The sequence below is a fragment of the Mytilus galloprovincialis genome, chromosome 2, assembly GCF_965363235.1.
Source record: "Mytilus galloprovincialis chromosome 2, xbMytGall1.hap1.1, whole genome shotgun sequence".
Lineage (NCBI taxonomy): Eukaryota > Metazoa > Mollusca > Bivalvia > Mytilida > Mytilidae > Mytilus > Mytilus galloprovincialis.
Genome location: NC_134839.1, coordinates 41820018 through 41964196, shown reverse-complemented (window position 1 = coordinate 41964196; position 144179 = coordinate 41820018). Strand labels below are relative to the sequence as shown.

At 31.4% G+C, this 144179-nt stretch overlaps 2 protein-coding genes and 4 long non-coding RNA genes across 7 annotated transcripts; 4 read left to right on the top strand and 2 right to left on the bottom strand.

Annotated features, from left to right (window-relative positions):
• The first annotated feature begins 20154 nt into the window (after window positions 1-20154).
• Window positions 20155-26706, top strand: LOC143062254 (uncharacterized). The gene is made up of 5 exons (XR_012974641.1): window positions 20155-20316; window positions 21105-21201; window positions 23011-23107; window positions 24915-25011; window positions 26609-26706. It is a non-coding gene; the product is annotated as an uncharacterized LOC143062254 (long non-coding RNA).
• Window positions 26707-27257: 551 nt separating this feature from the next.
• LOC143062253 (uncharacterized) lies at window positions 27258-31821 on the top strand. Of its 2 annotated transcripts, XR_012974639.1 has the most exons (4): window positions 27258-27517; window positions 28306-28402; window positions 30003-30099; window positions 31700-31821. It is a non-coding gene; the product is annotated as an uncharacterized LOC143062253 (long non-coding RNA). The 2 variants fall into 2 exon arrangements; XR_012974640.1 differs by lacking the exons at window positions 27258-27517; window positions 28306-28402 and adding an exon at window positions 28955-29214.
• A 10245-nt stretch (window positions 31822-42066) lies between these two features.
• LOC143062252 (uncharacterized) lies at window positions 42067-46727 on the top strand. Its single transcript, XR_012974638.1, has 3 exons — window positions 42067-42212; window positions 43799-44000; window positions 46395-46727. It is a non-coding gene; the product is annotated as an uncharacterized LOC143062252 (long non-coding RNA).
• A 29228-nt stretch (window positions 46728-75955) lies between these two features.
• On the bottom strand, window positions 75956-96160 carry LOC143062251 (uncharacterized). Its single transcript, XR_012974637.1, has 3 exons — window positions 96015-96160; window positions 76755-76813; window positions 75956-76175 (listed from the first exon to the last, which is right to left on the bottom strand). It is a non-coding gene; the product is annotated as an uncharacterized LOC143062251 (long non-coding RNA).
• Window positions 96161-109195: 13035 nt separating this feature from the next.
• LOC143063619 (perlwapin-like protein) lies at window positions 109196-115573 on the bottom strand. The gene is made up of 4 exons (XM_076235847.1): window positions 115439-115573; window positions 113436-113553; window positions 110782-110850; window positions 109196-109471 (listed from the first exon to the last, which is right to left on the bottom strand). The coding sequence occupies exons 1-4, from the start codon at window positions 115484-115486 to the stop codon at window positions 109329-109331; spliced, it is 378 nt and encodes a 125-aa protein (XP_076091962.1). The 5' UTR covers window positions 115487-115573; the 3' UTR covers window positions 109196-109328.
• An 11861-nt stretch (window positions 115574-127434) lies between these two features.
• Window positions 127435-135016, top strand: LOC143062250 (perlwapin-like protein). Its single transcript, XM_076234005.1, has 4 exons — window positions 127435-127517; window positions 129291-129393; window positions 130662-130730; window positions 134770-135016. The coding sequence occupies exons 1-4, from the start codon at window positions 127452-127454 to the stop codon at window positions 134910-134912; spliced, it is 381 nt and encodes a 126-aa protein (XP_076090120.1). The 5' UTR covers window positions 127435-127451; the 3' UTR covers window positions 134913-135016.
• The last annotated feature ends 9163 nt before the right edge of the window (window positions 135017-144179 follow it).

Here is a 144179-nt window from a genome sequence, read left to right as displayed (position 1 = left end):
ATCCGAAATGCATTGTTGATAAATAAAAAAAAAAAATTAAGTCATATAAAATTTCATTTCAGTTTTCCATGATCCGACATGTCACTGAGTTTTCATAAAATTAATTCAGATGATTCCAGTTTAATGTTCATTTAAAGAAAGCCGTGGTGTAGTGGTCAGTGCATCGGACTACCAACACATGGGTTCCTGGTTCGATCCCCGCTCCGGGGAGAAAATTTCAGGAACTGAATTTTCGGCTCTCCCTTGACACAATTTGCAAGTAAGGTCTTGAGGAAATGATTATAGTCCGTCGGAAAGGGACGACAAATGGCTGACCCGTGTTAATAGATAGCCATATATCTAGCACGTAAAATACACGCTTGTAGATTTCGAAAAAGAGTAGGCTAATGTCGCTACAAGGCAGCACTAGCACCCACAAAAGTTGAAAGGGATTAATATAAGTTGCGATAACTTGTTCCCAATCCACTATAAATAAATATGTTTAAAACTAATGTTCATTCGAAATGTCATTACTCCAATGAGTGCAGGCGGATTATGAAACATGACTGTTTCCATTCAAAATTAAACGTTAAAATATCAAATTAAAGTGACCTAAATATGTGAATAAACAATGTTCAGGATGATTCATTTGTGTCATCAGATATATCGGTTGATACGGCCTGGATATTATATTGTTACCTACATTTTGACACAATGGGATTTCCATCGTGCACTATACGCTTCTCACATATCTATCTAAATGATCAGGGGCCGTGTCAACGAAGCTGTCCTAGGACTAGGACATGTCTTAGGATGGTCTTAGGACACGTCTTAGTCCTAGGTCAGATTAACGAATGTGTCCTAAAATAAGATATGTCCTAAATTTGATCCTAAAGTTAGGATATATAAATAGGTGTCTTAGGATAGTCCTGAAAGTTACGATGTCCTAAAACGAAATAAAAACAACAAATATGGCATAAATTCATTAATAAAAATACTAATACAATAATAAACTAGTATAATGTTATAAAAAATAAAATAATTAAACAATTTTTTTCAATATTGCTTAAAGATTCAATTGTGTTACATTATTTTCAATTTGTAGACAAATTTAATATTTTTAAATACTTTCAGATATATAAAAGAGCGTTATTTAAAATACTTCCAGACATAAAAATAAAAGCGTTCATAGTATTTAGTTTACGTTTTGGGAATAATAAGCATATCACAAGACATTTGTGTGGGTGTGCTAGAACTTACATTGAGATATTGCGGACAAGTCATTTGGTGAAATGCTTTTCTGTACACAACTCTATATGAAATGGACATCAAGAGAGAATCTCCAAAAAGTATGTTTGACGAAGTCATATCGTTACGCTCATACATTTATATGGAATAAATGGGGCTGTCCTTTTTGTTTAAAAAATACTATCATCATGAGTAACATGTTTTGCACCTAACCAAACGGTGCTATGTTAATTTTAATGTGGGGGAAAATGACTTCCTTTTACTTAATCCTTATTCAATACATTTGCAATGAAATCGAGTGGACCCAAAGACAAAACAATTTACATACTAACATAAATTCTAACACGAATCGAATATCTCATTTATAAACAAAGTTGTGTGACTATTTAGTTTTGTTGTCGTATGCAATTCATTTATATTTTTTGTCGTGTATAATAACGTTCTATAAGTATTACGTTAAAACTTTTATTTTGAATAAATTGTTTTCCATAAAAGAGTCTTTCTGCCTTCTTTTACACATATAGTGAAAAAAGAATAAAAATATATGTCATTGAATTCCCTACATATTTTTTTTCAATTGAATACATGTGCTAGGATGATCTTAGGACCATCATAGTTAGGACTGTCCTAAGATAGCTTTGTTTTACATCCTAAGACATGTCTCAGACACGTCCTAAGACCATCCTAAATAATGTCCTAAGACATATCTTAGGACATATCCTAGGATACTTTCATTGACACGACCCCAGACCTATACAGAGATTTATCTAGTAACCAAACTCTACTATTAAAATCGCCACAAACAAGTAGATTTCCCTTTTCTCTATTTCTTAAAAAAACAATAGTTTCTATTATTTCAAAACAGTCACAGTCATTTACATTATAATATGAAGACTTCTCACGGGGTATGTACACAAAACACATGTAAATATCAGATTGAAAAAAATCCTTTTTTAACTTTATCAATAAAATACAAATTTCAATTTCCTTGACTATCTCAATACCTTTCTTAATATATGGTTTACAGGAAAACATATTCCATTCTATTTCCTAACCCCTATATTATTACATATACCAAGCGACCATAATTTTTAAAATTATTGAAGTGTGGCTTACTACTGCCCTTTAATCCTGATTAACAAAATTAAGAAAGTCATTGTCATCAATACAAGAAACAACACCATGAATGTTCCAACTTAAACACTTTATGTTTCGAGAATGTTTTCTGCATGTATTCTATGGACCAACATATACTTTACCTGCTACGAACAGTTTGTCTCTCACAAAGTATGCCTGTATAATTTTTCTTTGAGTTCTCTAAGTTTCGTCAGTAAATATTTTCTTCATTTCAAAATTTCAACTGGCAATTGTTCGGAAATGCCATAATTAGTGTCTTTTTGATTAACTGTGCTCTTACGGACCCCATTTATTACTTTGGACCCTCAAAATAGTTTGAAAACTTCACCAATATCGGGCATATCTGTCCTCCTCTTTTCCAGTTCTGGAAGCACTTCTTAGGTTTATTTTCCTTTCATTTCTACTATAGTAAGCATTTCTTTGAAAAAAAAAATAATGCATGTTATTTAGTGTCTTCACCTTCTACCTCAGGGATATTTATTAATTCAATTCAATTCAAATCAAATCTTTATTGTCATAAAACTACATATTTTATAGTTGTGACACAACATAAAATGAAAATAAAAAATAACAACAAGATCATTAATATACACAATAAAAGTAAATATTTTAAGAGTCCCTGTCCTCAGTTCAATAGACTGTTTTAAAAAGGATCCTAGCTTATTTACATGAATGTGTGAAATTGGGTTGAGTATATATGTTATTTTATCTATGTCATTTAAATTTATAAATTTAAATATTCTCATTTATCAAAAAATCAAAATAAACTTTTCTATTATTATGGTTTCAATTACAATATAAAAAGAAATGAATTCCATCTTCAATTTGTTTACAGTTTTTGCATAATCTTTCTTCTCTTGGTATTTTAAGGTATCTTCCCTTTTCTATTAATAAATTATGGTCACTTAATCAAAATTTGGTTATCAGTTTTCTGAATTCAAGTTTTGAGAAAGTTAAATATTTTTCTTCTGTATTATTTATTTTTACATGTTTATAAATAGTGAGTTTGCTGTTATCCTTTATATCTGATAGTTTATCATTTACTAGTTTTTCATAAAAATGCTTCAAATTTAATTTCATTTGTTCTCTTAAATTTTTAGTTATCTTTTGTGAGGAATATGTTTTCAAAGTGTCCAAATCCATACCAGTTTCTTCTCCTATATGTTTTACATATGTGAACCAAGAATAAATTCCTGTCGAGTCTAAGTTTTGAGACAAAATAAAGGATTCTTTTAAAAGAGGATTAATTTCATCAGAATATAATCTAATAAGATACAATATAGATTGAAATTTAATATTAAGTTCCAGAGGAAGTCTCCCCAGATCAGCTCTTGCACCTAAATTTGATGAAGTTTTCCTTATACCAAGTGTATATTTACAGAACTGAAGGTGTAACTTCTCTATAGGTGTTTTATCAATGAAATAAAAGGGATCCAATTGTTTTCCAGAGTTATTTGCTCTTTTTTTGGCCCTTAACATATAGGAGTCTAAAAATGTAACTTATGAATTACATATAGCTAAAGGTTTAACTAATGAATCAAAGAGATTATTTGCAACTTTAACTGGTATATTATTCAATGACTAGTATATGACTTCATCGCAAAAAGAATTTTTTTTAGCTTTTTTTTTGTTAGATCTATAATACTGTGCGAAAGATTTCCATTATTTTTAATCAACATTCCTAAAGACAGTCAAACTCATAAATCTAAAATAAACTGACAATGCAATGGCTAAAAAGGAAAAAAAGACAGACAGACAAACAGACAAACAATAGTACACATGACACAACATACAAAACTAAAGAATAAACAAATGAAATGCACATTTATACTCCTAGGGGTTGAATGCATATATAAACGATATTATAAAATATAGGATTGTTTTTCATTTCTATCAACTGTATATCAAAAATAAGATCTTCTTTCATTTTCACGCATTCGTCCTTCACCTTTTTTCGAGTCTGGTCAATTTAGTTCATTCAGATATTTGTTTGTTGAAACGTTTTACATTTCTGATTATGAATTGATTTATCATTAACTTCTTTGATTTCAGTATCACGTTTTAATATTGTTGTTCTCTCTGATCATCTTCGCTATCACTGAAATGTTGTGTAGCCTGTTCAACATCACCCAATCTCTGGCTTAAAATCTGTGTATCATATTCAACTCGGATATATAATGGGAATAGCGCAAACCAATCGCAATATAAATTTGAGCACTCAGGTTTTTTTTATATCTGTATGCATTTAATTTTCTGTCATATCTTTATATTTTGTTTCCTGCATGGATGCCTTCATGTTCTCAACTCGTTGTTGAAGCTGTCTGTACTCATGGTAGATGTTTTAAAGATAAATCTAAAGTTCATTTTCCATAGAAGTTTATGAATATCCGAACATAGTAGTTAATTTTGTTATGATTATTGTAAAATATTAAAATATTAAGTTTTTTTGTGAGATGTAAAGATTCGAAATCCTAGTAACTTGAAACCTTGCAAGTATTTTTAATGGACGACTGTTTAAAAATTTAGATATTTAGCTAACTTACGTTACATGTAATTTTCATAAATGCAATGACTGATCAAACCTGTGAGATAGATAATGCACGTATTCTCTATAACACAGTCGACAGACACACATATGACACCCGTTTCTGCCATTGAAGCACACCAACAACACCTTCTTTGTACACATGGCAGTAAAAGAAATAATTTAAAAACTCAAACACAAATTCAAATTTGCCGACAGCCCGTCGTACGTGATGGACGCCATATATAATTGTATAATTATACATCTATAATCGTGACATATAAGTCAGTAATCAATTTGAATTTTCATTTACTAATCATTTCATTATGTACACAACACAGCAAAATATTGTATACTGTACGTTTAATAAAATTACCCCTCATTGATAGCCAAGGCCGACCAGGAAAAAAACCGTATTACGGAAACCTGTGCCCGAATCCATGCTCGAGCCTATCTCAGGATAATGACGTCGGACCTCGTCAGTTCAAAAACAGTTTACGAAAATCAAGATTTTTGTTATAATGTACAACAGATACATATCACCATTTAGAATAATGTAGTTTACACAGTCAATACGACGACTAGAATTGAAGCTACCACAGACAACAACATCTTATATATGACCACAACTCAGTCCTCTGATTGGATAGATTTTCTTCGGCATACCGAAAATTGACAATTCCCATATCGAGAATACAACATTGCCCCGCTTTACTGATCGAAACGCGGGAAAATATTAGTATACATCACAATTTTAATTAGATTCTATAATTATTGGGAATAAATTCAGTCTCAACAATTAAACAATGAATATTCTCTTAGTATCTATTAATGAAATTAGATATTTTGTTAACAGAAAAATCCTTTTGTTTGATTATCTTTCTGCTTTTCGACCACTGTGTTCCGGACCTTAGATAAAAAAAAAAACAACCCAAAAAACAGAAATATCGTTTTCTTAATTTTCTTCATGCTTTCCGACATTATCTCATGCTACGGTCAAAATGCTAAATATCAAATGATAAACAATCAGAAATAATCAGAAACAATCAGTTGTATGATTCTGGGTCATTGAATATCAATAAACTATACACAAGTTTATTAAATACTACACACATAACGCGTAGAGGGACCGTCTTAAAGCATAACTTAGAACGAAATTCATAACAGTGTGGTCGACAGTAAAACGTTTATTAGTAATTGTACTGAAAAGTTTACCTTTAACTTGTTTGTCGTGGGCGATGATTTTATGCTCACTCAGTCTATCGGAGGCCTTCAAGTGGGGATTTAAATAATCATTTGTTACACATTTTGATACATAAAATGAAACTTTCTTTTCACATATCATTTAAGGAATTTATTTTAAATAATTGTTATACCATCACTTACAACAGTTTCACTTTTAAGAATATTAATGTCCAGAGCTGATATCAATAAATAATAATAAAAAAAAAAGTTTATTCATGGTAAAAAAAAACAAAAAAACTTTTAAGTTAATAGGGACCCTCGTTATTTCAGAAAATATCTTATCTTATAAGAGAACAAAAACTTCTACGTTGTGATCATTTAAGAGTGGCCTTCTATTTATTCAATGCTAACCATGTGGGCTTTGTTTTTTTTTATATACCATAAATCGATTCGTTCATTCAGATATTTGTCAGTTTGCCTTGGCTCTTCAAGTCCAACACACAACTTCTCACGAAATTGGTATTTTTCTTACAAAAATTACATCCATGTGATGTATTCTTTTCATGGAGAATGAATGTTGCACCTTATTTTATTTGTTATCGTTTTTTTTTTTTTTTTTTGTGTGTATCATTGACGTATAAGACAACCTGAATCTTCTTTATTCAAATTTAAAACATACGAGATGGCAATTATGACACAAAATAACTGAATTAAACTTACAGCAGAAGAAAGATAATGAACATCGCTTTTATAGTCTTCTAAATATCGAAGACGCGTGGTCTTTTTAAAAATGATGTAAATTTATAAAGGAAACAACAAACAAAATAGTTCGAATATTTATATTGGAAAAAGTGACGGTGTGTAAATCAATTATTTTATTTCAATGAAAATCAAACTGTTGAATTTTTTCCGCTGCGAGCAAATTTTTAATTTTGGTCGCATTTTGAAAATCAATAAATCTTGTATTCTTGTTGGAAGCTGCACTGTGTAGTTTATACCCGTTTTTTTCAATGCCACACAAATCCAACACAGACAAAAAAAAATGGTAGGTTCAAGAAATAATTGATGCAAACTATACTTTATTGTAGTTTTAACATGGGTAGGCATTATATTCGTGATTATTTTTGCCCGAGCTATATCGAAAAACTATTATAAAAAGTGTCCTAGTTCAGTGAAAATGTACGTCATACTTATTTCCTAAACAAATAAATAAACAAACATTAATTAACATACAACACTACCAAAGGCCAGAGACTCCTTACTTGTATGATTTTGTAAAAAAATGCATCTTTTTAAAACAGTCGAAAACAAAATTGTCTGTCCAATGGAAAAGTCGAAGCCCAAAAAAGATGAACAGTGCATTATAGAAACATAGAAGCTTGTTGCAAAAGTTGACGACAAGATCTATTTTATAACTTGAGTATGGCCTAATACTATTAACCTGAAATAAATATATTTATAGCAATTCCCTTGATACGAAAGATCTACATGTTGCCTTGGGCTTTTTTTTTCTTTTTTTTTTTTGCTCTTTGGTTGGGTTTTTGTCTCAATGACAATTCAATTTTCATTCTTATCATAGATATAACTGCATGTTAAAATAAGAATATGATAGGCAATCAGACACATTCTTTCCAGGGACCAACAGGCGTTATCAAGCTATAGGTCCCCGTATGGCCTTCGACCATTAGCAAAATACACACTTTATAGAATGAAAAAAACAAACATAAAAGATGAGCGAGAAAAAAAATAGGGATACCGCATGGAAATTGGAAAATGGTCCGCAACATTAATTTAGTCAACTCACTTAGTTGAAATTAAAGACCTGGCGAATTTTAGCCTTTTGCAATGGATGTGATGTATGTTTAAAAAAAAATCATGGTTTGTTTGGACATTTTTATAAATGAAGTCTTGTTTTTAAATTATTTGCAAGTAAGTTTTAAGTCATGAACAAATAATCACTCACAGAAAGACGTCAAATCCATCAACAAAAGAAAAAAATTAATAGACGACCGACAACGCACAGAATATCATGTATGTGTTCCGGACCATATGAGTATTTGGACCATACGCATATATCATGACCATAAGGGTATACTAATATGGTCCAACCATACACGTATGGTCCAAATACTCATAAGGTCCGGAACATATTTTATTTGCGATCACAAATGCACGAAGACGTCCATTTCTATGTAAATTGGGTCGATTTTTTTATATAGATAAGATGAATGCGTTTCTGTTGCCAAGTGTTTTTCACAAGTATAGTAGCAGTATAGCAGAACGGTTTAAGTTTCCTATATACACCAAATGATACATTTTGCCAATACAATAACGTAAATGCATGCAAATTTCACAAGGTTTAATCCAAATAGCTTTCTTACTATCCAATAACTTTCAAGTACGAAAAAGACAGGGCAGAAGTATATTTTGTCTTTATGTTCCGTATTTGCACAACTTTTGAAAGTGGATTATACATTCGTTCTAAAATAAAATTAGACCAGATAAAAGTTAAAAGATTACATAACTCGACAATCGCAATTGTTAAATCCGAAAAAGATAATCAATCAATACATGCATTCAGTAAGTCATTCTTTTTTCTGAAAGAACATGGCTTTGCGATATCTTATTATGAAAATTGATTGTCGAAACATAACAAAAACACAAGTAAAGGACGTTTAATTAATCAATATAAATCAAAACACAAATTCCTGATTAGTATTTCGAATTATTTTATATAGGCGTTGAGAACCTTTGGTGACCCCACGGTTTAAATGTTTATATTAAGGACGTCGTGAGCAATGGGCGTTATAGACGAACGTTCACCTAATCTGTCCCAGTCAATGGGATATTAAAGTGCGCCAATCAATGTCCTTAGCCACACTGTTATGAATTCGATACTATATAATTGCGTGATCATTGTACTTGATTTTTAATAAGCATTAACATTAAAAGCAAATAGGTTCTAACATAAGAATACTTTTTAGAATGAAACCTAGTCTTTATTGTTTTACTTTCAAATCTAGAAATTAACTCTACCGCATTGTTAAATTGTTAAAATATACAATGTCATGTGGTAGCCTATCCATAAAGGCATTAACAACTTCTGTATAAATGATGGAAAACTTTCGAGACGTTCCGAGAATCGTGATTCCGGAGATATTCAGATATCGAGTGGCCAATAGACACTTCCAAAACTCGCCAATATATTAATTAGCGTGCACCCCTTACGGTGACCTAGCTATAGATGTTAATTTAAAAGAGGGACGAAAGATCCCAGAGGGACAGTTAAACTCATAAATCGACAATAAACTGACAACGCCATGGCTAAAAATGAAAAGGACAAACAGACAAACAATAGTACACATAACACAACATAGAAAACTAAAGAATAAACAACACGAACCCCATCAAAAACTAGGGTCGATCTCAGGTGCTCTGGAAGGGTAAGCAGATCCTGCTCCAATTGTTGAGTGTTATTTGGTCTTCTGTGATGAGTTATCTCATTTGCCATCATACCATAAATGCAATAATATAAAGTGGTTTTGGATATACCCGTTGAAATTAAGATGAAACGACAACACATTGTATTAAAATGTAATTTTAATTGATCGAGTCAATAACTTCGCAAAGTTATATTTTATATTATAAAAATGTTTGCTTTTTACGGTTCTATAGATATTAAAATGATCACCTCCGGATCAATGGATACTTTTTACTGTGGAGTAATATTATGTAATGAATTATATGACCCTGAAATACAAATAAAAAGTACGAAGAAAGATAACTCTATTTAAGATTTTCGAAGAATTATTATAGTTGTTTATAAAAAAATAGTGCTTTAAATTTCAAATTTTCTTGTGTTTTATCCCGATATATGGGTTATTTAATTTGTTATCTATTTGAAAAATAATATCTGTTTAAATTTGTTATTTAAAAGGTTTAAATCTAGTTTCTCCTCGTTAAACTTTTAGTTTACATATACCTTTATTTTTTAACAAAACAACTAATGTAAGACAGTTTAACTGGAAGGACAAGGTGCAATAAGGGCCGTATTTGGCCCCCTATTTTGTCAAAAATAATTTTCATCTTATAAATGAACTGAGCATAATAAAATATATTTGTATATCTGTTCTTCGGTACCACATGCCTAATTTGTCTTCTAGTATGGCAGAAACCTGAATTTGGGTTTGCTAAAGTGTGTTGATAACATCAAAAGATAGAAAAATGCTCATTTGTCGACTGCAATCCTTCGTATTTAAAATCCTCCACCAACGTGAGCCACAGTAATAATTAGTGATAAAGATGGCATACAAACGGGGTTTTCCGAATATGAAAAGAAATTATTGGCTCACGTTGGCGGAGGTGCTCAAAAATTAAAAAAAATCTCGTTAAAAACAACAATTTGCTTCAAAATAGTAGTATCGGATCGAAATCGGAGAAAGGGCTGAAAATATCTGCATTCGGCTGTTACGGCAAGACACCCTCAACTAAAGCAAGAACACTTCGATAGGTGCTCAAGGTTTTCAGTTGAAGATTTTGCATCATTCAGTTTAAAATTGTATTTTTTTATCTGTATATCAAGGTGGATTGTGTTTTATCGATTTAAATCAACACCTTACATAGTGAAAACATATGCACTCAGCACACACGGGGTTCTGCAATTGTCCCCTGGTTAATTCACATCATAAAATAAAGCGAAAAAAGTTTTAATAATTTTTAAAATTATTTTTCCTTTTTGGGGTTCTTTTGAATGAAAACGGGACAGGATACCTTGGGTCGAGTCTGTTATTGCATACGACTTTGCAAAAGACCACCGCCGATAAGAACAAGTTAATAATTCTCACATATAAAGGAAACAAATTGAGAGGTAGTCCCGGGGAGGTAGTTAGCCCTAGTCCAAGATTTCCTCTTTCATATCTATCATGACCTTACAGTATGCCTAAACATACATATATTTACCAAGTTTGAGACATTGTGACAACGTAGTGTAGTGGTATCGCGTCGGCTTTTGAGTTCGAATCTCACTAACAATATATTTTTGTCCAATACGTTTTTCTTCTAATAATATTTAAAAATATTTCAACGAGATAGAATGGCTGGAGTATTTGTTTTGATTATAATAGCTATCAATTTAGTCGGTTGTCAATACACATACTTTTTTAATCTTTTTCAATGGGATATTTAGGGGCATTCTTCACGGTTCTAGTCAAATTTTCTATATATGCCGTTGATTTCCGCTGTTTCTGGGTGGTTTAGTTTTAACACAAAAATGCTTTTTGGAAATATAATATAAGTACCTATCCATATACATCATATAGTTTCAAACGCACGCGAATTTTTAAGGGTGTAACTTGTGTCAATGGATACAGACAGATATCCTTACAAAATGATTCTTGTACTTTAAAAGTTGAAATTAATAATTATCATGACATAAAAAGGTAAAAAAAAAACTCATGAATAATCTGATCATTATGATATGTAACGTTTGCTATAATATATATATTACTCGCAAACTCTTTTTCAATTTAAAACTTTACTTCTAACCATTTCCCTGTGTTGCTTATTCTTCAGTTTTATATGTTGTGTCATGTGTACTAGTGTTTGTCTGTTTGCCTTTTTCATTTTTAGCCATGGCGTTGTCAGTTTTTTTTCGATTTATGAGTTCGACTGCAGTGATTTTTCTTGTATTAGGGGAGGAGCCCAGGGCCCATGCAATTGGGAATAAAGTTCGTGAAATGTTGAATTGTTGGGAAATATATTAGTTTATTTATACCAATGGTACACATCATCAACCGTTTGCAACTTGAAGTGGGGTTTGGGGATTAGGTCCTGAAGAAAATTTTGAAATAAAATGTGCATAATTCTGCATTCTGAGAAGGAATAAGTTATAATTGCATAAATTATGATGCTTTTTTTCGACTGATTTTTATCATTCAAACTGATTTAATTTGAAAACGAGTGCATGGACCCCTATTTTTTAAAACGACATTTTGTTTCATTTTCCAGGGAGATTATGTGGACCAAGTTTTATAAAACTGTAAATAGTGCATTTTTTTTTAATTTTGATAAATATACAGCAAAAAATGACGTTTTTTTCTCAATTCATGACCATTTGATAAATATGAGTAATTTCTGAATAAAAAATGTATAAATTTTTAGGATACTTTTAAAATACGGAAATTACAAATTATTTAACAAAAACAATTTGTGTTTATCTTTTAAAACAAAAACGTTATGGCTTTCTTTCGAAAGCAAAAATAGGCCACAAATCCGAATTTTGAGCAAATATACAAAAGTTCGACCTCATTTAACTCCAAAAGAAGCACATGGAGGTATATTTTTTATTACATATTTGATTTAATCAGGCAAAACATAGCCTATATGGAAATTTTCATCAAACTGTAAATACAGGATCAAAACTGTATCGTATGCCCTTAAAAGCTCTATTCCTAGTCTATTGAAATTATAAAATTTAATGTCTTTCAAGAGGGTGCCAAAATGGCTCTTATGTGTACCTAGTCCGAATTTAAAGTTATAAGAATGCAATTTTTTTTCGGTTAGTTTAAAATTTAATGCCAGTTTTCGTAACGTGTTTATTTATCTTGTTGTATTACAAATGATAACTACTACTTCTTTTTTTGGGATAGATGTTGGAATGCGTGGATGTTAGGTGTCATTTATATACAAAATTCAAATCTCTGTAACAAAAAATATTAACATAACTATTTGTGTTTATAGTTTACGTATTAAATTATCAAACAATTAATTATAGTTTAAAATATCTTCTCCTTCTGATTAAGTGTAGGACTCATTTTGAGTATATTCACATTGACGCATTGACGCATGTCTACCACAGCAGAACAGGGTTGGCAAACTGGCCAGTGACTGTGACAGGTAGTTCCAAATTCTGATTACACTCAGAAAGGAGGAATATTGGGATACTAGGGTTCGACAGTGTGGTTGGAAGTATCTGATGTTATCTGATGTCCTCTAATGGAAACAACTGTTGGTATGAGGTATGTCTCTGTTTGGTTTTTAACAGTTTACATATGTCCTCCATCATATCTCGATTTGATGGCAGATTCGTCCTCACCACCTTTTAAACTTGCTTGACTTCTTGGACAAATGTCTTGTACGGTACTTCGTCACATGCATCTTTGTGGTATGTACTTTTCCCCCTCTGTTATATCCCTTGTTATCAATCCTTTCAACGAAACCTATATGTGCATTGTTCTTATTGATATAGTCATAAGCTGTTAAGATACTTGTTTGCTTTAATTGACCGGATAGGTCAACTTGAAGTCTAATTTTCGATTATGATTCTTTAACGGTAGCTTTCTTCGGTACCACAAGTACATCAATTGATATTTTCTGTTTCGTTTCTGTCTCGATCAGTAACGTACCTTTACCTACTTGTTGTATGTCATTTATTGTGTTTCCGAAGCTTTCCTGTAATGAACGTTCGTTGGGCACCTTCATCGAAAAAGATGTTTACGTCAATACATATACTATCGGACCAAACGGATGCAGATGTGTTTTTCAATCGTACGCTGGTGTGATGTGATGAGTCAAGTATTTTTTTAATCGTCGTCTGGATTTCCTACTTTATCATTCACAATGTTTGCATTTACGGATTGTGATAGTTCAGTAGAATGTTCGTGTTCATGTTCTTCGTTTTCGATACAATTGGCGTTTTAATACAAGTAAGTGCGACTTTGAACAAGTGTACTTGACATAAAAAAGATCTTTGTAAATCAGATACAGTCTAAGTATTTGATCCATGGTCCCGTGCTTCCGAGTATTGATTCATTGCATAAGCTAGTATACTGTTTTTTCTTGCAATGACGACATACAGATAAGGTAAGATATTTTTATTCCAATTAAAGGGCCCATGAAGAGCAAAGTAATTTATTACAATGATTTTTGATAATTAACATGTCTAGAGTTACATTCTTTGACTCTGTGCATACCGAGACAATTAAAGCAAATATTGCTGCATTTGACGGTATGCATATGTTCGTTTGTGTCTGTAATCTATGTATAGTTCACCCGTGTGTGAATTTCTTGACAGCATATATAAAGACGTTGGTTATTGTTTACATAATCGACTCTTCTTGGCGTATATGATTTTTTTCCCGTAAGATTGTGTTTTAACGAGAAATGTACATGTAGCCGTGGTAGAATAGCTTTGTCGAATACCGTAATCCTGACCTGTTTCGATTATAGTTTTCTTATTCTGAAGTCCAAGTATTTGATCCATGTTCCCGTGCTAGATGTTGTTCTTGGAATCTAGCGCAAAATTATTGGACCAGCAATATACCGTAAGTGTCTTCCGCATGGACACAAGCTTCCAATCCGCGTACGATGCCTCTATTCGGTCATAAAAAACGTATAAATCATTATTTGGTGGTGTGATGTGTAGCATTGCTTTCATGTGTGCTTGCGTAATCTGACTAGATTGTCCATATCTTTCTTTTAATACGTTAACTGCGGTCTTGAAATTAGCGTTTGTCAATGTGTAACCATCCATAGTATGAGATGCTTCAACTTCAAGTTGTGATTTTAAATAATTAAATTTCTGAATGTCTGGTAGATTTGGATTCATATGTACTGCAGATTCGAATGAGTCCCAGAAAGATTGCTATTCGAGAATATTTCCACTGAAATTGGGCAAAGTTAATTATAGTAGGCGGTGTGTTTTGGAAGAAATGCAGTATAACGTATAGCGACAAAAAGGAAAGGTAAATTTCGAATTTACAACCTGCAAAGGCTATGCCTACTTAGTCATTGTGTTATTGTACTATGGTAAATTTGTGTATAACTGTCTTTAATTTTTGCTAATATGCTTGTTCTATATGCCATTTTGTTCTTCTTTGTTACATTTTTTTTTAGCGATTAAGATTATAACACAATGTTGACTGCTGTATTTTTGACATTTTTACCTATAATGTCTGTTTGTTTTGTACACGCATCGTTGTCAATATAATGAAATTTGATGCGACTTTCATATAAGTGAGAGGTTTAGCTAGCTATAAAACCAGGTTCAATCCACCATTTTCTACACATGAAAATGTCTGTATCAAGTCAGGAATATGACAGTTTGTTATGGTGTTTAAGCTTTTGATTTTGCCATTTGATTAGGGACTTTGCGTTTTGAATTTTCCTCGGAGTTCAGTAATTTAGGGATTTTACAATACTGCTAAAGACTATTGCGATTTTACTCTTTTTTTTTTTTGCTAAACATTGATAGTGATGGTATGATATAACTATGTTGTTAATTTTCAATACATAAATTTGGAAAAAAAGGTGGTGCTTTGTAATTAAATGTTTGATAAGATGAAGAAGGCTGTTGATTTGTATGATTGTTCGAATTGTCTTAACTTGAAAATACGCAATTGTTTAGTTTAGTTTCTAAGTATACTCATCTGTATTCAGAATTCCTTTTTCAATATCCTCCGAATCGATTGCACAATGTTGCTAATAGATTTACCCTGGCCTACTCCACATCGTTTTTCAAATCGTCGATTTTTCGTAAAATGTCTTGTCACAACACTTCTGTTTGCTTTCCTAATCTTGCCTTTCTTCAAGTTGTTAATGTCGGACCGTACGCTGAATGTGTTGTTAAATTCATAAATCAACAACTTTGCGTCGTCTTTGAGGGATGTTATATCTGCGTTCTTCAACATTTGGATTATTCTTTTGATCGGTTTTTGTTTAATGACAGCTATGCTGGAGGCTATGAAAACGATTTCATGGTCGCTTATTACAAGTACCGGCTCACACATATTTATGGGGGATGGTCTGCTGGTGAGGAATAAGTCCATGACGTTTAGATGTCTTGTTGGAAATTAAACCGATTGTGTAAGCACAAGGTCGTTCTTTTGAGAAAAGGAGGTGTCATTGATGTCTTTGTTGTACTGATTACCTGTGATTGTGTTGATGACCAGTTGATATCAGGGAGGTTGAGATCACCTTCGATACAGATTGTTGTTGTATTTAAAAAAAAATGTCTCAGACAATGGAACACAGAGACATTGCATATTCAATGCCACTGTTAGATGGACGATAAGCTGAAATGACTATTAATATTGAGGATTTGTTGGAGACACAGTAAATTTTAAGAGCATTTTGAACTTGGTATTCCAATAGCATTGCTGATAATGTATGATATGATCGCAGCCATGACGCCACCGTAATATGTCTATTTGTACAAATTACTATTGTATCTCTTTACTGTTACTTCTTTTTACTAAACTGAGTTATATAAGTCGAGGAAACAATATCTATGACTAATTTTCGTTCCCTAATTTTCTATAGTGTTTACAGAATTCAAACTAAATAGGAAAGAAAAAATATTTGAAATTTCCGCAACCAGTACCATCGCCATTATTATTATTATTTCAAGATCTTGAACGAGAATATAAATATCTATATTAGAAACTTGAATTTCCGTCATGTTAATCTCGAACATTACTAGAGAAGAGGATTAACAATCTTGAACGTTTTGTTAAAATCTGGAGGATTGATGTTTTCACCACAGCCACCATCATCTGCCTAAATGTGAACAAAATGGCGTATTCATGATTCATGAATATACACCGACTTATATGATGCACACTATTCTATTGTCATGTTTTTCTTAATCGATTAACGCATATTTCAGATCTAAAGAAAATCATCAAGAATTGTTTTATTTATTAGGTAAAGTAAGATCAATAGTCTTGTCAAACAGCTTATTCCGTGTATATTGTACGTAATCTATATATGATCCAATTGACACTCGTGTATGCATGTGTATGAGCAATGGACTTTAATGAATTCAAATGTTTGGAATTTCTGAAAACACTTACGAAGACAATGCAAACATATAAATCAAATTAAACCCGGAAAGGCACGTAATTATAGAAACAAATTAAGTCATTACAGCTGTAAACAATAAAAAATCAACAGAAAAAGGATAATACATTAACCATCGACGATTGAAATATCAGGCATTGTAGTGACAACCCGCTCAAGCCAGACTAGCTTAATGTTTTGTATACAATGATAGTATCTACTTTACTCCATATTTACTGTTTGTCAGTGCAATCACATACAATCGTTTTGTTGGTTTTATTGATATTAATACCTGGAAAGTTAAAGCCAACATCTGTCATAATTCTTTATTTGGACAAAAGATTTTGATAACTAGTATAATAAAATGTTTCAATTATCGCTAACGTTAGCTCAGTTTCTGATAAACACTTGGAAATAATATAATCAGACCGAATGTATACTTTTGGAACACCAGACAGTCCCTTAAAAAGAACACATACATTTGTACATATCTATAACCAATTAAAATGTCAATATTGTCCGTGAACAATTGAGAAGTCTTTCATTTTCTATAGCAAACTAGACATTCAAATAGACATAGAGTGCCGTAGAAAAAGCACACATAAAATCCATAAATTAGGACAAAAAACTACAACATGACTATAACTTTTGACCTTATATAGTCTTGTGAAAGGCATTGGTCCCCAATGTCATTGCAAAATACCACATAGGTCTAGAGCCTTTGGTTTCACAGTTAGAGCTAATAATGTTTTTTTCGAAGACCGTCAATGTGAGTTATGCTTTCTAGAACAGATCATATTACGGCCAAAATTAAAACAAGTTGCTCCTAAATCACACAAATATTTGCCACTTTATAAGGATTTGTAAGTATAATCATTATGTTTTAGAGAGTATCTCCTAACATTATAAAAAGTCAAAATGTCAAAGTTAATTTAAGATTTGACCTTGAGACATGTTAAAGGTCACACGAATTGATAATCGTTGATGATGATATAAGGTGTCTATGACTTACGGTTTCTGAGTTTTATTGACAAACCACAGCGGTTAATTTTCAAAGGGGTATAATTATTCCAAGGTGTCTTTCAATATCTTTCAATATTTTCGATCCAAAATATGTAACAACACCAGGGTAAACTTATAAACATTTCCAGCTTCATGTATATACAAGAAACATGTTCATATTGATTACAAAATAAAGGTCTTTACGTGAAATAGTTCGTTTCTGAAATAAAAATGTTAGATTTTTCGTATGAGGTCTTGCCTGTGATCCTGTCTCACTGCTGAATCGAAGATGAGGTTTTGCAATTATGCAACACTTGTCTTATTGTTTCTCAAAAAGCTACATGTTAATTAGAATCTGCAAAAAAACACCATTTTTCAACATTTTATTCAATGAATGTAATGCCACAAATAGGTTGTAAAGGTCTTATTTTGAAATGAGCAGTTTCGACTTCAATAAATTAACATATGCGTCAAAAATTTATTTAAAAGTTTGATTCTAGTTATTTGGTATTGGATTGCACATGAAATTTTAATTAGGATACATGTTTAGCGCGTCCAACATGGCATTTATTTTTTGAATTCAACGATTGGCCTCAGTAATCTTGTGAACATTGTGAACACGGGTTATGTTCTTCTCATATATGTTATGATGGTATGATACTAAACCCCTAACGGGAAGGATTGTGCCTGATGTTCATATGATGAAATCATAATCTTTCAGTCAGTTTAGTTGAAGTCTGGAGCTGGCATGTCAGTTAACTGCTAGTAGTCTGTTGTTATTTATGTATTATTGTCATTTTGTTTATTTTCTTTGGTTACATCTTCTGACATCAGACTCGGATTTCTCTTGAACTGAATTTTAATGTGCGTATTGTTATGCGTTTACTTTACTACATTGGTTAGAGGTTTAGGGGGAGGGTTGAGATCTCACAAACATGTTTAACCCCGCCGCATTTTTGCGCCTGTCCCAAGTCAGGAGCCTCTGGCCTTTGTTAGTCTTGTATTATTTTAATTTTAGTTTCTTGTGTATAATTTGGAAATTAGTATGGCGTTCATTATCACTGGACTAGTATATATTTGTTTAGGGGCCAGCTGAAGGACGCCTCCGGGTGCGGGAATTTCTCGCTACATTGAAGACCTGTTGGTGACCCTCTGCTGTTGTTTTTTATTTGGGCGGGTTGTTGTCTCTTTGACACATTCCCCATTTCAATTCTCAATTTTATTGCCCATTTAAACTTACAAAGCCATGAAACTGGAATCATGTTCGGGAAATGATAATAAGCGATTAATCATACATACAACGGTTTAAAGTATCTCCAATCTTTACATCATCATATATTTTGTTTTCCAGATCATTAAATTTCATCGATTTTACCGGTTCATGATGCTACATAACATCTAATGGGATTACGTCTTCAAATATCCTATAAACAGATAAACAATGAAAAAAAGACACTAAACGAAAACAGATAAAAAAATCAAATAGATATTTCATCACAAAACATAAAAGGGCGAATTTAGTATATACTTACAACCATTAATTGAATAGAAAACGAATGTGGCTAAGATTGAGCATGGTACTTTCTCCTTAACTTCCCTCAAAATCCTTCTTGACATTACCCTTTCTTTCACGACGCTATCGTTTGCATATAAAAAATACTTTGAAATTGTTGATACATGTCGTTTGTAATACTACCAACGAATATGTTTGTTTTATTCAGAGAGGTATTTTGGTCGACTTTAATTTAGTTGTTAATTTCTGTTTCATTTGGTCTCTTATGGAGAGTTGTCTCATTGGCAATCATATCATGTCTTCTTTTTTTATATTTAAGCTAGAATCCTGTCAAAACCTGTACTAGGAAGTTCGCTCCGTGTTGAAGGTCTCCATGTTACTTTAAGATGAGGAACACCAATTAAGGAGATGTTTCTTTGCCATGGTTTTGTCAAATGCATTTAAAGTGCTTGTGTGTTGCATAGATACATCTTTGCTTTTATTTTATGTGTAAATATTTCATATAGCTAGGTAGTTATAGGGGTAAATTCAGTAAATAAATATATGTCATCAGGGACCACCCATTTAGGGGAGAGCTTTCTGTATAACACTGAAGTTATATGCTCTTCGGATTGGCAGATAATGTTTGTAATGAATATTTTTTGGTAGATGGATCAAAACTAGAGTTGAAAAAAAAAAAAAAAATATATGCTGAATGTACTAATTTTTTCCCCTTCTGGGTTGAAAAGTAATGGGGGTCAGTATAGGAATTCAGTGCGAATCTACATTGTTTGTAAACAAGGCCATGTGAATGCCCAAAAATGCCGCATGACCCTATGTTTTTATTGTTGCAAAAGATAGGGCTACATTTGTACTTTCATGAATGATATATGAAAGATTTTAATTTCTAAAGGTAAATCAGGTATAAATTTATTTCCACACATACATGTAGATTAGCATTAAAGTCAATGGGAGATTTTTTACTGAATTTACCCCTATAGGAAAATATGCGCTTTTTCACTGTACTTGTCCAAGGCCACACAATAATCACAAAACTCATTTCCTGTAAATGTTAATGTAATGGAAGGATTTTGGAACCATTTAAAGCTGTTTTTTACACAAATTTCTATCTTTAACTGCGGCTTTCCAGGATGCACTCAGTGTACTGTGAGAGAAGCATGAAGTATATTGTAAAAATCAGTTTTTGTGTCCAGATTGAAAGAAATAATAGAAATTACACTTGAGAGTTATGCTATCAATGAAAGGCATAAATATTCTCCCCATTTACATCACATTTTGCACATATTTCTCCTCATAATGTATAAAATCATATGAAAAAAATGGATTACCTCCCTTTGACATAGTGCTTTTTTTTAGCTGTGTTCTCCATGATTAGTTGTAGAACAAGTGGTAAATAAGCACTTTTCTAGTATTTTAACACTCAAATAATCTGACCGCATGAAGGTATTCATTTATTTTTACACAACGCTTTGCGTTTCTTTATTGAAAGAATATACTAGACAAGTTTTCATGATTACAGGTCCTTCATCCATGAAGCAAGTGTTGAAATGTTTGTAATTGGATTTTTATGTTAAATAATTTGCTTTCAAATATTCTAAATTGTTACTTCAATCTCCAAAATGCAAAGTTTGGTCATACCTAATCTTATTTTTTTATATTTGGCACTTTTTTCTATTTCAGTTCTAGCTGTCTAGTTTTGGCGAAGAACCCATCCTGATGTTGGGGTAACAGGAATTTCTGCAGAGTGATTGTCAATGACATTTTGTGAAATTTACAAGTAATTAAAACACAGATTTAGTATAATGAAACATAATTGTTGTTTTATTTGGTATGAAACTGCTTAAAAAAGCCTTTGAAAAGTCTTTATGGGTCTTTTCATGGTATTTAACCAAAAACTTCCATATAAGGAAAAAACTAACTAAGAGTACACCAAGACTTTAGTTTCTAGATGTACTTGCAATACTAGTCAAAGCAAACACAGAAAACAATTCATATTTATTAAACATAGTATTTTACACCATTCTTTTAAAAACAGTCAATGCGCAACTTAATATACCAAATATACATTGGCCGCAGTATGGGCTGTAGTTTAAATTTTGCTCTATCTTTACAAATTCAGCATTTATGAAGGTTGTATTGAAACTGGAACTTGAAAATTGGATACATTACATGTTTATTACAAAAAAAGTTGGAAAAGAAGTAAAAAAGTCCCTTATAGGGGTAAATTCAGTAAATAAATATATGTCATCAGGGACCGCCCATTTAGGGGAGAGCTTTCTGTATAACACTGAAGTTATATGCTCTTCTGATTGGCAGATAATGTTTGTAATGAATATTTTTTGGTAGATGGATCAAAACTAGAGTTGAAAAAAAATAAAAAATATATGCTGAATGTACTAATTTTTTCCCCTTCTGGGTTGAAAAGTAATGGGGGTCAGTATAGGAATTCAGTGCGAATCTACATTGTTTGTAAACAAGGCCATGTGAATGCCCAAAAATGCCGCATGACCCTATGTTTTTATTGTTGCAAAAGATAGGGCTACATTTGTACTTTCATGAATGATATATGAAAGATTTTAATTTCTAAAGGTAAATCAGGTACTGTAAATTCAGAAATTATTGCGCACATTTATTATTGCGATTTTGTCATTTTACACTTGAATGCGATTTTAATTTTTACGATTTTGAGAAAAAGTCATGCTTAATTCAGTTAAAGTATTACAAAATGCGAGTTTTAATTATTGCGTTTACAACTCCGTCGCATTATTGGCAATAATAAAAACCTCGCAATAATTTCTGAATTTACAGTATAAATTTATTTCCACACATACATGTAGATTAGCATTAAAGTCAATGGGAGATTTTTTACTGAATTTACCCCTATAGGAAAATATGCGCTTTTTCACTGTACTTGTCCAAGGCCACACAATAATCACAAAACTCATTTCCTGTAAATGTTAATGTAATGGAAGGATTTTGGAACCATTTAAAGCTGTTTTTACACAAATTTCTATCTTTAACTGCGGCTTTCCAGGATGCACTCAGTGTACTGTGAGAGAAGCATGAAGTATATTGTAAAAATCAGTTTTTGTGTCCACATTGAAAGAAATAATAGAAATTACACTTGAGAGTTATGCTATCAATGAAAGGCATAAATATTCTCCCCATTTACATCACATTTTGCACATATTTCTCCTCATAATGTATAAAATCATATGAAAAAATGGATTACCTCCCTTTGACATAGTGGTTTTTTTTTAGCTGTGTTCTCCATGATAAGTTGTAGAACAAGTGGTAAATAAGCACTTTTCTAGTATTTTAACACTCAAATAATCTGACCGCATGAAGGTATTCATTTATTTTTACACAACGCTTTGCGTTTCTTTATTGAAAGAATATACTAGACAAGTTTTCACGATTACAGGTCCTTCATCCATGAAGCAAGTGTTGAAATGTTTGTAATTGGATTTTTATGTTAAATAATTTGCTTTTAAATATTCTAAATTGTTACTTCAATCTCCAAAATGTAAAGTTTGGTCATACCTAATCTTATTTTTTTTATATTTGGCACTTTTTTCTATTTCAGTTCTAGCTGTCTAGTTTTGGCGAAGAACCCATCCTGATGTTGGGGTAACAGGAATTTCTGCAGAGTGATTGTCAATGACATTTTGTGAAATTTACAAGTAATTAAAACACAGATTTAGTATAATGAAACATAATTGTTGTTTTATTTGGTATGAAACTGCTTAAAAAAGCCTTTGAAAAGTCTTTATGGATCTTTTCATGGTATTTAACCAAAAACTTCCATATAAGGAAAAACTAACTAAGAGTACACCAAGACTTTAGTTTCTAGATGTACTTGCAATACTAGTCAAAACAAACACAGAAAACAATTCATATTTATTAAACATAGTATTTTACACCATTCTTTTAAAAACAGTCAATGCGCAACTTAATATACCAAATATACATTGGCCGCAGTATGGGCTGTAGTTTAAATTTTGCTCTATCTTTACAAATTCAGCATTTATGAAGGTTGTATTGAAACTGGAACTTGAAAATTGGATACATTACATGTTTATTACAAAAAAAGTTGGAAAAGAAGTAAAAAAGTCCCTTATAGGGGTAAATTCAGTAAATAAATATATGTCATCAGGGACCGCCCATTTAGGGGAGAGCTTTCTGTATAACACTGAAGTTATATGCTCTTCTGATTGGCAGATAATGTTTGTAATGAATATTTTGTGGTAGATGGATCAAAACTAGAGTTGAAAAAAAATAAAAAATATATGCTGAATGTACTAATTTTTTCCCCTTCTGGGTTGAAAAGTAATGGGGGTCAGTATAGGAATTCAGTGCGAATCTACATTGTTTGTAAACAAGGCCATGTGAATGCCCAAAAATGCCGCATGACCCTATGTTTTTATTGTTGCAAAAGATAGGGCTACATTTGTACTTTCATGAATGATATATGAAAGATTTTAATTTCTAAAGGTAAATCAGGTACTGTAAATTCAGAAATTATTGCGCACATTTATTATTGCGATTTTGTCATTTTACACTTGAATGCGATTTTAATTTTTACGATTTTGAGAAAAAGTCATGCTTAATTCAGTTAAAGTATTACAAAATGCGAGTTTTAATTATTGCGTTTACAACTCCGTCGCATTATTGGCAATAATAAAAACCTCGCAATAATTTCTGAATTTACAGTATAAATTTATTTCCACACATACATGTAGATTAGCATTAAAGTCAATGGGAGATTTTTTACTGAATTTACCCCTATAGGAAAATATGCGCTTTTTCACTGTACTTGTCCAAGGCCACACAATAATCACAAAACTCATTTCCTGTAAATGTTAATGTAATGGAAGGATTTTGGAACCATTTAAAGCTGTTTTTACACAAATTTCTATCTTTAACTGCGGCTTTCCAGGATGCACTCAGTGTACTGTGAGAGAAGCATGAAGTATATTGTAAAAATCAGTTTTTGTGTCCACATTGAAAGAAATAATAGAAATTACACTTGAGAGTTATGCTATCAATGAAAGGCATAAATATTCTCCCCATTTACATCACATTTTGCACATATTTCTCCTCATAATGTATAAAATCATATGAAAAATGGATTACCTCCCTTTGACATAGTGGTTTTTTTTTTAGCTGTGTTCTCCATGATAAGTTGTAGAACAAGTGGTAAATAAGCACTTTTCTAGTATTTTAACACTCAAATAATCTGACCGCATGAAGGTATTCATTTATTTTTACACAACGCTTTGCGTTTCTTTATTGAAAGAATATACTAGACAAGTTTTCATGATTACAGGTCCTTCATCCATGAAGCAAGTGTTGAAATGTTTGTAATTGGATTTTTATGTTAAATAATTTGCTTTTAAATATTCTAAATTGTTACTTCAATCTCCAAAATGTAAAGTTTGGTCATACCTAATCTTATTTTTTTATATTTGGCACTTTTTTCTATTTCAGTTCTAGCTGTCTAGTTTTGGCGAAGAACCCATCCTGATGTTGGGGTAACAGGAATTTCTGCAGAGTGATTGTCAATGACATTTTGTGAAATTTACAAGTAATTAAAACACAGATTTAGTATAATGAAACATAATTGTTGTTTTATTTGGTATGAAACTGCTTAAAAAAGCCTTTGAAAAGTCTTTATGGATCTTTTCATGGTATTTAACCAAAAACTTCCATATAAGGAAAAACTAACTAAGAGTACACCAAGACTTTAGTTTCTAGATATACTTGCAATACTAGTCAAAACAAACACAGAAAACAATTCATATTTATTAAACATAGTATTTTACACCATTCTTTTAAAAACAGTCAATGCGCAACTTAATATACCAAATATACATTGGCCGCAGTATGGGCTGTAGTTTAAATTTTGCTCTATCTTTACAAATTCAGCATTTATGAAGGTTGTATTGAAACTGGAACTTGAAAATTGGATACATTACATGTTTATTACAAAAAAAGTTGGAAAAGAAGTAAAAAAGTCCCTTATAGGGGTAAATTCAGTAAATAAATATATGTCATCAGGGACCGCCCATTTAGGGGAGAGCTTTCTGTATAACACTGAAGTTATATGCTCTTCTGATTGGCAGATAATGTTTGTAATGAATATTTTTTGGTAGATGGATCAAAACTAGAGTTGAAAAAAAATAAAAAATATATGCTGAATGTACTAATTTTTTCCCCTTCTGGGTTGAAAAGTAATGGGGGTCAGTATAGGAATTCAGTGCGAATCTACATTGTTTGTAAACAAGGCCATGTGAATGCCCAAAAATGCCGCATGACCCTATGTTTTTATTGTTGCAAAAGATAGGGCTACATTAGTACTTTCATGAATGATATATGAAAGATTTTAATTTCTAAAGGTAAATCAGGTATAAATTTATTTCCACACATACATGTAGATTAGCATTAAAGTCAATGGGAGATTTTTTACTGAATTTACCCCTATAGGAAAATATGCGCTTTTTCACTGTACTTGTCCAAGGCCACACAATAATCACAAAACTCATTTCCTGTAAATGTTAATGTAATGGAAGGATTTTGGAACCATTTAAAGCTGTTTTTACACAAATTTCTATCTTTAACTGCGGCTTTCCAGGATGCACTCAGTGTACTGTGAGAGAAGCATGAAGTATATTGTAAAAATCAGTTTTTGTGTCCACATTGAAAGAAATAATAGAAATTACACTTGAGAGTTATGCTATCAATGAAAGGCATAAATATTCTCCCCATTTACATCACATTTTGCACATATTTCTCCTCATAATGTATAAAATCATATGAAAAATGGATTACCTCCCTTTGACATAGTGGTTTTTTTTTAGCTGTGTTCTCCATGATAAGTTGTAGAACAAGTGGTAAATAAGCACTTTTCTAGTATTTTAACACTCAAATAATCTGACCGCATGAAGGTATTCATTTATTTTTACACAACGCTTTGCGTTTCTTTATTGAAAGAATATACTAGACAAGTTTTCATGATTACAGGTCCTTCATCCATGAAGCAAGTGTTGAAATGTTTGTAATTGGATTTTTATGTTAAATAATTTGCTTTTAAATATTCTAAATTGTTACTTCAATCTCCAAAATGTAAAGTTTGGTCATACCTAATCTTATTTTTTTATATTTGGCACTTTTTTCTATTTCAGTTCTAGCTGTCTAGTTTTGGCGAAGAACCCATCCTGATGTTGGGGTAACAGGAATTTCGGCAGAGTGATTGTCAATGACATTTTGTGAAATTTACAAGTAATTAAAACACAGATTTAGTATAATGAAACATAATTGTTGTTTTATTTGGTATGAAATTGCTTAAAAAAGCCTTTGAAAAGTCTTTATGGATCTTTTCATGGTATTTAACCAAAAAATTCCATATAAGGAAAAAACTAACTAAGAGTACACCAAGACTTTAGTTTCTAGATGTACTTGCAATACTAGTCAAGGCAAACACAGAAAACAATTCACATTTATTAAACATAGTATTTTACACCGTTCTTTTAAAAACAGCCAATGCGCAACTTAATATACCAAATATACATTGGCCGCAGTATGGGCTGTAGTTTAAATTTTGCTCTATCTTTACAAATTCAGCATTTATGAAGGTTGTATTGAAACTGGAACTTGAAAATATGATACATTACATGTTTATTACAAAAAAAGTTGGAAAAGAAGTAAAAAAGTCCCTTATAGGGGTAAATTCAGTAAATAAATATATGTCATCAGGGACCGCCCATTTAGGGGAGAGCTTTCTGTATAACACTGAAGTTATATGCTCTTCTGATTGGCAGATAATGTTTGTAATGAATATTTTTTGGTAGATGGATCAAAACTAGAGTTGAAAAAAAATAAAAAATATATGCTGAATGTACTAATTTTTTCCCCTTCTGGGTTGAAAAGTAATGGGGGTCAGTATAGGAATTCAGTGCGAATCTACATTGTTTGTAAACAAGGCCATGTGAATGCCCAAAAATGCCGCATGACCCTATGTTTTTATTGTTGCAAAAGATAGGGCTACATTTGTACTTTCATGAATGATATATGAAAGATTTTAATTTCTAAAGGTAAATCAGGTATAAATTTATTTCCACACATACATGTAGATTAGCATTAAAGTCAATGGGAGATTTTTTACTGAATTTACCCCTATAGGAAAATATGCGCTTTTTCACTGTACTTGTCCAAGGCCACACAATAATCACAAAACTCATTTCCTGTAAATGTTAATGTAATGGAAGGATTTTGGAACCATTTAAAGCTGTTTTTTACACAAATTTCTATCTTTAACTGCGGCTTTCCAGGATGCACTCAGTGTACTGTGAGAGAAGCATGAAGTATATTGTAAAAATCAGTTTTTGTGTCCACATTGAAAGAAATAATAGAAATTACACTTGAGAGTTATGCTATCAATGAAAGGCATAAATATTCTCCCCATTTACATCACATTTTTCACATATTTCTCCTCATAATGTATAAAATCATATGAAAAAATGGATTACCTCCCTTTGACATAGTGGTTTTTTTTAGCTGTGTTCTCCATGATAAGTTGTAGAACAAGTGGTAAATAAGCACTTTTCTAGTATTTTAACACTCAAATAATCTGACCGCATGAAGGTATTCATTTATTTTTACACAACGCTTTGCGTTTCTTTATTGAAAGAATATACTAGACAAGTTTTCACGATTACAGGTCCTTCATCCATGAAGCAAGTGTTGAAATGTTTGTAATTGGATTTTTATGTTAAATAATTTGCTTTTAAATATTCTAAATTGTTACTTCAATCTCCAAAATGTAAAGTTTGGTCATACCTAATCTTATTTTTTTTATATTTGGCACTTTTTTCTATTTCAGTTCTAGCTGTCTAGTTTTGGCGAAGAACCCATCCTGATGTTGGGGTAACAGGAATTTCTGCAGAGTGATTGTCAATGACATTTTGTGAAATTTACAAGTAATTAAAACACAGATTTAGTATAATGAAACATAATTGTTGTTTTATTTGGTATGAAACTGCTTAAAAAAGCCTTTGAAAAGTCTTTATGGGTCTTTTCATGGTATTTAACCAAAAACTTCCATATAAGGAAAAAACTAACTAAGAGTACACCAAGACTTTAGTTTCTTGATGTACTTGCAATACTAGTCAAAGCAAACACAGAAAACAATTCATATTTATTAAACATAGTATTTTACACCATTCTTTAAAAAACAGTCAATGCGCAACTTAATATACCAAATATACATTGGCCACAGTATGGGCTGTAGTATAAATTTTGCTCTATCTTTACAAATTCAGCATTTATGAAGGTTGTATTGAAACCGGAACTTGAAAATTGGATACATTACATGTTTATTACAAAAAAAGTTGGAAAAGAAGTAAAAAAGTCCCTTATAGGGGTAAATTCAGTAAATAAATATATGTCATCAGGGACCGCCCATTTAGGGGAGAGCTTTCTGTATAACACTGAAGTTATATGCTCTTCTGATTGGCAGATAATGTTTGTAATGAATATTTTTTGGTAGATGGATCAAAACTAGAGTTGAAAAAAAATAAAAAATATATGCTGAATGTACTAATTTTTTCCCCTTCTGGGTTGAAAAGTAATGGGGGTCAGTATAGGAATTCAGTGCGAATCTACATTGTTTGTAAACAAGGCCATGTGAATGCCCAAAAATGCCGCATGACCCTATGTTTTTATTGTTGCAAAAGATAGGGCTACATTTGTACTTTCATGAATGATATATGAAAGATTTTAATTTCTAAAGGTAAATCAGGTATAAATTTATTTCCACACATACATGTAGATTAGCATTAAAGTCAATGGGAGATTTTTTACTGAATTTACCCCTATAGGAAAATATGCGCTTTTTCACTGTACTTGTCCAAGGCCACACAATAATCACAAAACTCATTTCCTGTAAATGTTAATGTAATGGAAGGATTTTGGAACCATTTAAAGCTGTTTTTTACACAAATTTCTATCTTTAACTGCGGCTTTCCAGGATGCACTCAGTGTACTGTGAGAGAAGCATGAAGTATATTGTAAAAATCAGTTTTTGTGTCCACATTGAAAGAAATAATAGAAATTACACTTGAGAGTTATGCTATCAATGAAAGGCATAAATATTCTCCCCATTTACATCACATTTTTCACATATTTCTCCTCATAATGTATAAAATCATATGAAAAAATGGATTACCTCCCTTTGACATAGTGGTTTTTTTTAGCTGTGTTCTCCATGATAAGTTGTAGAACAAGTGGTAAATAAGCACTTTTCTAGTATTTTAACACTCAAATAATCTGACCGCATGAAGGTATTCATTTATTTTTACACAACGCTTTGCGTTTCTTTATTGAAAGAATATACTAGACAAGTTTTCACGATTACAGGTCCTTCATCCATGAAGCAAGTGTTGAAATGTTTGTAATTGGATTTTTATGTTAAATAATTTGCTTTTAAATATTCTAAATTGTTACTTCAATCTCCAAAATGTAAAGTTTGGTCATACCTAATCTTATTTTTTTTATATTTGGCACTTTTTTCTATTTCAGTTCTAGCTGTCTAGTTTTGGCGAAGAACCCATCCTGATGTTGGGGTAACAGGAATTTCTGCAGAGTGATTGTCAATGACATTTTGTGAAATTTACAAGTAATTAAAACACAGATTTAGTATAATGAAACATAATTGTTGTTTTATTTGGTATGAAACTGCTTAAAAAAGCCTTTGAAAAGTCTTTATGGGTCTTTTCATGGTATTTAACCAAAAACTTCCATATAAGGAAAAAACTAACTAAGAGTACACCAAGACTTTAGTTTCTTGATGTACTTGCAATACTAGTCAAAGCAAACACAGAAAACAATTCATATTTATTAAACATAGTATTTTACACCATTCTTTAAAAAACAGTCAATGCGCAACTTAATATACCAAATATACATTGGCCACAGTATGGGCTGTAGTATAAATTTTGCTCTATCTTTACAAATTCAGCATTTATGAAGGTTGTATTGAAACCGGAACTTGAAAATTGGATACATTACATGTTTATTACAAAAAAAGTTGGAAAAGAAGTAAAAAAGTCCCTTATAGGGGTAAATTCAGTAAATAAATATATGTCATCAGGGACCGCCCATTTAGGGGAGAGCTTTCTGTATAACACTGAAGTTATATGCTCTTCTGATTGGCAGATAATGTTTGTAATGAATATTTTTTGGTAGATGGATCAAAACTAGAGTTGAAAAAAAATAAAAAATATATGCTGAATGTACTAATTTTTTCCCCTTCTGGGTTGAAAAGTAATGGGGGTCAGTATAGGAATTCAGTGCGAATCTACATTGTTTGTAAACAAGGCCATGTGAATGCCCAAAAATGCCGCATGACCCTATGTTTTTATTGTTGCAAAAGATAGGGCTACATTTGTACTTTCATGAATGATATATGAAAGATTTTAATTTCTAAAGGTAAATCAGGTATAAATTTATTTCCACACATACATGTAGATTAGCATTAAAGTCAATGGGAGATTTTTTACTGAATTTACCCCTATAGGAAAATATGCGCTTTTTCACTGTACTTGTCCAAGGCCACACAATAATCACAAAACTCATTTCCTGTAAATGTTAATGTAATGGAAGGATTTTGGAACCATTTAAAGCTGTTTTTTACACAAATTTCTATCTTTAACTGCGGCTTTCCAGGATGCACTCAGTGTACTGTGAGAGAAGCATGAAGTATATTGTAAAAATCAGTTTTTGTGTCCACATTGAAAGAAATAATAGAAATTACACTTGAGAGTTATGCTATCAATGAAAGGCATAAATATTCTCCCCATTTACATCACATTTTTCACATATTTCTCCTCATAATGTATAAAATCATATGAAAAAATGGATTACCTCCCTTTGACATAGTGGTTTTTTTTAGCTGTGTTCTCCATGATAAGTTGTAGAACAAGTGGTAAATAAGCACTTTTCTAGTATTTTAACACTCAAATAATCTGACCGCATGAAGGTATTCATTTATTTTTACACAACGCTTTGCGTTTCTTTATTGAAAGAATATACTAGACAAGTTTTCACGATTACAGGTCCTTCATCCATGAAGCAAGTGTTGAAATGTTTGTAATTGGATTTTTATGTTAAATAATTTGCTTTTAAATATTCTAAATTGTTACTTCAATCTCCAAAATGTAAAGTTTGGTCATACCTAATCTTATTTTTTTTATATTTGGCACTTTTTTCTATTTCAGTTCTAGCTGTCTAGTTTTGGCGAAGAACCCATCCTGATGTTGGGGTAACAGGAATTTCTGCAGAGTGATTGTCAATGACATTTTGTGAAATTTACAAGTAATTAAAACACAGATTTAGTATAATGAAATATAATTGTTGTTTTATTTGGTATGAAACTGCTTAAAAAAGCCTTTGAAAAGTCTTTATGGGTCTTTTCATGGTATTTAACCAAAAACTTCCATATAAGGAAAAAACTAACTAAGAGTACACCAAGACTTTAGTTTCTTGATGTACTTGCAATACTAGTCAAAGCAAACACAGAAAACAATTCATATTTATTAAACATAGTATTTTACACCATTCTTTTAAAAACAGTCAATGCGCAACTTAATATACCAAATATACATTGGCCGCAGTATGGGCTGTAGTATAAATTTTGCTCTATCTTTACAAATTCAGCATTTATGAAGGTTGTATTGAAACTGGAACTTGAAAATTGGATACATTACATGTTTATTACAAAAAAAGTTGGAAAAGAAGTAAAAAAGTCCCTTATAGGGGTAAATTCAGTAAATAAATATATGTCATCAGGGACCGCCCATTTAGGGGAGAGCTTTCTGTATAACACTGAAGTTATATGCTCTTCTGATTGGCAGATAATGTTTGTAATGAATATTTTTTGGTAGATGGATCAAAACTAGAGTTGAAAAAAAATAAAAAATATATGCTGAATGTACTAATTTTTTCCCCTTCTGGGTTGAAAAGTAATGGGGGTCAGTATAGGAATTCAGTGCGAATCTACATTGTTTGTAAACAAGGCCATGTGAATGCCCAAAAATGCCGCATGACCCTATGTTTTTATTGTTGCAAAAGATAGGGCTACATTTGTACTTTCATGAATGATATATGAAAGATTTTAATTTCTAAAGGTAAATCAGGTATAAATTTATTTCCACACATAGGTTAGCATTAAAGTCAATAGGAGATTTTTTACTGAATTTACCCCTATATCTTTAAACGTCTTGCTTCATCTGATGGAGATTTCTTGCAATCCATGTAAGTTCACATCTGTATAATTCTTAGGTGAAATGTCATTTTCAAAGTCGTTTCAAAATCTTTAACTTTAGAAACATATTGTATAGCTACTTTGAAAATTGATAACGCCAACTTGAGGGCAAATGTACATGTACCTTGATATATGTTTTTTTTTATCATGGCAAGACATGATATTACTTAGAAGTAAACAAAAACAAATACACATAAAAGATAAATAAATGGGTGTAAGAGAAAAATGAATATTAACTTTTGCCTTCTTATATATATATATATATATATATATATATATATATATATATATATATATATATATATATATATATATATTCTTGTCATTGTTTATTGTTGTACTTGAAGAGAAGTATTGCAGTAAATAAATAAAAATAAGTAATAATTGAATATTTATTGTCCTTTTACCTTAATTTATGTTATGACTTTTAGTAAAATTTCAAAAATACCAAGGGGCCTCAGTTGCTGAGTGGTCTAATTAGTTCCTACTGTAATCACTAGCCAGTCAACACTGAGGTTGTGAGTTCGAACCCCGATCGTGCGGGTACAATCGACTCCAATCTTAATTGACTAGGACTGTCAGCTTGTTCTATCGAAGGTCGGTCTTGTTTTCCGTCACTCCGGCTTCCTCCACCAAAAAAAAAAAAAAAAAAAAAACACAAACCAAAAATACCTTTACATATTTGAACTCATTTAAAATTTGGATAATTAATTCAACCAGTATTGTGGTAATCCCGTAAATCAAAAAGTTTGATCATGGATTTTTTTAATAATAATAAGTAATCATGGTATAAACTTTTTTGGCAAGGTTACGTTACATTATACATTCAGAAACAATAGGTAAAATATTTGAAATAATTATTAGAGAAGTTTATGTTGTTACTAGTCGATGCCTCCTTTTTGATCCTGTAAGAATCAAAAGGGGGTCTTCAAAACAGTTTAAATAATGTTAAATTATATTGTAACAAATGGCAACTCTCTTTGAATACAAACAAAACTAAATCCATGATTTTTAGTCAGTCAAAACATAATAGTGAAACATCACATATTTACTATGAGAATAAAGCCATAGAGAGTGTAACAGAATATTCATTTTTTGGAATGTTGATAAAATGTAATGGAAATTTATCACAAAGTACTTTAGAGTTGACAAAAAAGGCAAAAAAAGTATTTTTTGCAATAAAATCCTATATTAAATCATTGAATAATCTACCTATAAAAGTAGCAAATAATCTTTTTGATTCTTTAGTAAAACCAATTATGACCTATAATTCAGAAGTAACATATTTGGATACATATATTTCTTTTCATCGAGCCAATAACAGAGCCTTATCTTCAGGAAAATAAATTTATCAACTTGATTTTATAGACAAAACCCCCATTGAAAATATGCATCTTAAATTTTGTAAATCTACTCTAGGAATAAGAAAAAATGCATCCAATTTAGGAGCAAGAGCTGAATTAGGGAGATTGCCTATCGAATGTTTTATTAAAACACAAACCCTTTTATATTTAGCTAGACTATATAATAATAATAATAATCCATTGGTAAAGGAAGCTTTTTCTCTAGCACAGTCTCTAGATTTGACAGGAACTTACTCATGGTATACATATGCAAAAATATTGTTAAAGAGACTAATGTTGACCTGAATATTTTTTCTACTTGTAAGGACATAAAAGATGTAAATAAAATAAAAAACGATATAAAGTTAAAAATGAAAAATAGATACGAAGATTTAATTCAAAATAAATTTCAAAACATTGATGATAAAAGTAATTTTTTTCTTTATAAAAAAATTAAAAAAGATTACAAACTAGAATCTTATCTTAATACATCTAATTTTCAGATAAGGAGATTAATCACTAAATTTAGAATAAGTGATCACTCCCTTTTGATTTAAAATGGGAGATATTTTAAAATCCCAAGAGAGGAACGACTTTGCCATAAATGTAAAATACTAGAGGATGAGAAACATTTTTTACTCTATTGTGAGTATAATAAAACTCTAAGAAATGATTTTTTTCATCACATATGTACTGAAAATAATAACTTTAATAATTTAAATGAAGAAGAAAAAATTCAATATTTACTAAATCCATCATCGCCTTTACAAACAAATAAGTTAGGACCCTTCTTGAAAAAGTCATTAGAACTGAGGGCAGGGGACTCTAAACAACTTGTTTGTTGTTAAAAAATTTTTTTTGATGCTGTTGTTATTGTGTATGTTTAATATGTATGTTTATTGTGTTTATTGTGTTAATATATGTTGGTCACAAAGTTTATATGACAATAAAATATTTGATTTGATTTGATTTGATATAAATTATAAAAAAATGTTTAGTTTTTTTTTCTGATTCAAAAAATGTTTGAATTTTTGTGTACAAGGAATTTGATTTAAATACGTTTTTTAATTTATTTGGTGACTTTAAGACAATGTATGCATTAATCTATTTGTTTTTATCCTTCAATAGTATTAGACGCATGAAGATTCAAATCATGATTAAATGAAACAAATTATGAATCAATTTGGTCGGAATTTAATCTAACTTCTGTTGCACAATAGAAGAAATGAAATAAATTCAAAATGGATGAGAATATACCGATGGAGTAACCAAACACCAGACAACGCGATGACCAAATAGAATGACAAAACTAAAAAGACAGCTTCCCCAAATACAACACAAAAAACAAAAGATTAAGCAGCACGAACTAAATCTATAAAACATGTCTTTAGTGAGCATTTGTTTAGAAAAGAAAATTTCGTTTGTTATTTTAAACAATACTAGAACACACCAGTGAAATCGCGAGAATTAAGAGATTGGTTGAAAGGATGTAAACTGTTGAAGATCGAATTATTGTAAAAGTCTTTATGTCTGGAGAATTTCAGAAAAGGTATTAAAATTCATAGGTACTAGGAGACATGACAATTTTTTTTAAGTCCTCTCCCTTTTTTTTCCAAAGTCCGTTATTTTTTGGTTTTCTGTTTAAGGGGGTTCGCGGGTCTAAATCATTTATATAGGATTTCTTTATATTTTTCTATAAATGAACTTTATCTTATAGTTAATAGAAAAATAAAATAAAAAAATTGGGTCACCGTTCATTTGCGCCCACAATCTGCCTTCGAAAGAAGCATACATCTTTGTAAAAGTGTTTTTTTTTCTGTTGAACTAATAGGAGAAATAAAGTTAATATCGAAATAAAAAAAAGAAATTTATTACAGAAATCGCTCAAATTTTACAATAATTTAGTTTAAGTACAGCATATATCGAAATTATATATAAAAATATAGGTCACCAATGAGTTAAAAGAGATATTTCAATTTTAAAGCCAAAAAATGGCATTTTTCCACCAAAGGGAGATAATTTGGAACTTTTTCAATGATGTTTACATTTTAAAAGTCATCTGGGGCCAACACGAATTAATTGTTTTGAATGTTTTTTGTACAATATGATAAAGTAACAACTACAAAAGGTAATAAATAAAATTTGTAATGAAAAACAAATGTTTATTTTTTTTCTGAAATTTTTATACCCTCGAGCCTCCTTAATTCATTGTTTTCGCGTTTCTGTATACTATGAACATACGTATACTATAGATAAAGCGTATAGGCTATAAACTTTCAATTTCAAGTTTCTTTTCCAAGGCGATCACTGCTATATTTAAAGAGAGTCTCTATCAACGCGGAAATTATTGTCCTGTCCCCGGTACTCTTATGAAAATAATGTGAAAGTTAAAACCAGAAGTCTTGTATGACTTAAAAGTTGGTCTGATGACGGAAACAATATCGGGACGCCTTAATGTTCGTTGTTCTCCCAAAATTACCCAAACTGAATAGTCATAAGAATAGATGACAATAAACTCATCATAGATCTCAATGGGACTATGCATGGTACCTATAGAACACAGAGACATGCCGATTAATTTATTGTAGAAGGAAGAGAAGCGACACACAAAATGAGGTCTTCTCGTTTAATAGTATGAAAGCTTACAGTGTAATTAAAAAGGAATAAACTGCATATATTAAAAGTGCAACGTGTCTTTAAAAAAAAAAATTCAAACCAAAAAATAGTTAAAAAAAAAATAAAATGCATGAACACCTAAACAACATGTTAACACTACATTCTAGTAATAGGTCCCATAGATGTTACCATGTTTACAGAGTCAAAACAAGAGAAACATTATCAATAGTAATCCAGATGAAATAACAGAAACGTTCTTTATGTATAAGCTCATTCCCGCAAACACCAAGAAAACAACAGAAAAATGAGCAACTTGCAGTTACTCTAAAATTGAGAATGGAAATGAGGAATGTGTCAAAGAGACAACAACCCGACCAAATAAAAAACAACAGCAGAGGTCACCAACAGGTCTTCAATGTAGCGAGAAATTCCCGCACCCGGAGGCGTCCTTCAGCTGGCCCCTAAACAAATATATACTAGTCCAGTGATAATGAACGCCATACTAATTTCCAAATTGTACACAAAAAACTAAAATTAAAATAATACAAGACTAACAAAGGCCAGAGGCTCCTGACTTGGGACTAGCATTCTTTGCAGTTTAGTGCACAGATACGATGTTATAAATTAATCTATGATATGAGTCTTAACTCTATAAAGTGCAAAAAAGCCTTATCAACTTTTCTGATTTTTAACGATTATACTCGTTGCATTAATCACAAATATACGGGCTTGGGACAATAGTGAACACGTATGAAAGTAGTATTTTACAGAATAATGCAAGATGCAATTTAAAAGGGTAGCTTTTTTTGTCAGATAAAATTCCCTAATGATAAGATATTAAGATATATTAATACAATAAGAAACTGAAATAAGCAATTAGACAACACGTGAAAAAGTGGAAGCACGTTGGAGATAACTTAATTTTATATTATCATTTTAGTAAATTTCTCAAATTAACCAGCCATGTTGCGAAGGTCAATACGGACTGTTATTATTTATCAAAATAATACATTTTATTGTAGTATGTTTCGAATATCGATAACTCTTTAACGAATCACCTAGATCGTAATTCCCACTTCTTGTAAATCATGTTATACACTGCCTTTATTGTTGTTTTCAAATTAATAATTTCAACAGATTGGACATATTTAAATGATACTGAATTTTATAATAGGGCTTAAAATACTGAACATACACTATACAAAAGGTACGGTTAATCCGTCAATAGACGTCCGCGTGTCAGGAATGATTGGGTATTGTCTCCATGGTCGACATCAGGAAAATTAAAACACGATAAAAGACTAAACTTAATGTTAAAAGGTAGTTGACGGCCGCTCAGAGTTTATTCGATAGTTCATTAGAAATGATTTAAGAAAAAAGGACACGTTTTAGGTATTATGAAAGCATACGGGAATGAGGGCTTGAAACATGCAAGACAGTCTTTAATAAGTGATATTATATTCACTTGAGAATTCCTCTTTTAAATATCATTAACTCAAGGGAGTGTTTATAGAGTTTTTGTATAAATATGTAGTATTAAAATCTTACACGTTACTTTGGTTTTTTTTATACCTAATGATTTGCATCGATATGATGAGTAACGCCCTTTTCAACAGATGTCTATACTTCTTTCTTACCCACTGACCTAGGTTATAAGGAAAGGTATGTGTGCACTCAAACATGTTTAACACTGACACGTTCTGTATCTTTCTTTTGTATCTTTCTGTAGCAAGTCATGAGCATACATTTCAGTGGTTGTCGTTTTTCTCTGTTTATCAAACTTTGTTTTTCCTTTATTGTGTTGTATACTATATAAAATAAGGAGATGTGGTATATGTGCAATGAGACAACTATCAACCATGGTTCAATTGAAGTGGATATAAGAAATTTTAGGCAACCGTATGGCATTCAACAATGAAAAACGAATACAGTCTAGTCGTCTATAAATTAAACAATTCAATTGAGAAAACTAACGGCCTTATTTATAAAAAAAAACATATATGACAGACATGAACCTACGACAACCATTGAAATTCCAATTACAGGCTCCTGACTTTTACAGGCACATACAGAATGTGGAGGTGTAAAATATTGTTTTGAAATCTCCTCCCTACCATTAACCGTAGACAGTGATGTTACAGCATACCATAAGATCAAACTATAAAAAGATCAGTTAACGAAAACTCAAACCAGATGTGAGAGGGTTTTAATACATGATCCATCACAACAACATGATATTGCTCTTTTTGTTAAAAAAAAGTTTTAAAATCATATTCAGGTGACAGTATGGTAAGTAGTATCCTCATATACGACAGACATACTCTGTTACAATAGAATAGAGAACGGAAACGGAGAATATGCCAAAAAGTCAAAACATGAACAAAGAGTACTAACAACCAAAATGCCTACAATCGGTCGTCAATACAGCGACAAAATCCCGCATCCGTCACTTGATGCACAGGTGTTCCTCAAGTTAGAAAAAGCAGTAGTGTGCCGATGTTCTAATTTCATCAATCCACTAAAAAGACAAAGCAATTAAAGTAAACATCCAAAACTGACGGATTCGCATCATTCATTTCGTTCTTTTATGTTGCCTCCTTTTCAATTGTTGAGTCGTTTTTTTGGATTTAATAGTCTTCTACCTTTTAAATTTCTGACATTTGTCTATTATTGTTTGATTAAAATTCATACTATTAACCTACAAAGGTGTTATGTTTTGACCTTAATAAAGTCAATGAAAATTTGAAAGACTAGTTCAATTTGGTTTTCGTTATTAGATACTTCAAATGTTATTCGTATTTTAATCTATCTATGTTAAGATGGAATGTTTTAGAGTCATATCCCTATTTGTGACATTTTTACCTATTGTGTCTGTTTGTTTTGTTCACTTATCGATGACAATATAACGGAATTTGACGCGGCTGTCTTACAAGTGAAATGTTAAGCTACATGTAGCTTTAACCCTAGGTTTAATTCATCATTTTCTACATAAAAAAATGCCTGTACCAAGTCAGGAATATGACAGTTGTTATCCATTCGTTTGATGTTTTTAAGCTTTTGATTTTTCCATTTGATTAGGGACTTTCCGTTTTGAATTTTCCTCGGAGTTCAGTATTTTTTGTGATTTTACATTAATGTTAAAGACTTCTGAGATTTTATAAGAAATCGACATTTTTTATCAATATTTTGTCAAGTTTTGCAGTGAAAGACATCCAGAATCAGCATTATTTAGTTTGTATCTGAAAGAGTTATGCTTGAGTACTAATTTGAATTCAACGTGATCCATAACCATTCTAGTACATATTGGAATTCCAATATTTAGTAGTGAAATATAAATTTTGATTTATATAAATTAAACTCAAGAGCAAACCAGAACTCAAATATCTATTATAGTACTTACTCTCTATTACTAGCATGATTCTCGATTGTACTAGATTGTTACCAACTACACTACCAGTAGAATCTATGATACTATTAAAACGAAAAGAGGGAAGACACTGAATGTATCAAGCGCATAGAAAGCGTATGTCACGTGACCGAAAATTGGCTTGTTTATCGTGATTTTATTAAGAAATAATTAAAGGTCAATTTGTCTTTGAACTGAAACAATAGTATAATTGATTTTTGAATCTATTGGATTTTTTTGTTTTTATATCTATCATTTGTACTGATACACGTGATAAGTAAAACATAAATAAAGCCATTGATACTTAATAAGAAAAGAAAAAAATTGGAAAAATATATAAACTTTCGAGAATTTTGTTTTTCATTTACATTGGCTAATACTTTGTTGATGGTATTTCGATAAACTAAACATTTTAACTTTACAACAAGATTTTGCATTAATTTACAAGGTTGTCTCCTGATTATTAATTTTGAGACATAAATGAAAGTTAAACGTGTTGTTTCTAAATTTGAAACCGAAAGGCATCATTAACATAAATGCATTAATTTTAATCTGATAAACAATATTGAAAATGCTATTTATTGTTAAAAATGTCCTAATACTTATTCAACATTGCACAAAACTGAAATTTTAAACCATACATAGGTATCTATAAATGTACATAAAAGTATAAAAACATGCATGTAAGTACCTCATATGAACTGCTGATACTGTGAATTTCAGAAAAATTTAAGGACTTTTAAAATTAAAAAAGGATCGCCTTTAAAATAAATTCAAAGGAAATTGACTCTACCTCTTTTCCTTTTGTATCAGATACGTTTGATACTATAAAAACATATATTTTATTTCATTTTATAAAGAAACTAAAAAAAAAAATATTTTTATTGTTTCATGTTTGGTACACAATGCAATCCAGGATACTGCCCAACTTTCTGTATCTTAAAAAATCACATGCTTCATGAAATTTACAGCACAAAATGTAAATTTAATAACTATTATTTTCTCAAACAAACTAACAATAACTATTTTTAGGTTAGGTAGGTAGGAAGAATATTCAACATCTTTTGTTTTTTTTTACATGCATATACAATGTCATACTAATTTTTTTATACAGATACTTATAATTCATTAGAACAGTATATAAATATTTTGTTTTAATTTAAAGAAGTAAAATCAGGGTTTTTTCGAAAATTTTATTACTTGAAAATTGATCCATTAATTATTATTAATTGCATATAATCAGAGTACAGTGTGACTAATATGCTTAATTTACTTAAAATTACGTAAAAATTTCACCATGAATTATAAACTATATTAAAGCCTTACCAATAACTTCACTAGATACCTGAAATATAGGTCCCGCCCATTGACAGCTGTATTAGGTACGATTTGATGTCTGTGTTAAAAATATATATTTCATTGGTTGATTCAATATAATACGACAATCATTTCACAGCCACGGGAGGTATCAATTTCATGTCAATAATATTATAATATTAGTATGAACTTTCATCAACTCTAAATAAATAAAATAAAATATGAATGCCTGTGACCCCTGAACTGCATGTAACATCTTAACTGAATTAATCTTCTTAACTGATTCGTTTAAGAAAAATATTGAGATCTTTTTCTTTTACATTCATCTGGAAATGGAAAATCTAACACATCAATATAATGACTTCGTCTTGATAATTGAATAGAGTTTCAAAATTTAGTATACAAAATATATATTATGTCTACAACATTAGCAGAAGTTCTTTCGGAGACGGCAAGCACTTCTTGCAATTCTTCACATGGTTATAAGGACTTGTGTGATTCAACTAGTGGCAAACCTGACTCAGAAAACAAACCATCGGTTCTTAGTAACATAAACAGTCAAAGACCTTTAGCTTGTGGCGCTAGTTCGCATGGCATGTTACAAGTTCCTCAAATTCCACAGCAGCGACCATCATTTCTTATTAATGACATTTTGCGTAAAGATGATAACATATCTAAACGACCAGATGCCAATGAATTACCAAAAGAATTAAATTACGAATCTGATTCGAATTCGAACTCTAGTAGTAATGAGGAAGTAGGAAGTCCATTCGATAGATCGAGAGGTATGTTAATTGCTTTTTGTGCTAGGTCAGGGATTAATTGACTTTGATATGACAATATCTTCACTTTTGAATAGTTCGTTTAAGCAGCTAAAATAAATGTCTTATTTGCAACGTTGACGAGATTATTACATAAAGTCCAATAAGAACTGAAAATTTATTCCGATGCTGATTTTTTTTTTAAATTTAATGATTATTCTAATACACAAATTAAATATTGCTGAATGATGAATAAATCGATAAATTTAGGAGGAATTATGTTTTAATCTTATTAAAATACACTCAAATTTTATAATTATGCTTTTCCCTAACATTGATAATATTGAAATGTTTAATTATCAAGTCATATTTAACAGTATAGTGATAATAATATAGAGATTTCGTTAAAAAAAATGAATTGTACTCGATTTAAACCGAAATTATCTGCTAACAGTATGACCTGTCAATTTAAATCAGGAAACCTATTTTGAATGAAAAACGGCATTTTAAAATTTTGAAAAAATTTGTATGGCCTTTTGTTAGGACTTTTTTTTTTTATCATACTGGAAGTAAATTGTTTTTAAAGTTTCCCTTACGTTTTTTTTAATTTTTACCGCAGAATGTAAAACATTGTGTAAAACATTGTTTTACATGGGTCTGGTTTATTAAATTGAACAGATACATTCTGCCTGTTTTACAAAGAATATTTTATAAAAGGCACAATAATATTAATTTAAACGATAACTTTTCGATGAGGTTTTTCTTAGTTAAATACCACCCATGTATTTATATATATATAAAATTTCCATTATCTTTTAAAATTTCCTTATGAAGGGTGAATATATAGTAAACATTTTTACTAAGAAAACTTGATAAGTTTGATTTCCTACGCAAACGAATATACATACATTTTAAGTAATAGTTGTTATATTTATTTTAACTCAATTCAGCGATACAATTTTTGGAATATTATACAAACAGAACAGAAATACACACATTTCAAATCAATATCTATATACATTTTTTTTTTTAGTTTTACGGTTTTTATAAAAATCATGAAAATTTAACCCAGAACTATATTTAATATTTGTGTGTATATATATATATATATATATATATATATATATATATATATATATATATATATATATATATATATATATATATAATATAATTACTATAAATAAGATAAATGGATCGTAAACAATATATTTTAAAATCAAAATTTAACAACATTGATATCGAAAGTTTTGTATATAAAAATCGTAGCATTTTTTAAACAGGAGGATGCAAGTTTAAAATTAGATTCACGATAAGCATGCCTACTTTTACATGTTCCAACACTGACATATATTGAAAAGTAATCCAAAAATAATAACACAATAAATTGTACGAAATTCAATTTGTACATGCAGCATCTTCGAGGAGATACTTTTTAACAAATCAAAAAAAACAATGAAAAAAACAAAGATAACAACAAACCCAAAAGGCAAAACAAGACAGTCCCATTATAAAGATAAGAATCCACAAAAATTGCAAAAAAATAAAACTTTCCAAATTTTTTTATTAACACTGAATACAATAACATGATCCTTTTCTATTTATAACAGGTAATTCTGAATCTCCAACATTTGTATTAAACAAGCCAAAGAAACCCCGAAAGGCAAGAACTGCGTTTTCAGACAATCAACTGCGTGTTCTTGAAAAGAGTTTTGAGCGACAAAAATATTTGAGTGTTCAGGATAGAATGGAACTTGCACAAAGGTTACATCTAACAGATACTCAAGTCAAAACGTGGTATCAAAATCGAAGGTTTGTATATTATAACAATAAAGATGCTGCGTATTTCACATAATATGAATAATACATAATGTTATTTTTACAATGGTTTGTTAGCGTTTTTTTTTTTTAGAAATTGAACACTATTGTAATTGTTGTAGTCTAAATGTTCGTTTTGGTAAGAAAATTTTAACGGCTTTAACTTATATTTATTTGTTCGTCATACTCACATGCACGATGACATTTTTGCAAAATTAAAACTTTTGGAAAAATTAGAATTTAATTCAAAAGTGCTGAAATAGTAACAGTCTTCGAACTTCAATGTAAAGGACATCTTATGGCAAAAAATCCTAGCTTATTTTTCAATAAGGCAAACGATTCTATCTAATATGAAAAGAATGGTATGAAAATGTGAAAATTTGTTAGTTTCCGCATTTTTCTAATGTTAGTTGTTAGTATAAAAGCGATTGCGTAAGACAAAGTCGAAAAATATAAGAATTGATATCGATTAAACTTATGCAGTGTCACATATCAAAGATGTTATACGAAACAAATATATAACATTTTTTCGTTTCATGGAGCAGTAAACATTTTTTTTAAAGAACATTGAAGACAAGAAACACAAATTAAAAAATTCTAAATTGATATCATATTTACCATGTTTACTGTACCACAAGACCAAATGACATTTAAATTAATAATGATATAGAATGAAAACCACTAAAATGGTTGCTCATATTATTATTAGCATTTATAAAAAATGATAACGGATAAAACCTATTTATGTGTTGCTTATATAACATGTGGCGTTGCTAAACATGTGTGCGATCTCTCAATCCTCTCCTATCCTGGGACAGTGGTAAAGAAGCAACATAAGAATAATTCCATATGTAATCAAATCAACATGTTTTAAGTTAGAAGTCTCTAATTCAGTGGTTGTCATTGCTTGCTGTCAGCCGTTTTTGACACAGTGTTTTGTTTTTCATTTTGAAGCATTTTGACTTGTTTGCTTCCTCATTTAACAACTCGGACAATAATATTAGACTTCTAAACTGTCATGTATATAGGAAAAAATAAAAACAATGTATATCAAGACGTATAATGTTTCATCGTAATTCAATAATTAGATCTTTAAAACCCTGTACTGATAAAAGGATAATTGTTATCTAAATAATAATGAGATGCTTGTGTCACCACTACACAGCCTTATACTTGTGGTCTTTTGGAAAATACATGCAACAATTTCTTAGAAGAGACATCGAGAATGAAGGATAGGTATCATAAAGTTTATTTTTAGAAAAAAAATTTGTATGAGTAATTATTCTTATGTACAAATAAATACCTACATCAAATAATATTTAGTTTAATAATATTTGCTACCTACAATGTTAGTGAAACAAACTGAGATCAAACATGAACATTATTTATCAACGTTTACTAATAATATAATTAGAAGTTCATGTTTGATATATACTGGCAGAGAAGAAATAAACTTGGCAATTAACAATCTTAGGTCGAAGATAAACACCATGACTTGACGATAATTGTTCTGCATCCACTTATGTTTTGTCGTACTATTTTGAAGCATTAATAATGACTGCAAAAGCTAGACGCACACCGCTTTGTTAATTTTGTCAATCAACTAGTAATTTATTTCAAAAACTGAATGCAGATACATATAATCAGTCCATTCATTGTTATGGAATGTTCGTTGTGTCATTCATACCAAGAGATTCTCACACAGTAGACGGCATACAGTCATATTTTTTAATGTATTCGAATGCCTTTGGTTTTACTTTTAAAATGAATGTATTAGATTTGAACATCGATAAACTCTATTTTCATGATTCTAGCGGTACATGTCTGTTTTGTGTTGTTGTTTTCTTTCCGCTAGTAACCGAATTTAGTAATGAAAGTCTGAAACTAAAACCGTTACGTTTTATAAAGAGTTTAAGTTGATCTTCAGATATTTTTGTAATGTTTCAGTACTGTCCAGACACTTTAATTTCAATCTGGAATCGTGGAATACCATTTCAGACAATTCAGTATGTTGTTTTGCACATCTACTAAGCAGTTTTCACAAAGATTAACCCTATTTTAATTGACGGCAAGCTTTGTCTATGAATAGTACTGAATTTACCATCGAATATACATTTGTTAATTAACTGAAAGACTTAACATGACCCAAACATGTATTGTTCAGCCTTAGAAATTGTCAGATTCAGTATAGTATTGGTTTCCTAGTGGATCCTTGTTTGACTTCCTTATACAAATCTAAAAACCCTTTAATTAAAATTGAACATAATTTCATGTATGTATTTTTTTGTCGTTTTATACAATTCATTGAAGCAAACAATTTTGAATTACTTACTATATATCAAAATCATAGATGCTTATATTCATATATGTCGGGTTTTTTTTTTTCAGAACCAAATGGAAAAGACAAACCGCTGTTGGACTTGAATTATTAACGGAAGCAACAAATTTTGCCACTGTACAAAGGATGATTCACAGTAACAATTATTGGACAACTTTCCATCCGAATATAACATCACTGGTGAACAATATAGAACAGTCTGTAGTGAGACCGAGGTGTCCGATACCAACCAGCAGTCAGTATTTATCTTCATTATTTATGTCAGGTGCTTTACCTTCTCTTATGTCACAGACACGCCCACAAGAAGACAGGTAGTGGAATTCAAGGAAAATAATAGCATATTGTTTACTGTTATTTCTTATCGAAAATAAAAATGTGCTCAGATCGACTATAGCTTGTATGATATGGGTATGGATGCTTTACCGTCTTAATTCAACTGAATTCATCAAAAGTTTTGTATTCAAATAATGTTTTGTTTTAACTAATAAAAGAAATTCTGATATACTAATTTGCACTATAATGGGTCGGTATATATTGTTATAAACACAAACAAACAAAATATTGTATTATCTTCACATGCATACTATTATTTAACTTTGACTATGCTCTTTACTTTGAACCTTCACTTGCATCTATTTCTATTGAGTGTTAAGTATTTTCTCTTATTATTTAATTTTTCCAAACGGAGTATTAAGGTAGATCATAAGTAAATGTTTTTTGAGACAGAATTTTTTTATAATTTGCCAAAATGAAGACTTTACTATGCTATTTTCAAAAATATGATAAAAAGTATGGGTCACCGTGCGATTTTTCAAGCTATGAGTCGTTGAAAATTGGCTAAATTTGGTTAGTTTGTTCATGAAAAAACACATAAGAGTGCATAAAAAAATTTCTATGAGATAGAATTTTGAAATAAATTGTGAGAAGATAGGTTTCAGAAAATGTTTTAAGAAAATAAAAAGAAAACATGGTGTCACCGAACTTGTTTTCTTGCCACAAGTAAAAATAAAAAATTTCCCTATTAGCCCAGTATAAATTTTGTACTAAAAGAGTTATCTTTCCTTAAATGGCTCCTTTGAAAAAAATGATTTCAAACACCAAAAAAAATGATATTTGTTAAAATATTTTAAATAATACAATAAATTAACAAGTTTTCTTTATACAAATAAACAGTTTAACCATTAAATTGCAAATCTGTTTCCTAATTTGCTGATTAAGGCAAAAAACTAGACCGATTTTGTACTGTGATTGTACAATCCAAGATGGCGGTATACCATGAATCTACCTTAATCTTAAGTAAATCGGTGATGTTAGATAATATGGTAGTTCGACAATTAAGAAACCTTTTACTACAGTAGAATTCCTGATACTAAATGACATTATTAAAACAACTAAATGACAGAATATCTTCTAATTTTCCACGTTCAGACTATAATATTGATCATGTTATAACTATATAAGACTGTATTTAAAGAATAAAATCCAAATGAAAAACAAAATCCCCAAAAGTACTCAACAGATATCTGCTGCAGTAAATTCTAAGTGTGTATCGTAATGTTTTATTTTTAATGCAGCTGGTAGAAATGCAATCCATACCTTTACTCTTGGCCAGAAAATTTGTCGCGAACATGTTTATTTTCAATCGTTTATGAAACACATTCAGTTAACATGTTCATTTCTATAATTGCATTCTATTGTACATACAAGCATTGTGTCTATACAAGCTTTCTGACGATGAAACACATTCAAGTACACACACAATTCGAATAAACGTGTTGCATGATATGTTTTGCATGCTGAAAAAACACTTCTCACAGGAATTCAACCAACTGATACGACCTCAAAATCAATAATAAGCAAGCTTCGTGCAACTGAAACATAAACGCAGGAAGGTTAATTAATATGACAATTTTCGTAGAATTGTAGGGTTGGGAGGTAATATTTGGTTTCTCTCTTCGTATTATTTGATTATTTTGCTTTGATTTTTTTGTTTACCATTTTCAGTCAAAAAACTATTCAACTGTTTTGGTTCTAATGCATCATCGACGCTAAAATGTTTGGTTTTGAGCGTTCCTGGTGAAGGGAGATAAAGAAGGGCGCTTTGGACGTATCGCATTTTTAATATAGTGTTGTTTTGATTTTTTACGGAAATATTCTTAATATATATTTTGTAAATAGATCATTAACAAAGACATGATTTAAAGTATTCTTTCGAAAATAGCATAGAGGCGTTGAAATTGTGCCATTTTAGGATTACTTTTTCCTGACATGAATGTATAATGTTACATGTATACATATAATCCGTTTTTTTTACTTTATCATAGTTTCAGTCTTCCTAAAACAATTAAACAGTACTCATTCAAGAACACATGGAAATTATACTTTATATTACATTTTTGTGTATGCTCACCGGGCACGCTCACATCCACAAATTTGAAAACTTCTTTTAGATTGCAAATATCCGAATAATTGTTTCACATTCAAAAAGTGCCTGAAGTTTTATAACAGATACAAGCAATATTTTAAACATATTTATTTCATGCTTACCATATTGTGGACAATCTATTGTTTCAAAAGCAATATTTCTGTTAACCGACTGGTCTATGATCATGTTATAAACCTTTCTTTTATATTTCAAAAACTACTTGCAATGTGTTTTACCGATATATCATGGTATCTTTTTAACAAGCTTTTTTTATATGTTTGCTTTGTTCACAATATATTAAAGTAATATTTATGTTAACTGATCGGTGTCTGCCGTATTCTTGTGTTGTTTTTGGAACAAAAACTTGAAAACAAAGTAAGCTGAGTGCTTCATTTCATGGTAATTTAAATTGTATTTTAAAAGATAAAATGACAGGCTTTCGCCCTGATGATTTTCTGAAAAGTTTGATTTAGCAAAATAATAAATTAAAGTAATACAAAATTGTTCTACATTTACTATAAATGTTTTGTTGCAAAAGCGTGAATCATTTTCAGTTCCAAAATGCATTTATATTGAAATTTAAAGCAGAACACATGCTATATTCTCAAAAAATCAGATTATATCGACGCCAAAGTCCATATACATACCGCTGGAGAAGTATTAGGTTATATATATAAAAAAAACTTTTTTTTCCATATTTTAAAAAAATTAAGAAGTTAGTGGGAAAATCCGCACCAAAGTTACTTGACTATCCTTTTTAACGCTAGTTATATTTCACTTTAATGATAAACCTACGAAGGATACAGGGTTTCAACTAGATTCTAAAACTCATTCGTTCAATTAAAAGAAATGTAGTGCATTTGGATATTTAAATATGTTCTTTAAAATAATAAGAATAATAATGATAATATGAAAAAAATTAAGATCAAAAGAAACATATGTTTGAGATTTACGAATGAGCTGTTATTTTTACTTTTTCAATATTCATGCATGTGCACTGACATATGATTATACATGTTATATTTTTATTTAGCTTTAAAAACTTAAAAGCCACTGTTTACATGGTTAATTGCAAAGTTTATTTGATAAACACGATGTAATGTCTCATGTTAGAAGGCAAAATCCTATTAAATATATTTTACAAGGAACAAACATGTTTCTTTTTATATGCCACTGCATCACAGATGTTGAAGTTTATGCACATTATGTTGGTACATGGAACTATGCACGTGTACGTCAGGTTAATCGTATTAAAGTATAGAAATTTCATGTGAAGCGAATTAAGAATCAAAGTCAAAAGAAATAATTAAACTAAAAACAAAGTCTTGCAATTCATTTATAATACGTCATTAATCGAAGGACGTTAGTACTCACCGTCTCGCGTTTACTTTTATCTTAAATTATCCAAAATAATAGTATTAACGCGCTACGTTGAGAAATTGTCTATTAATCGGAAGTCTACAGTAAATAAGTATTTATACATCAGACTATGGTACAATTCACTTATAGTATTACACATGGAGCCTCTTTAATAACAAATACCAAAGTCTTTCTGGTAGAACTTAAACCAGGTCATTGTCATATGTTACTGAAGAGACGGTTGAGATGAAACTTTGATAAACACAACTATAACAATAATTTTGAAGGTTATTGATTTACACACCGTTTCAACAATATTAAATTATTGTACATTGAAACCATTTTGCAACAAGTTTGAGGATATTGGAAGAACCGTTTTAAATTAATAATTCACTAAATGTGTACGTACGTAGAAAGATGAAATCAAGTTCGAAATTCTATCGTATTGAAAACAATTTATTCTTGAATTGTTTTTAAAAGGAAAAACAAAAATCAATTTAGAACAAGTTCAAACATGGAAATAAAATATGTCTACCTTTACCTGATAATTGCCTTTATAGTACGGTGACCAAGTCAGAAAAAGTCGCTTATTTAAGGAGTTTAATTTTCATTCGGACTATATGGCTAAAAATCACAGTATTGATAGTTCAAAGGTTAAACTCAACATTTTGACTTGTCGTCAAAAAATCGTACGGTGCAATTTTCGTAAAATGAACTTTGAAGTACGTTAGTTTACTTGAACGAAAAATCGACTTAGAAAAGTTTTGAGGTCTACATTGTAAAATAACATCCGTGATATAATTTCAGTTATTATATACATTGTTGTTACACCTTATTTTAACGATTTCAAATTAACGTTTAGCAAAATTAACCCGTTTTAAAGAGTCTATGGAAAAGATAAACACTACGAATATTTTGCATTTAATAGAGTACGTTTCAAAAATTATCATTTTTTTTTTAACGCAAAATGTAATATAATTAACATTTATATGACATTTCATCCCCTTTTTAATCAATAATATCAAATTCATTTATCTCAGAAGCATTATATTAGCAATTCAAGCAAAACACAAGTCCTAACACTCATATGACGGATCTATTCGAAGTTCATATATACAGCCTCTTATAGAGACATATAAGTAATGGGGATGTGCTGTATCACTTCCTTCAGATCGTCATCTCAAATGTTACCTTATTTTTTTGTTACCAACCGTACCATTTACTGAAGGTGGATGCCAGTTTACATACTCGATATGCTTCAACTTTCTGAGAATATTCGATCACCTTTCATAGATGGCTACTTTGCCTTTAGACATAAATCTGGACACTTTAACGGTACATGGACCGACATGTCGACAGAAAAGACGTTATAAAAGCCTCAAGGGGATCAGGTGGCACTGAAGGCATAACAAATCAAAAGTCTGCGCTTGTTAGATTGATCCTTACTAGACATTTCATAGAATCCCTTAGTTGTGTAACGCTGAAAGGGGCTAGAAATGATGCAAATTCACAAGAAGAAACAAAATTAACAGCAATGAAAAGAGATGAAGAATATGTAATTGCCATTGTGGACCATCTGAAAGAACCATGACTGATCTGATCCCTTTGTTGTTGAATCCCATCCTCCATGTCATATCAATATCTCTTCTAGAATGCATGCTACAAGAGTTATTCGAGATTTTTTGCTCACCGCTGTCGAGGAAGGCTTGAACATGTCTAAACATTTCATCACGTGTGCTCTTTCTTTAGTACAGTACGGAGTTTTATAGTTCAATATCAAAGGCAAAACTAAAAACGTTTGCTAACATGACAACAAAACAAACCTTAAATTTAAATTTGGGGAAAATAATTTTAGGTCTCATAAATCCATAACTTGTATTTAGACGTGCACTGATTTTGACAAAAGGTAGAGATGATGTTACCATAGAACATGTGCTATCGCACCCTGTATGTTCCATTCCAATTTTTATTTTTCAAGATGACGGCACCATGAGAAAGTCATGCAAGTCTGATTTTGTGAAGCAATTAAAATCTGAAGTCACTTGTGGACTTTCCCTGCCTTCCTTTGCACCATCACTCACAACTTACATAAGAGATCATGTATTGATGCTAAGAAAGGTAAAACATTCGCTGACCTTGTAGCTATTGAAAAAATATGTCCCAATTAATTTCTACAACACACACAAAAGCAGATGTGCAGATGTTTTTGACCGTTACGACATGAACAACTGTATGAAGTCTGTCGAAAGGAAACGCCGTAAAAAGTCTACAGCTTCCATCAGATTATTTAGGAGAGAAGTATTCCCAACTGGAACACTTTGACAAATCCCCTATGATTCCACCTCATGTGAGTTTTACATTGCCAGAACGTTGTGTAAATCCCGAAATTGTTAAAGTTATTTATACCAAAACTGTTACAGCAATGGCTTTCTTAACTTGTCTAGCTCTAATGATCAAGAGGAGGCCGAAACTTAATGCCTTTAACTTAGACCCGGAGTTAAGAGAAATGGGATATAGCAGAAGAACAATCATACGGACCTCTAATACAAATGTGATTGTTTTGTGTGTTCACTACTATAAATATATGAGACACACAAGCGAGTTGTGGGTAAAGATGGGGAACATAAGCAGTGTAAAGGATGAGCGAAGATTTTCCACCATTCATTAACTTTATGTATATTTGTCTGTCTTTCCCCAACAATTTGTAAACTATTGCCTGCTGTACATGCACTTACCGGATGCGACACAATTTCGTCTCTGTTTGGAGTAGGTAAGCAAACTGTCTACAAGACTTTGAAGGACACGCACGACTATTTCATAGGTTTTTAGAGTTTCTGTAATATTGACAAAGATGAAGCCCTTGTTTGGGCATGAAAGTTAATTCCAAAGCTTTATGATTTAAAAAATATCTTTGAAACCATCCAATCATAATAATTATCAAATGCACATCAAGCTTGCCACCAGAAAAGATGTAAGTTTAGTCAGATTACCTCCCCATGAGGCGACACTGAAGCAGCATGTTTTACTTACTTCGATTCAAACTAAAAATTTGGACCGCATTACACATTGCTAAACCCCCTATTCCGTCAATTTTAGAATACGGTTGGTGAGAGTTAAATGATTCATTACACCCCATGTATTTCAAAGGGCATATGTCAGCAGAATTCTTGCAGGATCTTGTGATTTCATTGAAGGGAAAATCTCCATGTAAAAAGTCATTTGTTTGTTCGCAACAAAATTTTACATGTCTTGAGCTTTGCTCCTGTAAACGGTCGTAATTATGTAGATATTTCAAATCATGTTCCTTGACAGATGAATCAAAAGATACTCCTGGCATAATTCTGTTGTGTGGATTTGTTTGATTTGAGTTTTCAATTGTAACTGTTTTCGAGGTATTGAGTGCTTTTTAGATTTAAAGAATTACATGAATGAGCTTATGCAAAACACGCCTTCAATCATGGTAGTAGGCTTCGGGTAAAATAATAATATTTATCCTTTATTGCTGAGGTTGAATGGCAGCCGGCAAGGTAACTACTGTAACTTTAACATAATATGTGTATAATAGATCAAGCGTTTGAAAAACGCCAATTTCCAGAATAAATCATTTCCTAATTAATTGTTTTTTACACTTTCAAGATAATTCATTGTTAATTGATTTGAAGAAATGTCTGTTTCTAAAATTTAACCTAAATTGTTGTATATATCTTCAAATTTTGAAAGTGTGGAAGAAAACAAATAAAAACAGAATTTGATCTTTGACCTTATTTTATGCAAAACTGTTACCACATTTTTTTGAACGACATCGATATTTCAAAAGTACTCATTTTTCCGAATCCAATAATATATAATATAGCCATATAGTATCTTTGACGGTTAAATCTTAAAAAAAATGAGTCTGGTCACCGTACATGAGTACATATATGTCTAACGCGTGAGGTGGAGACAGTGTGGAATCTAAAAAAAACATCCCGGAATTGCATTTTTAATTGCACTTTCTGGATATGAGATTCTGCAATATAATATAAAATGTAAAACATGCTTTTTCATATAAAGTTTGTATAGGCAGGGATGCAAAACTCTAAAATTATATTCAAAGTTTATTTGTTCTACTAATACAAAAAAGTATACTATGAATTCAAAAATGTTTTATCGAATCACTAGAGAATTATTAATTTACAGCGACTATGGGTAAAATAACTGTTAATCAATTGCAGGCAGAAATTATAAGTAGAATAATCTTAAATCAATTACTCGCCATAATAAATAGTTGTCTGTTATAGTAGAAACAAGTTTTTAAAAGTACAATGTGTCTCTTTCTAAAATAATATTTACAATGAACGATCTATGATGACTTTGTATAGTAACATATATGACAGGTGACGCATACGGGATGCTGAGTATTTCTTGTCATTACGGTAAACAGATTTTTTTCTCCTGCATTATATTTCTTTAACTTTGATGTTTCGAGTTTTATCATTGCACATTAACTGATATAAGGTTGTCTGTTTTGTATCCGTTTTGGTGATTTTGTGTTTTCAACGTTGTTATTTGCTCCGGTCATGTCTTGTCGTGTTTCCTGTTTGTTCTAGCTTAATGATTTTTGTCGATCTGATTGAAGTACAGTTTCTGAGTTATCAATTCGCTTTCAATAATCTTATATTGCTGTTCTGGTGATTAATACGTAAACCAATGAAAATACTGTCTTTAAGTTGTTGAAGGTGGAGGTGACTTTGCACAATAAATCTCAAAAATCTCAAAAATATTTCTGAATAGAAAGAAAAACGGAACATTGTAACATTATTTGAACATGTTTTTTGTGTTTAATCAATTTGTATTTTTTTACCGTATTAAACGAGTCCTTAAAAATATATTGTTAGGAATTATGCAGCATGTCAATGTGTGGTGTCTTTTAAAAACTAGCGGGATTATATTTATATCACCTATGATTTTAATGAGAAATCAATTAAATCACAATGTTTTTCATAATTGAATATTTTCAATAGGCCGTTTTTAAAGTCAAACCGATAGTTAGTACGTTTAAGTCAGCCAATTTCAGATAATTTTTTTTTTAAATACTGAATTTTATGGCGAATTCAGAAAGGGGATGTTCATAAAACCGACAAATCAAAAACTTACTATCAGTCAACAGAACAAGTGCAAAACAACTTCAATATTCCTGACTTGGCACAATAATTTTATACAGAAAATGGTGGGTTAAACATAGTTTAATTGCTATAGCTAATTACAGATATACATCATGTTTTCTAGATTAAGTAAAGATACATAAATTATTTATTTGGATAATTGTGGTCTATTATATATTACCAGTATTAACATCCGTAATCTTTATATATAAAAAAAATTAAAGATATGCCTTAATAATTTAATGTTGGGTGTAACGCGTCTTCTGATTGGCTGACGTTGATTTGTTTATCAGCTCATATACATAATTTAGTCATGTGACCGTGATTTCACCAACGTAATTTCGTGGTTTTCTCCGGTTTAAAATGGAATTTAGAATTAAATTATACGAAATAACTGTAATATTTTTTCAGTTCATGAAGAAATAACATAAAAAATATGGTGAACACTTAATAACGTGCATATATTATAAACAACACAAAATATTACAGTCATTACTTAATTATATTCTTACAATTTGTTATTATTATTATGACAGATTGCGAACAGATGTATACAAACCAAGGAAGAGAAAAGTAGCAATCACTACATTTTTTTTAAATTGATGTTACTATGATTTAAAAACATTGGTGCCCTGAAATTAGCAACAAATGCTTTTTGGTACAGTAATAATTATGAAGTAAGTTTTATAAGTTGTAGTTTTAAGCCGCTCATTTGTAGGTTTATACCTTGCATACGAAATGAGACGATGTTTATCAAGTTACCTAACAATATAAATCTTTTCCAATTTTCTCTTAAGGTGGCATTGGAGTCTTAATTAAGAATGATAGAATTTGTTCAGACTTTGCCAAAACGTAGTATATATTGATATATGTCATCAATGTAATTAAAATGATAGGTCATTCCTGTATTAAATTTTGCTAACTAGATTGAAAATCTGGACTTTAGATTCTCTGATTTTACAATCCAAGATGGCGAAAGACACCCATACCACCGTAACTTTGCAATGCATGAAATTACCACCACTGGATGTGAAGCAAGTTACAATCTGTCAATCCAGTCTTTCTCATTTATCTATTTAAAAACACCAATTATATGGATATCATATTCAATGCATACCAATATCGAATGCATGGCGAAAATGAAGATAAAAGAACTTAAAAAGTAGAAGAAAATTGCAGGTCCGTGTTTTCGCTTTTAAAAATTTTGTGGACAATGTTTATCTCTAGATTTTTCATAAATTCAACATTAACAACTTTATTTTTCAAAAACTTTGATTGAATAACAAAGATTTTATAAAATTTACAAAAAAGGTTTTTTAAACTATGATAAATAAGATTTTGAAAAGAAAAGTAGGGGTTAGCTCCCATTATTTTATTGGCACTACATAGATAAAACAAGAGGATTCCAAATAATTGATAAAAAAATTAAAAAAAAAAAAAAGTAGCGAAACTCCTTCATAATGCTTTATGAAAATATAGTTTAAATTTTATAAGTGGCAGTAAATCATGATACATATTTGTAAACCCATTTCCAACTTTACATACAAAATACAAGACTGAATGCGAAAATACAAACAATCTTCAATATATTGAAAAACGATATAATGAGGAATAACTGATAACATCTCATCCATTATTACTAGGTACTTTCTTAGAGAAAATATGTGGAAGTAACTCATACATTGGAATAATGAGTCTTATCCTTCTACAACATAATTTAACACACATTTTGCAAATTTCAATGTCAAAGTGAAATTCTTTATAATGATTAACATTATAACACAATGGTGACTGATGTACCTCTATTTTTGACATGTTTACCTAATATGGTTGAATGCACCATTTTCTATATTTGAAAATGCCTGTACCAAGTCAGGAATATGACATTTCTTGTCCATTCGTTTTTGATGCGTTTTGTTATTTGATTTTGCCATGTGATTATGGACTTTCCGAATTGATTTTCCTCTAAGTTCAGTATTTTTGTGATTTTACTTTTTGCTTGTTTTGTTTTGTTCACACATTATTGTCAACGTAATTGGAGTTTATGATACGACTGTCATACAAGTGAGAGGTTTAGCTAGATATAAAACCAGGTTAAATACATCATTTTCTAAATAAGGAAATGCCTTTACCAAGCCAGGAAAATGACAGTTGTTTTCCATTCCTTTAATGTGTTTGAGCTTTTGATTTTTCTATTTTATAAAAGACATATTGATTCAAGTTTTTCTTGTATTACGATATTTTTATTGTTTTTTTATATCCCTACAACATCAATTTATTAACATAGAGTCAGAGTGAAAGTCACACCAAAAGATAAAAAAAATAAAAACTAAAAACTAAAAAAAAATGCATGCGCCCGAAGATCTTTTCTGGATCTACCCTTAGCAGGTACGCTCAACACAAAGGATGTATAAAAACTGTTGAGAAGCTTTAACCATAAAGGACATAAAAATCATATCAAAAATTTTATAAATTGATTTTGTCATAATTTTTAAAGAAATAGATCACTGTCATTAAATTTGAGATTAAGCAAAATTACAACAAAGGAGTTGCTAGCGTTATCCTTAATATCGAGAGCAGTCCACTTTCCTATCTCAAAATTGTAGAAAACAAGAATACAAACGCCCAAATGAAAAACAGTTTTGACTCATTAGCATATATTAGAACCAACAACAACTTTATAGAAATGTCAAGGTAGGTCACAAATGGTATAAATCATCAATATTCGTTTAAGAAGTTTATCAATGGACTTTCTCAATTATGATATGACATCATTTTAGAGATCTGCATCGATATTAAAGTAATTTGTCCATCTTGAATTTCATTTTTTTTATATAATATAAAAAAAACAATATTCACATCAAACACTACTAAACAACATCAAAAACTGCATCGCCTATGGTCATTGAGGCATCACAAATTTCTTAAAAAGACATCGAGTTGAGAACTTAAGTGATGTAACGAAATATGTGATTTGAATTAAATTCAATCTAAAAGAAATAATTGCTCATTGCATAGATTTACACAAACTGATAGTTTGCTGACATAAGATCGACATATTTTATTGAATTCTAAAAACTTTCAATGCATACTATTACAGGTATAATGAATTCGTTAATGTTGCTAGCGTAAGTGAACTGTTCCCACCATTTACAAATTAATCACATCAAATTAAAACTTTTTAAATTTGTAAGCAATCATAAAGTTATACACATTTGTGTTTTAAACGATGATTAAAAAGGTCTTAGTCTTTAGAATTTTATGAATACTAATTTGATCGAGATCCCACCTGTAAATGAAAGATCCGAACTAGATGCCCGCATCTTTCTTCCACCTCATTTCACCATCTTACTAGATTTCTCTATTAAAATTTTCTTTTCTTGAAGATAAATATTGCCTGATAGTTCATGTACAAGACGCTAACAAAACTTTCTTTAGAAAATTTTAAAATGAAAAGCAAGTATAAAGCGGAAAGCTTATCCTCTGAAGTTAATAATACAGAGGTATGAACTGACGTAAAGAAAAGAGAGCACTGGTTGACTCGAAGAACCATTTAACGTTCACTTGACAATTTAACGGCAAAACGTTTAGATTTATGCTAAATTTAATAAGATTAAGTCCAATATTCTCGAGATTAATCATAAGAAATAGACAAATATATGAAAACTTTTCACCGGTAAAAATTAATAAACATCTTAATCTATTGAATTAATTTACGAATATTGTGCAAGAAGATACTTCATTACACTGATCTTTGACAATGAATTATGATTATAGTCCCGCCCCATACAATCAAAAAGGCATATGTTTAAAATTTCACTTTTTCAGGAGAGTAAAAGGTATTCTACTATTAATCCTTCCACACCGGGAGACCTCGTGTACAAATGTTAATGTTGATTTAATAAACACTAATCGCATGTAAATAGTGAATGTAGTCATACAAACCCTATCAAAAATGGGCGTGTCTACCCCAGCCACTAACATGAATAACACTAAGGACACAGGTGTAATTATCCGCGTGGTGAAGTAGGAAAGAGGTGAATTTCAATAAGCATGAAAAGTAACAATATAAATCACATAGTCTCCACCTGGAGGTCTTGGTGTCATTGTATTGAGAGAAAAACACACCAAAAGAATCATTGGTCCCCTTAACTCACTAAAAGTAGATAGAATGGAATAAAATTAAATTAAAAGAAAGTGAAAATTGAGAATTAAATATGATAGGGCTACTGAATATTATTTCAGATATTTTTAATCACACCGCTTGACTTTTATTTTTCGTCTTATAATATACAAAGTCTTGTATAATATTCAATAATTTTCAAAACATAAATTAAGTTTAAACATTTTCCTTAATTTAGTTTACTTCGAGAATCGTAAGTATACATTTTTTTTTTAGGTTTCGTAAGAAATAAATGGTATGATTTAATATAAATTTCGTTTCTTTTTCAATTAACTTTGTTTGTATGATACCTCAAATATTTCGTTTCTGTTTGAAATAATATTTGATAAACTTGTATGTAAAAATAAGTGTCCATCAATTTGTATAACAAAATAAAAATATACTTGAAAGAAATTAAGACAGGCTTGCTGTTCGGTGTGAGCCAAGGTTCCATGTTGAAGGCCATACTTTGACCAACAGTTGTTAACTTTTTACTCATGGGTGGAAGGGTGTCTCATTGGCACTCACATCAATTCTTCTTAAATTATTTCAAATATCATATTTTCTGTAAGTAAAATTTCCAAATATCGGGAATAGATACATTTGTAATTAAATTTAAAAGTTTATCAGTAAATTGTTCGTATACCTCGTAACAGCAGTAACAGTTATGCCTTTAAAAAAAATGCCAATTTGATTTATATGAATATTCAATATGGATTGCCAATATATATACTAATTGAACATTGATATAACTGTATAACTGTATAACAATTATTTAATATTCTATGACATGCATGTATACCTAGGTATATGTAGTAACAGTATGATGAACGAAGTAGGACCGATAACTCCTGTATTTGTTTCAGTCACACGATCAGAATCTAAAAGTTCCTAAAAATCTAATATCAAAGAGTTTTAAACCAGATTTTGAATAGTACACAACGATTTTGATTTTAATTATATTTTCATAAACTCAAAAAATATTTGGTTAGACTAAGTCCTAAATTTTGTTGTTGAAGGTAATTTGGTACGCAATTAATGCAAATTTTACATGTTTTTGTCATGAACATGTTGTATCGAAGGACACGGGGTTCGAAGGACGTCTCTAATCAAACTCAATATATGTGTATCCAACATACAAAACATAGCTTCACTACCAACATAATTTTTGTTTTGTTAACGATAAAATTGAGAATGGAAATGGGGAATGTGAAAGAGAGACAGCAACCCGATCAAAGAGTAAATGTCTTTTTTGACATTTTTTTGATAAATACTCACTATTTGTCAAAATCTGCAAAACATGCGTTAATGGGCTAACTTTATGCTTTGATAATTTGGTATTCTATGATCTATAATTTCGCAATAACTTTGCTACGACCTTAGAGTACCCATGGAGATTTATGTTTCAGTCACATGATCAGAATCTAAAAGTTTCCATACCTTCCTAGAAAACGAATATTAAAGAGTTTTAAACGTACGCAGACATTTTCAGCAATTTTGATTTTTTTAAATTATATTTTCATAAACTCAAAAATATTTGGTTAGACTAAGTCCTAAATTTTGTTGTTGAAGTTACTTTGGTACACAATTAATGTAAATTTTTTTGTCATGAACATGTTGTATCGAAGGACACAAGGTTCGAAGGACGTCGCTTATCAAAATCAATATATGTGTATCCAACATACACAACATAGCTTCACTCTATACCATCAATTTACGTGATAATTGAAAAACGTTTCGAAGATGGCCAAGCTATTTTTTTTACGTGATAATTGAAAAACGTTTTGAAGGTGGCCAGGCTAATTTTTTCCCATAATATTGCTCTGGTTTATAATTATCCATTTAAAGTTTGGAGCATGTGGTATAGGTCACCATACGACACTCAGCAGCAATACCCATACCATATAGATATTTATACAAGGCCTGGACATGACAAAACGTAAAACTATTCAAAAGAGAAAATCAACGACCTGATTTATGTACTAAAGAACAAATATATAAACCTTCTACGTGATAGACAGCGTTTTACGTCAACCGTTGAATTACAAGCTCCTAACAAAGAACAAAGACATACAGAATGTGTCTGGATTAAAAAAATTTAAAAGCTCAAACTTTAAACATAAATTATGTGAGCCAATGATCCGTATTGAGGACCACACTTTGACCTTTTATCATGGTTTACTTTTTACAAATTGTAACTTGGATGGAGAATTTTCTCCTTGGCACTCATTAAACACACATCCATATGCACACATTTAAAAACAGTGATACTATGGGTAAAAGTAAGAATTTGAAGATTTTTTTTTTTAAATGACCTTGGTGTGAAATGAAGTTAGGTGAGTTCGGCCTTATATGGCCATTGTTTTTTAATGCGACAAATAATGTTTACAATAATTTATAAAATATTTGAAGGTGGTGTCATTCCATTTTGTTCTAGTCCATACCTGAGGGTCAGGTTAAATTCTTTAAATTTTGGAAGCCATTTCTCTCTATTCTTTATACATTTTTTGCAATTATTTTCTATTCTTAATGTTTTAGCACGACATCATTCTATTCTATTTTATATTATTTACTTTTTAGCCATTTATTCTGCAATTTTGAGCATTTTTCTGTATTCTTTACTTTTTTAGCCATTTATTCGGATTTTTTTTCCATCATTTTCATTTTTTAAGTAATTTATTCTGCATTTTGTGCCTATTATTCTCTATTCTGTTAACCCATAGTTTTTGCACCATCTTATGGTTTTATATTTCACAACTAGTTCGCTATTCCCGTGTCTGTTCAGTCGGAAACCAGGTTGAAATAGAACAAAAGAATCAAAGCTCTCTATTAGAGAAGGCGATAAATGTTTACTGTATTGTTTACTATAGTGACAAATTTTTAAAAAGTTAATAGAAACAAACAAAACTGCAATTTTCTTCTCAATTACGAGGTGTTTTATTTCAAAAACACCATTTGCATAAGTTTTCAATTTATCTAGTACATAGTTAAGCAGAACAATTAGATATCAAGTCGACGACATGGGTATCTTTCAAGTTGGATGACAAAAATGCATAACCTCCGATTTTTTTGAAAAAATTACCACGGACGGAAAAGATATCAATCTATTAGTTCAGTAATTTTCGTGTCTGCCCTTCCATTATGTGACTGAAGAAAAAATTCCAAAAAATAGGTAACAATTGTATCGAAAAGAGAAAATCGAGTGCACCTTTTTATGATAGGGCGTGTTTGAGTTGAGTATTTTGTCTTGATATCGTTCAAAGTAAGAATATTTCATACATCGTCTCGCTTCAGATTCTATCATTTTTATAAATTAAAGCTACAGGTTGACTTTATAACACAAAAAAATAACAGTACTAAAAGATGAAATATATGGGTCAAGTGAAATACCTATCTAATGAGACACACAAACAGGGAAGGTGTGTTCGAATAGCTATTTTTTTACTGAAAGTACTTGACGACAGTCTTACAAGTTGGATGATGAAAATGCATATCTTCGAAAAATTCTAATTTTTTGTGTGTGATAACTAGGGTTTATAGTCTTCAACCACTAAAAAAATATAGTCTGCCCTTCCACGAAATATTTAATTAGATTTTTTTTTAAATGTTTATGATTTTTCGAAAATTCCACCTAACAACCGACCAGACAATAGTTTTAAGTTGAATCAATGCAGACAAGATCATTAACTGATGCTCATTAGCTAGTTGATACATTTGTCTTTTAAAATATAACTGACATATAAGGATCGTATTGGTGCAATGTGGATAAATTTATCGGTTTCCAAGAGCAAAATTGGTAGCGCGTCATCGCTACAATGGCTTCCATTTTTACGATTGTGAAAATGAACTGGCGTAATGGGGAGATAATTTTGACGAAGTAGGATCCTGACTGTGTTGTTACGTTTTTGACTTTAACGAACGTTAATTATGTAACTACTGGTAAATTATTAAGCTAGGGATTTCGTTACCACAAATTACTTAAAACTTTTACTAAATTCTTCCATAGATATAAAGATTTGGTTTTGAAGTTTGGTTGTACCTTTAAAAAACTTATTTCAAACGGGAAAGCACATCCTCATTTTTACAGAAATTTGTTTACCGTGCCCGAAATTTAGAAACGATCCTGATAAACTTATCGATTCTTTAGATAAACTTGATATTCTAAAAGGTTACCATTTCGACACTGTAATTAATTCATTGGATATTGTATTTATTGATGTTAATATTTACTTTGTGATCAGTAAATTAAAAGCAAACTAAATATTTTTGTAATATACATTTACATATTCATGGATCTACAATTTGTCGATACCTGTATCTTGGCATTGCACAAGGTCATGTTTTTCTGACTGTTATGGCGTCCTTACATTAAATCCATTGGATGTTGGATGTGTACTGATTGAAAATAAAGTTTAAGATGCATGATACTGTTACACCACTGTCTCAGGTAAGGAGGAGGGTTTGGATCCCGCTAACATGTTCGACCCCGCCACATTCTGTATGCATGTGCCTATCCCAAGTCATGAGCCTGTAATTCAGTGGTAGTCTTTTTTTTATGTTGTTTTAAAACAAACTTATTTGTTTTTCGTTCATTTTTTTGTACATAAATCAGACTGTTAGTTTTCTCGTTTGAAATGTTTTACATTTATCATTTCGGGGCCTTTTCTAGCTCACTATGCGGTATTGAATTTGCTCATTGTTAAAGGCCGTATGGCGATTTATTATAGTTGTTAATCTGTGTTATTTGGTCTCTTGTGGAGAGTTGTCTCATTGTCTGATGAATATTTTTTCGTCACATCTTTCTTAGGAACTACATCATAAGGATTTCTGAAATTTCTGAAAAGTCAGCTATACCGTGTGATGCGTTTTCAGAGTCATCACTCAACAACTTCCTGTTTACCGAACACTAAGTCTTGTTTCATTTTACATTTGAAAGCCAAGTTGAAAATTTTCGTCTCATTTTTCTCAGGAACTATAATACAAGGGATAATGAAATTTAGTTTCAGGGATTATACTAGTCAGCTAAACGTTAACCTTGTGATGCGTTATCAAATTCATCACCCAACAACTTCCTGTTTAGCGAATACTTGTATCATTTTACACATGATAGCCAAGTTGAAAATTGTCGTTATTTTTTGTAGGAACTACAATACATGGGTTTCTGAAATTTGGTATCAGGGATGATATATGTCAGCTTCACCGTGTGATGCGTTTTCAGATTCTCAACAACGTCCTGTGTACCGATTTATTTGGGCGGGGATAATATTATCATTGAGCAGTAGCTCACAATTTCACTTGTTATTCATATCCTCTGTATGTGAATATATATGTTACGTCAAATGAATCCTACCACAGAAACATTATAGATGATGGTAAATAAGATCCTTTTACCTTGCGTTTTTTATACTTAATTCAACATTATGGCTACCAATGAACCGGATTAATTCATGCAGTCAATTGGAAACCAATTTTCGTGGATGGAGGAAAATTGTGTTTCTGTGGTTGTATCAAAGACTCTCTACAGACATAGAGAGAATTTATACTTAGTTGAAAATTTCATTTCGTGAATTACCTTTACCAATGAAGTCCACGAAAATTTGTATCCTAAGAACAAACATAAATCAGTGCACCGACTTCAAATAATAATAAACAATGTAACAACGTTATAATTTAAAGTGGTTTATTTTACTCAATATATGAATATATTTAACTTGATTTTCCATGCCCGTATCCTTTATTAGATGAACTTCCAGACCCTTTATGTTTCCTGTGACGTCTATGATGACGATGGTGATGCCCGCCGTAGTGGGAGGCGCCATTGTTATGATGATGGTGATGAACAACAACTGATGGCCGAACCCAAACGCTAGGAACGCCAATAACGTGGTGTCTTCCAATAACTCCGTGGTGACCTCCATGGTGTACACCATGAAAAATACGGGTCAACTGTAAAATGTTTATTAAGTTCATTAAAGGAAAGCAAACTTACGGAAAAGGATTAAACGGTCATTCTGGATCTGTTATTTTTGCAGAAAACGTGCTTAAGAAGTGGGCAAACCCACATACTGTTATTTCCATGTGTTTTCTGAAATACCCTTCGTTATGTTATGCATAAAGCGATAAAACGATAAAACGTTGTAAAGCACAAAAACCCAAGGGACATAAACATAAAAAAAGTTAATTTTCGAACAACTAAAAAATTAAATATTTAAATGATTTGAATCTAAACAGCTCAATATGCATTCATATAGCAAGTTTTAACTTGAAACATAACCATGCTATGTTGTTGTTATGTCATCTTCTTTTGTAAGAAAGACTGAATTAAAATGTTTGAAAAAGATTAAAGACATATAAAAGTAAAGGAATATTTTCTACTTGACTTCATTTAAATAAACGGAAGCACTCATTATGAAAACTTACGACATGACCTTTACCACCATAACTGCCACCATCATAGCCCTTATACGCACCATATGCTTCTGAAATAAAAGAAAGAACGACCAATCTGTAAATGCTCCCATTTCGCAAACGCAAAAAAAATTCATATAGTTTCATATGCGAATTAACATTTATTAACGTACACTTGGTTCGAACAAAACTGTTACACCTTGAACTTCAAGTTCAACGCAGCTTATATTTTGCGATGTTTTATGAGAAAAAAAATGAGAATGGAAATGGGGAATGTGTCAAAGAGACAACAAACCGACCATAGAGCAGATAACAAACGAAGGCCACCCATGGGTCTTCAATGCAGCGAGAAAAGATCTTTTCGCTCTATATATTTGTTTATGTGTTTTAATGAATAGCCATGCTACCAAATTCGCAAATCAATTTTTAAATTAAACAAAATACTGAAAGAATGAAACCCCAGAGTCGTATTAAAGCGAAACACACGGATGTGTCTGGTAACGTGATTTCTGCTGTGTGTACCTCCTAAAGTCTAAAACTTACAAAAGATATTATTTCACTACATATTTTAGCATCAAGAAGTTCGGCAGCAGTTATATCTATTAATACTATAGTATCTATATTTGAAGTGACTTATAGGTCCATTGGGCCGGGTGTAATTTAATTGAAATATTTCAATATTGTACATAATTTGTTATACACAATGTCACTATAATAAACATATTTGTATTGTATATTGTATATCTTTCTCTTAATTTAAGGCGTATATATGCAGAAATTGGTGTAGATTTCACCTGAAGGTCTTAGGTTTTCTGTTTTGGATTCATTAGTAATTTATTTCTCGAGAAGATGATCCAGAACTTGATTCACTGAACGTGTGTAGGACCGAAATATGTCAGGAAAAGCAGAAAGACGATATTTTTTTTAATATTGCGAAAAAAGTAGAACATTTGTAGGAGTGTACTGTATGAATGTTAATATATTTTCAAAAATAAAAAATCGCTTAAATTTTTTTATGTTTTTGAAAAGTAAAGTTACTTTATTTGAATGCCTGTGTGCATTGCTATTTTATCTAAGAATTTAACGTGCGCACAAAAAATTGAAACGCTTCGGAATCCGTAATTTATTCAAAATGTGCTTAGGTCAACCTTATTACATGTATATCTCAATAGGATTATAAAAAGAAGAATTCAATTAATATAATTACATTTTAAGCTTTTCTTTAATTTTTGATGCATTGTTTAAACATTGTCAATGATCATAGCACGTGCAGTCAAACGTGTAGATGTAGTTGCCTTGGAAATAACATTTGATATCGAGTGCCTCATGAGTGTTGTCGTTGCCTAATTAAATGCATAGTATAATCTGAATACTATTTACGATAATATAATTTCAATTAAATCAGAACTTTGTAAAAAGTGTATTCAGTTTTGATCAAAAGCGAAATCATATATAAAAATATGATAAAAGTTGTTTATGCATTAAGCAAATTTCAGTATCCATAAACTGGAATATAAAACTACAATTACATTCAAATTAATGATAAAAACAAAACTTACCGATGGAAGCAAAAACAGCAACAAAAATACTAAGAGCTACAGTGACTTTCATGATGAAGTATCAAGAAAGGAACACGATATAGCTCCAAATAATTCCAGTTACATATATATACACAGCAACAAAATGTAGACAGCTGTAGAATATGTACATAAGTAGACCATAACAATATTTTTCAAGAATGAGAACAAGATGAAAGACATGAATCTTTAGAATTGTTTACAGATAACATTAAGATTATCATTGTAATCTTCATAAACCTGATTATTGTTTTTATAAACATTATTTTTTACGAAGGAAGAATGTCAAACAAGGGTAGCCAGGTTATGTCTTAATATGTCACGAAAAACAGAAACCACAATGAACTTTGAAAAGAAGGATCGGCGTTTGCCTAACCGCAGTCATATAAAATCAAAAAAATGAATGCAAATAAAAACAAAAAGATGATTGCCATGATTGAGACAATTCTCAACCAGGCACCAAATTACACAGAATTTAACAACAATAGATCAATATAAAAAACTTAAATTAAGAATGGAAATGGGGAACATGTCATAGAGATAAAAACCGGACCAAAAGGCAGAAATTAGCGAGAAAATCCCGCACCCGGGTGCAGGCGTCAGGTTGTTCCTAACAAATGTGTGCTAGTTCAAATAAAATGGACGTAACACTTAACTCCAAAACATATATTAAATGAAAAAAATACATGACTAACAAAGGCCAAAGCTGGCTTGGGACAGGCACTAAAAATGCGGCGGGGTTAAACATGTTTTGTGAATCTCAACCCTCCCCTTTACCTATAGCCAATGTAGAATAAACACCCAGCAAGACACACAGCAAAAGAAGTCCGAGTCTGATGTCAGAAAAGGTAACAAAAGAAACTAAGCAAAATGACAATGATAATACAGACCTCAGTTTGACTAATTGAAAGATTATGCCTATATCATATGAAAATCAAGCACAATTCTTCCCTTTATGGGTTTAGTTTCATACCATCAGAAAATATATGAGAAGAACATAACCCATATCATGCCAACAACTGGTGTAAGATGTATACATGTTCATTTATATATGAAATTGATGTCCTTATACCGATGATATAATTCATTCATAAATGGGAATTCAAGGTTCAGGAATATGACAGTAGTTGTCCATTTGTTTGATGTGTTTGAGATTTTGATTTGCCATTTGATCAGGGACTTTCCTTTTTGAATATACCTCGGAGTTCAGTATTTATGTGGTTTTACTTTATAGTAAAATGTTTTGACTAGTTTATGATATCCAAAACCCTGGTGCCATAACTTTTCAATACAAAGATGTCTTTCGTTAAAATCAAATAAGTTGGTACATATACGAGCGAATCGAATGAGAAATATAAACATCATAAGATGGCGACAAGAGAATAAACTCATCATAGATACCAGGAATGAAATTTTATATTTACGCCAGACGCGCATTTCGTCTACAAAAGACCCATCAGTGACGCTCGAATCAAATAACTTTTTAAAAAGGCCAAATAAAGTACGAAGTTGAAAAGCATTGAGGACCAAAAATTCCTAAAAGTTTTGCCTAATACAACTAAGGTAATCTATCCCTGATGTAGAAAAGAATATCAACCTCTTAAATTGGATATTTAACAATAAGAAATGAAAAATCATCTCTTTAATCACAAAATTTGGTATTAAGCTTCCCGTTAAAGATAGAGATAGCAAGATCCAGTAAAGGGCAGTGTTCATTGTTAGTATTAGCTTTATCTAAAGTCAGTTTTGCCGGAGAAATCTCTTTCGTGTACATACTGAAGTCTCATTATTGAGAGCTAATATATCATCGAAATATTTAAAAGTGTTATTAAATTTTTGTAACAGATGTTGTTTCGATGTGTCTTCAGATAGATATAGGAAGATGTGGTGTGAGTGCCAATGAGACAAATCTCCATCCAAATAATAATTTATCAAAGTAAACCATGATAGGTCAATGCACGGCCTTCAACACGGAGCCTTTAAGTTGGCTCCCACCGAACAAAAAGCTATAAAGGGCCCCAAAATTACTAGACAATAAGTGTAAAACAATTCAAACGGGAAAACCAACGATCTAGTCTATATGAAAAACGAGAAACGAGAAATTGCTTATTTTAGACATAAAGTGTTATTCATAACAAGACAGAAAACAGTTTTTAATAAGTGATGCACGATTAGTCCCCATTGGAATTTAAATAACTTGATGATATATAGAACCGCCATGGCGACCAATAATGGTATCTTGTAACAAATCAAAACAGGTCAAATTGACATGATAGTTCTTTTGTTTGTTGTAACTAAAAGTGACGTAAAAGAGTTTGAACATAAATATTCGCATTCTGATCATTTAATTAGGTGTGTGATTTGTTTATAAATATGATTATAAGGCAATATGGTATATAGAGTAGGAAATAAAAACTTTGCACAAATTCGGAATGACCAATATAACCATGCAATCTATCAAATACTTCCAACGAACTTTTAACAATTCAACAAATTTTTGCTTCCACTATTTTCAAAGGCCTTATTTGAACAATTTATTACCAGGTTCATTTATACATGCAAGCATACATGTACATGTATACATGCATAAACCCGCCACATTATTTATGTATGTGCCTGTCCCTAGTCAAGAGCCTGTTATTCAGTGGATGTCGTATGTTTGTATGTTACACATTTGTTGTTTGTTCATTTTTTTTTAAATAAATAAAGCCGTTAGTTTTCCCCTTTGAATTGTTTTACATTGTCATTTCGGGGCCTTTCATAGCTGACTATGCGATATGGGCTTTGCTCATTGTTGAAGCCGTACGGTGACCTACAGTTGTTAATTTCTGTGTCATTTTGGTGTCTTGTGGAGAGTTACCTCATTGGCAATCATACCACATCTTTTTTTAATACATACAAACATATATACAAATCATAAGGATTGACATTTGTATAGAAAAGTGGTCATTCCTGGGCTTCTCTCGACTAACAGTAAAACCCTTGTTGGGCAAATTTGGCGATACAGGATATATATGTTTTAATTCACAGTCGCGTCTGGTATGATGGGAACGTAAAACATATGTCTCGTGTAGTCAGGGTGCCACGCTCCTTGTACGTTAAAAATCACGCTACATCATTCTCTCTAAATGACCCATAATCAGCCTGCGAAACACCGAATTTGACCCCTATCTCACATGCCCTCATTTTCAAGTGGCGGTCAAAATTTTGAATTTTTCATCGTCCTGAAATGCATGAAATATTTGCCACAAGACGTTAATGCAAAAATCAATCTATAATGATATTTTCATTAAGTACACTATGCAAAAAAAAAAAATAAAAAAAAAACAATTTGACAATTAAACAAAATGAAAATTGAATATTTAAGCATCAGTTTTTGAAGGTGTATGTTAATTATTTACAAAATGCTGACACTAGCAATATGGAAACTCGACAGATATATTTTTCAAGACCTAATAAAAAAGGTTGCAGTTACCATGCAGAAACCGACTGTTTATATCCTAGTATTCCAGGATAGAACTGTCAATTCTAGGGTATAAATGTCCAAAACTGCTCTCGGGAAGAACTTTCTAAATCAGTTCTAGAGTGGCATTGTTTAAAGGCAGGGGTTATTTGACCGGCACCGGCAAAATAGGAAATTTGCTATTTAGCCGGCACTGAATAAAACTGTTCATTGATATGATTAGTAGATAATAATATAAAAGCTTAATAGTAATTTATAATCATTTTATCACAATATCAAGCATTGAATATACAGTACAATCAAAAATAAAATATTGAAGATGTTCATAAATAAATAATTTATAACTTTATAATATTAATTAAAAGCACGAAAACACATTCGTATGTACATTATTAAATATATTTTTTCTAAATTATTTATAAAAAAGATGATTTTTAAATCTTTTTAAAATCTATGGTTTAATATCCTGCCATGTGATAAAAAAAAGTGGTATGTAAAACTACATCATAAATCAGACATGACAGACACTAATAAAAGTCTTTTGATATGAATTTCAAATAGACAAATGATTTAACATTTGCAATTGTTACAAAACAAATTGTTTGCCCCGGCCCTTTGGAAAAACTACACATTACACTGGTTTCCTTTGAATCTGCATCATGTGTGCATATGTTACATATGTAGATAGGTATATATAAAAAAAGAAGATGTGGTATGATTGCCAATGAGACAACTCTCCACAGGAGACCAAAATGACACAGAAATTAACAATTATAGATAAACGTACGGCCTTCAACAATGAACAAAGCCCATACCGCATAGTCAGCTATAAAATGCCCCGAAATGACAATGTAAAACAATACATTTAATATCATTTGTTCGATTGACTTCTCCAGTTCCTCTATCATATCGGTTTTCCTTGAAGGTCTTCTGTAGTAGGAACCTATGTAAATTGGGGAGCTGCCTTGAACAGTAAGTGATGCCCAGACTATCTCACAATCAGTTTTTATATTAATCTCTGTTGTTATGAGTTCACTTTTAGCAGCTATGAACACTCCACTCTCGCTCTGAATAACATCTAATCTATTTGTTTCAGTCACACGATCAGAATCTAAAAGTTACCATACCTTCCAAAAATCTAATATCAAAGAGTTTTAAACCAGATTTTGAATAGTACACAACGATTTTGATTTTAATTATATTTTCATAAACTCAAAAAATATTTGGTTTGACTAAGTCCTAAATTTTGTTGTTGAAGATATTTTGGTACGCAATTAATGCAAATTTTACATGTTTTTGTCATGAACATGTTGTATCGAAGGAGACGGGGTTCGAAGGACGTCTCTAATCAAAATTCAATATATGTGTATCCAACATACAAAACCTAGCTTCACTACCAACATAATTTTTGTTTTGTTAACGATAAAATTGAGAATGGAAATGGGGAGTGTGAAAGCGAGACAGCAACCCGATCAAAGAGTAAATATCTTTTTTGACATTTTTTTGATAAATACTCACAATTTGTCAAAATCTGCAAAACATGCGTTAATGGGCTAACTTTGGGTTTTGATAATTTGGTATTCTATGATCTATATTTTCGCAATAACTTTGCTACGACCTAGAGTACCCATGGAGATTTATGTTTCAGTCACATGATCAGAATCTAAAAGTTTCTATACCTTCCTAGAAAACGAATATTAAAGAGTTTGAAACGTACGCACACATTTTCAGCAATTTTGATTTTTTTTAAATTATATTTTCATAAACTCAAGAATATTTGGTTAGACTAAGTCCTAAATTTTGTTGTTGAAGGTACTTTGGTACACAATTAATGTAAATTTTACATGTTTTTGTCATGAACATGTTGTATCGAAGGACACAAGGTTCGAAGGACGTCGCTAATCAAAATCAATATCTGTGTATCCAACATACACAACATAGCTTCACTCTATACCATCAATTTACGTGATAATTGAAAAACGTTTCGAAGATGGCCAAGCTAATTTTTTTATGTGATAATTGAAAAACGGTTAGAAGGTGGCCAGGCTAATTTTTTCCCATAATATTGCTCTGGTTTATAATTATCCATTTAAAGTTTGGAGCATGTGGTATAGGTCACCATACGACACTCAGCAGCAATACCCATACCATATAGATATTTATACAAGGCCTGGACATGACCAAACGTAAAACTATTCAAAAGAGAAAATCAACGACCTGATTTATGTACTAAAGAACAAATATATAAACCTTCTACGTGATAGACAGCGTTTTACGTCAACCGTTGAATTACAAGCTCCTAACATAGAACAAAGACATACAGAATGTGTCTGGATTAAACATTTTTAAAAGCTCAAACTTTAAACATAAATTATGTGAACCAATGATCCGTATTGAGGACCACACTTTGACCTTTTATCATGGTTTACTTTTGACAAATTGTAACTTGGATGGAGAATTTTCTCCTTGGCACTCATTAAACACATATCCATATGCACACATTTAAAAACAGTGATACTATGGGTAAAAGTAAGAATTTGAAGATTTTTTTTGAAAATGACCTTGGTGTGAAATGAAGTAAGGTGAGTTCGGCCTTATATGGCAATTGTTTTTTAATGCGACAAATAATGTTTACAATAATTTATAAAATATTTGAAGGTGATGTCATTCCATTTTGTTCTAGTCCATACCTGAGGGTCAGGTTAAATTCTTTAAATTTTGGAAGCCATTTCTCTCTATTCTTTATACATTTTTTGCAATTATTTTCTATTCTTAATGTTTTAGCACGCAATCATTTTATTCTATTTTATATTATTTATTTTTTAGCCATTTATTCTGCACTTTTGCGCATTTTTCTGTATTCTTTACTTTTTTAGCCATTTATTCGGATTTTTTTTCCATCATTCTCTATATTTTTTGGCCGTTCATTTTGCACTTTTTAAACATTAATCTTTATTTTTTAAGTAATTTATTCTGCATTTTGTGCCTATTATTCTCTATTCTGTTAACTCATAGTTTTTGCACCATCTTATGGTTTTATATTTTACAACTAGTTCCCTATGCCCGTGTCTGTTGTTACGTTTTTGACTTTAACGAACGTTAATTATGTAACTACTGGTAAATTATTAAGCTAGGGATTTCGTTACCACAAATTACTTAAAACTTTTACTAAATTATTTCCATAGATATAAAGATTTGGTTTTGAAGTTTGGTTGTACCTGTAAAAAACTTATTTCAAACGGGAAAGCACATCATCATTTTTACAGAAATGTTGTTTACCGTGCCCGAAATTTAGAAACAATCCTGATAAACTTATCAATTCTTTAGATAAACTTGATATTCTAAAAGGTTACCATTTCGACACTGTAATTAATTCATTGGATATTGTATTTATTGATGTTAATATTTACTTTGTGATCAGTAAATTAAAAGCAAACTAAATATTTTTGTAATATACATTTACACATTCATGGATCTACAATCTGTCTATACCTGTATCTTGGCATTGCACAAGGTCATGTTTTTCTGACTGTTATGGCGTCCTTACATTAAATCCATTGGATGTTGGATGTGTACTGATTGAAAATAAAGTTTAAGATGCATGATTTTTTTATACGTTATTAGTGGCTTTGAACTAGCTGTCAGTAACTGCGAATACTCTGAAATCAGAACTTAGTTTCTTTTTGTAGGTTGGATATACAAGTACCAGGCAACGTCCACTCTGTGTTTGTTATCCATCTGCAGAGTTAAACCTTTTTCAACTGATTTTTATAGTTCTTTCTTATGTCGAACTGTTACACCACTGTCTCAGGTAAGGAGGAGGGTTTGGATCCCGCTAACATGTTCGACCCCGCCACTTTCTGTATGCATGTGCCTATCCCAAGTCATGAGCCTGTAAATCAGTGGTTGTCTTTTTTTTATGTTGTTTTAAAACAAACTTATTTATTTTTCGTTAATTTTTTTGTACATAAATTAGACTGTTAGTTTTCTCGTTTGAAATGTTTTACATTTATCATTTCGGGGCCTTTTCTAGCTCACTATGCGGTATTGGATTTGCTCATTGTTAAAGGCCGTATGGCGATTTAATTATTATAGTTGTTAATCTGTGTTATTTGGTCTCTTGTGGAGAGTTGTCTCATTGTCTGATGAATATTTTTTCGTCACATCTTTCTTAGGAACTACATCATAAGGATTTCTGAAATTTCTGAAAAGTCAGCTATACCGTGTGATGCGTTTTCAGAGTCATCACTCAACAACTTCCTGTTTACCGAACACTAAGTCTTGTTTCATTTTACATTTGAAAGCCAAGTTGAAAATTTTCGTCTCATTTTTCTCAGGAACTATAATACAAGGGATAATGAAATTTAGTTTCAGGGATTATACTAGTCAGCTAAACGTTAACCTTGTGATGCGTTATCAAATTCATCACCCAACAACTTCCTGTTTAGCGAATACTTGTATCATTTTACACATGATAGCCAAGTTGAAAATTGTCGTTATTTTTTGTAAGAACTACAATACATGGGTTTCTGAAATTTGGTATCAGGGATGATATATGTCAGCTTCACCGTGTGATGCGTTTTCAGATTCTCAACAACGTCCTCTGTACCGATTTATTTGGGCGGGAATAATATTATCATTGAGCAGTAGCTCACAATTTCACTTGTTATTCATATCCTCTGTATGTGAATATATATGTTACGTCATATGAATCCTACCATAGAAACATTATAGATGATGGTAAATAAGATCCTTTTACCTTGCGTTTTTTATATTTAATTCAACATTATGGCTGCCAATGAACCGGATTAATTCATGCAGTCAATTGGAAACCAATTTTCGTGGATTGAGGAAAATTGTGTTTCTGTGGTTGTATCAAAGACTCTCTACAGACATAGAGAAAATTTATACTTAGTTGAATATTTCATTTCGTGAATTACCTTTACCAATGAAGTCCACGAAAATTTGTATCCTAAGAACAAACATAAATCAGTGCACCGACTTCAAATAATAATAAACAATGTAACAACGTTATAATTTAAAGTGGTTTATTTTACTCAATATGTGAATATATTTAACTTGATTTTCCATGCCCGTATCCTTTATTAGATGAACTTCCAGACCCTTTATGTTTCCTGTGACGTCTATGATGACGATGGTGATGCCCGCCGTAATGGGAGGCGCCATTGTGATGATGATGGTGATGAACAACAACTGGAACGCCAATAACGTGGTGTCCTCCAATAACTCCGTGGTGACCTCCATGGTGTACACCATGGAAAATACTGGTCAACTGTAAAATGTTTATTAAGTTCATTAAAGGAAAGCAAACTTACGGAAAAGGATTAAACGGTCATTCTGGATCTGTTATTTTTGCAGAAAGCGTGCTTAAGAAGTGGGCAAACCCACATACTGTTATTTCCATGTGTTTTCTGAAATACTCTTCTTTAGGTTATACATAAAGCGATAAAACGATAAAACGTTGTAAAGCACAAAAACCCAAGGGACATAAACATAAAAAAAAGTTAATTTTCGAACAACTAAAAAAATAAATATTTAAATGATTTGAATCTAAACAGCTCAGTATGCATTCATATAGCAAGTTTTAACTTGAAACATAACCATGCTATGTTGTTGTTATGTCATCTTCTTTTGTAAGAAAGACTGAATTAAAATGTTTGAAAAAGATTAAAGACATATAAAAGTAAAGGAATATTTTCTACTTGACTTCATTTAGATAAACGGAAGCACTCATTGTTGCTCGTGTATGTTGTTCGTACAGAAATATTTGCGACTTTTCAAAACATCATGGGCCACTTGTTTTGTTACTATTTGCGACATATAATTGTATTAAAGCATTATGAAAACTTACGACATGACCTTTACCACCATAACTGTCACCATCATAGCCATTATACGCACCATATGCTTCTGAAATAAAAGAAAGAACGACCAATCTGTAAATGCTCTCATTTCGCAAACGCAAATAAAACATTCCTATAGTTTCATATGCGAATTAACATTTATTAACGTACACTTGGTTCGAACAAAACTGTTACACCTTGAACTTCAAGTTCAAAGCAGCTTATATTTTGCGATGTTTTATGAAAAAAAAATGAGAATGGAAATGGGGAATGTGTCAAAGAGACAACAAACCGACCATAGAGCAGATAACAAACGAAGGCCACCAATGGGTCTTCAATGCAGCGAGAAAAGATCTTTTCGCTCTATATATTTGTTTATGTGTTTTAATAAATAGCCATGCTACCAAATTCGAAAATCAATTTTTAAATTAAACAAAATACTGAAAGAATGAAACCCCAGAGTCGTATTAAAGCGAAACACCCGGATGTGTCTGGTAAAGTGATTTCTGCTGTGTGTACCTCCTAAAGTCTAAAACTTACAAAAGATATTATTTCACTACACATTTTAGCATCAAGAAGTTCGGCAGCAGTTAAATCTTTCTCTTAATTTAAGGCGTATATATGCAGAAATTGGTGTAGATTTCACCTGAAGGTCTTAGGTTTTCTGTTTTGGATTCATTGGTAATTTATTTCTCGAGAAGATGATCCAGAACTTGATTCACTGAACGTGTGTAGGACCGAAATATGTCAGCAAAAGCAGAAAGACGATATTTTTTTTTAATATTGCGAAAAAAGTAGAACATTTGTAGGAGTGTACTGTATGAATGTTAATATATTTTCAAAAATAAAAAATCGCTCAATTTTTTTTTATGTTTTTGAAAAGTAAAGGTACTTTATTTGAATGCCTGTGTGCATTGTTATTTTATCTAGGTATTTAACGTGCGCACAAAACATTGAAACGCTTCGGAATCCGTAATTTATTCAAAATGTGCTTAGGTCAACCTTATTACATGTATATCTCAATAGGATTATAAAAAGAAGAATTCAATTAATATAATTACTTTTTAATTTTTGATGCATTGTTTAAACATTGTCAATGATCATAGCACGTGCAGTCAAACGTGTAGATGTAGTTGCCTTGGAAATAACATTTGATATCGAGTGCCTCATGAGTGTTGTCGTTGCCTAATTAAATGCATAGTATAATCTGAATACTATTTACGATAATATAATTTCAATTAAATCAGAACTTTGTAAAAAGTGTATTCAGTTTTGATCAAAAGCGAAATCATATAAAAAAAATATGATAAAAGTTGTTTATGCATTAAGCAAATTTCAGTATCCATAAACTGGAATATAAAACTACAATTACATTCAAATTGATAATAAAAACAAAACTTACCGATGGAAGCAAAAACAGCGACAAAAATACCAAGAGCTACAGTGACTTTCATGATGAAGTATCAAGACAGGAACACGATATAGCTCCAAATAATTCCAGTTACATATATATACACAGCAACAAAATGTAGACAGCTGTAGAATATGTACATAAGTAGACCATAACAATATTTTTCAAGAATGAGAACAAGATGAAAGACATGAATCTTTAGAATTGTTTACAGATAACATTAAGATTATCATTGTAATCTTCATAAACCTGATTATTTTTTTATAAACATTATTTTTTACGAAGGAAGAATGTCAAACAAGGGTAGCCAGGTTATGTCTTAATATGTCACGAAAAAAAGAAACCACAATGAACTTTGAAAAAAAGGATCGGCGTTTGCCTAACCGCAGTCATATCAAAACAAAAAGATGATTGCCATGAATGAGACAATTCTCAACCAGACACCAAATGACACAGAATTTAACAACAAAAGATCAATATAAAAAACTTAAATTAAAAATGGAAATGGGGAACATGTCAAAGAGATAAAAACCGGACCAAAAAGCAGAAATTAGCGAGAAAATCCCGCACCCGGGGGCAGGCGTCAGGTTGTTCCTAACAAATGTGTACTAGTTCAAATAAAATGGACGTAACACTTAACTCCAAAACATATATTAAATGAAAAAAATACATGACTAACAAAGGCCAAAGCTGGCTTGGGACAGGCACAAAAAATGCGGCGGGGTTAAACATGTTTTGTGAATCTCAACCCTCCCCTTTACCTATAGCCAATGTAAAATAAACACCCAGCAAATCACACAGCAAAAGAAGTCCGAGTCTGATGTCAGAAAAGGTAACAAAAGAAACTAAGCAAAATGACAATGATATTAATACAGACCTCAGTTTGACTAATTGAAAGATTATGCCTATATCATATGAAAATCAAGCACAATTCTTCCCTTTATGGGTTTAGAAAATATATGAGAAGAACATAACCAATATCATGCCAACAACTGGTGTAAGATGTCTACATGTTCATTTATATATGAAATTGATATCCTTATACCGATGATATAATTCATTCATAAATGGGAATTCAAGGTTCAGGAATATGACTGTAGTTGTCCATTCGTTTGATGTGTTTGAGATTTTGATTTGCCATTTGATCAGGGACTTTCCTTTTTGAATTTTCCTCGGAGTTCAGTATTTATGTGTTTTTACTTTATAGTAAAATGTTTTGACTAGTTTATGATATCCAAAACCCTGGTGCCATAATTTTTCAATACAAAGATGTCTTTCGTTAAAATCAAATAAGTTGGTACATATACGACCGAATCGAATGAGAAATATAAACATCATAAGATGGCGACAAGAGAATAAACTCATCATAGTTACCAGGAATGAAATTTTATATTTACGCCAGACGCGCATTTCGTCTACAAAAGACCCATCAGTGACGCTCGAATCAAATAACATTTTAAAAAGGCCAAATAAAGTACGAAGTTGAAAAGCATTGAGGACCAAAAATTCCTTAAAAGCTTTGCCAAAATACAACTAAGGTAATCTATTCCTGATGTAGAAAAGAATATCAACCTCTTAAATTGGATATTTAACAATAAGAAATGAAAAATCATCTCTTTAATCACAAAATTTGGTATTAAGCTTCCCGTTAAAGATAGAGATAGCAAGATCCAGTAAAGGGCAGTGTTCATTGTTAGTATTAGCTTTATCTAAAGTCAGTTTAGCCGGAGAAATCTCTTTCGTGTACATACTGAAGTCGTCATTATTGAGAGCTAATATATCATCGAAATATTTAAAAGTGTTATTAAATTTTTGTAACAGATGTTGTTTCGATGTGTCTTCAGATAGATATAGGAAGATGTGGTGTGAGTGCCAATGAGACAACTCTCCATCCAAATAACAATTTATAAAAGTAAACCATGATAGGTCAATGCACGGCCTTCAACACGGAGCCTTCAAGTTGGCTCCCACCGAACAAAAGCTATAAAGGGCCCCAAAATTACTAGACAATAAGTGTAAAACCATTCAAACGGGAAAACCAACGGTCTATGAAAAACGAGAAACGCGAAATTGCTTATTTTAGACATAAAGTGTTACTCATAACAAGACAGAAAACAGTTTTTAATAAGTGATGCACAATTAGTCCCCATTGAAATTTAAATAACTTGATGATATATAGAATCTCCATAGCGACCAAAAATGGTATCTTGTAACAAATCAAAACAGGTCAAATTGGTGTGGTCACGTTTCTCCAACATTTGGTAATTAAACTAAAACAACATTAGGGATTATGGGGTCCTCTTAAGGACTAAATCTTGATATCTACCTGTAATTCACCTGTTCTTGGCCAAAATATTGTTAAAAAGGTATATTTTTTTAAAGATATATATATTTTTTGATAGTCTCCCAAAATTGTAAAAGTCCATATAGTCTTACACAGTGATGTATTTTTTTATTTTACATAAAAAAAGATGTGCATGGTATGATAGACAATGAGACAACTCTCTACAAGAGACGAAATGAAACAGAAGTTAACAATTATACATAAATAAGAAGATGTGGTATGATTGCCAAATGAGACATCTATTCACAAGAGACCAAATGACACAGACATTAACAAATATAGATCACCGTACGGCCTTCAACAATGAGCAAAGTCATACCGCATAGTCAGCTTTAAAAGGACCCGAGAAAACAAATGTTTTTAAAATAATTCAAACGAGAAAACTAACGGCCTAATTTATGTACAATATAATGAACGAAAAACGAATATATTACACAGCAACGACAACCACCGAATTATAGGCTCCAACACTCCCCCTTATCTTAAGACATTGGTGCAACAGAACAATAAAAGAACTGTACAAAAACATACATAAACAAGCAACAAATAATATACGACTAAAATATCAATCACTACACATCCAGTATCCGTTACCGTACGGCCGAAAGCAATTTTTTGAATAAAAACTAACATTTCATATTTTGAGAGCTATTAAGAATTTATATATCTTGAGTCATTAATCTTATATAAAAGTACAAAACGCAGCTTATTATCACCGATACAGTTTATTCAAAATTCTTAGTCAACTTGCATTAAGTGTCCAAAGCTTAAGTAACAAATCGAAAATACTAGTAGTGCACAATATTCACCAAGCCAGTTCCCACAGTTAAACACTAAATAGATCACGACGCGACGTGATGTACCCAATTTGCATCAGCTCCGTTTTCGTGGAAAAAGTGGACAGATATACGACTGACTATTTCATCTGCTAAGACAGCATACCACGAAAACTGGCTTCGGCTCTAGTGATATACAGACAGAACGACTAGGTAGATATATGGTTCTTCGCACTAGAAGACAATCGCTTTTGGTGACTTTTTACATAAATAAAACTTGGCTGTTTTGCATCGGTTTAGATTTTAACATCTACATGTAACACAAATACAAAAATATATCAAGTAATAGAATAAATTACTAAAATGAGATACAGTCAGTGAACATTTTCGATTTTTCATGTTACTTTTAATAAAAAAAAATCTTTTAAAAAAAAATAATTTCGAGATTATTTCTTCATAATTTTTTATGAAATTTTCAGTTCGATTAGAATTTCCCTTGTTTATATAAGGATTTTTTTGTTGAATAACCTTTTTAATTTTGTAAATCAAATACAGCGGATGAACATAATTACGTAACCGTTTCTGGTTATACTCGACCAAAAATATATGGTTTGTTAATGTTTTGATATATATATATTTATAGCAATATCCCTTTTTACAATATTTTAGTTAAGACCTGATATTGGTGAATTACAGGTAATTATCACGATGCCAGTCCTTATGAGGACCTCCTAATCCCTTATGTTGTTTTAGTCTAATTATCAAATGTTGGAGAAACGTGACTAAACCGTCAAATTGACATGATAGTTCTTTTGTTTGTTGTAACTAAAAGTGACGTAAAAGAGTTTGAACATAAATATTCGCATTCTGATCATTTAATTAGGTGTGTGATTTGTTTATAAATATGATTATAAGGCAATATGGTATATAGAGTAGGAAATAAAAACTTTGCACAAATTCGGAATGACCAATATAACCATGCAATCTATCAAATACTTTCAACGAACTTTTAACAATTCAACAAATTTTTGATTCCACTATTTTCAAAGGCCTTATTTGAACAATTTATTACCAGGTACATTTATACATGCAAACATACATGTACATGTATACATGCATAAACCCGCCACATTATGTATGTATGTGCCTGTCCCTAGTCAAGAGCCTGTTATTCAGTGGATGTCGTTTGTTTGTATGTTACACATTTGTTGTTCGTTTATTTTTTTTAAAATACATAAGGCCGTTAGTTTTCCCCTTTGAATTGTTTTACATTGTCATTTCGGGGCCTTTTATAGCTGACTATGCGGTATGGGCTTTGCTCATTGCTGAAGCCGTACGGTGACCTATAGTTGTTAATTTTTGTGTCATTTGGTGTCTTGTGGAGAGTTACCTCATTGGCAATCATACCACATCTTCTTTTTAATACATACAAACATATATACAAATCATAAGGATTGACATTTGTATAGAAAAGTGGTCATTCCTGGGCTTCTCCCGACTAACAGTAAAACCCTTGTTGCGCAAATTTGGCGATACGGGATATATTTTTTTTTAATTCACAGTCGCGTCCGGTCAGAATGGGAACGTAAAACATATGTCTCGTGTAGTCAGGGTGCCACGCTCCTTGTACGTTAAAAATCACGCTACATCATTCTCTCTAAATGACCCATAATCAGCCTGCGAAATACCGAATTTGACCCCTATCTCACATGCCCTCATTTTCAAGTGGCGGTCAAAATTTTGAAAATTTCATCGTCCTGAAATGCATGAAATATTTGCCATAAGACGTTAATGCAAAAATCAATCTATAATGATATTTTCATTAAGTACACTATGCAAAAAAAACCTAAAAAAAAATAATTTGACAATTAAACAAAATGAAAATTGAATATTTGAGCATCAGTTTTTGAAGGTGTATGTTAATTATTTACAAAATGCTGACACTAGCAATATGGAAACTCGACAGATATATTTTTCAAGACCTAATAAAAAAGGTTGCAGTTACCATGCAGAAACCGACTGTTTATATCCTAGTATTCCAGGATAGAACTGTCAATTCTAGGGTATAAATGTCCAAAACTGCTCTCGGGAAGAACTTTCTAAATCAGTTCTAGAGTAGCATTGTTTAAAGGCAGGGGTTATTTGACCGGCACCGGCAAAATAGGAAATTTGCTTTTTAGCCGGCACTGAATAAAACTGGTCATTGATGTGATTAGTAGATAATAGTATAAAAGCTTAATATTAATTTATAATCATTTTAAAACAATATCAAGCATTGAATATACAGTACAATCGAAAATAAAATATTGAAGATGTTCATAAATAAATAATTTATAACTTTATAATATAAATTAAAAGCACGAAAACACATTCGTATGTACATTATTAAATATATTTTTTCTAAATTATTTATAAAAAAGATGATTTTCAAATCTTTTTAAAATCTATGGTTTAATATCCTGCCATGTGATAAAAAAAAGTGGTATGTAAAACTACATCATAAATCAGACATGACAGACACTATTAAAAGTCTTTTGATATGAATTTCAAATAGACAAATGATTTAACATTTGCAATTGTTACAAAACAAATTGTTTGCCCCGGCCCTTTGGAAAAACTACACATTACACTGGTTTCCTTTGAATCTGCATCATGTGTGCATATGTTACATATGTAGATAGGTATATATAAAAAAGAAGATGTGGTATGATTGCCAATGAGACAACTCTCCACAGGAGACCAAAATGACACAGAAATTAACAATTATAGATAAACGTACGGCCTTCAACAATGATCAAAGCCCATACCGCATAGTCAGCTATAAAATGCCCCGAAATGACAATGTAAAACAATACATTTAATGTCATTTGTTCGATTGACTTCTCCAGTTCCTCTATCATATCGGTTTTCCTTGAAGGTCTTCTGTAGTAGGAACCTATGTAAATTGGGGAGCTGTCTTGAACAGTAAGTGATGCCCAGACTATCTCACAATCAGTTTTTATATTAATCTCTGTTGTTATGAGTTCACTTTTAGCAGCTATGAACACTCCACTCTCGCTCTGAATAACATCTAATCTCTGTTGATATTCGCTACCAGTAGATTCGGATGCAAGATTTGCAATTTGCTGTAACAGTTATTTTGTCTCCCTGTATTTTGTGCTTTGATTTTTATAGTTCGTTCTTATGTTGCACTGCTATACCACTGTCCCAGGTTAGGGGAGGGTTGGGATCCAGCTAACATGTTTAACCCCGCCACATTATTTATGTATGTGCCTGTCCCAAGTCAGGAGCTGTAATTCAGTGGCTGTCGTGTGTTACATATTTGTTTTTCGTTCATTTTTTTTTATATGAATAAGGCCGTTAGTTTTCTCGTTTGAATTGTTTTACATTGTCATATCGGAGCCTTTTAAAGCTGACTATGCGGTATGGGCTATGCTCATTGTTGAAGGCCGTACGGTGACATATAATTGTTAATGTTTGTGTCATTTTGGTCTCTTGTGGAGAGTTGTCTCATTGGCAATCATACCACATCTTCTTTTTTTATATTTGAGACATTTTCCTCACTCTTTTTTGTGTACATATGATAGAACACATAGAATATAGTTAATTTGATAGTTAAAAGTTTAAGTGTTGATATGAGTATCAGTAACAAAAGTTTTTTACATAAAAAATTTTGATATTTAATTATTATTCTTCCATTTTAATTCCAGTAAGATATAATTTAATCAGACCCGGCTAAATAGCAAAGGAGTAGGTTCAGTAAGACCCCTTTTTGGCCCAAAAATTTAGCAGTTTTAGAAAATTGTGAATATGTAATCGTTAAGATATTTATTGAAAAGAATAATGCTTCTGCTACATAACTATGGGCTATATTTGACAATATAAAGAACATATATCGAGTACTAGCATCATTAAGTCATGCTAAATTACTGAAATTTTCACAATTTTTGCATTTTAGTAAAATTTTAGACGGTTTCCGTCTTAAATGAATGTGGCTGCATTCGTGTTCATCAATTATATTGAAATGTAAATTGTATTTGATGATTATACATAATATATATAAAGGTTGAGGATGAACACGGATGCGGGCACTTTCATTTTTGACAAAATCTATCTGAAAAGTGACGATTTTTGGCATATTTGATAGATTTGTCATATTTAAGCTTGAATCGAAGCGTTTTTAATGACTTAATCAGTTAAAATCTTGCACATAAACTAATTGAATCAATTGAAATAGACACTTTAGTGTTTAAAAAATGTCTAAAATCTTTCGTTAGATTCACTTGAAAATTGAGGCCAAAATCAGCCCTTACCGGACTTACTCCTTTGCTTTTTTGCCGGTGCCGGTCAAATAGCCCCTGCCTTGTTTAAAACTGATAGACCAAATTCTGCCATAAACTGTCCTTAAAATTGATATGAGTATTATTTCGAAACTATAGTGAAAGATTTAACAGAAGTAAGAACTGATACCAACTGTACATACATACATAAGTATAGGATCATACCAAAGGGGCGTTCATTGGCTGTTCGGGATTTATAAATACCCATCTACGTCTATTCGAAATGGGGACGTAATCAAAAAGGAATCTGAGCCGACTAAATTATAACATGTATGATTACTACTACATGTATGTATGGGGGAAAACATCTACTATGTGAAATTAAATACTTGCTGAAGCTGCGCACCTCATCCATACAAATTTTAAAAGAGACCCTTCAAACTTAACAGAACGATTAAGCGCATGTGTAAGTTGTGCACCGCATCCTACAATTTGAATGGAGATCCTTGAATCTTCAACAAACGATTGAACGCATGTTGGTGTTATGACCCTTATCCTTCGGTTTTTAATCAAGATCCTTGAAATATCACAGAGATGTTGAGCGCGTATTGAAGATTGTTCAATTCTTTTATCATGGACCCGTGAAACTTCACAGAACGATTAAGAACGATTGAGCGCATGTTGAAATTGTGCACTGCATTCTATAGTTTGTAATTGAAATCGTGTAATCTACAAGAACGAATGAGCGTCTGATCATAAAGTTGTGCACTGCAGTCTATAGTTTGTAATCGGAATCCTGTTTTCTCCAAGGACGATTGAGCGTATGTTGAAGTTGTGCACTGCATTCTATAGTTTGTAAACGGGATCCTGTAATCTCCAAGAACGATTGAGCGTAATTGTGTTCTCTCCTGATCACCTGAACTTCGCAAACAGATCGCACACATGGTCCGAGACCATAATTGTCGTCCTTTGATTCGTCCCTTGATTTTCGTTGTTCTTCGTTGTTCAATATAGTCCCTAGTGTTGACAGTGGGTTACTTGCCATTAATTTGTATACCCCTTCCAAATTTATTTCTCCATGTTTAATGCCTCAAATTGCAAATAGGGGGGTGAAATTACACTGTAAAAAAAATTGGGTCCAGAATTTTAAAGGAAAGTAGTGATTTGGTCCAGCTGAAAAAGGTTGAAAATGAGCACTTCGGAAGCTGTCAAAAGATTTCAAGACGCCCTAAACATAAAATTGTCCATATTTTGAGTTAGAGCCGATGAAGTTTTCTATAATTTTGATATAATTTGTCCCAAAAGTAGTACAACACACTGTAAAAGTTTCTTTTAGAAAGCGCAGATGGGATTTTTTTAATTTTCATTTATGTTCTAAAAGAAATGCACTACGAAACAATTGTGTTCTCGGACCACATGTTGATGTTGTGCACCTGAGCTATGGAATTGTTATATGATTTTTCTCCTCTTACCCGACGTAGGAACTAAATACTAAGTATTTTTTCAGCAGCAATTTAAAAAAAAAGATGGTTCCAGTTTTGTGTTATTACATTGTAACTCATCCTTATGTTTTAATCTAGATCCCTAAAAAGTCAAAGAACAATTACTAATGCATGTTGACGTTGTGCACCTGCAATTTTATTAAAAATGAGGGTGCCCAATTTGTACAATAAACTCCGCTTACACTTTTTAACCCAGATCTCCAAAACTTTATAGAAAAATCGAATTCATGCATTGTGTTGTGCACCTTATATGGTATATTTGAGGATTTTTTTTCCAATTCTCCTGCCAAATTTACAATTTTTAACTGATATTACCAGTTCTATGTAATCACCCCTTCATTAAATTCAATCCACACCATCGAAACTTCACAGAAAGATTGCACACATATCTAAATTATTCACTTGATAAATGTATGACTAAATTGTTTGATGTTTGTATGCCTTTTTCACGACTTCTGAAATGTCTTCGCTAAATTCGTTTTGAATTGTGATGGTATCAACTTTGTGTTAAACCCAGATTTTTGTGAAACCTATTTTTTTTTCAATTTACATATGTGTTTCGATTTTAGTAAAGGCCATTTTGCACAACCCGACCAATTGAGTTTTTATCCATTTTTATACAGAATACATTTCAAAAGTTTTTTAACTAAGGGAGCTACCATTTGATTTTTATGGGGGGGGGGGGGGGGGGGTGTGGGGGGGGTTGGCTAGGATGAAATTTAAAAAAAAAAAAAGGCAAGACAGGATTTTGAGTTAAAAAAAAAGGCAGGATGAGTAACTTGGCAAAAAAAAAAAGCAGGATGACAATTGTTGGAAAAAAGTCAGGATAAGCTAAGAAAAAAAAAGGCAGGACCGAATGGCCTGAAAAATAAAAAGGCAGGACAGAGATTACAACTAAAAAAAAAAATGCAGGACAAAATTTTTCATCCTAGTCCCCCCCCCCCCCCCCCCCCCCCCATAAAAATCAAATGGTAGCTCCCTTAGTTAAAAAAAACTTTTGAAATGTATTCTGTATAAAAATGGATAAAAACTCAATTGGTCGGGTTGTGCAAAATGGCCTTTACTAAAATCAAATGGTAGCTCCCTGAAATGAATATAAAAAAAATCTTTTTATAATGCCTTTCTTTTATTTCTTAAGACTGTGTACATATTGTGATGTACTAGTTGGTGAGTTCCATTTCTTGTTTTAAATGTAAAATAAATGAAAAATTAAGAAAAGATTTTTTAATTGAAAATAAATATAATAACTTACACGATAAAGATAAATCAAAACATAAAAATATCGTCAATCCTTAAGCAAAACAAGACACTAACAAAATTATGCTCCTCTTAAAAAAACCAGTTAGACTGCGGGCAAGGAGTCCTTGATATTATTTGAATCTCTTATATACATGTATAAACTATTGGGCGATAGAACAAATACATTAAAGTTTATCATCGCAATGCCCTTCAAGTTTGGTGAACTGCAACATCCTTTGTATAGGTAAACACGTGTTTCCGATTCAAATTTATGCTAAAAGTAACACATTTTATAATACTTGATTCAATTGTTATTTGTCATAATACTTTGGGAATCAAAGTGACATTTAGTCTGGAAATATGATTACAACTATGAACAATGTTAAGGTGGTATGGGGTGTCTTCCTCATCTTGGATTGTAAAAAACAGAGAATCAAAGGTCCAGATTTTCCATCAAGTTAGCAAAATTTGATGCCGGAATGCAGATGTTTAATGTACATTTTCATTTAAAAGTACCAATTTATAAGAATATAACTTCTAAATATGGATATTTTTGCAAATGTTAATTATTTTGGGTTGGTTTTTTTTGTTTTTTTTAATTGGCATTTTAAGGGGAGGTAACTCTAAAAAAGTGCATTTTCTGAAGGATTCTGTATGGAATTTTCCTATTTTGTATTTTAACTTGAAAAAACGTACGGTGACCCTATCTTTTCTTTTGATATTCTTCAAAGCATTGTCTGAAAGCTATCTTTTCCTGAAGTATTTAACAATTCTATCATTTTGTTTAGTTTCTAATCACAAAATGGTGTTTTTTCCTGTATAATCACACAAAATGTGTCATTTTGTCCCGTCCTGTAGCTTGAGAAAATGCGCGGTGACCTATCATTTTTATTATATTTTTCAACATGTATCAATAGATACAACGTTTGGCAAAGTATGAACAAATTCTATCATTTTTATTTTAGACTCCCATACCACCTTAAAAGTGTTTTCATTTTGTTACTTGTGACGTTTTATTATGGTAAGTTACTTATCTCTAAATGAGCAAAAACCTACTCGATGGTCTTGTGGTATCGTATTCGCTTCTATTCGGGGAGGTTCGTGGGTTCGAACCCAAACCGAGTAAAACCAAAGACTTTAAAAATTATATTTGCTGCTTCTCCGCTAAGCAAGCGGCATGAAGGTTAAATTCCATTTTGTTGTTAAAAAAAATGCTAAAAAAAATTATAAAAAAATCCACAGCCTTTCCCTTCCTCTCATATATTTGACAATTCGGTGCTCAATTGATAAAGGGTTATTGCATGTAGTGATAGCAACGATTTCCATAAGACAAGTTAAAATAACAATGTTGGTTAAAAAAGAATCATATAGACTTCAAGGGTGATCGTGACTCACCAGGTCCGAGACCACAATTATTTCGTAGTGCATTTCTTTTAGAACATAAATAAAAATTATAAAAATCCCACCCGCGCTTTCTCAATGAATTTTTACAGTGTGTTGTACTACTTTTGGGACAATTTATATCAAAATTATAGAAAACTTCATCGGCTCTTAACTCAAAATATGGACAATTTTATGTTTATGGCGTCTGGAAATCTTTTGACAGCTTCTGAAGTGCTAATTTTTAACCTTTTTCAGCTGGATCAAATCACCACACTAGGGACTATAACGAAAATCAAGGGACGACAATTGTGGTCGCGGACCGCCATGAGGCTTATTGAATTGTAAAAAACGTTAGGGATTTTGTGTAGTCTAAGACAATAAACACTAACAGATAATGGACAAACAAGTGAGTTCGTAATTTATGTTTTCAAATTTATAACAAAAAAAATCTTTGTAATAAAAGCTCTAGTTTTTTTTTAAGATGTTGGCTTTATTTGCATCAAATTCCATTTTCTATTAAATGCAATGAAATTTAACAATAAACAGTATTGCTTCAAACATCGTTTCCCTTTGGTATATGTACAAAGTGACAAGTTCATCTTGTTCATTTTGTTCTGCATAATTACTGTTTCGATATTGAAGCACTTTGAAAAAATTCGTTATACACATGACTGATCTGCTCGGAATCACTATAATTTGTCAGGTTTGTGTGATTTGTATTCCTTTGTACCGTGAACAAGCGCGTTAAATATTTGACTCAACGTGTCGGTCACGTATACTAGTAAGCTTAGGGTTTAAATTCATATCGCATTAACAATTTCTCATCCTTAAAATGTATTTAATTTTGCTGGATGAATGATATCCATTCGATATCACCATCATCAAAGAGAGCAACTTCATGACTTTGATTAAATGATTGGGAATCATGATTTGTTTAGGCAAGTACTTGATTGGATATTGAATTTTTGCCTTGTGTGTTCATTTTCTAAATTTTCACCAAATTTATTCGAAACTTTGATATTTTTGATTTCAGGGGTGCTACATGTACCTTTTATCCCGCGGTGCTCCTTCACAAATTTATATCTTTATCTGAATTATGGAATATCCAAAATAAATTATGCAACAGAAAGTCAGGCTAAAAGGCGCTTAATGAATCAGGTTTTTTGTACAAACGAAAACAGAAACATAACTAAGGCGCAATTTGACAGTGAAACACTCGCATGGAACATTGGCATTTCATTTTAAAGAAATCTTGAGAAACGCTATATCACATTACATATTCATAAAAAAAACCAAGAAAGTTATGTAGTATTATGAAAAATTTAGTAAGTTGCAGTCTGATTAAAAACAAATATTGACCTAATGTATGCAGCTACTTTACATTAATAGTTAGCGGAATACTTATATACTACTAGTTCAAAAAGTTTTAACTTGTTGGTTGGCAAGCGTTCCTTTCTAAAAGATTGGGATTAATGTCGTCAAATCAGTGAAAACTGTACAAATATAAGAAAGTAAAGGGTGGCAGGTAGATGAAACTTACATAAATAAAGAGATAAATGAAATGAACAAATTGATGCATGATTTATATAGACCCAAGACCGTCAGTCGGCTCCACGAGCAACGAAGCAGCGCATCTATTTTGAACGGAAAAATGTCCACATTTTGATATGGGACGAGCTCTAACGGGACGAGCTCTAACGTTCCACGGCCAAGCTTGTCTGGCAAAACAGACGTTGGACGTCTGAGTAATATCGGACTACTCGCCGTGGTTTTCCACTCAGTTTTGAATTAAAAAAAATAAAATTTGAAAAAGTAATATTATCAAAATGATGTTTATTCGAGCGAACGAATGTCTTGTGAGAAGACAGTTTTTGTTGGGTTTGTACCATGAACGATGGTTATTTCGTCGAAAATTACCGCCATTTTAATTTAAAATTCGCCATCTTTTATTGAAGTTAACAATAATACATTATGTTTCAAGAGAGGGATTTTGTGCTTTTACCTGTAGCAGGCAAAACAAGACATTTACAGACGAACCAGCTCAGACTACTCAGTTTAGTTTTAGTCATGAAAATCCCAATGTTTTCACAGAGACCAAAAAGGCAGCAACCATTTGATTTTCTGGGGGGGGGGGGGGGGGGGCTATGGTTTTTTTGGAAAAAAAAGTTTGTTTCCAGTTTTTAGAGAAAAAAATAATTTGTTTTTGATTCTGAGAAAAGAATAGCCAATAATACGCCAAAATATAATGAATACAAAATATCTGCTTTTGGTGTAATACCACCATTAATTTTCCCTATTAGTCTTTGTTAAATTTGCACCTTTCAAAAAATTGTGCAGAATTTACCTTTGTTTCAAATAAAGAAATTCTTGACATGAGTAAAGTTTTATCCTGTCAGTACTACTTAATATTTTATTAATTGCATATAAAAAATAATTATTACTTGAGGTTAAATAATCAAATTTGCATCTCTATCTGTGTTCAAGCTTTATTAACCATGTAACATCACGTTTCAAAATATTTTATAGAGACGTCAAATAAAAAAAAAATAGTGGTGCTTAGAAACACCCAAGTTATATGTTTATGTCAATGACAAAGACCATATCAACAAGTCTCTGGAAATACACAAGTTCCCACTGACATAGACCATATCCACAAGTCTCTTGAAATACACAAGTTCCCAGTGACATAGACCATATCCACAAGTCTCTTGAAATACACAAGTTACCAGTGACAAAGACCATATCCACAAGTCTCTGGAAATATACAAGTTCCCAGTTACAAAGACCATATCCACAAGTCTCTTGAAATACACACGTTCCCAGTGACAAAGACTATATCCACACGTCTCTGGAAATACACAAGTTCCGTGTGACAAAGACTATATCCACAAGTCTCTTGAAATACACCAGTTCCCAGTGACAAAGACCATATCCACAAGTCTCTTGAAATACACAAGTTCCCAGTGACAAAGACCATATCCACAAGTCTCTTAAAATACACAAGTTCCCAGTGACAAAGACCATATCCACAAGTCTCTTGAAATACACAATTTACCAGCGACAAAGACCATATCCACAAGTCTCTTGAAATACACAAGTTCCCAGTGACAAAGACCATATCCACAAGTCTCTTGAAATACACAAGTTCCTAGTGACAAAGACCATATCCACAAGTCTCTTGAAATACACAATTTACCAGCGACAAAGACCATATCCACAAGTCTCTTGAAATACACAATTTACCAGCGACAAAGACCATATCCACAAGTCTCTTGAAATACACAAGTTCCCAGTGACAAAGACCATATCCACAAGTCTCTTGAAATACACAAGTTCCCAGTGACAAAGACCATATCCACAAGTCTCTTAAAATATACAAGTTCCCAGTGACAAAGACCATATCCACAAGTCTCTTGAAATACACAAGTTCCCAGTGACAAAGACCATATCCACAAGTCTCTTGAAATACAAAAGTTCCCAGTGACAAAGACCATATCCACAAGTCTCTTGAAATACACAAGTTCCCAGTGACAAAGACCATATCCACAAGTCTCTTGAAATACACAATTTACCAGCGACAAAGACCATACCCACAAGTCTCTTGAAATACACAAGTTCCCAGTGACAAAGACCATATCCACAAGTCTCTTGAAATACACAAGTTCCCAGTGACAAAGACCATATCCACAAGTCTCTTGAAATACACAATTTACCAGCGACAAAGACCATATCCACAAGTCTCTTGAAATACACAAGTTCCCAGTGACAAAGACCATATCCACAAGTCTCTTGAAATAAACAAGTTCCCAGTGACAAAGACCATATCCACAAGTCTCTTGAAATACACAATTTACCAGCGACAAAGACCATATCCACAAGTCTCTTGAAATACACAATTTACCAGCGACAAAGACCATATCCACAAGTCTCTTGAAATACACAAGTTCCCAGTGACAAAGACCATATCCACAAGTCTCTTGAAATACACAAGTTCCCAGTGACAAAGACCATATCCACAAGTCTCTTAAAATATACAAGTTCCCAGTGACAAAGACCATATCCACAAGTCTCTTGAAATACACAAGTTCCCAGTGACAAAGACCATATCCACAAGTCTCTTGAAATACAAAAGTTCCCAGTGACAAAGACCATATCCACAAGTCTCTTGAAATACACAAGTTCCCAGTGACAAAGACCATATCCACAAGTCTCTTGAAATACACAATTTACCAGCGACAAAGACCATACCCACAAGTCTCTTGAAATACACAAGTTCCCAGTGACAAAGACCATATCCACAAGTCTCTTGAAATACACAAGTTCCCAGTGACAAAGACCATATCCACAAGTCTCTTGAAATACACAATTTACCAGCGACAAAGACCATATCCACAAGTCTCTTGAAATACACAAGTTCCCAGTGACAAAGACCATATCCACAAGTCTCTTGAAATAAACAAGTTCCCAGTGACAAAGACCATATCCACACGTCTCTTGAAATACACAAGTTCCCAGTGACTAAGGCCATACCCACAAGTCTCTTGAAATACACAATTTACCAGCGACAAAGACCATATCCACAAGTCTCTTGAAATACACAAGTTCCCAGTGACAAAGACCATATCCACAAGTCTCTTGAAATACACAAGTTCCCAGTGACTAAGGCCATACCACAAGTCTCTTGAAATACACAATTTACCAGCGACAAAGACCATATCCACAAGTCTCTTGAAATACACAAGTTCCCAGTGACAAAGACCATATCCATAGCCGCAGGCTGCTTGAAAAGGTCAGAAACTCTTGACCTTATTTTGCTTCGTATATGCATGACCGAACAACTCTGATGAATTCAAAGTGTCCAGTTATATGGTTTTTCAGGCTCGAGCATCTTCTGGCATAGTCCTCGACTGCATTTTACTGTAACCTGAAGTTAAGGTTCCATATACTTGGTTTTTGATTTCAATATATAGGGCCTAAATGAAAATGAAAATAAACTACCGAAGAAAATTAAATATTCTTCTAAAAAAACATGCTTAACCTACCCCCCCCCCCCCCCACTCCCACCCCCACCCCAACCCCAACCCCATTCCCGCAATTTTGCACCTGTCCCTAGTCAGGAGCCTCTGGCCTTTGTTAGTCTTGTGATTTAAAATTTTGGTTTCTTGTGTATAATTCGGAGTTTAGTATGACGTCCATTATCACTGAACTAGTATACATATTTGATTAGGGGCCCGCTGAAGGACGCCTTCGGGTGAGGGAATTTCTTGCTACATTAAAGACCCATTGGTGACCTTCGGCTGTTGTCTGCTCTATGGTCGGATTGTTGTCTCTTTGACACATTCCACATTTCCATTCTCAATGTTATTCTACCTAAATGTCTAAAACCTTTTCAAAGGATGGGGATTAAAGTTGCACATCAGCGCCAAAAGATGCTTATAGAACACAATCTTGATTTCTAAATATACAATTGTAACAAGCTATGGCCTGCTTCGCTCTACACTAATTTGAGGTTATATTTGTGCATGTGGTTGCTAAATTAGTATTGGAAATGTGGTATTATTAGATGTTGATTGATATAAAATGGATGTACTTTAAGAGTGCGCGTTTTTAACTCCCCTGCTTAAAAAAAAATTCTTGTTGAAAATTAAAATAATTATAAATTTAGACACGACTCTTGCCTTGGGGTGTCCCTTTCTTGAGGTGTGCCTATATATATAGTCTGAAGTTATAAAATACAGATAATGCATTTTTGTAAACATCGTATAGGAACATGGTTTAGCAAAGGAAATCGTTCAAATTGCAGAGTAACAAAGCAATTAAACAATAATATTAATAATTGATATTTCAATATTGAATTTATCTGTGAAATGTATGCATAATAAAACGAACATGAATTAATGACAGTTGATCGGAACTGAAATACACATAGTTAATTTTCCGGCATTTGATGTCTTATCCTGGACGAAAAAAGTCTAATTCTTGATCTCATTTAAGGGAAAACGGTACTATTTATTCTTCCATAGGCGACAATACTAACATTTTCTAATTTTACCACTTTTTATAATAAAAACCTGGATAAAACAGTTATGTGTGGTGTTAGTACTTTATTACTCTATCTTAAAAATTGAAGCCAAATAGTATCATGACCAATTTCCAACGGAGCTTGTTTATGTTATCCATGCCCACCGTCATTTTGCAGCAAATTTATAAAATTTTGAAAGCCTTTTCGAATAATTCTCTAGAAAATATTTCAATAGGTTTTAAAATTTATATTGTAAATATAAACACTGCAGTTATTCATAGATAAATAAAAAAAATATATTGTACCCTTACATCCAATCACGGCGCTCCTAAGTTGACTTCCTTCGCCTGTCTTGGGTACACAAAAGGCCAACCTAATACTAGGAAAATGTGATCCTACCGTTTTCCCTTAAGCCAATAACTGTTGTTGTATCCCAGGCTCATTATAATGCAACGGTGAACCGATCAGAAGCTATACGTGATACGTAAGTTATTCAAGATGGCGTGTATTTCTACTGAAACTAATAGCTCCGCACCGTGTTGCGAAGCAATAAGTGACATAATCATGTAATTATGAATATTATATTAACACAGTTATGAATACATTCTTGCACCAGTGTGACCTTGGTTTCAAGCTATCCTTCAACATTTTAGTAAACAAAGTCATTATCCTCAATCTAAAACTTGTACAACGAATCAACATGTACATATACAATGACTGTTTATACAGTTTGCTTACTTCATGATTAGTTTGTATGCAGTTGTTCTACCATAGAGCAGAATTTTACAATTTTATTTTTAGAATAGTTTTTGCCTGCTCTGTGTAGTGATTTATGTTATTTTCTTGAAATCTGCATTAATGTTTCTACCAAAAGTTCAATGAATATGTAGTTTGTTTTTTGTTAAAATGTTGAGAATATTTTAAAGTTCATTTTTATAACTGGTATATTTTTAAACTAATAGTTCTGTTTAGAAACTAATCACAACTGGTTATTGCTATCTAGCTGACTATTGGTTAGTTACGTCTTTTGCTTTTGAACGTAGAAAACTGATAAAACTAATGGCTAATCTATGTAAAAAGAAAATGAACAAAAACACATTACTCGGGGCAGGCAATTACATATATACAGAATCTGGCGGGGTCAAACGTGTTAAAGGAACCCCAGTATCCTATAACCTGGGACAGCGGTGTAACAATATAGCATTAGAATGAACTAAAAAAAACAGTTGATGGATACAAATAGAAATAAATTTAACAAATTGTATATCCAGATAAGTCCAGATATTAAGAGTACTCGCAGTTACTTACATCTACATGTACATGTACTAACAACTTATGAAATTTAAAGAACAATCTTGCATCTTAGACTAAATTATCAATCAGGATACATCCAATAATTTACGGATTTAGTGTAAAGATGTATAAAAATTGTCGGAGAAAAACATGACCTTGTGCAATTTCAAGAAAAAGGTATCGGCAGATTTGTAAATCCATGAATGTGCATATTGTGTATATAACAATAATATTTAGTTTGCTTTTAATTTACTGATCACAAAATCAATATTTACTATACTATATATAAAAATATTAATTTTCGCGAACCATATAGGTCACAGAAATTCCAAAATATGGCATCAGTAAGGAGAGTTGTACAAACAATGTAAATACACAGAACCCCATCCAAACTTGCTTTAGCTAATAGTATTCATCTTTTTCTATTTTATATGTACTAACAACATTCCATTTTTCTATAATTTCGATTAAAAAATTCCAAAATCTGAGTTAAAATAGGTCGAATGCCCCAAATAAACGTTGTCTGATTGGTTGAAGTACTGTGGCGTCGATGATAAGCATAGAAAGCCTCCATGTAAAGCACACGCTTCACAGGAATAAGGAGAGTTTTACAAATAATGTGAATACACAGATCCTCCATCCTATTTATGTTTTGCTGAAAATGTTGCAGTGTTCATCATTTCTGTTTTGTAATACAAATAATAACAATATTCAAAGAGTTAATTACCAATAGGTAACCTTTTAGAATAAAGGCTAGAAAGATTTACAGAATCGTTTCTAAATTTCCGAGCGCGGTAAACAACATCTCCGTAAAAAAATAGAATGTGTTATCCCGTTTGAAATAAGTTTTCTACTTGTACAACCAAACTTCAAAACTAAATCATATCTTTGGAAGAATTTAGTAAATGTTTAAAGTAATATGTGGTAACGAAATCTCTGGATTTATAATTTACCCTTTTAAAAATCTGACTCAGACAAAAAACTATAACCCCTTCCTTGAAGCTAAGTGGTGGCTTCCTTATACATAGATTTTTTTATAAAACGTTTTTTCTCTCGGTCCTGATATTGTTTCTGATTTTGCTTGGTGTAATGAGTTTTGACACCCATTGTATAACTTTTTTTCCTTGGTTCTCGATGCTAATCAAATTTTATAATTATTATCTTTAATTTCAGGAGAAACAATGGGACTCACGATGAATATATGTGTACAAAATATACCGTTTACAAATTACAACCCGACATAACATGATGTCCTACATTACATGATTGAGTAAGTCAATTGTAAATTGCAATCTTGTGTCTTGAAAAAATATCATATTGATAACGTTTAAAACACATTTATTTAAGAGCCAATGTCACTCATTTGTTTTCGAACCTGGATTAATTACTCAAAGTCCTTCAGTCTTAAACTGCTAATGTTTATGAAAGTTGAAACGTTGTTTCATATACGTCAGACTCAGTTCAGGTTTTAAAATTTCTTCATGGAATTTCCGAATCCTGACGGAAATATTAGAAATGCAATTCTAAGGATGAACCAAACTGCAATTTTGACGGGTTTTGACAAAATTTGAATAATTATAAGCAACATTTGTTAGTAAGAAGTTATTGCACGTATTCATAGTGTTTTTGATACGAATTGATTAATTTGTTTAAACATGTCTTTTGACCTTCGTTGGAAAATATGTAAAATTTGTCATCAACAGCAGTTTGTAAAGCTGAACAACGAAAATATACATGCAAGTGTCGATGTTTATATATTTATACACATTTTTCAAGGCATCCACATTTTGATTGATTGATTGTTGGTGTTTGAACGCCACTTTTCAGCACCACTTTTGGGCTATTTCATGGTCACCAGTTTTTTTTTGGTGGTCGGAACAGGAATGCCCGGATAAAACCACTGACCTTCGATAGGAAAACTTACAATCCTAGTCAATTAAGATTAGAGTCGAATGAACCCGCACAAGCGGGGTTCGAACTCACAACCTACTTGTTGACTGCCTATGGAATATAGTAGTAGTACTACTAAGACCAATTTGCCACCGAGACCCCAGGCATCGAATGAGCATTGTATTATGTTTGCGTTATTTTGGCTGCATTTCTTTCTAAAAACAAATTTGTAAACGTTGTGTGACGTTTGTTGTTGTTTTCTAAACGCTACGAAAGTAGAAACAAATACAACGTTCAATAAGTCTTTACTGACCCTGTTTGAACTTTCAATTATGCATGCACATGTTGTTGGTAAACAGATTTTTTACAAACTTAGAAAAATTATATCGTTTAATCAAGTTCAAGTTAGAAACAAATGTAGTGTTTGTACTAACAAACGACGAACGACAAACTTAAGACTCATCTTTAGCGATTGCATAGTATGTCAAAGTTTATGTAAACTTTGCAAATGTATGTTAGAAACAAATAATCAAAACATGTGCGCGCTTAACCGTTTGCATCGTTTGTGTAAGAAAGAAATGCATCCTTTGTGTGATGATCCATGATGTATAAAAATACTGATAGATTTTTAAGCATATTTGTACAAACAATTTGTACCATTCTCCTCAGTTTTAAAATCATATCTTGTGCTCTTAACGTGATCCGTTTCAGAATATTTGTTATAACCAGTGTATTTTGAACATCAACCATCTATCTGTGAAGTATGTCTGGGGTACAACTTCATCGTACCGGTTGTTTTACGAGGTAAGTTCAGAATAGTAGATAAACTATACCATAAACATACAAGATGATCTGAATTGGGTATAAAGAATAGAGAATAATGTGAAAAAAAAACAATGAGTTTTTATAGAGAATATAGACCAAAAACGAAAACAGAATAGAGAATAATGGGGGGAAAAAAATAAAGAATAACAGTCAGTGTAAGAAATTAAAGAATTAGTTAATAAAATACCTTATACAGAAAAAAGAAATCATGCAATAATAAATAAATATAATAGTAAAAAGATTATAATGCGAATTTAACTGAATAAGCGTAAATTTGTAAGATCAAAATAATGGCCCTCAAAAAAATTGAAGAATACGGAAATGTAGGAAATTTTGACAAGAACTTATTTTTCCTTTTGAGGGAGATGGAAAAAGTGTGAATCACAATGTCGCAAACTTGTACATGTAAAACAAATACGAGGTAAAATCATGGCACTCTTGAAAATTGTTATCAACACTTTCTTAAACTTCGCGAAAATATTTCTCAAAAGATTAATACCAAATCTTATCATTACGACACATTGTTTTACCTGATTTACCATGTACATAATTTATGTTACCGAGACTATCTTAACATGGGGTATCTAGACTAGTGGCCTATTAAAGTGATCAATTAATCAATGCCGTTAGTATTAAGAACCTACTTCCAGCTCAGTAGTCGGCACTTCTGTGCTGACATGAATTATTATTGATATGGTCATATTTATAAATTAACTGTTTACAAAACGTTTCAAATTTTTGTAATACTAAGGCATTTCTACCTCAGGAATATATAACCTTAGCTTTATTTGGCAAAACTTTTAGGAATTTTGGTCCGCAATGCTCCTCAACTTCGTACTTTATTTGGCCTTTTTAACTATGTGGATTCGAGCGTCACTGATGAGACTTTTGAAGACGAAACGCACGTCCGGCGCTAATACAAAATTTAATCCAGGTATCTATGATGAGGTTATTTACAACCACTGGGTCGATGCCACTGCTGGAGGAGTTTTGATTCCCCGAAGGTATCACCAGTCCAGTAGTGCTGACATGAATTATCATTGATATGGTCATATTTATAGATTAACTGATTACAAAACGTTTTAAATTTTTGAAATACTAAGGCCCGCAATGCTCCTCAACTTCGGACTTTATTTGGCCTTTTTATCTTTTTGGATTCAAGCGTGACTGATGAGTCTTGTGTAGACGGAACGCGCGTCTGGCGGAAATACAAAATTTAATCCTGGTATCAATGATGAGTTTATTTCCATTGGTTTATACAAAAACAACTCCCAACGATAACATTTTGCTAGCATTATTTCGTCTAATAAAAACTTTAAGATTTTCCCTCATACCGTATTGTTTTAATACTTTCCAATATTTACCGTGTATTGCAATAAACCCAGCCTACTAATCTAGTATGGAATATAGCTAAATGTCTCTACCAATCCGGTTCCTAGATTGTATTGGGGGTATGATAACAATAGTTATCAGCTATAAAAATAATGACTAAAAATCTCAAATTCAAAAAGCAATGTTTCAAAAACTGTATATAGTTAAATATATAACACCACTAAACTAAAGTGTGCCAAAATTCTCTTTGATACCGAAAACGGTAACTATGGTTATATTAGTGGTATATGCATTTTGGAATTGGAAGGTATACTTTTTTAACAACTTTTTACAATGTAGCGCTAGTATTGCTGGGTACTATGTCAATTTACTCATTTTCTGTTTCAGATGTAGATTTCGGTAAGTATAATTTCATGTATCTTATTGTTATACATGTATGCACGCTGCAAATAATTAAGAATGCCTTTAGTTTTCCTTTGTTTAACTGTTATCATTATGCACTGAAAAAATAGCTTATAAATAAGTTGATCAACGAACTGAATTAAGGAGATAACTATAGATTTCTTAGATAATTTGGTGCTACTAAAGTAGTAAAATGAGTTGCACGGGAGGTAAGTTACTCTAGATAAGTATTTTCTTTGAAAATCATGCAAAAACCTTACACTATAATTTATAAATCATGGTTTACAATTTTCTGTTACAAGCAGTAGATGCACCGCATTTAAATATTAATTTAAGGTATAATGTGTTGACTTTTCTTTGCAGAATACGAAGTCGGTAAGAATGAATGAAATTTAGATGTACAGTCAACTAAATTGTATTTTTTTTTTTTTTTGTCAACGTTCCTAACCTGTCTAAACTAACCTAAAACGACAAAGAAGAATGTCTACATTATATTTTTGATTTTCATAATTTGTGAGATTTTCAAGAAAATGCATAGTCTGTTGATTTTAAGATTGGTGATCTCTCCTAAATTAGAAAAAGAAAAGAAAACTAGATTTCCAAAAACATCATACTGGCAAAAAATAAATGATATGCGCTCAACTATCTGTGACAAATTTTATGGAAATCAATAAATAACTGGACTATGTGAAAATACAAAGGTGACAATATATTATACATGATTAAACATTTGCTTAACATTTATTACAAAGTGATCAGTTAGCTGGACTCTTTCAACAAATCGTCTGCATTCCTATGAGAACGAACTGTGTGCCTTTACTTGTCGAAATCTTCTTATTTTCATATGAGTCTGAGTTCCTTTAGACACTACTTGTCAAAAACAAAAAAAACCAAAGAAGTCAGATCATTTAATTTCAAATTCAGATATATTGATGAAGTTGTTCCCATCAACAATCCAAATTTTTATGATTGGGTTCCATACTATATCATCCAGAACATGAAATTAAAGATTCGACAGGTTTTGCAATCACTTGTCGTCGTCCGTCCGATGTTAACTATTTTAAACATTTTCTCCTGTGAAAGTACTAAACCAATTCCAACTAAACTTAGGCAGAATGATCCTTAGGGTATTTTGAATAAAGATTATGTTTTATCTTTTGTTACGTCAAAAATAAAAACATGGCCGCGATGGCTAAAACAGAAAATAGGGATAAAATGTAGTTTTTGGCTTATATCTTAAAAAAAAAACATTTCGAACAACCAATTACCACGGGGTAAACATGTTTATAGGTGGCACGGTAGTATTTGTATTCCAGAATTTAGGTTGCTCTTTTGTGTACCCTACTTAGGTAAATGTATCTAAACAGTGTGATTGGACAAAAAATACAATATCAACTGAACATACTTTCCCAAACTGATGGATGAATCAGGTGTAGAAAAATATGAAATAATTTTACATACAGATGAAAATGAATTTTTGAGAATTTTTTTAAATTTTGTATTCACTGCACCATAAAAGACCTAAAAGTACTAGTGGCCTTAGGTTTTTAAAAATAGCAAAAAAAGTAAACGGTCATGATACATATTCAAATTCATTTCTGAATAGTTAAATGAAAGTACTTCAGTTAACTGTGAATGTAGAATTTTTTGCAGTGTTAGAAAGTGGTGAAAATTCTAAAAAGGCTATCATTATCGCTTATGGGCCAGGAAATACTACCGTGCCACCTATAAGGTCAAGTTTTATCAGCCCCGAGATTTTCCAATCTATCTTACAGCCGTTTAATCGAGTATTTTAAGGAAATCATGCAGTTTTCTGTTATTATCTCGAATACTATTATTAGATAAAAATAAACTGTAAACAGCAAAATTGATCTGCAAAGAACGATCTACAAATAAGTTGATTTGATCAAAATTGTCAATTAACCACCCAAGGAGCAATTTGCCTTTAAGGACAATTAAACATAATTTGTTTATCATGTTTTCTATCTTAAAAAAATCTTCTCCTCTGACACTACTGAACCAATTCAAACCAAACTTAAGCTGAATGATCCTTATGCTATCTTGAATAACGAATCATTGTGTTTTATTTTGTGTTAGAACAAATGAAACAATAAGTTAAAAGCTAAAGTATTCATGAGGTTAAGGTATTCGTGCACAAAAATTATCAGCTAAATTGGATATCTGATTTTTAGATTATTGGCCGTTAATCGAGGATTTTAAGGAAATTTTGCAGTTTTCGATTATATCTTAAATACTTTTATTAGATAAAGATAAACTGTAGACAGCAAAAATGTTCAGCAAAGTAAGATCTACAAATAAATTTAACAACCAAAATTGTCAATTGACCCCTAAGGAGTTGTCCTTTAAAGACATTTTTTCACAATTTGTTCACCTAGTTTGCACACTTAAAAAAAATAATCTTCTCTTTCAACTGCTTTTGGGTTGAATGAGTTTCAGTGTATCTGATATAAAATTTTTATTTGATTTCATTGTCGGTAAAGAAACATACCCACTACGGCTACAGTGGAAAAAAGGGGTAAATGCATTTTTTTGGCTTTTGAAGAAAATATGACAGATACAAAGAACATTTAAATGGCATTTTTTTAAGCCACACATTAATAGTTATTAAAATCAAAAATAAACATTGATGAAAGATTTAAACAAAATGTTACCGGCGAGTAATCTAGGCACTTGATACTGAGACTTATATCTCGAATTTGTCATGTCAGTACCAGAATCTATGAGAAACGAGACAATATTCCCCACCTAAGAAGCAATATACCAACTGCACCTGCAAAATATATATTCATTTCCAAACACTTTCAGTATTCCAGAGCTTTCAGCTGTTACTCATTCATATGTGTCTGAGAGGAAAGTTGATGAACCAGGGGTATGCCAAAGAACGCCTCTTTAAAAAAAAGGTTCAAAGGAAGAGACTTAGACCTAGATCAATATTCAACATAATCAACATCACAAATTATACACGATTTTAAACTTTAAGGTAACTTCGTATATCACAGTGTTTGTGGACTAAAAATTGAAACATGAAATTCAATATGATCAACATTCCGAAGACGGCCACATCGTTCTAAAGCAGCAATATATTTTTTTGTGTTTGTAAATATTATGCTTTGTGATGGAAAAAAATGTCCGGCAATTATAGTTAAAAAGACAGGAAAACGATTTTCATGTGCATGATAAGCTTTTCTAGAGTTACTTTTACCAAGAACTTTTAAACCAACATTGTGTAAAGTCGAAAATAAATGATTCGACATTGTATTACTGTCTTATAAAGGCACAATTAATATGTTCAAAGACTTCATTTTCAAGTCTTTAATGGGCACTAGCTACGAGATACATAGCAAATTTGAATTATAATTATTTTGGTCAATCTCATCTGAAAATGAATAATATTTTAATTCGCTATTCGCAGCCAGTAAGGTTCAATTTTGTCAAAATAATCTAAGAAACATCGATGATGAATTATTCACATATAAGTGAATAATTCGACCTCAATGTATCCGTATTCATGTGAACTTCAATTCAACTCCTTAGCTAGAGATTGGTTATGCATAGTTGATGCGTGTTAGGCTAGTAAAAGAAAAAAATGTCAACATTAAAAGTGAAAATAAGGTTAATCATTTGGGGAAATTTCGAATTAACTTGTAGTTTTAACGTTAAAATTGAAATCAAACAGAAATAGACAATCCATTTGCAAGAGGTCCATATCTATTCATATTTATGTTTATACCGTGTTATGTGACCGCTGGTTGGTTTAGGGGTCATCTCGATAGTTAATTAGATGGCGTCTATACTAAAATACCCATGAAACGCAGCTACATGTTATCGGTGAACACGAATTTGACAGCTAGTGCCACTTTAACATTCATTTTTAATACGGAATATTGAACGTTTTGTTTTATATGTTTATATTATATATTTCAGTTATTGTGCCAGGTATGTTATCATAATCATATTCAATAAGTAAAAATTAACAAAACGTATACAATAACTATTCTTGCAATAAAGATTTCATTTTTACCGACGTCGAATTATTGATATGTTTTCTCATCGATGTATGACTTTCGAACAGCGGTATACTTCTGTTGCCTTTATATATTTCGATAATCTGAAAGATTTTTAAAATGATGTAAATACAGTTTTGTGAGACTGCATTGAATATGTGCACAGTGCTTCTCGCAACAGAAAACATTCCTTTTATTGTAACCAATGTCAGATGTCAGTTTCGAAAACAAATTGTGTTTAAAAATCACAAAAACGTGGCGTTAAATTTGTAACTAGGAAATTACGTCTGAGTAGCATCTCTTGGTGGTATGGTCAAAGATAGCATTGCATTTTTGTCAATTTGTAATGAAAATATGAAAAGCCGTTTCACAAAATATGCATAACAATTTTAGGGAAACAAACTTCAATCCGTTATCTAGCCTTTTCATACAATGTCAATCATTTTGTATTTTTATAAGTCTCATACTTTCTGTCTGTCATTTATGAAAGTCTAAGTTATGCTTTCTCCCATTTTCTATGCAAGTATTGAAAAAAAAATATGTTTTGGCACACCATTATTTTACTATTTTTTTTATATTTGAGCGCCCTATTATTCTCAATTTTTATATTTTAACAACCAATTATTCTCTTTTATTTGGCTCATTCTCTGTAATTTTCGCCATTATTGGAACCTGTTTGCTCTGTTCTTCTCCTAAATTCACGAATACAAGAGTATTTACATTAAATTTGTTCATCGTATTATTAAAACAGTAGGGTTTTTTTCAGAGCTCGGATGTAATGTGCCTCGTTTTTGTCTAACAGACCCGAAATTAGGACAGACAGAATGTAATGGTTGTGAGAGATCAGAAGCGTATGATGATGGCCTATGTTGTGAAACATGCAAAGAGAAGAAGGAGAAAAAAGATATCCTATCAGGACATGTATGAAGGGGGAAGCATGCAATAAAAGTATATTTCTCTCTTATATTTGTTTTCTGTCTTATATTTTTTATCTTACCTCAAATAATTTTTCTATTTTAGATTTATTCTATTTTTACATGAAACGAAATTTGCTGATGAATTTGCTATAAAAATTCTCAATTAAACAGCAGGAATTTTACGTTAGAAAAAACAATCTATCTTTCTTTTAAATTAGTTTGCAAATAAAAACACAAACGCGTTGACATACGTTCCTTCAAACTCGAAATATATATATCGGTACGTGCAATAATTTCTCTTAACATTTATAGATAAAGATTCTACCACTATATCGAGTGTAATACGACATGTATCCATTAAAGACGGTGAAATTTTCAAATTTAAAACACGAGGCTCGCCGAGTGGATAAATATCGTATTTCACATGATTTCAACAATATGCAAACACATTCAATCCTTCCTTTTAAATGATCTGCAGTCAGATATGCTTCTTCTAGGTGACGTAGTTAGACATTGTCGCCTTGTTCATGTCGCATGAGGTAGTGAGATCAAAAGAACCACACGTTGATTAAATTAAAATAATCAACATGTCAGGAAAACGATAAATCGCGTAAGAAATAGTTATATGAAGTTATGATTAAATCTCTCTGAGAATCAAAGCTCCGTGTTGAAGGCCGTACTTTGGTATAATTATAGTTGTTTACTTTTTACGCAATGTGACTTTGATTGTGAATTCACTAATTGACACTCATACTTACATCTTATTTCTATTAGATATTGGAAGTTATTAAGTATGGTGTAGTTAAATAATTAGCAATGTGATAAGGGCATATAAACCTACACGGATCTCGAATTTGGTTAATGTTTACAAATTGACACAACATACATGTTGTTTTCAATTATCTCGTGCTCGTTGCGGGCTCGTATTGGCTGTTTAAAAGGTCATACATATTGTTTCAATTTTCAATTAGTTTGAAATTGATGACGGATTCATTAGTACTGTTGGTTATGTGTTCTGTGTGTACTACACATTGTATTTGTAATCTGGGCCTCAGTTTTCGATTGGTTTAAGTTGTTCATCAATCATAACAATCACTAGCCTGTCAACATTGATGGTTATAATTAGAACAGGTGCGCATGAGTGTCAGTTATCCTTCCGAAGGTCGGTGGTTCTCTCTGGACACTCCAGCTTCCTCCACCAATACAAACTTGTCGTCCTGATATCGACAAGAGTGCTAATATTTGAGCTAAAAACTGACCATCAATCAATCAAAATATCTTCTTTTAACAAGTGTCCGCTTTGCTTAATATACTTTTTGTTTTGTTTCTATTTACGTAGAGCTTTGTTTGGGTATGAAAATAAAAATTGTAATAATTTGGAAATTTACCAAACTTTTGTCTTAGGAGAAAAAAAATCAGGTAGTTTTAGGATCTATAATATGGGCTATTTAACAACAAAATCATAAATCAAAAACAAACTGACAATGCTGTGGAAAGAAACCGAAAACAACGAAAAGACAAACAATAGCTCCCAAACACAACAAAGAATCTAAAATACCACACAAAAAACCACAGGTGATCTAAGGAGCTTAGGAAGGGTGAGCAGATCCTCCTCCACACGTTGAACCTATCGTGTTGCTCGTACAAGTACCATCTCGATAATAAGTCTAATTTGGTTGGTCACGGTATAGGAAAAACGGATGTGGTTGTGTTTACAACAATTGGAACATATCGATCTTTGGCAATCAAGGAAATTCTGATATGAAATGCTACATATAACTGAAAAGTTTACAATTAAAAAGCTGAAATCATTGTATTTGGCATAATGTATTGTTCTCAACCGACCCTTATTAATAGTGTCTTGTGTAATGATATGAGGCAGACTTAACTGTGTCTGTTTTATTTTAATGTTGTGTCGTTGTTCTCCTCTTATATTTAATGCGTTTCCCTCAGTTTTGGTTTGTTACCCCGATTTTGTTTTTTTTGTCCATAGATTTACGAGTTTTGAACAGTGGTATACTACTGTTGCCTTTATTTATCCTTTATGTCAAGTTTAAAAAATACTGCAAGATTCTTTTGAAGATCCTGTATGAAGTCAGCCTCATAGAAACAAGACGGCAAAATTGGTTGCCGTTGGAATGCAGATTGATTATTGAAAAAGAACATCGCCAAAACATAACAAATATGTTGCCAATTATTAAATCAAGCATCTTAATAATGTCCGTAGAAGTGAATGATTTGTTTAAATAAGAGAATTGTTTTACATAGTAAGAGTTATATTTTAGACAATATACTCTATATACGTCGGCCATTTTTTTATGAAACAAAGCAGAACCGAATCTTTCAATGTGTCCTTTAACTTGAAATTGGGAATACTTGTGCAAAGGTAGAGAAGTCGAATGTGTTTATACAAATGCAAGGGAAATGAGACTAAGATTGAGTGAACACTAAAAGATCTTTGGAAACTAAAGTATCCATACAAATATTATCTGATTCAAACAGCCCCTAGAGAAGGTCATTTAACAACAACTTTAAAGCCTGGCTTTGATTGTTGATAGAATTGATGTTAATAACTTAGAATGAGGTTACCCGGTGCACTTGAAGGACCAATTGATGGATTTAGGCTCATGATATTTCGGAGTTTTCGATAACACATTTTGCAGGGAAGTCAGTTATAACATGACCAGCCGGCTTATATATAAATAAAGAACTACTACAGATGCAATGAAGAGTCGGCAATATTAAAATTCTGCATCACGTGTTTAAAATTTGAAGATATTATCTGTTGTAGTAAAGTTTGGTTACGTAAGTGAATCATTTTTATTTCACAAATGACAACAGTTGTTACCTGGTACAAAATTTTAAATGATACTAAGACGTATAATTTACAATGGTGTTACCTATTAATTGATATTAGTTTCATCAAAAAAGAAAAAAAAAACTATTTTTTTATAGGATAACGAACTGGAGCAATTTTTTTCCTGACTCTTCGGCATCTTTTATTGCAACACTTTTCATGTCTTTTGCAACTTTTGTCCTTTTTACATCTTTTTCCCTTTTTACCAGAACTATTACGGCAAGACCCTGTAAAATAAACGAAGGCAAATTTTAGCCTAAATTTACACCTTTACAAACTGAAAAGTATGAACTTCAAATTCAATCTTTATCATGAAATAAGATATGTCTTCTCTGTATCAATATACTCATCATATAAACCAGGATTAAATTTTGTATTTACGTCAGACGCGCGTTTCGAGTGCAAAAGATTCATTAGTGACGCTCGAATCCAAAAAAGATTAAAAAGGTAAAAAAATGTACGGAGTTGAAGAGCATTGAGAACCATAATTTTTTTTCCAAATACAGCTAAGGTAGACATAGTCTTAGTTTTGCTGCATTCATAAAAGACTACAGTTATGAATATCTCCGTGGTTTTTTCGCTGACTGAAGCTATCAAATACTCTTTACAACACGACGAGTGCCACATGTGGAGCAGAATCTGCTTACTCTTCTGCCCCCAGTGTTGATGGTGATCGTGTTGCTTAGTCTTTAGATTTCAATGATGTGTCTTGTGTACTATTATTTGTATGTTTGTCCTTTTTTCCTTAGCCATTGCGTTGTCAGTTTATTTGCGATGTATGAGGTTGAGTGTCCCTGTGGTATCTTCCGTCCCTCTTTTACAACTTTCTAAATTTCTTTTGACAGATCTATCATCTGATTTATGATTTTCAAAATCGGTAACAACCGATTTACAACCATGACTTATAATTCATTGAATCTGATTACTATAATCTAGTTATAATATGGAGAGGGAGAACTTTTTAGAGTACTGAATTATTGGTGCTGTTTAAGATGAAAAATGTGAATCAACATCATATATCAACATTTTAGTTAAGAGAAACTATATCTTAGACGTAAGTAGAAAAACTTCAATTAACCATTGACTTGCGTGGAAAGATTTTATTTTTCATTTGTGTATTGCCATAAAACAACAATCGATTTGTCATTTTTATACAGATTCAAAATAATTAAACAATCCAAAGAACATTTTCTCACATATGATTAGCATATGTAAGTGTGCAAAGTGTGGTAATGCTGTTGCAGATTATGGGCTTATATACTTAAAAAGGGACAATTTTGCTAAATTTGTGCTAGAATAAAAACTGAAATATACAAAACTGTTAAATAAAACAAAAAATATTGTAATGATAAAACTGTTGTTGTATTATGAATAGAATGACGAAATTCAGCACCATCTAATACATGATAAGAATACTTGGTATTAATGCCAATAAGACAACTATATAACAACTATAGGTAACCATACCGCTTTTTCAATGAGTAATAAAACCTGACCGCATAGTCAGCTATGATAAGTTGGTTTACAAGAAACATACCTAAGTGTTTTTTATTGACTGTGACTGCTGCACATCGTCTATTGCAACCATAGGTACAACATCGATATCCTAAAAATATGTTGAACATTATATGTATATACTTATTCACTTTTTATGTTGTAGTGATTATACAAAATTGATTTTCAGTTTTAAACATTATTTGAAAATATAATCATAAAAATGTATCATAGATACCAGGCTTATAATTATGTTCGGCAGACTAGTGTTACTAAACAGCAGTCTTGTGTCTTTATAATCAAAATGATGACGGTAAACATTTATGTCAGTATATATAAAACTTTGAGCTTGCAAATTACGAAAAAAAATTTCGATACAGTATTTCTTATATATAGAAATGTATTGAAGTAAGACAACATCAAATGCTGATTTTTCTAATGGTGAGATAAGTTGTTATCACGGTTATAGCAATGCGATTATTATTTGAGAAATATTTATTTACCGGACATTTAATACAATGTTATTATCTATTGTAGTGATGATAATGTTTATGTACACGCTTTACCATACATAAACTCAGTTTATATTAAATTGGAATGCATTTAGGTTAATTGAACTTGTATGTATCTACACAAAAGCAATACCGCACAAAGAATATAGCCAATAAACCAAACATCGACACAAGACTTGGTCATACCCTTTTACAATGTGGAACGCACGACAAATTAAGAAAAACGTACTATTGCATCACCGGTACTATAACATTGTTATTATATTAATATATACTTGTTACTTGTTTTAATCTTATTATTATTTGTTAAAAGATAACATGACATTCAACATCCACGAATTCCCATTCTAATATGACGTTCTTCTTTAGCTTTGGGTACAAAGCCATGTTCTAATTCGAATAGAACATGGGCTGCACGTGATTGACGTCACAATTGAAATTGCAACGTCAGATGAATTTTGAACAACGCCAGAGATCCAAATGGACATTTTTGTTGGTGTTGCTCGCTAGGAAATTAAATAAAAACAATCCAAAAGTAAGTTTAAATGTTTCTGTTTTTTTTTTTCTTCTTAATGAACTGTTAATTTTCTATAATGTTTTTGTTCATCAAATCAAAATGGCGACATTTAGCGTCTACTGTAGGTCCGCTTCGAAGTACAAAAGTTCAAAATAGTCCTATTAGAATCAAAATAATTCTATCATGCCATGCTCTATGCTCATTTTAACATGGGTAGGCATTATATTTGTAAACATTTAATACCTCGCTAACGCTCGGTATTAAGATATTAACAAATATAATGCCTACCCATGTTAAAATGAGCATAGAGCATGGCATGAAAGAATTATTTCTTAATCAATTAGTATAATGATTATTTATTTATGCAAGAGTAAAAATACTCTATGGGTTATTCGCCCTTATTTATATAATAAAATTTAGAACTGCTTACATCAATTCTACACTAATTTAATGTTTCGGCGGCTAAGTATTTATAATTGTATTACTATAATGTTTAAAATAAAGTTTGATTCTATAATTTTTTCCCATATATTTATTGGCCTGCCTCTTCAGGGATTTCCAAAAAATGGGTTAATTTCTTATTTTAGTGGAAGTTAGCAGATCTGCTAAATTCTTATGTCTTTTATATGCTAATATTGGCTTGTTCTTAAAAAATCTCTCTGCAATCCGTATCATGATTCAAAAGGTGCCAGTGTTTAAGTATCGCCTTTTTAATCCCCCTTATACAAGGATTATATTTTGTTGTTAAACCCAGTGGAACATCATTTGCATTTCCACGTACTGATTTATTCAATAAATCTTTTCTATCAATTTGTAATGCTTCATTTATAGATTGCCTTATCTTAGCTTCTTGATAACCTCTTGCCATCAAGTTCAATTAAAACTGTGAGAGTGCATGTTGTAAATCGTTATTATTGTTAGAATTTCTAATATAACGAATGACCTCTCCTTTGATGAAACCTGAAAACACGTGTGGATTATGGCAGCTTCCCCTATGGAGATATAGGCATGTATGTGTAGGCTTGAAATAAATTTTCGTATCTAATATTTTATTTCACTGAAATCGTGAACCCTTGTATATTTTAAGGTCAAGAAATATTATTTCTTTTTCTGATATTTCATAAGTGAATTATAATAAATTAAGGTGGCTATTAAAAAATAACATGACATTCAACATCCACGAATTCCCATCAATTAAATGTCATTAATATAATGATTATTTATTTATGCAATATAAAAAAAAAACTCTATGGGCTATTCGCCCTTATTTATATAATAACATTTAGAACTGCTTACATCAATCCTTCACTAATTTAATGTTGCGGCAGCTAAGTATTTATAATTGTATTACTATATTGTTTAAAATAAAGTTTGATTCTATAATTTTTTCCCATATATTTATTGGCCCGCCCACATAACCACGTTTTGTTTGGATGTTACTGATACCATTAGGTCAATTGCTTTTTGGGGTGTCTGTGTTAATTGATCCTTTCTATAATATTTTTCTTTATGATAAAGATTTGTGGAATTTTGAATGAGTAGTTATAAAACTGGTTTAATATTCCTGTATCTGTATCGTTACAATAACCTTGTCATTAATTGCGTTCTGATTGTCTCTTTTGGCAATGTAATATGTTCAGAAATGTATAAATTAAACGAAAAACTTACCTGATGGACATTGTTTTTGGAACAAACAATTGAATTTATAATCGACGACACATGCTGTACTAACGTCCAATTTAGGACAAGTTCCTAGGCTTTTACTTTTACGGCTTTTACAGTTCACCTAATGACAAAAATGAAAATCATAGTCAATATGCTTCTAATGATGATGATTGTTTCTTAACATCCAGTGTCAAATACTCCATGCGTTTTCGTCCAGAGGAGAACAAATTAACACTAATAATAAACGGTAGGTCTTAAAAAGAGGCCGTCAGGAATGAAGGTCGGGGAAAATGTAGACTGCCACAGGAAAATGGGGATATTTTAGAAAGGGACATAAATATAGTATTGTGATTGCTCCCAACAAATCCCTTAAAGAACTGTGGCATAGGTTATGAAATATCATGGCATTTTCTCTACAAGAGACATCATATTTACCGTCCCAATTCTGAACGGCCCTGATTACGAACTGAACATCTCGCATAGTTTAAGGAACATTTCACTTACGGTTTGAATTAAAAACACGAGTGCACATATTTCTATACCCCGGTCACCTTCACGGAGGTTCTTATGATCAGAATGAGGATGAGGATGATACAAATCCAACTATAAACATGTTATTTCAGTTATAAATAGGTGCAGGCTTATTCAATATTAATACGTTCAAAGCACAACATATATCTCATAATAAAAATTGACAGAAATTATAAAAGTCATATTTAATCACATTTGTGACTAAATGGACTGATTATGAAAATAAGATGTGGTACATTTATGATTCATAATGAGAAAAATATAAAAGCTCCGTCACGAAAAATATGAAACAATCCAATTGAGAAAAACTATCGGCGTTATTTAAAACAAAACAATTTACAAACTGAAATAAAAGAAGTCCAACGACAACCACTGAACTACAGGTTCCTGACTTGGGTCAGGAACATTCAGAATGTAACGGGGTTAAACATGTTTGTGAACGCTCAATCCTGCTTTTAACATGGGACAGTGGTGTTACACAACACAAAATAAGAACAAATAATACAAATTAGTTGAAAATGGCTCAGCATGTCAAATCAAAACAAAGAAAAATTGCATCTACAAAAAATACAGATTGGACGTTGCAAGGTACATGTATTTGACATGGCTACAAAAATAAAAGTATACAGTACACAACATAGAAAACTAAATACAATTGAGAATGTGTCAAAGAGGCAGCAACCCGACCGGAGTGTAGTTATAGTCGAAGGCAACCGATGGATCTTCGACGCAGCTTGAAAATCCCGCACCCGGAGGCAAAAGTATAAGTTTAGTAAAAATGGACATCACACTAAACTCCTGAAAACTGAGCAACATGAACTCCACCAAAAACTATGAATGATCTTAGGTTTATCGAAAGCATATATAGATCAATCATAACGCATGTACAAAATTTAAAATGTGTCCCCTTAATCATAAGAGCCGCGATATCTTTTTAAATAGAATGTATGTACTTGTCAATATCGTAGTATAGTGTTTTCCTCATATCATTCAAGTTTGCACCAATTTCAGACAGCTACATTACTATTTTCAGATGTGTTAAAAATTCTGTATCATAATACTCAACCCTGATGCTGAAGTCTGTTAATACATAATAAATTTCCAACAGGAAAAGTAAATCATTAAAAAATATCTATCTTACATGTACTTACGCAGTGGATACTGGTAGTCATTAATAAAAGCAGTTGAACCTATTTCATTTTAAATAAGAACTATATCTTACCGTAGAATATACAACGTTTTTTTAGTGATTTAAATTAATGCTGATTTTGTATTGACAGAAATTGTATTAAAACATTTTAGTCAAATCTTAATTGCATACAATTAATTAGTTTTGAAAAGCAACACTTCTGTAAATCAAAACAAAATTTGACATTTTTGAAAAAAAATGTATTGTTTTATTTCTTTTGCATCCTCATATATGTTTTCATGTTTCCTTAATATCATTAATTTTGAACTATCGTAACTAAAAATACCTCAATAAAAGCAAAAACTCCCAGAAACAATATAAAATATACGTTCATTGTACCACAGTTGCCATTAATTTGCTGATATCTAAAATAAAATAAAACTGCAAAAGCAATTTATACTAGTCTTGAAAAGGAGTTTTTTTTTAATTTGAAAAATAATGATACCGGATGAAAGTGACATTTCTTTGGGCATATAAAAAGAAAAGATGTGCTATGGTTGCAAATTATACATAATTACATTAAAAATTAGAATTTTAAAACAATTAAACAAGCGTTATTGTATACTATGTTGTCACGACATGTACTTGAAGAAATAAATATAAATAAATTATACAAACTAAACACATAATTTGACGTATAATGCAGTTGGTATATTTACTGTAAACAGCATCTGGAAATTATTTCTTAAACTTTTTGTAGAATAACGTAAAACTTCAATAAATAGTCGAAACAATTTAAACTTACCATTTTTTAATTGCCATGTTGACTCACCAGACTAAAGTAAATAAACAGCATATGAATATTAAGAAACTTAAATTTTTACAAATGCTGAAAAATGTAGTACAAACATTCATATCGTACAGGATTGACTGACTGATTGTTGTTTGCTTAATGTCCTACTGCAAATATTTCATGCATATTCAGGACAAGAATAAATACAGTAGGTAGGTCCTGTAATAGCGGTCGTTCACGATGAGAGTAGGAAATTTTTGTTTGCTACTGGAAAATGTGGGTATAATGAATAGGGACCTTTTTTCTTGCAGCAGGTCACCTTTTATAACAGAGTTTTTGAATCTATATCCCATATCAAAACATTTCGTGTAAAGTTGTTTTAGAAAAAAAATGAACATTTATTAATCGCATAATGACTTATGTAAATATTTTCCAGAGCAGTTTTGAATGAGTGTTTTCTACACACAAAATTGCTGAACAGTTAACGAAAGATTAACAACAACAAACAAAATGAGATAGACACTTTAAAAATACACCAAAACAAAAACAACGTGTTAAAGAATCCAACCAACTCATCGTCATCTATGAAACAACTTGAAAAAGTAGCAAGATAAGCCAAACTAGATTCATCTCTCAAAGGCTCTATCATTTTCTGAACCGGTAGTTCTGAACAGATCATATCATTCATTACAAAAATAAATGTTTTTATATTACCGGAAGTTGTGTGTTTGGCGTTTTTGGGACTTCATCCTTTCCTCTCGATATCACTGAAAATGTAATTGAAATGATCAAATTTAAAATTGCACTGACTGTTGATGAATTTAATCAGCTCTACTGATTTACGTTAAGCATGATATATCAGTACTTAATATGAAAGATATTGAAAATAATAAACAGCAAAGCAAATGTAATAGTTCAAAAGCAACTTAGACAACACCAAACACTTGAGTTGAGGAATTGAAATCAAAGAAAACCAGTTTACGATTTCATAATAGTCCTGCAACAATAAAGTCAACGACGACATTATGAAGCATATTAACACACTCCCTTATCGTTAGTATTTGCAACAAACATTTTAAACTGAATTTCGACACGAGAGATATTGTTTTTTTACCCAATTGGTGATGTCGAAGACAACAAAATCTCCATTATTGTACGTTTCGTTATGTATCGTTAGAGGCAGTTATATAGTCATCAGCAATAAACGTATATTAAAGGGATACATAAACAAAACTTTCATTGCTGAAACTTTATTAAAAAAAAACAAGGGAAATATTTCGTTTTGAACACATGACCGGTTCATATTAGTGAGAGAAAAAAACCTGCGAATTCTCGTTCTTAATTGGTAATTCTAAGGCAGGACATATATAGACTTTATGGAGATGTCCTTGAAGTTGATGAATTGTTGTTTCAAATGTAATTATATGTACATGACCATGATGACTTTATAAATAGACTTGTTGTCCATTTATTATTGTAACAAGAACATAAATTTCTGCACTCAAACCACGTGTTGAGTAGCACGTGTCCGTGTCTTTTTTTTTATTCTATTTAATCATAAATTAAAACATGTGAAATTAATTTTCAACGTAATTAATTACTACCTTGTTACTTTCTTGTTACGTCAATTAATGTTTATTATGTCTGTAAACTTAACATGTGTTTCCTGTCTTTGACTTCACATACTTTCCCTCTCCCTTACAATGACGTTGATATTGTATACTGACATCGTTACGTAAAGGAATACTGTTTTATTACCAAAAAAAGTTTAGTTTAGGTTGTTTGTATTGTTTTCCGTGATTGACTATTTGCAGTCTTATTTATGAATGTTAAAAAATGAATTCCTAGTGAATAACAGATGTAACAGGATTTGTTTTTGCAAGCCTACATTTATTTATATATGGATGTATTTAACGGTAAACTTAATTTTGGCATGCTTTTGCAAATTTAAGTATTTCTAAAAATCATGTTCATGTTAGCACGAGAGGCGTTTGTTAATTATCATTAAGTTTGTCTTGTTTTATTTTGTCTTGTATATTTATGTATCTTAATTGAATTATTAAATTATGTCCGATACCGCGATTGTCATTGGCTAGTTTCGGTTCAATGAAATACAATTTAAGTAAATAATTTCCTTGGTCAACAGAGGTATAAAACTTGATTAAAGAGAAATAAAGACTCTTGGATAATAATTTAGAAGGGTCTGCTCTATTCTCTTTGTAGCGATCTTTAGAATTGTTAATTAAATATTGTCCAATGTAAGACAATAAAATGATTTATTTAATATATTAAAAATGTTGATATTTTCCCCCTAAAATTCTAACATGCCTTTGTTATGCATGTGTTCACAATACACCCGGGTTTCCCTTTTTAATCAAATTCAATATATAAAGAAATAGATAATTTTGTTTTTTCTATATATATTTTTATGTTTTGTGCTCCGTTTATTGAAACTTATTTTGTAGCCTAGTTGTTCTATAGTCTTTTTTTGTCTACTTTTGGTTTTGGATCTCTTTTCCTCTTATAGTTGATGTGTTTCGCCTTGCTTTGGTTAGTGGCCCGGGGTTGATTTCGCTTAATCGACGTATGACTATTGAACAGCGGTATACTAATGTTGCCTTTATGTACACTAGCTTGTCAATTTTTACATGTGATTTGGGCTATCTCAGTTTATAAAGTATATAAACGTAAATAAATGTCGAGTCGTCTCTGTTAAAACAAAGTCCTCCAGAGGATCGAACTTGAAAACTGAATGCTAACACAAAACATTTTAGTATTTAGTTATAATGTCGTTTAAACACAGTAGATGCATCTGTCGTCTATCTTATTTGGGTTAAACATGTTACATGATTTAAACATTTACTTAACCACGGGTGTCATTCGGTTTAACGAGAAAAATGATCGTGAAAGAATATTTAACGGCGGTCAAGTATTGAGAGACGATCGTGAAAGTTCTGGTAACGGATTGTGAAAGACATTTAATCGAGAAGACATATGAAAGGTCAATACATATTCTAATTTAATTAATTACACAGACAAATTTACGACAAAATAAAACTGTCTGTCAAAATGGTTCAACATTATGATCAGTATGTGAGAATATCCAGTTTTAAAAGTACACAGTTATTACAAAACAACAAAAGGCAGATTGCTTCTCGACATTTCAATGACATAAAAAATGTAAACAAACATGACATTAAAAAAGAACTTTTAAGTTTTTATTCAGAGGAGATTGCTCAATAGATTTTGAGGAAAAGGTAGTTGTAGCAACAAGTGCTCAGGATGTTCTGTGTTATCCACCACATGATGGTGTTTCAAGTTTAGCTCCATGTTAACATGAAGAGGCTTATACTAGAATCAAGATACATGTGTCTGATGCAGTGATACATAGACTTAACTGAGTCGATACTGATGTTGCTGTCATTGCTGTTTCGTTATTCCGTGACATAGGGGCAGACGAACTTTGTCTTGCATTTGGAAGTATGACCTTTCAAATGCACGTTTACTTGAAAGGGAACTTTGTTGTTGACATGGATGGCGTTTGAAGATGTGACTTTATCATTTAGAGTGATGATTGATCAGCCAACATCACCAGATATGGATTTGATAATGTCATTGATAAAACGATACGTGGTTTTGTAGTAAGATCGAAAAACTTATCAGATGGGGTTTACAAAGCAAGAAAACAAGCTTTTGGAATAGGAAACACTTATTGATGCTATTTGAACGATTCGGTCTAGTGTTTTTCAGCATGTAAAACGTGCAATATACCATGGCGGGTGTGGATGAGTAACAAGCTTAGAATTTTTCCTATGCTAACTAGTCCAGACGCTTATGAGCTCGAGGCTATTTGTACGACTCGGTCTTGGTTTTTTTCAGCATGTAAAATGTGCAATATACCATGGCGGGTGTGGATGAGTAACAAGCTTGGAATTGGTTCCTATGCTTACTAGTCCAGACGCTTATGAATGGCGAAGGGGAAAATATGATCCATTGGAACCCTTTTGGACAACTCTTTGTGAGGCCTCTTCGTCTTATCAGGAACTTGTATATTATTGATGCAATAAACAATACCACGGTCTTTGTAAATGAGGAAAATCAGCTCTCCGATTGTGAATAACAAATGTGGCCATAAATCAGTAATTTTAAAGATGTTTTAGTACTTAAGTGATTTTATTTTATTTTAATTAATCTATCTAAAACTCTACATCGAAGATATGGACTGAGGATTCATCTTTGAAATTTACGCCATATTGGTTTTATTTACCGGAAGTGTTAACTTTGTATTCAAACATTAACTATATAATAGAATAAGTGGTTTAATGGTTTACTTCAAGCCAAAAGTTTAATGACCAGCACAAAAAAAAACATTTTCTTTACATTTTGAAAAAAGTTAAATATCAAAATAAAATGATGATATTTCTATGTCCGCCATTTTGAATATAACCGAAAGTAAGGGTTTTAAAGACATATGTCTTATACATTGTATCCATAAGCAACATCAAACAAAGGTTCCTGTACAATCCAATGATAGTAGCAAAACTTCAAAACACATTTCAATCACCCTCCCTAAAAGGTATAGAACCACTAATTCAGGCCCGGTCGGAAAGAATATACAAAAAAGTAGTACATATTTTTAATAAAATTGTTCTTACGCATAGCTGTATCTTTGCCAATTGCGGGTATATTTGGTTATTTGTGGTATCAAATGAAAGCTTTGGGACTTGGGATCACTGTAGAACCCTTGTTGAGAGATTTATCTAAATTATAAAGAAGTATATGAAATTTTGATAGAAGGGCATATTTGACCTGTTGTTCAGATCAGAAGTTCCTGTTTTTGTACTATCAAACTTCAGGGAATCAGTGCACTCTAATATGGAATTAAATGTATGTTGATATTTGCAGCACAAGTCAGGATAAGGTGCAGTTTTGACCTGAAATAAGTGCCACTTTATTTGAACTTAAGACAAAGAAGCCATTAATGCTTGAAATTGCAGAATTTAACATAGAAAGTAATGGGGCTATGAATTAGTGGTTTTACACCTATTAATGATAATTTCTATCCAGTTTTGTGTTTTTGGAATCAATTATTGCAGTCGGTCAAAATCTAGTCGTTATAATTGTGATCCATGGATTTTGAACGATAACTGAAGTTGATTACGCAAATTTGGTACTTTTTTTGTTGAAATTTTGGTGATATATTACCATGTTTCCAAGTCTGACAAACTTAGTGTGTGCTAGCTTTCTGAGACAAACCAAGGATCTTGTTGAAAACTGTTTCTACAAAACACGTACCGACACATGGTAGCAATCTGAATAAAATATCAATTGCAGTTATCGTCCTTTAATATGGATGTTTGCAATTTTCTGAATAATTTATTAAATAAAACATGTTTCGACAATTATATTTGAAAAGTACACAGAATGATGAAAAACCATCATGCAAATGATAGCAATATATCATAAACATCCTTCTGTAAGATTAAACTGCAAGAAGTCATTCGTAAAAATACCAAAGCATACAACATTTTGGTTGAGATTTAAAGTTTCATGTCAAAAAAAATAATAAACTTTCTCCTCACCTAATGAAGTTTAACTGAAGGTGAAGGTGTCGCCCTTTCCCTGATACTGGTAGACAATGGTGTTCTCCTGGAGATACTGTGATTTTTCACAGCGGAGTAGAACATAAGCATTGCTCCTGCCAGTCATCATAGAAGTGGACTAAGTCCTATTGGGTTGTAAATTGCCTAGAAGGATGTCTAAGGAAAGGTAATATTAAATGGTAAGTAAGAACGAGAGAGTGAGTGAATGAATGAGCTGGAGAGAGTGAGTGAATGAGCTGGAGACAGTGGGTGAATGAGTGAGCGAGAGAGAGTAAATGAGTGAGCGAGAGAGAGTAAGAGAGAGAGAGAGAGAGAGAATGAGCGAGAGAGAGAGATAATTAGAGAGAGTAAATGAGCGAGAGAGAGAATGAGCGAGAGAGAATGAGAGAGAGAGAGTAAATGAGCAAGAGAGAATGACCGAGAGAGAGTAAATGAGGAGAGAGAGGGAGAGAATGAGCGAGAGTAAATGAGCGAGAGTAAATGAGGAGAGAATGAGCGAGAGGGAGAGAGAATGAGCGAGAGTAAATGAGGAGTGAGTAAGTGACAGACAGAGTGAGTGACAAAAAGAATGAGTGGGCTAGAGTGAGCTAAATAGAGAGAGAGGGATACTTAGGGATGTCAGAAATCATGTTACATTATTTATTTTATGTAACAAATATGCTAGTGTCAATTTACAGCCTTCAAATTGTTACACTAAGGTAGTTTACCCTTTTTTGGATATTCAGCATGCACACAGTTAAGATTTTACCTGAAATTTTAATTTTTGCATTTTCTAACACTTAAAGCAATGAAACTTGTATATTATGACTAATTTATAGATGAATATTGCTTTTGGTTCAATTATCTAGTGAGTGTTCATGTTTAATGGGTTTCTTAGTGAATTATTTATTTCAAGGAAAATTGGTGTAGACTTATATAGGAATTCCAAAATCTCACTGGAAATGCATTTCATAACCATTTTAGCAAGTTGTCAAGCTTGGAAATATATATATTACTCTTGTAGAAAAAGGGTGGAAAAAATTATCAATTATATTTTATATTTGGACCACTGTATTTATATTCAAGTAAGAATCTCTGATAAAAATAAGATATACACATGGAAAAAAGTATTGCAACACCAAATTGAAATTAAAAAAACACTCTTTATTTTTTTGTGATATAATTTGGTAAAATAGAACAAGTTAAACATTATTCAAGTATCACCAGAGTTTAATCAATAAATATCGACTCGATAACTTTTTATCTGCACATGCAGCTACTGTACCCGTAAACGGCAAAACAGATGTTTTTATCCTCATTGTTTTCAACACTTTAAATAACAAAGTTTTTAAAGTTATGTGATTGACACCTTGTAATGGGTCTTTGACAACTCTTAACTGCAGCAAGATGGCAGATTATCAGCATAAGAGAAGCAGGGATGTCGCTGTAACTACTGCACGTATTGTTGGTCATCACCATTCCACTTTAAGTCGTTTTGAGAATAAAAATCAGGCAACAGACGCTGTTAAAGACCTTCCGAGATAATGAAGACCCCCTATACCATTTGCTAGAGAAAATCAAGCATAATGAAGGTTGGTCAGAAGGAAACCCATTGCATACAAGACAATCCTAAAAAGAGAGTGGTGGCCATACAGGAGCCTTTTAACAAGAACTGTTCGAGATCAACTCATCGCTACTGGTTATCGTGCGATAAGACCATTTCGGAGACCTTTGCTAACGAACAGACACACAGTTTTCCGTATCCAATGTAGTGCAGAGCTCGCCAAAGTTGGAAATTAGCATCGTGGAGGAAGATCCAATGTTCTAATGGAATTTGGTTCATCTTCCTTGGCCCGATCGTAGCCCGGCTTTGAACCATATCGAGCATATATGGGAAAATATTGGGCGGAAAGTGCGGGAAAGGACACCCCAGTTCAAACACATCATGAAATAAACAATGCCCTTCATCAGAAGTGGTTGCTGCTACCTTAGCAACAAATTAGTCGATTTATGGCAGGTATCAGAAGACGTTAAGATGCGGTTATCCGTTTGAATGGAGGCTGCGCACAAAGGACTAGTTATTTGGCGTTTAGCGATCAACCATGATGTGAACAGTCATCTGAAGATTAATTTTGAAATGTCTGACATTGTAAAGTTCGACTACAGTAAAAGTTGTAAAATGCATTTTTTTGTACAAAAAACACTTCATTTTGTTATTAAAATTGTGGTTATATAAATCATTTTTTTTTAAACATTTTTTGTTCGTATCAATGCCAATGTTATCATAAACTATGTTTCAATAATATTATACACATATTTTATTATATTTCATCCAAAAAAAGAGGCTGATTTTTCAAGTTTTAAAAAATCAAGGTGTTGCAATACTTTTTTCCATGTGTATATTTAGGTCAGAACACTGTTATTTGAGAAGTTCTTAACAAATCAAAAGTAGTAAAATTGAAAAAGTGTCATATCTGTCACTGCTAGAGGTCGGTCATTTACAAACGTATCAACCGTATCGTATACGTTGACGTATCCGCATCTGCAGATATATCAAAAACTATTATGTGATCCCGAGCTTATTAATAAGACCATACTTCATTTAAAAAAAAATAATTGGAATCTCTTCGAAACAATCAAACATACACTTTCAATATTTGTGATAGTGGTGTTTTGTAAAACAAAAATAAGGGGTTCTATCAACTACTTTTACATGCCCTTAAAAAGGAGCCAATGTAGGGCAGGTACACGAATATCGTACACAATCCTTTAATAATCTAGTTTAAAAATATTTCAAAATCTTATATGAATAAACACCAAAAAAAAAAAATCAAATATACTACTTATATAAATGTAAGGAACTTTGAATATTGTTCATTTGCGATTTAATCATAAAAGGTAATAGAAAGTACTGAGTATCACTCTATTTGTCAATTAACAATTTGGTTCTACGTGAGCACAAGTTCATACACAAACAAACGATTTTACTGTATTCACTCCTATCATGCCTGTAAACTGTTCCAACTATCCGGAATATCTTTAAAAGTAGGGTTACATATTCCACAAAAACTCGATATTTCCTTATTGTTTTGTAAATTTCTGCATTAGAAATTAATCAGTCGCCCATTTGCATTATTAAAAGAACATAAAATTAAAGCTCGGGATCATATACTGTTTTTGGTATATCTGCAGATGCGGATACGTCAACGTATATGATACGGTTGATACGTCTTTAAATGACCGACCTCTATTAGTATCCAGATGTAGTTTTCTTTATTTGACGCATACGTTACTACCAGTCCAATTAGAGCATGAATTTAGTGATACAGTGCTTTGACAACAGCTTTATGTGTTTTTCAATGTTAGAAATAGATCATAGAAGGAAATTAAGCCAAGAAGAAGTCAATATAACAAGTTTAGTGCTGTTATAGGTATAGAACCACTAATTCAGGCCAGATCGGAAAGAACATACAAAAAAGTAGTACATATTTTTAACAAAATAGTTCTTACGCATAGCTGTATCTTTGCCAATTGCGGGTATATTTGGTTATTTGTGGTATCAAATGAATGCTTTGGGACTTGGGATCACTGTAGAACCCTTGTTGAGAGATTTATCTAAATTATAAAGAAGTATATGAAATTTTGATAGAAGGGCACATTAGACCTGTTGTTCAGATCAGAAGTTCCTGTTTTTGTACTATCAAACTTCAGGGAACCAGTACACTCTAATATGCAATTAAATGTATGTTGATATTTGCAGCACAAGTCAGGATAAGGTGCAGTTTTGACATGAAATAACTGCCACTTTATTTGAACTTAAGACAAAGAAGCCATTTATGCTTGAAATTGCAGAATTTAACATAGAAAGCAATGGGGCTTTGAATTAGTGGTTTTACACCAAAAGATACGCTTATTTTAGTACAATGTCCACTATGTTGGATTTTACCGGAAGAAGGGTTTTTAAAGACATCTAATCTATATAATACATCCAAAATTAGTACATAACAAAGGTTTGTACCAAATATTATTATAGCAGCATGATAAAGATGATAAACTTTTTTTTTTCATCTATAATATAAAATTATATAGACCTTAAAAAAATCCAACAGCACGAATTGTTAATCTAATTATATCTATATTTATGTTTACATCGCTTATATGGTCATGGGATGACATTAAAGGTCAACTCGATGGTTTATAATTAGATGGCGTCTAGACTAAAATACACACGAAACGAAACTGCGTATGTGCATGCCAGTGCCCTTTTATTTTAGCCTTTAATAGTCTGGATAAATGTTTTACATTGTTATAAATCAAATATGAGAATTTTATTAAAATCGGTGAACATGAATTTGACAGCTAGTGCCCCTTTTAACACTTTCAATATTTTGTACGTGACTTTTGCTTGTGTTCGTACGGAAATTTGAAATAAATCATTAGGTGTTTTTTCCATTCAACATATTTACTATACTAGTAATTATATACAAAATATATATATATTTATCAAGAAAATAGAATCCACAAAGTTAACAAAAAAAATGTTTCAAATAAATAATGAATATAACTTAAAACAGCCCTTATACAACCCTAATATTTACTATCGTATGGATGATGTGATTATCCTGAAATCTTTGAATACATTCGTTTCTCGTTTAAGTTGAATTTTAAATAGTAAAGACTACATTTACTACAATGACTACAAAGGTTCCTGGTTTGATCCATGCTCTGGGTAGAAAATTTCAGTGACTGAATTGTCGGCTCTCCCTTGACACCATTTGCGACTATGGTCTTGAGGAAACGATAATAGTTCGTCAGAAGGGGACGATAAAAGGCTGACCCGTGTAAAAAAAAAACATATCTCTTGCACGGTGAAGTAACCCTTGTAAATGTGGATAAAGAGCAGGCTACTGACGCTACTACAAGACAGCAAAGTGGAAAGGGATTAATATAAGTTGCAATAACTTGTTTCCAAATCCACAATAAATTAACAAGTTTAAACTTAACTTTACTACAATTACAAGCTTGCATTGCTTGGGACTTTGTAATAGCCTAATGATAAAGCAAACATCTGTTTGGTACTTGTCTAATTATTTTCATGTAGTCTTGTTCAACCTATATCGTCTTTCTTCAATTAAAATGCATTCAAAATTCGAAGCTATATAAACTATAAATATGATCATGACTAAAACATGTAAAAAACTATATATATAAAAGCAACTAATCCTACAAAAAGATGAAAACTATGCTCATTTGTACAACAGTTGTCCAAATGTATGCTGATATCTAGAAATAACATAGAAGTGCAAGAGCAATTAATACTTTAATTGATAAGATGGGTTTTTACCTGACATATAATCCCGGATATTATTAACATTTCCCTATGCATAGTTATATATAAACAAATTCTCAGAAAAACTGTCAAACAAAAAGTAAAATCGTTCTATGTTTTGAACAAACAAACCCATCATAGATACCAAGATATGACGGATATGTGAAATATCAATACATTTGTATATTAAACTAACCACAACACATAATCTGATATATGCTTTTTTTAATTGAACATAATACTTTGCGCATCAAAAAATTGTGTCGTAAATCTAGAATTGTTTACAGTGTTAGACTTCAACATGCCGTGTTTATGTAAACAAAGACATTAACAGATGACCTGTCTTCAGATAATATCAGATTCACTTCAAGATCCAGACTAAACCGGTACATTTTTGTACCTCTTCCCAATTCAACTGCCTTATTTGTCAAATATTGTGTTGTGGTTTGTTTGATATATTGATATTTCACATGTCTCTGACAGCATCATACATTATTTACTTGTTTCATCGTTAAAAAAAATCAATTTTAAAACTAAAGTATACATAAGGTAATATTAACATTATCCGGGATTATATTTCAGGTCAAAAAAATTGTTTCCAGAAAAGTATAAATGGTTTTCCATGTTGTTTTATATACAGTATACAAGCAACACGATGACAACTGTGGTACAAATGAACGTTTATTTAATCTTGTTTCTGGGATTTATTGCATTTATACAGGTATGTTTTTAAGTAACGAAATTAAAAAAAAATCTAGAATCGCATGCAATTTAATATGAAAAAGAAGATGTGGTAAGATTGCAAATGAGACAACTCTCCACAAGAGACTAAATGACACATAAATAAATAACTATAGATCACCTAACAGCCTTTAACAATGAACAATGACACATACAGAATGTAGCGGGGTTAAACATGTTAACGGAATCCAAACCCCTCCCCCTTGCCTGGGACAGTGATGTAACAATACACATCAGAACGTACTATAAAAATCAGTTGTAAAAGGCTTAACTCATCAGATGGATACAAATAACATACATCTAACTAAAACACAGTGGGCGTGGCCGAGTACTAGTTTATCCCAACAACGAAAAGACACTGAGTACTGATCTGAGAGTATTCAAAGATGCTGACAGCTAGTTCGAAGCCACTAACAACTAATGAAAAATGTTTGCATCTAAGACTAGATTATCAATCAGTACTGTCCAACATAGAACAAAGAAAATTATTCTATGATTTTCGGAAACCATTTAAAGTTTGTCTTTGCTTAACAATTAATTTAATCCATTTACTAGAAACCGCTTAGATTTCTGAAGACCTAAATAGAAAGTACGTTAGTCCAAAGATACATTCGATGGTCTCATTCGGAATATCACAACATCTGTTCCCATTATCAACTTTTAATTATCTAAACTGATTATTTGCTATTTCAATATGACGTGCTTTTTTCGCCATGCTCTAAATCCAATAAAATTTGTTTTCACATGCGTATGATGACAGAATAATGAATTTTATTACTGGCATGCCACAAAACCAGGTTCAACCCACTATTTTTTTCTTTAAAAATGTCCTGTACCAATGATGTTATATTTGTTATTCTCATCGGATTTTGTCTAATGCTTAGTTTTGTTTCAGTTTGTGTTACATTTTAATGTTGTGTCGTTTTTTCTCCTCTTATTTTTAATGCGTTTTTATGGGTAGGCATAATATTCGTATTATTTTTGCCCTCACTATCGTTCGGGCATAAATAATCAGGAGAATAATGCTTACCCATGTTAAAACTACAATAAAGTATAGCTTGCATCAATTATTTCTTAATTATAAAGATATTTTGAGAAAAGCTCACAGCTACGTATTGCTGTTTGTGGCGATTGAAAACGTTTTTAATGTTTTCTAAAATTTTGCATCGGTGGGAAATTTCACCAAAATGAAATATTTGTCTGAAAGATAATATAAATATTTGTGATTGCAATATGATTTTAGGTTCAATATGTTTTTCTAACACCAATTTTTTTATGACGGCTAACAAAATTCATTTTTTTTTTCAAACAACAATAAGAGCTTTCAGTAGGTAATCTTTAAAATTGCACACTCGAAGCTATTGTTCTATCATGTCTACTGAGAAACTTTTAGAATAATTAAATATCTGTGGAATTAATTTAGTTGTCAGTAGCCCCTATATTTTTTTCTATATTTAATCTAAACAACGTTTCTTGTTCTGTTGTTTTTTGCGGAACATTTTTATTTTTTTTTTCATTTTCTGTTGGCCATTAATAAACCAAATTTCCTTTTTAAAAATTTTTTTGCAAATTCTATTATTTTCTCTGTATTTGTCTAAACATACTTGTAAAATATCATTTTTGTCAAGTATAAGGGCAAATAATACAATTATCAGTATATATTATATTTGATCATCATCACCACCGCAATCATCATAACCAAAATCATAATCATTAGATGCAGAATTATTATGTTTATAATTTTTGTTATTAGGTAAACTCCAAAGGCCTTGGAGCTTGTCCTAAATTTGACTTTGCATCAGCATGTGTTATCGATTTTAAATTCCATTGTTTTGTACAAAAGCAATGTCCATCAGGTAGGTTTTCAGGTATTGATATATTTGTATATATATATATATATATATATATATATATATATATATATATATATATATATATATATATATATATATATATATATATACAACTCGTCTAAACATCAACCCAACAATGTTAGATCTGTAAATTTGCTTTCGCAAAGCAAATTTACAGATCTAACATTGCTGGGTTGATGTTAAGACGAGTTGTATATACATTATGTACACAGCCATGTATCACCATCATTGATGGCGACCCGATGGATACATCTGTTGTAGGGTTGTCACTGACTCAGACGTACTTATATATATATATATATATTATTACTTAAAAAAGATCATTTAAATAAACTCATCATAGATTCCAGGAATGAAATTTTAACCGATTTAAATTACAAGGTATTTGGTATGTAACACATACAGTTTTATGAAACAATGTTAAACTAGTTTTGTGATAACTCATTCCAAATTCTATTTTTACAGATGCATAGAAATAGACTATAAAAATGCACCCTAAAATCCCATTTAAGGATGTTTGATTTTTAAAAGACTACTATAAATTGATAGTATGTAAAGAATAAAACTAAAAAAGCAGAAACAAATTTAGGACCCGTGTCCTTTTTTTCTAGATATAAGTCATTGTAAACAAGCCTGAAAAGTGTTCATTCTAGAATTTTTATACAATGTCGTTTGAAAGTGGTACTTTTTCTTTGTTGAAAACAATGAATTATGGCTTTTCAAACTATATGTAATAAAACAGTAAAAAGAAATTTAGGGGGAGCGGTCGAAATTGTTAATGGCACCACTTTGATAAAACAGAAGTATTCCGAATATCAGACAAAAAATTCAAAAACAAGAGGAGCGCACATTCTTTAATCAATGATATCCGTATTACAGACAGACGAAATTCTGTAACATGACAACAAAATTGCATAAGCACAAATCTGTGAGATTTTCCTGTTACGTAGATATATGTCAGCTTGATTGGTTTAAAAAAATCTTAGTTTTATATAGACTTCATGTATGGAAAAGAACTCTAATAAAATACAAATTTTTATCGTAATTTGCAAGCTCAACATGTCTACTTACATGGAGTGATTGTCGTCTTCTTAAAATATGATAAAATGCTAATCTGTCATTCTAAATAATAAAGCTGGTATCTTTGATATGTTTTACAATTATATTTAAAACTCAAAGTAATGAGAAGATTTGTTAGTTTACATAGATGTGAAAAAATGTAATTTTAATTATTTGTTTTTATTATATAGGATATCGATGCTGTCCCCATGGTTGCAATAAACGATGTGCGGCAGTGACAGTTGATGGTAAACACCCAGGTTAGTTTCTTTAAAACCAACATTCTCAATTTTATTATTCCATTATATGTATGTTTCATGATAATCCGTTATTTTGATATGCTGATTACAATCGAGAGACACTCCAATGTCATATTTTATTTCCGTATAAATTTCAACAGCAAAGACTTAACGTGCTTTGCGTGACAACGTTTGAACTAAGTGTTGAAAATCAAACAAACATCTTGATATAACTCTTTATTTTGAGTTTGTAACATATAAGAAATATAAGAACCGACTATTTCTTTATTTGTTTCTACAGGTTAAAAACTCGTTGATCGTTTACATATCGTTTATATTAAGTGCTACTGCTCTTCATACATAGTGAAGTTCGATTAACGCTTTTACACGCTTATTTATATTATAAAAAGAACATCAAATTCTCACTTATTATCAACATTAAAAAGTGTAATAAATTACAGATTTGACCATTGAAGATAATGTATGTTCATAAATTCAATTAACGAATTAAAATTTATGGACGAGACATATCACATGCATTATGTTGTTTTGAATTATTATTGTGAGTCTTAGATTTCTCCAAAATTTCATTATCTGTTCTTATATCTAATTAATAAAAGTTAATTTATCATTTATTCAATATTTTGTTAATATACAAAGACATGTTATTCCTTTTTTTGGTACAAACAATAGTAGAATGAAAAGTTTTGATTTGTAAACCACTCACAGAGTCACACGATTCTGATATAGAGGTTACTAACGAGTTCATCACATTTAAGCAAAATTTTTATTAATCGATAATCAGATTACGCCTGTCCCAAGTCAGGAGCCTCTGGCCTTTGTTAGTCTTGTATTATTTTAATTTTAGTTTCTTGTGTACAATTTGGAAATTAGTATGGCGTTCATTATCACTGGACTAGTATATATTTGTTTAGGGGCCAGCCGAAGGACGACTTCGGGTGCGGGAATTTCTCGCTACATTGAAGACCTGTTGGTGACCCTCTGCTGTTGTTTTTTATTTGGTCGGGTTGTTGTCTCTTTGACACATTCCCCATTTCCATTCTCAATTTTATACAAATTTTAACGGTATTTATCTCATTACAGCAAATGCAAAGTTCTATATTTTTTTTGTTTTATTCTCGGGAACTCGATATTAAAAATCAAAATTCTCAAACAAAAACCGAAGAGATGATAAAACCAAATATAACAAAACTATAAGTAAGCCCTGACAAGGTATCAAATCTTTGCTTGGTAAGAAGAAATTCCTGATTTATTACTGATTTTGAAATTAAAATTTAAGTAAATCACTATCCGCATTTCAATGATAGTACGAAGGTTCTTGTAACTGGGCATGTGGAGTAGCGAGGATCATTATTGATATCATTTTTTCTATACCAAATGCACATTTCGATAATATGTAGATATTCTTCAGACATGTATTTTGAAAAAAAAGTCATCTATTTATAGATAAATGATTTGTTAATATACTTGTTGGTGATAAATATGGTAGTTATGCATGCATAACAATTTAATCAAATTATGCACTACTTGACAATAGATATAGGAATATGTGATGTGAGTGCCAATGAGAAAACTCTCCATTTAAACAATTTAAAAAAGTAAACCATTATAGGTCAATGTACGGCCTTCAACACGGAGCCTTGGCTCACACCGAACAACAAGCTATAAAGGGCCCCAAAATTACTAGTGTAAAACCATTCAAACGGGAAAACCAACGGTCTAATCTATATAAAATAAAAAAAACGAGAAACGAGAAACACGTTTAAATTACATAAACAAACGACAACTACTGTACATCAGATTCCTGACTTAGGACAGATGAAAAGATTTGCAGCGGTATTAAACGTTTGAAAGGATCCAAACCTTCTCTCTTTTTCTGAAACAATAGCATAACATCACAACATAGAAAAACACACATTAAAATATCAATTGGCAGTCTTAACTCAATTAAAAAAAACGTACATTAATACACTATAAACGAATAAATTCAATCTGCGATATCGAATGCAAATGCACAGTTAATAAAATATTAGGGACAAACATTCAAGGCCAAAAAGCAAACAAACAAGTCCAAACAAAGCCATGGCAAGTCACCACTGCGAAATATTTAACCCATCGAAAATATTCACTTTAGAAATAAAAACGGTTTTAAAAAAATACAGGTAAATCTTGAAGTATATACAAATGTAGTAAGAAGAAGTGAAACTTAGAATATATTCCAAATAATCAAAGCTGGTATATAGACAAGATCCATATAAATATAAAATAACAAAAAAGCATTATAAATAGTATCAACAGGTCGAATTAACAAGAAAATACGATTTGAGAGTACTCGCAGTTTCTGACAGCTAGTTAAAAGCCAAAAACAATTATTAATAAAAAAAAAATCATGCATCAGAGACTAAAATCAACTAAAACACTTACTTCATAATTTCTTAACCTGCAACACAATTCTATTATTTTTCAAACTTACGTATGGGAATGATGTATGTGATTTTTTTCTGATTGATGCAATCATTTTACGCTAATATAACACATTTATTTCGGTAGAACACATTTTAGCCATGTTCCTGGTGCAAAAAACAATGGTATTGAATTTGTCACTCATAAATGACTTGCGTATTTTAAAATTCATCTAAGATATACAAGATATATAGAATATAAAATAAAACCTTTTTTTCGCAATATTGTAGAACGATAAAAATAAAATATTCTTTAACCATTATAATCATGAAATATTACTCTTTAAATTATATCTGTCTAGTATTAGCTCGGTTATGTCAGTCATTCCGTCTTTCGTTCTGTCCGTCTGCAATATGGCTGCCTAGCTTCTGAAATCTGTTTTTCAAATGAAAATCTTTCAAATACCCCACAGTGACAGCTAAGATATTTTAGATGTGTGTCTTCCAATATTCGTTCACTTCTCGAAATTATTTCACATTTTTTCAATTCATAGGACTTCGCTATTGTGACACTTACAGCTATAAAATGTACCTAGCTATTGCAATTTGTAACACTAAAAGTATCCGTCCTTAATATGTGAATAAATATAAAGTAAATCGGATAGAAATTGTTTTACAAATTCAATTGATTTACTCAAATATTCTTCTAAATATGTATATACGTTTTTTCCTTTCGTTTCAAATTTTAAAGAGTCAAGTACTAATTAATTAAGGCATATGTATTTGCGTATCATTATCCCTTTTTATTAAGTCTTTATTTTATATTCACTGGTTTGCTATCCGTGAAACACTTATTCACAGCTATACACATATATACATATACCATAACAATCCAGTCCAAATACCTGCGCAATTCTACTTATAGCGACAATTACTCATCAAGACAGTGAAAGCATAGTTTTAATTAAATAAACGATCAAAAGTGTTTTCCAATGCTATTCTAATAAAAAAAATAATTATATAATCATAAAATCTAATTCTCTTTTAAATAGGATGTCCTAGTTTTTAATATTTCATGCAAGTTCAACGATGAAGTTTCTATCATTTAACATGTTTTAAGATGTGATGTTTATTCATATGATTCATCGTGTACAACGGTAATAAATCAGGACTTACAATTCCCAACAAATTATTACCAGAATCATTGCATTGTATGTAATTTGTATATTCCAGTTGAAATAATAATAATAAGTGTTCAAAATCAGACATCAGTTGATAGGTTGGTGAAAAGAAATATGGGAAGGTGTGAATAGCATTTTGTAGTAACAGACAATAGAGATATTCATAACTTCCGAAATGTGTGGTGGCCATTTTGAAAAAAAAAAAAAAAAATTCTGGCCAGCAGCGGATTTTTATTAAGTATCATTTAGTTAACCTTTATACCAAATGTCATGCTTGTATCACGATTTGCACAATTATGTCCATAATATCTCCCACTAAACTGTGGTCTTTTAAATGAAGCAAAACTCAGACTTCTAATACACATCAGTTCAATCTTATTTCAGGATAACATCGATCATTAAGTGCGTTTGTTTTAATGTTTATTTAGGACTTATATTTTATTTGATATTTTGTAGGGTCCTGCGGTGCTGCCTATGGTAAACGAGGAAAAACATGTAAAGTGGATAGCAGTTGTGAGGGACATGAAAAGTGTTGCTATGGGAAATGCCGAGAAGTCAGAAAACAAATTGTTAAAGTTCTTTATCCTATCAAAAGTTAGTTAATTTTTTAAAAAAGATATATACAAAATGTATTTATCAATTTTAAATACTTTATCAGTAAATCACTGTTTGTAATTTTTGCAATAAAATATATTCAATTCAATTTGTTTAATTTGATATACAGTGGTAATTTTTATGAATAATTAAGTACAATAACGAAGAAAAATTCTGCTATATTTCGAAGACACACACCGTTGTTCATCAGATCAGCTTGACAGCAGAATACGTGTTTATTATTTGTATGGAAACAACTTCATCCACTCATAAACTAATAACGCCTAGGTAAAAAAAAGACCATACAACAGTTTACAAAACACAACATAGTAAACGAAAGACTGAACAATACAAACCGCACCGGCGGTGATCGTAGCTGCTCTAGAAGGTAAGTTGATGTTGCTTCAGATGTGACACCCAGCATTTTGCTTATGCAAGTACAGTACAAACCAAGTCATAATTCTGATTCGATATATCACATTCTTAAATAAAAGTACATGATAGTGGTTTCGATGATTGGAATATAACCGTCGACATCTGTGAAACAGATATTCCATAACCGTCCACAACCTCGTGATGGCTTCCGAAAACATTACGAAGGGATGATTTCAACTTCACCAATTAGAACTATTAATTTAAAAATTTTCTTGTGATCAACAATGCTCTACTCTGGTATTAAATACCTTAATAACTCATATCAGCTATAAACATGATAAAAGAGAGCCAGTCATTTGACCGTAATACTAATTTTAAGATGTATAGGAGAAAAGATCGATACACAATCCAAAAATAACCTACTTAAATAGATGTACTTTGGTACACCCATCAAAGGGCATAGAAGAGATGCAAAAGAAACCAAAGGAACATTCAAACTTATAAATCGAAATTGAACTGACATTGCCATTGCAATAACATAATCAAAGTACTGAAGTACTGAACATCAGAGGACCTCAAGTTATGTTAAATTATTGATAAATGACAGGTGTTTATATTGTACCTGCCGGACAGATATGTTCATCTTACAATATAGTACAAATAATATAATTTGCTATATATATATATATCATATCTGAGATACTGACTTGAACTAGGAAACTTAACTTTGTGAATTATCAATGATTATGTGGTTAAATGAGAACTGTTAGATTGGCAGTATGACCATATAGTTGCACACATACAAAAATAGTTAGCATATAACTTATAATAGAGAATCAATTTAGCAAACAATTCTTCGAGTAGCTATATAGTCACTCACTGAACTATGATAAAGAGGTTCAAGACAATCATATTAAAACAGATAAATTGTAATATTGGAGCTAAAGATACCAGATGAACAGCAAACTCATAAATCGAAAATAAACTTACAATTCCATGACTTAAACTAAAAAAGACATGCAGACAAATAAAAGTACACTAGAAACAACATAGAAAACTTAAGACCAAGCAACACGAACCCCACCAAAACTTGGGGTGATCTCAGGTGCTCTGGATGGGTAAGCAGATCCTGCTCTACAAATGACATTTATTAACAATGTTTGTTCATGTAGTATCCAGGTCTTCTACTTTCTGAAACATTTAGCTTTTGGATCAATCGCTAATCAAGTGGATGTTAACACAGCAATATTACTATCACTTATTCTAGATTTTTTTTGCAGTCAACAAAAACTTTTTAAATGTTCAAAAATAGCTTCACTGAGTTATATTTTATAGTTTTATTTTAACACAGTCAATCATTTATCCATTATATTTTAAAAAAAAAAAAGCAGCTATATACATGTACATTGTAGGTTCTGTTTTTTAATTACTAAATGGTTCATTGTAAATATTACAATGTATTATATGTAGATAGCCTTTCGCTAATGATGGTGTTTTTGTTAATTGAATTTCACAACATCTGGATAGTTTTTCAACTGTTAGTCTTTTTTTACTTCTGGATTTAATACTTTGGATACCACTGGTTTAAGCAATGAAAAATTTTTGCACCATACATATAGAACACAACTACCATATGAATGTGTCAGTCCTTACTTAGTAAGAAGCATGTAAAACAGGGCTTGTAATTTTTTGGTGTATATCTTGATTTTCCGTTTGTACATTGATGTGGCCGTTAGTTTTCTTGTATATATTGTTTAACATTTGTCATTTCATGGCTTTTTCTTACTGATGTATGTATAGTTTTTTTCTGATTGTAAAAGTGTTGTATTGTAAGCATTATTTCTTTTTCATCATTTTGTATAGAGCTGGTGTCTGATTACCAATCATACCTCCCTTTTCGCTTCTTTTTTTATGAATAATGACAACAGTTTGGTGTTAATTTTCATTTATGTACTGTACATGTAACAATATAAAACAGTATATACATGTATAATCTCATTCCATCATTAATATTGATCATTGTTGGTATATATTTATCTTTAAGTTTAACAATGCACTGTGAAAGAGCTATCTTCTAACAGATACTTAGTATTTAGTATGGTTATTGTGAAACCACTGATATAATTTGCTATAAATATATATATCATATCTGAGATACTGACTTGAACTAGGAAACTTAACTTTGTGAATTATCAATGATTATGTGGTTAAATGAGAACTGTTAGATTGGCAGTATGACCATATAGTTGCACACATACAAAAATAGTTAGCATATAACTTATAATAGAGAATCAATTTAGCAAACAATTCTTCGAGTAGCTATATAGTCACTCACTGAACTATGATAAAGAGGTTCAAGACAATCATATTAAAACAGATAAATTGTAATATTGGAGCTAAAGATACCAGATGAACAGCAAACTCATAAATCGAAAATAAACTTACAATTCCATGACTTAAACTAAAAAAGACATGCAGACAAATAAAAGTACACTAGAAACAACATAGAAAACTTAAGACCAAGCAACACGAACCCCACCAAAACTTGGGGTGATCTCAGGTGCTCTGGATGGGTAAGCAGATCCTGCTCTACAAATGACATTTATTAACAATGTTTGTTCATGTAGTATCCAGGTCTTCTACTTTCTGAAACATTTAGCTTTTGGATCAATCGCTAATCAAGTGGATGTTAACACAGCAATATTACTATCACTTATTCTAGATTTTTTTTGCAGTCAACAAAAACTTTTTAAATGTTCAAAAATAGCTTCACTGAGTTATATTTTATAGTTTTATTTTAACACAGTCAATCATTTATCCATTATATTTTAAAAAAAAAAAGCAGCTATATACATGTACATTGTAGGTTCTGTTTTTTAATTACTAAATGGTTCATTGTAAATATTACAATGTATTATATGTAGATAGCCTTTCGCTAATGATGGTGTTTTTGTTAATTGAATTTCACAACATCTGGATAGTTTTTCAACTGTTAGTCTTTTTTTACTTCTGGATTTAATACTTTGGATACCACTGGTTTAAGCAATGAAAAAATTTTGCACCATACATATAGAACACAACTACCATATGAATGTGTCAGTCCTTACTTAGTAAGAAGCATGTAAAACAGGGCTTGTAATTTTTTGGTGTATATCTTGATTTTCCGTTTGTACATTGATGTGGCCGTTAGTTTTCTTGTATATATTGTTTAACATTTGTCATTTCATGGCTTTTTCTTACTGATGTATGTATAGTTTTTTTCTGATTGTAAAAGTGTTGTATTGTAAGCATTATTTCTTTTTCATCATTTTGTATAGAGCTGGTGTCTGATTACCAATCATACCTCCCTTTTCGCTTCTTTTTTTATGAATAATGACAACAGTTTGGTGTTAATTTTCATTTATGTACTGTACATGTAACAATATAAAACAGTATATACATGTATAATCTCATTCCATCATTAATATTGATCATTGTTGGTATATATTTATCTTTAAGTTTAACAATGCACTGTGAAAGAGCTATCTTCTAACAGATACTTAGTATTTAGTATGGTTATTGTGAAACCACTGATTCAAAGGACAAGTTTCACTTATTGCCCAAAATGGCCTTAAATATAAACTTTAACATAAAGCTCCAAAAAGTTCACAATTTGGTTTCGTAAATGGGTCTATTTCAAAAGTCTTAACGCTCAATAAATCAGTTCTTTTCATAAAAGTACATTTTATGTTCCAAATTTTGTCAAAAGAAGATGATTTTGGGCAATTTTCAGAACCGAAATTAAGCCTTTAGGAATAAAGATTTGGCCGTCACCTACCATCCAAAATGTTTTGTGACCAAAAGAATCCAAATCTGATATAATTCATCAATATACAGGGTTCTCACTAAGGTGAGTTAATGAGTCCTGGACTCATGAAAATCTATCTGGACTCACCATTTTCAAAAGTGGTGAGTCCAAAGATTGAAATATTTTGTATAAACTGAACACAAATATCATTATTTTATAGCAAAAGTTTAAAGGTAATCTAAATGTAATGTCAGTTCATTACTCTGTTAGGTCATGGAGACCAAAATAACAAATTATATTAAAATAAAATATCTTTTTCTTACTGTTGGACTCACCATGGCCAAAAATGACGATCCCAGGACTCGCCTTCAAAAATCCTTAGTGAGAACCCTGAATATAAAAACGTTTTGGATCTTGGATGGCAGCCAAGATTAGTTATGCCAAAAACAATTAAAGTTTTACCATAGTTATCTGTGGTATAATTTTCACAATTATTCAATGGTTTTGTTGTGTATGATTTACAAAAAGAAAAATAAAGATGGCAAGACCTGAAGGAGGCTGCCTGATTTTTTTAAGTGACATATGAACAACAGAGTCAGTGTGGGGCCACTAAGCTAAACTGCCCGCTTTGCACCAGCCAATATAAATGAATGCCTAGGGTGGGAATCGAACCCACATACACCAACTCTGTTGTCCCTATATTTTTAAATGAACAAAAAATTGTCAAGAACAAATTTTAAAAAATGTATAAATGTGTTAAAATTTAATTATCAAATTATACATGAAAATATAGGTTGATTTTTGGTGATTCAGATGTGATTGTAGTCCCATAGGCTCCACTGTACAGCTACGCGAATATACAGCGCGAGAGGGTTTAAAGTTGCTGAGGCAGATTTTTTTGGGGAGGAGGGAGCTGAAGGCACGCCCTTTTCAAGGAACTTCATGTATGGTAAATGCGTAGTCCTTTTTTTATATAGTTTTACCCAAAATGATGACTTGCTAGACCCCTCCCCCTTTAAAACTCCTGGATTCTCATCCGATTTGATAGAAATCTAAACTGTTAACAAGGTTGCTTAAGTAATAACAATTATGTTTGGGAATTAAAAATAGATAGGTTCCTTTAAATGTTGCTGAACATTTTGTTTAAATTATCTAGAATATATACATGTACATGTGGTTTTAATCGTGGACATTTTAAATCCCTGTTAACTTATGCGTGACTTGGGCTTCTGATACAAGTTTTAAAAAACATGGAATTATTCATGCAAACTCACAGAAAGATTCTTGAGATTTAAATTTCCACAGAATAATAAATAAACAAAAAACATTAAACATATTAAACATTTAACATTTTGATAAAATAAAATAATACACTAACCCTTTGCAATGTTGCAGTTCAACTTTTAATCTGGGGTTCTGGAAAACCTTTAAAATATCTCTTGCAGTCATATGCACTGCATAGCGCTCATAGGTTTGTCTCAATAAAGATTTGCTAAGTTTGCTCATGCAGAATCCCTATATCGCTCTCATTAGTATAAATAGCCTCATGTGTGCTCAAATAACCATTTAGATTAGTCTCAATATTGATATATCTAACTCAATTGAGTAGATCTAGCTCAAATTTTACTCATACATGTAAGTGATCATATTTGATCTGCATGGGTGCTCGTAGTGAAAGTTAACTGATTGCATTTGCTCAATTCAAGTACTCATGCATGTATGCGTGAACAAATGCCTAATTCAAATTACTAAAATTTTACATGGATATGATTACACAATTTTTAAAAATAATGCTGATTAGCACATGTCATAGAATTATCATATAATTTTGGCAATACATGTCATGTACAGTATGGTCAAAATTATACAATACTATAAGGAAGATTTAAAAAAAAACAGGACAGCTACTCTATATTTATATCTCCAAAACTGTAAGGATTCTCCCAATATATCCATAGGCTTGTAAATGGTACGGACAACGCCACAAATTCTGACATTTCAGTGTAAAATAAGACTCTTGATTTTACGAGCAAGAGTTATTATACACACTTATAAAAAGAGTCCAACTCTATTGGAAGAATATAAGAAGTCGAAGATACTCTGAATATTACATAAAATACAATAATTTCAACCAATAATTATATATTAGAATTACTTACAAATTCATTAACAAAATCCGCGTTTTTTCCAGTCAAGGGACATAATTAATCAAATATACTAATGCAACAAACTGAGTCGGAGAAGGAGCGAAAATCCGAAACAGTATCTTAAAAAAACAGAAAATAGTTCCGTGTGTGTGTCCAAGTGATCAATCTACTTGTTATTTACGAAGAAAAGAAATTTAACTCCAAAAATTGTTGAGATCTTTATAAAAACAAATTGTTCTTATAAAAAATACACAAATAGTAACATTATCTTTAAAGGCCTTGCAGGTTCTTGTTCCCTTACCCAATCTGCTGGTATTTTCAAAATGGCTGCGGGGGACGCGACCTGATAAATTATTTTAATATTATGACAGATTAAATTTTCCTAGTTTTGATACGTTAATATTATAGACAAATATGCTACAAACGGTTTAAAAAGGTTACTCCAAATCAAATAATTGAAATATAATTACCTTTTTGTGTATAAATGTGTGAATTGATTTCCTCTCGATTTTCTACACGCTCGCTCTTGCCCTCTTGCGCACTCGTGGTATTCATCCGCAACAACAATTTTTCGACACGTCATTGATATTGAAGATCGTTTGATTAATATACAAATATTTCAAACGACAAAACATTTTCATATTATAAATTTGCATTAAGAAAAATTAAAAAAACTGAGTATCCATTGAAAACATGAATTTAAAAGAAGCGATACGGAATTTTATTCTGCACTATATAGGTCCGCGGGTTTATAATGTCGGTTATTATTCCAAAACTAATTATGTATGCATCTCTTTGATCTTTGAAAAGTAGGCGATGGCAATACACCCGAGGCCCCTCAGGGGCCTCTGATGTAAAAAAGACTTCATTTTCTTAAATTTGATAACTGAATGTTTTATAGGTAAAGCATGAATACGTTAATTAAAAGAACATGTGTGAAAATAACGGGGTCATTATGTTTGGAAATTGTTAAGGTTCACCTGACAACACATTCTGCCAAGTGTCGTGTTGTAATGCAAAGTTGTATCATGATGCTTTGCGAAAACGTAATTTGAAAATGATAGTGATCCTTACATTTTTTTTTTTTTTTTTTTTTTTGCTTAACTTGAAATAACTCTTGTCGCTGATTTCACTTTTAATATTCAATGTCTAACTAAAGAAATGACGGAACTGTCTGGTTTCTTTCTTTTTGAAGGTGGATTTATAAAATTGACAACTTGATCACAATTTACATTTTACCCCCCCCCCCCCCTTTTTTTTCACTTTTCCTAAAAAAAACACACACACACAAATTAATAATAAAACATCCTTTTACTTAATCTTTATTCTGCCTTTATGATTGCAAGACTATGATGTGCTTTATCTCAATTTTCGTAACTACCTCGTGACAACTGGACAGATACAGTCTTAAACGTATATATCTAGGATTGTAAATATTTGATAATATTTTGACCATGTTTTGGTCTTAAATCCTCACACGTGCCTATGCAAAACATTAGTGTATATATGTGCGAATAAATGGTTCTTACGTTTAAATCAGGGTATTTATATTCGTATTTTCACCTGTTTTACCAACAGTAAAATTAGGATAACTAAAGTACTAGGGCATGGTAAATAGCCAGTACTAATAATTTTAATAGTATATCAGTTCGTTATATTCTAAAATATTAATTAGATACTTCTTATCTTGAAAACTGTGCTGCACTAAATTTTTCTCTTTGATACACAAACGATCCCAATTCCAAATTGTTTCAATTTAAATAACTTCGCTAACTTAGGCACATCAATGATTTTTTTTCTCTCTTTAAATGAATGGAAAGAGATTGTAAATATCTGCATATGACATAGAGACAACAACAAAACGAGGAAAAAAGAAATAGATATCTACATTTAAGCAAACAGTCAATTGATAAGTAACCTTTTAAAATGTAAACTCCAAATCTTGCGTTGTATGAAAAAAGTTCAAAAGTTGATAATTTAACAGATTATATAAATATCTATCATAAATATCAAATTTCTCAAATCAGAAGCATGGTTTCCTATTTGTGAAATGCACAATGCATAGGCACGAAATATTTTCCACTGGTATCAATCATAAAAAGTCTACTTCCGGAAAATCTTCTGCTTGTACAAATTTTTTGTTAAAGTTATAGACCTAGACAAAAAGCTAGGATCTGTGGTTGATAATGGAGTTAGAATTCAGAAACGAAAGAAAACTAACAAAATGGGTTTTGCAAATAGATATGAAACAGAACAATTATCAACACGGAGAAAGATTTCAAACGAAATGACATTGAGTAAGACCGACGTACACAAATATTAACAATAACATGATATTGCATTGTAACATTTTAAAACATATAACAATATTAAAAAAGTTAAAAAAATGATTTTAAAGAACAGCTTGATTAAAGAGAGGGTACAAAATGGCACTTACAAGACGGTGACAAGATATCAAATAATTTATAACAACAATGAAGCTCGTGTCGTATAAACAATGAGGAAAGTTATTGCGATATGTGAAGGTTTAATATAATATTTTTCAGAGAACAGTTTTGAACAATTCTTGTCTTAAATGCATTTGTAAACACATATGGTATTTATTTATTTCGCTACATATAACGATTGCATAATTATGTAATGCATAAATAGTTAAAACAGTATGATTCATTCAACTGAAAGTTATCCACATAAACATAAATTAATTTTCTTTCGTCGATTTTTCTTACGTGATCAGATTTGCAAACTTAATTATTTAGATATCAAAATTATAAACCATCAAATATGATTAAACATCTCATTAACCTTGAATTTGACTGCTGCTGTAGGTGTCAACAGTACGATGATGATGATGATGACTACCAAAATATTATAGTGTAACTAAATCCCGTATTATTTAGATATTAAAAAAGACTGCGTAACTAAACGACGCATGGATTAAGCGAATGCGTAGCACACGTTTA

Coding starts and splice junctions, on each gene's coding strand:
- LOC143063619 (XM_076235847.1), bottom strand. CDS start 115,486: ATGAACGTATATTTTATATTGTTTCTGGGAGTTTTTGCTTTTATTGAG. Junction 110,851..113,435: donor CCAAAAACAATGTCCATCAG/GTAAGTTTTTCG, acceptor ACATATTTTTAG/GATATCGATGTTGTACCTAT. Junction 109,472..110,781: donor AGTCAATAAAAAACACTTAG/GTATGTTTCTTG, acceptor TTTATTTTACAG/GGTCTTGCCGTAATAGTTCT.
- LOC143062250 (XM_076234005.1), top strand. CDS start 127,452: ATGACAACTGTGGTACAAATGAACGTTTATTTAATCTTGTTTCTGGGA. Junction 129,394..130,661: donor ACAAAAGCAATGTCCATCAG/GTAGGTTTTCAG, acceptor TTTATTATATAG/GATATCGATGCTGTCCCCAT. Junction 130,731..134,769: donor AGTTGATGGTAAACACCCAG/GTTAGTTTCTTT, acceptor GATATTTTGTAG/GGTCCTGCGGTGCTGCCTAT.